The 124,937-nt window shown below is 34.0% G+C and overlaps 11 protein-coding genes, 1 long non-coding RNA gene and 1 other non-coding gene across 24 annotated transcripts; 10 read left to right on the top strand and 3 right to left on the bottom strand.

Annotated features, from left to right (window-relative positions):
- The first annotated feature begins 8,414 nt into the window (after window positions 1-8,414).
- LOC103492431 (5-methyltetrahydropteroyltriglutamate--homocysteine methyltransferase) lies at window positions 8,415-14,356 on the top strand. Its single transcript, XM_008452802.3, has 12 exons — window positions 8,415-8,787; window positions 9,910-10,263; window positions 10,374-10,461; window positions 11,148-11,275; window positions 11,374-11,765; window positions 11,865-12,028; window positions 12,318-12,398; window positions 12,492-12,658; window positions 12,750-12,855; window positions 12,952-13,202; window positions 13,303-13,504; window positions 13,654-14,356. The coding sequence occupies exons 1-12, from the start codon at window positions 8,600-8,602 to the stop codon at window positions 14,020-14,022; spliced, it is 2,490 nt and encodes an 829-aa protein (XP_008451024.1). The 5' UTR covers window positions 8,415-8,599; the 3' UTR covers window positions 14,023-14,356.
- A 266-nt stretch (window positions 14,357-14,622) lies between these two features.
- LOC103492434 (inactive protein RESTRICTED TEV MOVEMENT 2) lies at window positions 14,623-22,177 on the bottom strand. 3 transcript variants are annotated; one of them, XM_051081414.1, is made up of 2 exons: window positions 21,761-22,177; window positions 14,623-15,701 (listed from the first exon to the last, which is right to left on the bottom strand). In XM_051081414.1, the coding sequence occupies exons 1-2, from the start codon at window positions 21,858-21,860 to the stop codon at window positions 14,725-14,727; spliced, it is 1,077 nt and encodes a 358-aa protein (XP_050937371.1). In that variant the 5' UTR covers window positions 21,861-22,177; the 3' UTR covers window positions 14,623-14,724. The 3 variants fall into 3 exon arrangements, with proteins under 3 accessions (XP_050937371.1, XP_008451028.2, XP_008451025.1); XM_008452806.3 differs by lacking the exon at window positions 21,761-22,177 and adding an exon at window positions 16,491-16,639; XM_008452803.3 differs by lacking the exon at window positions 14,623-15,701 and adding an exon at window positions 20,560-21,635 and having other exon boundaries at window positions 21,761-22,158.
- On the top strand, window positions 16,495-35,072 carry LOC103492436 (protochlorophyllide-dependent translocon component 52, chloroplastic-like). 2 transcript variants are annotated; one of them, XM_051081413.1, is made up of 8 exons: window positions 16,495-16,618; window positions 24,648-25,026; window positions 26,540-26,727; window positions 26,880-26,968; window positions 27,070-27,272; window positions 27,408-27,602; window positions 33,668-33,855; window positions 34,552-35,072. In XM_051081413.1, exons 2-8 carry the CDS (start codon window positions 24,769-24,771, stop codon window positions 34,805-34,807), a joined length of 1,377 nt encoding a protein of 458 aa, XP_050937370.1. In that variant the 5' UTR covers window positions 16,495-16,618; window positions 24,648-24,768; the 3' UTR covers window positions 34,808-35,072. The 2 variants fall into 2 exon arrangements, with proteins under 2 accessions (XP_050937370.1, XP_008451030.1); XM_008452808.3 differs by lacking the exon at window positions 16,495-16,618 and having other exon boundaries at window positions 24,443-25,026.
- A 3,765-nt stretch (window positions 35,073-38,837) lies between these two features.
- Window positions 38,838-44,193, top strand: LOC103492435 (protochlorophyllide-dependent translocon component 52, chloroplastic-like). Its single transcript, XM_051081412.1, is given in 7 exon segments — window positions 38,838-39,467; window positions 40,733-40,920; window positions 41,361-41,454; window positions 41,565-41,765; window positions 41,887-42,081; window positions 42,577-42,764; window positions 43,779-44,193. Coding segments are annotated over 7 exon segments (1,638 nt in total). The 5' UTR covers window positions 38,838-38,951; the 3' UTR covers window positions 44,035-44,193.
- A 2,908-nt stretch (window positions 44,194-47,101) lies between these two features.
- Window positions 47,102-55,519, top strand: LOC103492438 (protochlorophyllide-dependent translocon component 52, chloroplastic-like). The gene is made up of 7 exons (XM_008452810.3): window positions 47,102-48,059; window positions 51,429-51,616; window positions 52,616-52,708; window positions 52,802-53,012; window positions 53,648-53,842; window positions 53,922-54,109; window positions 55,080-55,519. The coding sequence occupies exons 1-7, from the start codon at window positions 47,571-47,573 to the stop codon at window positions 55,333-55,335; spliced, it is 1,620 nt and encodes a 539-aa protein (XP_008451032.1). The 5' UTR covers window positions 47,102-47,570; the 3' UTR covers window positions 55,336-55,519.
- An 869-nt stretch (window positions 55,520-56,388) lies between these two features.
- LOC103492541 (protochlorophyllide-dependent translocon component 52, chloroplastic-like) lies at window positions 56,389-61,699 on the top strand. Its single transcript, XM_051081415.1, has 7 exons — window positions 56,389-57,112; window positions 58,469-58,656; window positions 59,365-59,457; window positions 59,547-59,757; window positions 60,274-60,471; window positions 60,547-60,734; window positions 61,247-61,699. The coding sequence occupies exons 1-7, from the start codon at window positions 56,591-56,593 to the stop codon at window positions 61,500-61,502; spliced, it is 1,656 nt and encodes a 551-aa protein (XP_050937372.1). The 5' UTR covers window positions 56,389-56,590; the 3' UTR covers window positions 61,503-61,699.
- Window positions 61,700-62,762: 1,063 nt separating this feature from the next.
- LOC127143761 (uncharacterized) lies at window positions 62,763-64,941 on the top strand. Its single transcript, XM_051081416.1, has one exon. The coding sequence runs from the start codon at window positions 63,027-63,029 to the stop codon at window positions 64,698-64,700; it is 1,674 nt and encodes a 557-aa protein (XP_050937373.1). The 5' UTR covers window positions 62,763-63,026; the 3' UTR covers window positions 64,701-64,941.
- Window positions 64,942-67,196: 2,255 nt separating this feature from the next.
- On the top strand, window positions 67,197-71,669 carry LOC103492439 (uncharacterized). 2 transcript variants are annotated; one of them, XR_007818997.1, is made up of 3 exons: window positions 67,197-67,419; window positions 68,103-68,199; window positions 71,391-71,669. It is a non-coding gene; the product is annotated as an uncharacterized LOC103492439 (transcript). The 2 variants fall into 2 exon arrangements; XR_007818996.1 differs by lacking the exon at window positions 71,391-71,669 and having other exon boundaries at window positions 68,103-69,429.
- A 703-nt stretch (window positions 71,670-72,372) lies between these two features.
- Window positions 72,373-76,062, bottom strand: LOC103492542 (peptidyl-tRNA hydrolase, mitochondrial-like). Of its 6 annotated transcripts, none has more exons than XM_051081419.1 (9): window positions 75,886-76,062; window positions 75,538-75,692; window positions 75,355-75,439; window positions 75,177-75,244; window positions 74,852-74,902; window positions 74,683-74,756; window positions 73,394-73,416; window positions 73,245-73,321; window positions 72,373-72,748 (listed from the first exon to the last, which is right to left on the bottom strand). In XM_051081419.1, the coding sequence occupies exons 2-9, from the start codon at window positions 75,646-75,648 to the stop codon at window positions 72,617-72,619; spliced, it is 621 nt and encodes a 206-aa protein (XP_050937376.1). In that variant the 5' UTR covers window positions 75,649-75,692; window positions 75,886-76,062; the 3' UTR covers window positions 72,373-72,616. The 6 variants fall into 6 exon arrangements, with proteins under 6 accessions (XP_050937376.1, XP_050937374.1, XP_050937377.1 ...); XM_051081417.1 differs by having other exon boundaries at window positions 73,394-73,452; window positions 75,886-76,061; XM_051081420.1 differs by lacking the exon at window positions 75,538-75,692 and having other exon boundaries at window positions 73,394-73,452; window positions 75,886-76,061.
- A 2,701-nt stretch (window positions 76,063-78,763) lies between these two features.
- Window positions 78,764-100,546, bottom strand: LOC103492442 (molybdopterin biosynthesis protein CNX1). Of its 3 annotated transcripts, XM_017045509.2 has the most exons (14): window positions 100,151-100,513; window positions 99,023-99,149; window positions 96,919-97,034; window positions 88,934-89,035; window positions 88,763-88,846; window positions 88,301-88,528; window positions 88,028-88,218; window positions 87,825-87,929; window positions 87,381-87,686; window positions 80,513-80,670; window positions 80,306-80,412; window positions 80,141-80,197; window positions 79,084-79,267; window positions 78,764-78,967 (listed from the first exon to the last, which is right to left on the bottom strand). In XM_017045509.2, the coding sequence occupies exons 1-14, from the start codon at window positions 100,334-100,336 to the stop codon at window positions 78,945-78,947; spliced, it is 1,974 nt and encodes a 657-aa protein (XP_016900998.1). In that variant the 5' UTR covers window positions 100,337-100,513; the 3' UTR covers window positions 78,764-78,944. The 3 variants fall into 3 exon arrangements, with proteins under 3 accessions (XP_016900998.1, XP_008451034.1, XP_050937380.1); XM_008452812.3 differs by having other exon boundaries at window positions 78,764-79,267; window positions 100,151-100,546; XM_051081423.1 differs by lacking the exons at window positions 96,919-97,034; window positions 100,151-100,513 and having other exon boundaries at window positions 78,764-79,267.
- Window positions 100,547-104,335: 3,789 nt separating this feature from the next.
- On the top strand, window positions 104,336-111,975 carry LOC103492443 (BTB/POZ and MATH domain-containing protein 4). Its single transcript, XM_008452813.3, has 4 exons — window positions 104,336-105,043; window positions 108,928-109,273; window positions 109,411-109,690; window positions 111,455-111,975. The coding sequence occupies exons 1-4, from the start codon at window positions 104,628-104,630 to the stop codon at window positions 111,640-111,642; spliced, it is 1,230 nt and encodes a 409-aa protein (XP_008451035.1). The 5' UTR covers window positions 104,336-104,627; the 3' UTR covers window positions 111,643-111,975.
- Window positions 111,976-113,052: 1,077 nt separating this feature from the next.
- On the top strand, window positions 113,053-114,985 carry LOC107991125 (uncharacterized). Its single transcript, XR_001763009.2, has 2 exons — window positions 113,053-113,346; window positions 114,601-114,985. It is a non-coding gene; the product is annotated as an uncharacterized LOC107991125 (long non-coding RNA).
- A 4,106-nt stretch (window positions 114,986-119,091) lies between these two features.
- LOC103492444 (SNF1-related protein kinase regulatory subunit beta-1) lies at window positions 119,092-123,101 on the top strand. The gene is made up of 4 exons (XM_008452814.3): window positions 119,092-119,542; window positions 120,278-120,456; window positions 120,582-120,744; window positions 122,540-123,101. The coding sequence occupies exons 1-4, from the start codon at window positions 119,345-119,347 to the stop codon at window positions 122,855-122,857; spliced, it is 858 nt and encodes a 285-aa protein (XP_008451036.2). The 5' UTR covers window positions 119,092-119,344; the 3' UTR covers window positions 122,858-123,101.
- The last annotated feature ends 1,836 nt before the right edge of the window (window positions 123,102-124,937 follow it).

Below are 124,937 nucleotides of genomic sequence, written 5' to 3' on the forward strand. Positions count from 1 at the left end.
GCTTACTTTCGCATGATACACGAGTCAGATCTTGTGTGTCGGCAAAGCACGCGGATGGATAGGCGAACATTCACAATTCTATGCCATTTACTTAGAAATGTCGCTGGTCTTTCTTCAACTGAAATTGTCGATGTTGAGGAAATGGTAGCAATGTTCTTGCACGTCCTCGCTCATGACGTGAAGAACCGCGTCATACAACGAGAATTTGTACGCTCCGGTGAGACAGTATCTCGACATTTCAACATCGTATTGTTGGCTGTTCTTCGACTGTACGAGGAGTTGATAAAAAGACCTGTTCCGGTAACAAGTAACTGCAATGATCAACGTTGGAAGTGTTTCGAGGTGGGCATCCTACAAGTTCACTATAATTGACCTTTAGGTACATCGCAGTTAATTCATTGTGTTCCTTTCAACCTGCAGAACTGCCTTGGCGCGTTAGACGGGACGTACATAAAGGTAAACGTCCCCGCAGGAGATCGGCCTACTTTCAGAACGCGTAAGGGGGAAATTGCGACAAACGTTCTTGGGGTCTGTGACACGAAAGGGGATTTCGTTTATGTCCTCGCCGGTTGGGAAGGATCTGCAGCAGACTCGCGGATCCTACGTGATGCGATTTCACGAGAAAATGGACTACAAGTGCCAAAGGGTATATCATGTTTATAATAAAACACCGTCGCTTCTTACTTACCTATTTAAAGTTCATAAACAAACCATTTAATAACAGGATATTATTATCTGTGCGATGCTGGATATCCAAACGCGGAGGGGTTTCTCGCCCCGTACAGAGGCCAGCGGTACCATTTGCAAGAGTGGCGTGGTGCTACAAATGCGCCAACAAATGCAAAGGAGTACTTCAACATGAAGCACTCCTCGGCAAGGAATGTTATTGAGCGCGCGTTCGGTGTTCTAAAGGGTCGTTGGGCCATTCTTCGTGGAAAGTCGTATTATCCCCTGCAAGTCCAGTGTCGCACCATTCTAGCATGTGCGTTGCTTCACAATTTGATCAACAGGGAAATGACATATTGCGACGACGTTGAGGACGAGGACGAGGGGGACTCCACGTACGCAACGACCACCGCTTCAGAAGACATTCAGTACATTGAGACAACAAACGAGTGGTCTCAGTGGCGCGACAACCTAGCCGCATCGATGTTCACCGATTGGCAGTTCCATAACGCTTAGCTAAGACATATTTAGATAACAAGTTTTTTATGACTTCGTCGCAATTGTATCGTCTCTAACATGTACTGTAAAAACTAATATGGGCTGTTGCATATGTATTGTACGCGTGCCATAATTTGTATCATGCCTATTTTACTTTGGAGTTTAATGGTGAAATTACTTATGTACTGCATGTATTTTTTCTAATTTCTGATTCTCAGTATGTCAACCTCAAATCGTGCACCGAGACATGTTTGGACGAGGGAGGAGGAGGGGACTCTTGTCGAATGTTTAATGGAGCTAGTGTCAATGGGGGGCTGGAAATCAGATAATGGTACATTTCGCCCAGGATACCTTGCGCAGTTGGTACGCATGATGGCAGAGAAACTACCTGGATGTCAGGTACGAGCAACAACTGTAATTGATTGTAGGATCAAGACACTTAAGCGAACGTTCCAGGCCATTGCCGAAATGCGGGGCCCAGCGTGCAGTGGCTTTGGGTGGAACGATGAAGAGAAATGCATCGTTGCGGAGAAGGAATTATTCGATAATTGGGTTAGGGTATGGAATATAATTTAAATGTCACACAACGTTAACAATTTACATTTAGTAAACAATTTTTAAATTAGTACTCATACGTCATATTTTTTTTCTGCCCGCAGTCGCATCCTGCAGCGAAAGGACTCCTGAACAAACCATTCCCGTATTACGACGAGCTTACATATGTATTTGGTCGGGATAGGGCGACCGGTCGGTTCGCTGAGACATTCGCGGACGTGGGGTCTAACGAGGCAGGTGGCGGATATGACAGATTTGATATGGGGGATGGAAACGAGGACTTCCCGCCCGTGTACAGCCAGGGAGTTGACATCTCGCAGGACGATGTACGTGCATCCCGACCTTCTCGCGCTTCAGATGGTAGGACCGGATCAAGTGGATCGAAGAGGAAGAGGGGAAGTCAGCGAGACTTCGAGCTTGAAGCGATACATGTGGCGCTCGACCAAACAAACAAGCAACTCAGGGAGATTGCGCAGTGGCCAGCACGCAACCTTGCAAATGACAACCACGTGCGCACGGAATTTTTCCGCATATTGCGTGAGATGCCAGAACTTACGAGTTTGGATAGGGCGTTATTGCAAAGGCATCTTTTGTCTCGTATGGACGACCTCCGGGGTTTCGTACTCATGCCTGAGGATGAAAGGGAGGGCTTCTGTAGAGTCCTCCTACGAGACATAGAGAGATAGTTTCTGTTTGTAGTGACCTGTGTTGCTTATTATTTCGTTACGTATTTTTCTGTATCATGTATTCGATGGTTTATGCATTTTGTATTGTCAAGAACTTCTTTTGTTCATTCCTAATGTTTATTTTAAATGAAAGAAACTAGTCAGAATTTTCGAAAAGCGTTATAACGGCTATTTATATAGGTTTAAAATTGGATGACTTCGCTATCGGCCATTAGAAATATTGAATAATTTTTTTTATCTTTATAAGAAATTAATTGTAATAAATTTATCACAATATGTTCAGAAATTAATTTTAATTTGGCCAACTGTATATATTAATTTAATAACATTACACATACAACAAATAAAATAGGAGAATAATACGGATTCGAGGATTTCGTAAAAAAATATGCAATAATTTTTTTATGATATTTACAATTGAATTTAAAAATATTATACAACATAAAAAATTAATTAACCCACCCCATTTAACAATTTTCCCAAATAAAATTTATCACAAAATCCACATAAACCTACCCACTTAACCCTTCCCCCAAACACATTTTATCATAAAATTCCCATAAAACTACCCACCTAACCCTTCCCCCAAACACATTTTATCATAAAATCCCCATTAAACTACCCACCTAACCCTTCCCCCAAACACATCTTATCATAAAATCCCCATTAATCCTCCCCACCTAACCCTTCCCCCAAACACATTTTATCATAAAATCCCCATTAACTCTTCCCACCTAACCCTTCCCCCAAACACATATTATCATAAAACTACCTTTTTAAACCCTTCCCCCAAACAAGGGTTATGATAAAACTAGGTTTAACTTAACACTAGTTTTATCTTAACACTAACCCTTCCCTAAATCAACCCTTCCCCCAAACGCACCCTAATTGTTTGAGAAAAACTTACAACTCAAAAAATTGGATGAACAAAAAAAAAAAAAAAAACAGAAAATGAATAGATTTGTATAAATTGCTTTATTTTGTAAGATGTAATAATATAAGCATGTAAAATCACATCCGTATCGTGTCAATTCAGAATCACTGATTGAAAGTAACTTTTTCCTCCATCATTCATAGGAATCCGAGCCTTCTACCTTTTCTAAAAATTCAAATTTCTATAATTACCTTTAGGTTCTTTCAATTCCTTAAAATCCTATAAACGACTATTCTTCTTCTACCAAACAACTCTCGGCCATAACCATTGAGGAGAAAGACAGATTAGACCACCATCCCCGTGACTCTCCATCTCCAAAAACGGCCGTCTGGAACAACCCCATTTCCTCGAAATTCCTCTCTTCCCCAACCACCCTCCCTTTGACCACCTCTTTCAAAGGTACGCTTCTTCTACTATTTCAAACGGCATGTCGTTTGAGTCTCATCGTATTCAATGTGAAGACAGATGTTTTGGATCAGCTCGCTATTTTCAGAGGCAACGACATGCCCTTCCTCTATTCTTGGTCATGTTAAAGGTTAAAAAAAAAAGAAAACAAAGGGGTTCTCTTCTTTTTCTTCTTTAATTTTTCTATTTGGTGGAAGGGGATGAAGTAAACTGCTGAAGATGAATTTCTCTTATTTTTTTTCAATTTATTGCCTAACATATCTCTCTCCATCACGGAAAAGGATGGGAAGTTAGTGGAAGAATACTCACGAATGATGTTTTTTCGTCCATGTCCATGTCCATGTCCATTTTTTTCTTTCAATCTTTGCAAAATTACTATTCTTCCTCTCTTTTGTTTGGTAAATATATATAGAATCTAAACCAAATACTCCCATATGTAAACCCCAATGACACAATACATAGACATAAGCTTTAATTATTTCCTTCTCAAATTTCTTCACAACATGACTCACCTTACAAATTTCTTTGTTTTTATTTTTCTTTTAGCAATGGCTTTCTTATCCACGATAGAAGCAAGCCAAGGTGGGAGAACAAACATCAAATATTTAAAAAATGGCTAGGTTTTGTTACATGGCCCGTAAATTTGTTATATTTACGAAAGTTTTTCTTTTAAATATTACAATTTACTTATTATTTTATACATATTATATCTAACAAACTATATGTTTCATTCAAAATTTATTTTTTCAAATCACATTTTATTCATTATCATCTTATTATGTTTAATTTGATTGTTTTCTTCATCGTTTTTAACTTTTCCTAGAGAAACACGTAAAAGAACTTATTGTAAAAAACATATTAATGACAATTAAATGTTTCAAATATGTGATAGACACATACATATTTTCCACTTTTGTTTCTACTTTAAACATTGTTTTTAATAATGATGTTTTAAAATTGATATTGTTTAATTTAAAGTTGACTTTTACGATCGTATGGGCAACTAGTCAATGAAATGAAGATGATGAAACTTCCTACTACTAGTTTGTTGTTAAATGCAATCATATTTTCAAGAATCAAATTGCCTTGAAGTTGTAATTACTTAAAATACTCATTTATCATAAACAATGCTACTTCACCGATATAATCAACTTTGTTGTTCTTCACTTTGGAAGAAGTCCATTGTTGTGGACACCGACAATTTAGTATAGGCCTAGGGGTATATTATATATAGTGGTAAATTGATCAATATCACGAACTCGTCTAGTGGTAAATTAATCTTCTAGACCCTTCTAGATTTAAGCCTCGATTTTTATATTTTCTTTTTCATATTATTCTTATTGAATTATAAAACCAATTGTCAACAAAGTTTCTCCATCCACCGGTGGTTGTGGACATCCATAAGTTTCTAATGGTCTCCATTGCATGGTCTCGACTTCCTACGCATACACGTATTCTATAGGCAGCCAAAAACATAACGATATTGGGTGATTTTTAATTTTTGTTTTTGGAATGTTTAAATATAGTGTATTTGATGTTTTGTCGTGCATCAATCACTATGCTATTTGGTTTAGTTACAAGCTGCTTTTTGAATTGCTTGGAAACTCTCAAATTGATCCATTAAGCATTGAACGTATTAATTTAAAAGAGGGTATTTTTAACGATTTTACATTTTGTTATTATTGTTTATCCAATTTTATCATTTTAACAATTATCTAAATCAAACTATTAATTTTGTCATTTATCTAGTGGTCTCTAAAAAAAAGTTATAGGTAAAAAAAAGAGTTTGGTGAATGGGCTAAAAGGAATGACTTCTAAGGCTTAAAAGTTAAAACATGAGAGAATGAAATGTTAGCAATATCTTGGTGGCCAACTTCTACTTCCTCCACCAACTTTTTGGCTTTTCCTACCAATGACATATTAGAGTTTCTTTTTTTCTTTCACCCTCTTTTTCTTAAAAAATTAATAAACAAACAATGGACAAATATTATCCAAAAATACTTAGGTACAATCAAGTTATACTAATGTCGTAAGACTAAATATTATTCGTTATTTGAGTTACAATACCAATTTGAGTTATTGTATTTAAGAGCTTATTCTATTTTAGTTCTAATACTTTTTAAATGTTTAGTTTTATGTTTGTTCTTTCAATCCATCTTAACTTCGGTCTCTTAAATTTATTCTTTTAATTTGAATTGATCGAATAATAATAATAGTAATAATGATTTTCATGAAAGAGAAATACCATGTATATTCTTATATTTGCAGCAAAAATGCTAATAGATAATGATAATAAAGATTTTTTAAAAAATAACAATAAATTAGAAGTCATATAATAAAATTAGATATGTGAAACTACAAGAACTAAAACTAGATAATTCGTAAAGGAGGGTCAAAGATAGTACATTTTAACCAAAAAAATTCAAATGTATTATAAATATTAATTTAATATATAGAACCTATTGTCCATTAGTGTGTCTAGTGGCGATAGGCACATGTTAACTTATTAGTCATCCAACATTCTTATTGGCCATGTAACTTACCTCATACTTGTCAAATTGCCTATTTCGACCGTAGTTTTTACGATAAAATGTTTTTATTTTCATAATGCAGCTAATTCAGATGCTAATTTTAACTCTCTCTCCATAAACTCGCTGATCTATCAAGCTTTTGTACAAATAACTTTGATGATTGACAAAATGACTTTATCAAAACTCACAAAAAGCTAACAAAAGAAGAGAAAATACATGCCATTTTTACTTCAAATCTTATTAACATTCATATATATGTTTTACGGTTCATTCAACATAGAAATGAGTTGCGCTTTTAACGAATTTTCAAAGCAAAAAAAATTATGAGAGAGTAAACATATGAAAACTATAGGATTTGAAAATTATGAACCCAATTCGTGAATATTTAATAACGAATTTTAAAACTTTCAAGTCAATTATATTTGACAACAATTTAAAAGGAACAACTAGAATGCATTACCTTTTGATTGAATGACTAAGAGATAAGACTCAAAGTTTAAACACCGGATACTCAAGCATGCAATTTTATATCAAAATCGAAAATGTTGGTGATGAATCTCCATCCTATCTCATTCCAATTTCAATATGTCAAAAAATTGTTTCTACAACCTAATAACAAAACTTAAATAGTCTTTCCAATAAAAACCCTAATTCAATCATAAAAGGACTAAATTAATCCAGCTTATCAGCTTATTTGTCATGAAAATGACAAAAATAGGAAAAATATTAAAATTACATCAAAATTATAAAATACAATTTACCGTTCATATCAACAAAATTTGCTATTTAAACTTCGTTTGTTTTTTCTTTTTTTTTTTTAATTTTTAAAATTGATCTTCTAAGTTAGACATTTTCAAGTATAGCAAAAAATTGTAACTATTTTACAAAATATAGAAAATAATTCTCTATAATCCATTTTTTTTTGTTATATTTTGTAAATAATTTTAATAACAATTTCTCTTTTTCGAAACTTGACTTTTATTTTGAAAACCTCCTAAAAGATAGACAACAAGCCTTGAAAATAATAGATGGAGAGATTGTTTATATTTTATTTTTCTTAAATATAAATTAGTTGAATTATTAGTCAAATTACAAAAACATAAACAAATTTTTTATTAACTATTTCTTTTTTATTTTTAAATTTTGGTTTGATTTTTGAAAACTCCTAACATAGAGTTTATTTTGTTTAACTTATTAAATGTTTAATTTTTAAAACAACTCAGTTTTAGAAAAAGAAAAAAGATAAAAAAATGTTTGACAACCACCACAAATAACTTTTGGATCATTCCCAAAGCTTATTTTAAATAGTTTTTCTAATCAAAAGAGCTTAACTAAAAAATGACTATTCTTTAAAAAAAAAACTTTTCTTTCTCTAATTAATATAAATCCCCACTAAGAAATTTAAAACTAGAAGAGGCATCTATGGCTTAATTTTTTTCTAAAAAAGTATAGAACGAGACTTGAATAGTTACAAACTAGAGTGCAAAAAGTCCATTTGATTGACAATTTAGATTCTTTTGTGTTTTAAGGTTTACTAAGTTCACATAATATGTGTTAGACGGACAATCCAAATTCTATTTCTAACAATTGTTTTTGAATTTTGTGATCTAAAGTTTGAATCTTTTTTTTTTTTGTGTTTTTATTACATCCATAATTTGAATTTTAAATTTTAAAACATAGACTTATAATGAATAAAAATAAAAAAGCATTTAAAAATATAATAGATATGTTATAGACTAAATGTATTTTTATATTATGTAATGTATTATAAATTAGGTTAAATTTTAAATCTTCATCCTTTGGTTTTGAATTAAGTTGGAAGTTAGTACATGTAATTTTAAAATTTAGAATTTAGTTATTATGATTTCATACAACTTCATTTATAGTCATTTGGGTTATTAAATTTTATTACTCCAACCATGATTTGTACTCTTTATGAAGTTTTTATTAAACAATATGGGTATTAATGTTTATTTTTATAAATAAATTAATACTAATTAATTGTTAACTAATATTTAAGTGTTTAAATTATTATTCATTTTGTAAATTTTGCTACAAAAATTTCTTAATAATATCAATTTTTTAGGTAAACTATTTATTATTACTAAAATAAAAATAGAACTAATGGCTGTAAAAGAAAGAAGGAAGAACATATGGATAATTTGGCACAAACGACCGTAAAAACCCGGCCTTGATTTTGGATCTAGCGGGTGGGTTTGGTGGTTGATGTGAGAGAGAGAGATAAAAATGAGGATCTCATATCAAAAAAATGGTGGGTTCGTTTTTGGTGGAGATGTGAGAGAATGAGAAAAATCCGAGTATAAATGACCCAACTTCCACTGAAATCACTCGAGCCCTTTGCAATATCATCGTCGTCGTCGTCTTCTTCTTCATCCTCTATTTTTGCACTGAGAAGAGGAGCGATTGCCCCATTTTCGTATCTCCTTTTCTCCTCTATTCATCATCTTCCTTCCCTTCGCTTATCAATTCGCACTACTTCCACTGTTGTCAGGTATTTCTTTCACTCTCTGATGCATTTCTGTGTTGTGGAGTCTTCTGGGGCTGTTTTTTGTATCGTTTTGTGATCTGGGTATGGATTATCTAAGCTATTTTTGTGGTTGATTGTTTGGAATTTAGCTTTATATCGTCTAATGGAATTGAGGGGTTTTTGTGAAATGGTCTTAGCTGATTGGTAATAGATGAACATGAAGGGCTCTGACTTTTTGTTTCGTTTTCTTTATGTTCTTCCTTAGAGGCTTTGAGTTCGAGTAGCTCTTTAGTTTCTTTTTCCTTTTCTTTCTCTGTTGTTCTTTGATTTGGCTACACATGGTTAGGCGGCTGACGTTTCTCTTCCCTTCTTTTTTTGCTTTAATGCCGTTTTGATTGTTCTGTTGTGGCATTTTTATACTGATACAAAGTCCATAAGATTCGAACTAATGAGGTTTTGCATTTAGACATTTATGATTGGTTCTTCATATTAAAATTCTAAATGTTGATTGCTGATTCTGTGAATTACGTGTGCCATTTTTTGAAATGAAATGAAGCCGTTAATGTTTTTTCAGAAAATTTAGTTCGTATTAATATTTAATGGTGTGTCTATTTTGCTAATAGTTTTCTTTCATGTATGCATAAAATGAAGAATTGTGTTCGTTTAACAGTTTATACCATTACTTACGGCAAACAAGTAAAGTGATTCTGTTCACAACATAGTAACTTAAAATCATAATCACCATGAGTTGTCACAGTGGTCATTTTAAAGGTTGGTAAATAGTAAAGGTTTTAGAGGGAATGAGTTCTAATTATGTTGCTACCTATTTAAGATTTAATATCTTGTGAGTTACCATGAGAGCTTAGTATATAGCATGAGATGGTTGTCTCATGAGAGTCCTCGAGGTGCCCACAAGCTAGTATAGAAACTTAAAATTTTTATTGTCTCCTGAAGTTGGCTTGGTTGGAAAAAGCCTCCTAGAAATTAGTGAGGTGGACTGTGAACAAGGAATGGGTCTTCAATACCTCCGTTAACAAAAGCAAATTTATCTTATATTGGAGGAATATGGGAAATTGTTAATGAAAATGTTCATTGAGCTCTACTGACATTTCATTTTTATATTATTTTCTTGTCAATATGTAAAAGAGCAATGGCATCCCACATTGTTGGTTATCCTCGCATTGGTCCGAAGAGAGAACTTAAATTTGCCTTGGAGTCTTTCTGGGATGGGAAGAGCAGTGCTGATGACTTGCAGAAAGTGGCTGCTGATCTCAGGTCATCTATTTGGAAGCAGATGGCTGACGCTGGAATCAAGTTTATTCCAAGCAACACTTTTTCGTATTATGATCAAGTGCTTGACACTGCAACTATGCTTGGTGCTGTTCCTTCAAGATATGGATGGAACGGTGGTGAGATTGGATTTGACATCTACTTCTCCATGGCTAGAGGGAACGCTTCAGTTCCTGCCATGGAAATGACGAAGTGGTTTGATACCAATTAGTAAGTGAAAAACTCTATGCATTTCCCTACATTTTTATGATAGTACTGTTTGTAAAACTTCTATTAGTCAATGATTGAGGAATGTTAACGATTTGTGTGTTCTGTTACAGCCATTACATTGTCCCCGAGCTGAGTCCAGAAGATAAATTTACTTATGCATCTCACAAAGCAGTAAACGAGTTCAAGGAAGCTAAAGCTGTAAGTTTTCTTATGAAAAGAAATTATGAAGAAAAGAACACTTAAAAATGAACTTATTAGTTTGGCTAATGGTGGTAGATTCAAGTTTCATGTGAATAAGATTAGTTCAAGGAAGGATGTACTTAACTGGTTTGCACTTGTAATTTCTTTTTAATGTCCACCAAGAAAAAGTTTAAGAATTTTCTTGCCCTACGAACAGTAGTACAAGTTGACTTGAAGTATTTCATCTATCCTTGAACTTTTCAACAAACATCCTTTCCATTTCCAGTTTGATTAATTTTTTGCTTTCTTTGTCGTCTGTTAGTTCTTCCGATTCAGTGTTTTAATTTATTATTTCAATTTTTTTTGATAATTTGACCTATCCTACTGATGCATTTAACTTCTTTTTACTCCATCTTATATGATATTATATTTCTTATATCTAAAAAGGCATCTTGCTTTTATCATGCGATAGAACCTTATTTTTTAGCCATTCGTAATAACAAGCAAGATGCCTTATTCGGAATGACATGTCTTTCAATTTAAGAATTGTTTCAAGTGAAGAATATTTGAATAAACCACTGGATAGTAAACTATATTCTATGAGAATTTTATGATATTTGAAGTTCCGTCATGAAATTTCAAATATGAGCATGTTAAGCATTTTTATTACCTTTTTTCCTTTACACTCCCACTTTTCTGTGCAGCTTGGAGTTGAGACTGTCCCAGTTCTTGTAGGCCCTGTATCCTTCTTGCTGCTTTCGAAACCAGCCAAGGGAGTTGAGAAATCCTTTTCACTTCTCTCCCTAATCGACAAGATTCTTCCTGTTTATAAGTCAGTATTTCTTTTCCTCTTTCCGAAGTTCATCTAGTTTACGTATTCACCATTTCATTTCTGTTCCACTATCTTCTTATCAACTCTTATTTGTGCAGAGAAGTTGTTTCAGAGCTGAAGGCTGCTGGTGCCACCTGGATTCAATTTGATGAGCCTACACTTGTCAAAGATCTTGACGCGCACCAATTACAAGCATTTGCTCATGCCTACTCAGAGCTGGAATCCACCTTATCTGGTTTAAATGTTCTGATCGAGACATACTTTGCTGATGTTCCTGCTGAGGCATACAAAACTCTCACCTCTTTGAAGGGTGTCTCTGGTTATGGATTCGATCTAGTTCGTGGAACACAGACACTTGATCTGATCAAAGGTGGATTTCCTTCGGGCAAATATCTCTTTGCCGGAGTGGTTGATGGAAGAAACATATGGTCAAATAACCTTCAAGCTTCCATAACTACCTTGGAGGCATTGGGAAACGTTGTTGGGAAAGGTGCTTGTTTCTTATCGTGCTAGCACATTTTATATTAGCGTGGATACATTTTTAGACTATAAACAGTGGTAATGTATGCTGTTCTTCTGTCCTTTACAGAAAAGATTGTCGTCTCCACTTCGTGCTCTCTTCTTCACACTGCTGTTGATCTGGTCAACGAAACAAAACTAGATGATGAAATTAAGTCGTGGCTTGCTTTTGCCGCTCAGAAAGTTGTTGAAGTTAATGCCTTAGCTAAGGCACTCTCTGGACATAAAGATGAGGTACACGATGCAACCTTATTTTTGACCTTGCAATAGGAATTTAGGGGCAGGGTGTTGTACCTTAAATCAAACAATGTAGCCTTAGTGCATAGTCTGCGTAGACTCAAGGTACAAACGAGACATATATGTGTATGTGTATATAAAATTAAATAAACGAAGCTCGACTTATTTGACATGAAATGGAAATCTATAGTTGCGGAATTGAAGATACTAAAATTTGAGCTTATAACTTTTTTCCTTTTAGGCGAAGGAAAAAATGAGCTTATAACTGTCACTTCTTCTATTCCAGGCATATTTTTCTTCCAATGCTGCGGCTCAAGCTTCAAGGAAATCATCCCCAAGAGTGACAAATGAGGCCGTCCAAAAAGCTGTAAGAAATTATTTGAAGTACTAATATCATTTTATAGGATCTCTCTATATTTTGCACATAGTGCGCTTAACCTTCTATTTCGACTTTACTTAGGCTGCTGCTCTGAAGGGCTCTGACCACCGCCGGGCAACAAATGTAAGTGCCAGGCTGGATGCTCAGCAGAAGAAGTTGAACCTTCCAATGCTGCCTACAACAACAATTGGATCCTTCCCTCAAACTATGGATCTTAGAAGAGTGCGACGCGAATTCAAAGCAAAAAAGTATGCCTCTTTGTCTTCAGATATAATTGTCCGTCCTCAAAAAAGTACATTGTTGTTAATTTTTTAATACACTTGCATCCTGTTCCTTTAGAATCTCTGAGGAAGACTATGTCAGCTCCATCAAGGAGGAAATCAATAAAGTTGTTCAGCTCCAGGAAGAGCTCGACATCGATGTTTTGGTGCATGGAGAGCCCGAGGTAAGCATTTGTCTTCAAAGAATGTTAAGTACATTTAACTAACCATACATTGTCTAAGTTTGAATTGTAGCATCTGAATGTTTGTCAACGTCTCAGAGAAATGATATGGTTGAGTACTTTGGAGAGCAACTGTCTGGCTTTGCCTTCACTGTCAATGGTTGGGTCCAATCCTATGGGTCCCGCTGTGTTAAGCCGCCTATCATCTATGGTGATGTCAGTCGTCCAAAACCCATGACCGTCTTTTGGTCGACAATGGCTCAGAGCATGACAAAGCGGCCTATGAAGGGAATGCTTACTGGTCCAGTTACAATTTTGAACTGGTCTTTTGTTCGGAATGACCAACCAAGGTATGCGAATTTAACGAATCTCAGTTGCTGTTTCTTTGATCCTCTGTTTTATTGAGGGCAGTTCACGGTATTAATTCAATATGACCCTTGTTTTTCATAGGTTCGAGACATGCTACCAAATTGCCTTGGCAATTAAGGACGAGGTTGAGGATCTTGAGAAAGCTGGTATTACTGTCATCCAGATTGATGAAGCAGCACTGAGAGAAGGTTTGCCTCTCCGAAAGTCCGAGGAAAATTTCTACTTGAATTGGGCTGTTCATTCTTTCCGAATCACCAACTGCGGTGTTCAAGATACCACCCAGGTCCTTTTCTACTCTCCTCCCTTTTGCTTAAAAGTCGATGATCTCTCTCATAAAAATCGAGTTGTTTGCATTGTTTCGTGTCTTTTGCATTGAGTTGTATAACCGTCTTGTCAATGGCATAGTGAACTTTATGATTTTGATGACTGCAGATCCACACCCACATGTGCTACTCGAACTTCAATGACATCATCCATTCTATAATCGACATGGATGCTGATGTGATCACCATTGAGAATTCCAGATCAGATGAGAAGCTCCTGTCTGTCTTCCGTGAGGGAGTAAAATACGGTGCTGGAATTGGACCAGGAGTCTATGACATCCATTCTCCCCGTATTCCCTCGACTGAGGAAATTGCCGACAGGATCAACAAGATGCTCGCTGTTCTCGAAAGCAACATCCTCTGGGTGAACCCTGACTGCGGTCTTAAAACCCGAAAGTACACTGAAGTCAAGCCTGCCCTCCTCAACATGGTTGCTGCTGCTAAGCTCCTTCGCTCACAATTGGCCAGTGCCAAATGAGTTTGAGAATGCGGTGGCAAACCGTAGGAAGAAAAACACTTCAATTTTTCAATAAGATTTTGGCCTTCTGGTGAAGTGATCTTGTTCTCTTTCTTGGAGCGTCTTCACTTTCTTAGGGAAGTAATGAACAATGTCGTCAAATTCCCATTGTGGCTTTTGTTTAAAGAGTTTAAATTTTTCTGCTTTTTTAATCAGTTTTTCTCGTTAAAGCCATTTACTTTTGGTTTGTTTTGTATTGTAAAATAGTCAAGATGAGAATTAATGATGTCGATAGATACTGTTTGTGTTTTGTCACACTACTTTGGGATAGAAGTAAAAGCAGGAATTCAGCATATATTTTGAAATTGTTATTAGTTTAGTCAAAGCCTCATGAGAATTAAATGTCAACTTTTCTTACGATTTAGTCTTTATAATAAATTGTTACCAATTAAAGTTTATGACTATAATAAATTGATACCAATTAAAGTTTACGAGCTAAAAGTCTTTGGATCAAAAGTATTTTTTATACTTAGATTTTTTTTAGTTTGAGATTTGAGCTTGAAACGTTAGGAGGTGGATAAGAGAAGAGAACAACAACAAAAAGCAAGATGGAGATGGAATAGTTTGTTGCAAATATAGCAACTTTATTTAATGTTTTAGAATAAACTCCTTCACATATTTCTGTCCACTCATAAACTTGAATTTCATTCATTCATACCTTCTTCACAACTCTTCCTCTATATGACCATTCTTTGAAAGATTCAGATACAGAATCGCAAAAACAGCAACCCCCAAAGCCAAAGTCACCATATTTGTCCTTAATTCCTTCACCACCCCATCAATCACCTGTTTGTACCCTCTTCTTCTTCTCAACCTTCCACTCTCTTCTCCCATTTCCTCACTTCTTCTCTTCATCCTCCTCCTCTTCTCTTCTCCAACTTCTTCTTTCTCCTCCTCCGCCATTTTTGACCCACCTTCTTCTTCTTTACCTTCTTCTCTTGTCTTCTCCACAGCATCCTGTAGTTTTGTATGTGCTTTTCCCTTCTCCTCTGTTTTCTCGTTCTTAGCTAAATCTTCAACAGGCTGTCCACTGCCCATGGAGGATGTCTCGGCGGGTGCTCCGGTTGCCTCCTCTGGCTTTGGAGGAGTGGGGATTTGTTTCCCACTTGCTTGTGATTGAGGCCTGTCGTTTTGGCTCTTTGGGGCATTTGGTCCAACAGTTGGTCTTGGTGCGTAGTTTATGTAATTGGTTTTTCTGGCATCGATTGATGGAATGTCGGCTCTTTCGTTTTGGCTCTCTGGGGCCTTTGGTCCGACAGTTGGTGGGGCAACAGTGGGTTCCGTAGCAGCGGGCTTTGGAGGCTCGGATCTTTCGTTTTGGCTCTTTGGAGCACTTGGTCGAACAGTTGGTGGGTCAGCAGTGGGTTTTGTGGCGGCGGGCGGCGGTTGGGATTGAGGCTTGGGCTTGGGTTGCTGAACCGGTGGGATATTGGAAGAGGTGGCGGAGAGTTTCTTGGGCTGTTTCACGTAGAGAATGCCTTCCTCCAATTTGGCAGAGATCTTGTCGGTGTCGGCGTCGGCGGGGATATCGATTTCCTTTTCGAATCGAAGCCACTTGCCGTTGCCGAGCTTCCGTTCGCCGGAGACTCTCAGTTTCCCGGTGGACGTTACCTGAACTTTCAATTGGTTGCTTCTGAAACCTTTGGAATGTAAAAAAATAAAATTAACTTTGATGGACGATAATACCCCTAACATATATATATATATACTTACAGCCATTTTTCCACAAATTTTTTATTTAAAATGTAATTACAAGTATAACCTTGCCATTTTTTATTTTTATTTTGTAGGACATTTTCATATATAATATTCATAAATTAAAATATTGAAATATTAAATTCTACGACGATAAATTTTTATTCTATCAATATCTATCTTAATAAAATTTGATATTTTGTTCTATTTTATAAATATGTTCATCATTTTTCTTAACAAGAATTTTCTTCTTATCTTTAAATTCTTATATTCCCAACTTTAAATTTTAAAATCAAAATTTATTATTAAAAAACTTAAATATTATTTTTTTCTGCAAATAAATTATTAATTTTACATAAAATGATATATAATTCTTTAGAAATAAGTTATAAAAAAATATAGTAAAGAGAACAAAATATTTAGACGTTATCTCAAAATCAATTTTTGTTTTTGTGTTGTTTTTTTGCCCAATTGTAATTAATTTGTTTTGTGTGCATTTGAAGTGAAAATCTACCAATAATTAGAATTGTAATTATTTTTAAATTTTGCCAAAAATGTAACTCTTATTTAAATGTAATTTCCTTTTCCTAATACCCTAATTAAACCTTAAAACTTAAAAAAGCTATTTCTTATTAAAATTAGACTTTCCCAATCTTACTATTTTAAGGTCCATTTCTCAATCCCTTTTTACGTAAACTTAAAAATAAATTAAACTTTGGGGGGAAATATGAAACCTGAGAGGCGAACGACGAGAACATGAGAATCAGGATGATGAACCCAATCATATCGCGGCTCAAATTCCTGGAAGTTTTTAGCTGAAGAAGAAGGATCCATGGCCGTTGCGGTTCGAATTTCTTCTCAGGTTATTTTAATTCAAGTTTTGTTCGGATGTGTTCTGTTGCAAGCAATTTCTTCATGAGATCTTTATATATATATATATATATATATATATATATATTTTCCAAAAGGGATTTTGGTGTGTTTAATTTGGATATTGATTCGAAGTCTGGACTTGAAACCGCCGCTTTCTGAAGTTGCGATCGCCAAATAGGAATTTCTTTGGGATTAGTAATTCCTTCGGCTGAAGCTTTCTTTGTGCTTCTTACGCCATGGCGGTTGCTCCAAAAAATTTGAGATTCTTTATTAAAATAGGCATTCTCACTGGCTAAGATAATAATGTGAAAGTTCCTTAAAATACCCATGTCTTCACTTATGGGTTTGGGTATCACGCACCCAAGTTTTAGAAGAGAAAAATAGATATATAAAAATGAGTTTGCCGACATCTCCATGTGTCACCGTCCATCCATCCCTCGGGCAAGGCGAGGCCATGAATAAAATAATAATATTTTTGTTAAAATTTATTTTGAATTATTCAAATATGTATTGGATTTAAGGATTTAACTGCACCTTAATTTGAATCTTTTCAAAAATTAATTTGAACCATCTCATCGTTTTATTTTGTCTGTCATAAAAAAGCTGACCGTTATATGTTCGTTGAACCATTTTTCTTTGATTGTCATAATAATGGACATTTACCGTCATTAATTTCTAACAGTTGGAGCCTTCCCCCATCCACTATATATACCACCTTTCTATTCTCATTTTACTTACAACAAATCTCTCCACCGATCTCTACTTTGTCTCTTGGCATCTTTTCCATCTCTCTCTTGGCTTTTCCTTTTCTTTTTCTCTCTCATTCTATTTAATTTTAGTTTTTTGAGCTATCGAGTGTTGGTATATTGGTTTGGTTCCAGTACAGTTTCTATTGACAAAATCAAATGCCGTTTTATCTTGGGGATGATGAGGCACGTGATATCTGTTTGCACATCCGAGCATAGCCGGGAAACATTTTAAAGAGAGCGAGATTCGCGACTTAGCTTGTTATTAACATGACGTGCTTTTGTTTTGCATGTTTTCTCACTACGAAGCTTAGATCCATCGAAGTGCAACAACAATTTTAAAACATTTCGTTATGTTTCGATGACCGGTGTAATTCAAGGTGACATGATGATCTAAGATCTCAACTGACCATTCTGCTTCGAAGGATAACATTTCAACCAAAAAATGTTGTTCTTTAAATTCTAACCTTGAAAAGGGTTGCCACCGCTTGCATTACTGAAGAACTGCAGTTCAAGCCCAAAATTCAACTGAGGATTGAAGGAGATCTGGAATCATGTTGCTTGGACATAATCGGACTTCATATGTCATGATCTAATTTTGAATGGACTTACTAATGAACTTTATGATTACTACAGTACCATGTCAACCGCAAAAGAAGTTTGGGATCAAAAGAAGTACGACATCGAAGAGGACAAATCCAAGAAGTATGCAGTGAGTCGATATCTACACTACCGAATGACTGATAATAGATTTGTGGAGGCCCAATTACCCAAGCTGCAGAAAAATGCTTATGAAATTATTAGTGAAGGGATGTCACTTAATGAACAGTTTCAAGTTGTTATTATTATTAATATGTTACCTTCACTGTTGAAGGACTTTAAGAATACTCTAAGGCATAAGATGAAGGAGTTCTCATTGGAGAATATGATCACCTGACTGAGGAATATTGATTATATAAACTGGCTACTTTGATTATGTTTAAATATGATTTAAATATTAAAAATATATTCGGACGCTCAGAATTGATGGAAATGGTCAAAGTGGTAAAAAGTCAAAATGTTGACTTTTGACTTTGAAAAGTCAAACTTTGACCGACTTTTATATTCAAATGTGATTTGAATTTTGGAAAAATGAATGCAGATTCATGTTTGGGAGGTTGGAATTAGTCAAGACGAACAAAATGGTAAGTCAAAATATTGACTTTTGGCTTGAAAAAGTCAAATTTTAACTTTGACTTTAATGGTCAAATGACCAAAATGCCTTAGACTAAGTTAGTGGGAAAATCCAACATTTTGTTGGATAATCCTACTAACACTTAGTGGGATAGGTGGCTACATAAGATGTAAACACCTAGCCCACTAAATTCCACTAATGGTTAGTGGATTATTAGGTGTTGATATTTAACAAACTAATTACATGCAGATTACATGCAATTTTGCATGTAATTAGTCTATTTAAGGGGCATTTTTTCATCTTGAATAGGATTTTGGCCATTTTTGTAATTGAGTTACAAAAATATGCCATTTTTCTAAAAAAAAAAAAAAAAACTTAACCAAAATTCCTCCTAATTCCATATCCTTCTCTCATTTTTCCTTCACTCAACGGGTACCACAACCTGGTTCTATGTCCGAAGAAAAGCGAGTCAATACTAGTGGTGGTCCCGATTCGTGATCGGGAGGAGATTTCGAGAAGTCGAGGATTGAGGAGCTTTAGAGGTAAGAATTTCTTTTAACCCTAATTAGTGTAATTAAGGTAATCTTAAGCATGTTAACCCCTTTCTCAGCTGATTCAGCCTTAGCGGATCATGGCAAGATCTAAATTAGTTTCTAGGGTAAAATTGCGATCGGTACTTCCGCTGTGCATGTATTGTATTTCATCATCAAGTGGGGGATTGTTAGTACAAAAATTTCAAGTGGGGGATTGATAAATGAAAATTTTGAGAAAGCAAATTATATTGTTATTTAATTAAAAGTAGGCATTCCCGATTGCTAAGATAACAATATGGAAGCCTCTTTAAATACTCATATCTTCACCTATGGGTTTAGGTCCCAAGGGACACCCAAGTTTTGGAAGGAAATAGAAGATAGGCAAAAGTTGGTTTGCTGACATCTCAATATGCCATTGTCTGGTCAAGCGGGCGAGGTGAGGAATGAAATAATAATATTTTTGCTAAATTTTATTTATTCAAAATCGTTTTGTATTTAAGAATTTAATTACATATTACTTTGAACCATTTCCAAAATCATTGTATTAATTAAAAATTAACCATTTGGATCGTTTTATTTTGACTGTCATAAAAAACCTGATCGCTATATGACTGTTGAATCGTTTTTCTTGACCGTCATAATAATGGATGGTTACCGTCATTAATTCGTTGGAGCCTTCCCCCATCCACTATACATAACACCTTTCCATTCTCATTTTACTTGCAACAAATCTCTCCACCTCTCTACTTTCTCTCTCGACATCTCTTCCATCTCTCTCTTTCAGCTTTCCCTTTTCTTTTTTTTTTTTCTTTCATTCTTTTTACTTTTAGTTTTTCAAGGATGATAGTATATATCTAGTGTTGGTATACTGCTTTGGTTCTAATACAGTTTCTATCGTCGAAATCAAATGTTGTTTTATCCCGGGTGCGACAGGACACGTGATATCTGTTTGCACATCTGAACAAAGTCGCGAAACATCTTAAAGAGAGGAAGATTCGTGACTCAACTGTTATTAACGTAGCATGTTTCTGTTTTGCAAGTTTTCTCACTATGAAGCTTAACTTCATCGAAGTGCAACAACACCTTCATTGGTAAAGTGAAGATTCTTTTTGTTTATTTCACTTAAACACTTTTCCTTAACCTCATTTTGAATATCATAATATTTTAAATTCGAAAAGTGATTTTAAATTAATCACTTCGTATAGCTTTAAAATGAATGTATTTAAAATTTGGACTATTTTTAATATAGCAAAATGAATTAAAATATAGAAGAATATTACAACACATGTTATGTTTATATTCTTATGTTTATATTCTTATGTAATGATTTAATGTCTTAACTAAATTGATACAAACTAAAAGTTATGGGATGAAAAGTACTTTTTAACCTTTGATTGTTTTAGTTCGAGATTTGAGTAGGAACATGAAGGAGTGGATAAGAGAACAACAACAAAAAGCAAGATGGAGATTAGAATAATTTAATTGCAAATATAGCAATTTTATTTCATGTCTCTTGGAATAAACTCCTTCACATATTTCATTGTTCACTCATAAACTAGAATTTCATTCATTCATACCTTCTTCACAACTCTTCCTATATATGACCATTCTCTGAAAGATTCAGATACAGAATCGCAAAAACAGCAACCCCCAAAGCCAAAGTCACCATATTTGTCCTTATTTCCTTCACCACCCCATCAATAACCTGTTTGTACCCTTCTCTTCTTCTCAACCTTCCACTCTCTTCTCCCATTTCCTCATTTCTTCTCTTCATCCTCCTCCTCCTCCTCTTCTCTTCTCCAACTTCTTCTTTCTGCTCCTCCGCCTTTTTTGACCCACCTTCTTCTTCTTTACCTTCTTCTCTTGTCTTCTCCAAAGCATCCTGTAGTTTTGTATGTGCTTTTCCCTTCTCCTCTGTTTTGTCCTTCTTAGCTAAATCTTCTACTGGCTGTCCACTGCCCATGGAGGGTGCTCCGGTTGCCTCCTCTGGCTTTGGAGGAGTGGGGATTTGTTTCCCACTTGCTTGTGATTGAGGCCTGTCGTTTTGGCTCTTTGGGGCATTTGGTCCAACAGTTGGTCTTGGTGCGTAGTTTTTGACATTGGTTTTTTTGGCATCGGTTGATGGAACGTCGGCTCTTTCGTTTTGGCTCTCTGGGGCCTTTGGTCCGACAGTTGGTGGGGCAACAGTGGGTTCCGTAGCAGCGGGCTTTGGAGGCTCAGCTCTTTCGTTTCGGCTCTTTGGAACACTTGGTCGAACAGTTGGTGGGTCAGCAGTGGGTTTTGTGGCGGCGGGTGGCGGTTGGGATTGAGCCTTGGGCTTGGGTTGCTGAACCGGTGGGATATTGGAAGAGGTGGTGGGGAGTTTCTTGGGCTGTTTCACGTAGAGAATGCCTTCCTCCAATTTGGCAGAGATCTTGTCGGTGTCGGCGTCGGCGGGGATATCGATTTCCTTTTCGAATCGAAGCCACTTGCCGTTGCCGAGCTTCCGTTCGCCGGAGACTCTCAGTTTCCCGGTGGACGTTACCTGAACTTTCAGTTGGTTGCTTCTGAAACCTTTGGAAGGGAAAAAGATAAAATTAACTTTTATGGACGATAATACTCCTAACACATATATGTATACACTTCCCAATCCCAATGTACTTAAAATATAGAATAAAATTAGGGGGGGAATATAAAACCTGAGAGGTGAACGACGAGAACATGAGAATCAGGATGATGAACCCAATCAAATCGTGGCTCAAATTCCTCGAAATTTTTGGCAGAAGAAGAAGGATCCATGGCCGTTGCGGTTCGAATTTCTTCTCAGGTAATTTTAATTCAAGTTTTGTTCGGATGTGTTCTGTTGCAAGCAATTTCTTCATGAGATCTTTATATATATTTTTTCCAAAAGGGATTTCGGTGTGTTTAATTTGGATATTGATTCGAAGTCTGGACTTGAAACCGCCGCTTTCTGAAGTTGCGATCGCCAAATAGGAATTTCTTTGGGATTAGTAATTCCTTCGGTTGAAGCTTTCTTTGTGCTTCTTCGGCCATGGCGGTTGCTTGGATTACTTCATTGGTTAAAGTGAAGATTCTTTTTGTTTATCTCTCTTAAACACTTTTCCTTAACCTTGATTTTCAATATCGTATTATTTTAAATTTGAAAAGTGATTTTAAATTAACCACTTCCATTTAACTTTGAAAGGAATATATTTAAACTTTTGATTATTTTTAGTATAAAAAACAAAAATAAAAAAAAGTGAAATACGATAATTTACATAGACACATGAAGATAGATAAACGTTTATAGACGGTAATATTTTGCTATGTTTTTTATTTAAAATAATATTTTTTTAAAATTTGCATCTAAATTATAATTAGATTTAAATTCTATGAAATCTCGAAGTTATGAATTGAAATAGTTCCAGGTGATGAAGTTTGAAACAAACCTTAATAGTTTTTATTGGGAATGTTTGTTATTTATTATTTACATGTCTCTATGTTTTTTCGATACAATAGGTTATGTAGGAATTCAACATCCTACTTCTAGGTTGATAGTAGTAATAGTAATTAAGTGAAATTATAAGGTTTTTTCTTTTCTTTTCTTTTTTGAAATTGGGGAGCTAAACAACATACAATTAAATAAATTAGAACTTTTGCAAAAAGATAAAGAAAAAAACCTAAATTTTAGCTTAATTTTTTTAAAAAAAATCTGAATTTTATTATTTGTTTTAAAAAGAGGATAGCTTCAAATATAGCTCTGGTTCATTTTTAAAAAAATTGTAAATATAACATAATTTGTCAAAATTTATCAATGATAAACTATGTTGACGTTGAAAATATTGGTTTATTATCTCTGATAGAATTTGTTATATTTAATTTTTTAAAAAAATGTTGGTATATTTAAATTAAAAATATATTGTTCGAAATATAAAAAACGATATATTGTAAAAATTGTCTTATTCATGCAATTATCATATATATATAGGTTATGTAAGTCTATATTTTTCAATATGTTAGCTTTTATATTCTTGAAGCCATCGAAACGAAGGATCAAAACGGAGAGGAAGTTTAAAAAAAGATCACACTGGAAACAAAATGAAGCTAACTCGCTTTTTGAAACAACCATTTCAAAAAATGTTATGGAAAGTCTACAATAGTGTTGTTTTATGTTAACGTTTGTGATATTCTTTATGTAGTGAAAGTTAACAATTACTCTAAGTAGAAGAATTTAATGATAGGGAAAAAGAGGAAAGCTTAATCCTCGTTTGGAACTATTTCGTTTTTAAGCTTAGTTTTCAAAATAAAAAAGTTACCACACGAGACCTTTGTGTTTTCTAATTGTGGGTACGTTCTATTCTAGTCAGGAAGAATTCATTTTAATTTCTGTAAATGTATAAAAAAACCACCTAAGAGTAAGTAAAAACCCGGGGTGAGTTTTTGATATGGTATTGAAGGGAACTCAACCAAAACTTGTGAAAAGCGTACCCATAAAAGCGAATTTATCTCATAAAAAGGTTGAAGATGCATTATTGCACAAGAGAGCCGATCTCAAACTTAGGAAAACATCAATTGAAGTTAAAGAGTAAGTTTTAAGAGAGTCATTTGCCTTCAAATAAATTAAAATAAAAAAATTAATTTTTCTAAAATAAAATAAACAATAGTTGCAAATATACAATTAGATTCAAAATAATTAAATAGATAGTAATATTAAAAAAAAGTTACAAATATAGTAGAATATGTCAAAGTCCATCAATGCTAGTAATCTATCACCGATAAACAATAACGTCTATTAGTGATAGATAAACTTTGCTATATTTGAAATTTTTTAAAATGTTGCTATATATTTAACGATTATTCTTAAAATTGCTACATAAATGACAAAAATATTAACCCATTTTCCTATACTTTAATATCACATATGTGTATTGTTAAGGTTGATGTGATAGGATATGTTATCCTTTACCTTTATTACTATTTTTCTAAGTTCAATAATAATGATGTGTGGATGTCCGCTCAATTTTTTTAAAATGATTAATACAAATATAAATTTTGTATTTTCTATCGATTTAAATCTTGAACTTGAGAGTTGTATCAATTTAAAATTTAAAGTAATATTTTGTATTAATTTAATTATATATGCTTATATATTTATGAAAGAAGAGAATTTAAATTGACACATTTATGAATTTTTGAGTTTAAAATTGGGAAAATGATAGAAAACGGTAAATTTTAATTTATGCTTTATTTATGCTTTATTTTAATTTATTTTGCTCTATTTGAAAATATCTATTTAATTTAATATGAAAAATGTGATGATTTAAATTAGTGTAAAATATTAGTTTAGAGATTAAATGATAAAATTTTTATATTTTCAAAACGTCAAAAGGTATGAGTCAATCGTGTGTGTAATGTATATTATATGTATGATTCTTGAAACTAAAAAGCTTCGGCCATGGCCATGGACGTTCTGAAACTCTCTTCTAGTCCACTCCATTTCACTACCAAGCTGAGCAAATCTCAATTTCCCAAGCAATGTATGCAGATTCCTCTATTCCCTTCATCCTCTTTTTCATCGATTAACAGATCCAATCGAAGTTTCAAGCTCTGCGCAACCACCTTTTCAACGGAAGAAACTGGAAATCCGTTCGAGGTGGAGGCCCAGAGTGAACGACGATTTGATTGGTATGCGCAATGGTACCCGATCATGCCGATTTGTGACCTGGACAAGAGGGTGCCACAAGGGAAAACGGTAATGGGGATTGATGTGGTGGTGTGGTGGGATAAGAACGAGAGTGGATGGAAGGTGTTCGATGATTTGTGTCCGCATAGATTGGCTCCGTTGTCTGAAGGAAGGATTGATGAATGGGGGAGATTGCAATGTGTTCATCATGGTTGGTGCTTTAATGGCTCTGGTGATTGTAAGTTCATCCCTCAGGCGCCAGCGCCCCCCGACGGCCCTCCGGTACTGATTAACCTATTAACTGTGTCCTTAATTTTCCTAGTTTGAATCATCGTTTACTTAAAATGAAAATGATAAGAATATAGCTTTTCTCAATGGATATCGATCCATTTCCTATTGGACATTACTGTCATCACACACAATTATATATATTCTTCTTGAATGCTGAAAGGGTGTGTATGCATAATGATCTTAAACTATCTTTCTAGTGGTGGGGAAAGGTCAGTTGGAAGTTGGAACATCATAAACTTAGGGGGTGGGGTGGAGGAGTTATGGATGGAGGTTTAAGGTTCGAGGGACTATGATGTTGAAGAAATTACAGATCCGGTGGATGGTGGAGATGTCTATGATATTGCTCCATTTGCAAGGAAAATATGGACAGACTATATTGGCTTAGCAGAGTTTAGACAGAAAAAATGGAAAAGCTTCTTAATAAATTACTACCATATTGTTTCTTCTATATAGATATTAAATATGTGGGTTTTAAATGTCTAGATTAATCAACGTAAAAAATAGAATATTTGGCAAAATTAATAAATTTTGTTTTTAGGTTTTTTATATGATTTTAAATAGTTTATCATTTTTTATTTATTTTTGAAAACCCCTTAAATATTTGTATTAATTCAATAATTCGTAAAAATAAAATAAAATAATTAATTGAGATAAAATTTAGAAAAACATTTGACAAAATATTTTGTCTTATAGCTAGCTTCGCTTGATGGAGTGTAAATAATTCGTCAATTTTTTCTATTTTTGAAAAAATTCCTTAAATTTAACCTAAAACAATTTATTGTTAAGTTAATTAGTTACTTAGTTAATAAAATAAATAAAATAATAATAATAATAATAAAACCTTTTAAATATACTTGCTACCTAGATTAAATAATTTTTAGTAATTAACTTAAGGGAAAATCACATTTTTAGTCCCAACTTTTAATGAATATGTGTTTTTGGTCTCGAAATTTTAAAAATAACTATTTTAGTCTTCAAGTTATAACAAAACCTATTTGGTCCTCGAGTTTTCAAAATAAACCTTTTTACTCCTCGTGTTTTAAAGAATCAATTTATAAGATCCTAAAAATATTTTATATTTAATTTTTAAAAATAATTATATAATATTTAAAATTAAAAAAATAGCTTTAGAGAATATGATTTTTGGAAGTTGTTTTTCTAATTTAAAATATTAAAAATTATTTAAGTAAAAATATAAAGTTATTTGAGGCATCCTTCTAAACTTATTTTTAAAAAGTACTAAAAGGTACATTTTGAAAAGAGCTAAAAAAAAATTATTTTGAAAATTCACGAACTCACGTATTCATTAAAATCTAGGACTAAAAAAGTAATTTTTTCTTAATTCAACTATGTTTAACTTGATTCATATTCGTACTTTTCTGTCAGTAGTGCACATTAGCCATTGCCATACTACGATAGAATGCATGTGCCATTGCATTCATAATAGCTGCCTAGAAGATACACATTTTCTAAGATAGTTCAAACAAGACATGATACATTGCAGGTTCACACATCCAAAAGGGCATGCGTTTCTGTTTATCCTAGTGTTGTGCAGAATGATATTTTATGGTTTTGGCCAAATAGTGATCCCCAGTACAAAGATATCATGGCGAAGAAAACCCCCCCTTTCATTCCCGAATTAGACGATCCCTCATATACCAAGTTAATCATTAGCAGAGATCTTCCTTATGGGTATGGACTAACAATTCTGTCGCTTTTTAAGTTTTCTGCATTCTATTTAATCTTTGTTAATCTAGTTGTAGAGTTACGTTATGAAGGAAGTTGTGTTGGATGTTTTTAAACCTCTATGTTTACTCAACTACTCTGTCCTTTTGCACTTTCAGGTATGAGGTTTTGACTGAGAATCTTATGGACCCAGCACATGTCCCATATGCACATTATGGGATAGTATCAAGGCAACAGACCAAGCACAGTTGAGTATTTTTTAATGGAAAAAAAAAAAACAATCTATTTAATATTTTGTTTACCCTATCTTCAATTTGATCTGATAGCTGATATCTACGGAATTCACAGAGAAAGCAGATAGAGAAGGAGGACAACCGATTGAAATAGTTGTGAGAGACTTAGATGTGCATGGTTTCATCAGTAATCAGGGACTGGGACATAGCAAGTTTGTTGCACCTTGTGTCCTCTACACTTCATTTAATCTACCATCTAAGGAAAGAAATGCAAAGCACCAAGACAATGGTACTCTCTCATTGGGGGAAAACAATGCGGTAAATCTAGGAATTCCTTTGGAAGTTTGCATACATCTTTGGGCGATTGAAAGTTCGTTACTCTTTCGCATTATCTAGATGTGTATTTCTCTCCACTTTTGGGTATTATTTGTATTTCTTCTTTGGTTGCATCAGGTGGCCTCAAAAACATCTCAGAGGAAAAGGATGGCAGTATTTATGTGCATTCCCATTAGTCCGGGTAAAAGCAGAGTAATATTTATACCTCTGAGAAATTTTGCTATATGGGTAAACCAAATTATTCCAAGATGGATGTTCCATTTGGGACAAAACCTAGTCTTAGATTCGGATTCGTATCTTCTTCATCTGGAGGTAATGACTATCATATTTTCGGGCTCTCAGCACATGGTTTAAGTTATTCGAAATATAGATTGAACTTTTTACAAATGGTTGAGTTGAGTTACTTTCCATCAATATTTGGTATTATGTTAGACCACCATTATTATTTACTTACATCGTAGAAATAAGGGAAGTTGACACGTGAGATAGAGAGAAATGTGGGAGGAGGTTACCATCATGGTGGATCCAGCAATTAGTTAGTAGTGGGAGGGGATTTAGGCCGTGAGGATCGCAGAAGGGAGGTGTGCAGAATTTTAGTGAAGACAAAAGGACTATCTCACTCCTTGAGAGACAGGAGGAGTAGTACGCTGGTGGCTGTGTTTTATTTGCTTTCTTGTTGTTCTGTTCTGTCTTTTATTTTGTTTAGAGTTTGTTCTTGAATCTTTGTTTCAGTTAGGGAAGGATTGATATCCTAGTAGTGTTGTTTGCTTTCAGTTTCTATTTTATATTGTAAATACGTTTGGATATCAATAAAATAGAATCACCACACTGGTGTTCTATCAATTTGGTATTAGAGCAATTGAATCTGGGCAAGCGCAAGAAGATGGCCAAGAAAAGCGAAGAAAAGTTGGATTTTGTGGAGCAAGAAATTCTGGAAATGCGTACAGAGTTGAAGAAACTACCTGCAATGGAGGAGAATATGTCATTGATTTCGAAGAGTATTGAGAACATTAATGCACAGATGGAAAAACAGCAAATGCAACAACAAGCGATTCTGAAATTCATTGAAGGAATTATCCGAGAGAAGGCGGTTACAACAGTGGAATTGGAAGGAACTCCTAGCGGAGGAATGGGAATCGATGCCACGACTGAGATGATGGGTGGGGAATTGAAGGTGGAATGGAAGAATGAAGATGAAAGGGCATTCGATCGGAGCAAGTTTAAGAAGGTTGAGATTCCAATTTTCAACGGAATGGACCTTGACTCCTGGCTATTCAAAGCAGACCATTACTTTAAGATCCACAACCTAACCAAATCAGAGAAAATGTTAGTGGCTATTATCAGTTTTGACGGGCTGGCCCTCGATTGGTATCGATCTCAGGATGAGCGTGAATCCTTCAAAAGTTGGGATGACTTGAAGCAAAAGATATTGACTAGGTTTCAAACTATAAGGGATGGAACGTTGGTGGGCAGATTTTTGACGATCAAATAGGAGACCACAGTGGAGGAATATCGGAATAGATTCGACAAATACCTAGCTCCGGTGGCCTTTTTACAAATGGTTGTGCTTGAAGGGACTTTCATGAATGGGCTCAGTCCATGGTTGAAAACAGAAGTGGATGTCTTGGAACCGTGTGGGTTAGCCCAAATGATGAAGCTCGCCCTTAAGATTGAGAACAGGAAGAGGGTGAGGAAGGAATGTGGGCTGATTAGTGTATATGGGAGTAAGTTTCAATACAACTTACCTAAGGCCAAGGAAGGTATAGAGACCAAAGCAGTTACGGCCACGACTGGGGGAACATTCCAATGAGAACGGTCACTCTTAGAGGGGTCACGACGGCGGATAACAAAAGAGAAGGACTCTCCAAGCGTTTAACGGATGCAGAATTTCAAGCTAGGAGAGAAAAGGGGTTATGCTTTAAGTGTGAAGAGAAGTATTACGATGGTCACCGTTGTAAAGCTAAAGAACATAAAAAGTTAAGGATGTTGGTTGTCCGTGAGAATGGGGAGGAATTTGAGATAATTGAGGAAGATGGGGAAGAAGAAGCGATTGATGAGAATGCCATTGAGGTAGGGCAATGGAGAACTTAAACATCGAATTATCCATAAATTCGGTTGTGGGGCTGAGCAATCCGGGAACCACGAAGGTGAAGGAAAAGGTGAAAATGAGGAGGTGGTTGTGCTGATCGACTGTGGGGCCACCCACAATTTTATATCTGGAAAGTTGGTGACAAATCTGAATCTCCCATTGAAGGCTACAACCAACTATGGGGTGATTTTGGGTTCAGGGGCAGCCATCAAAGGAAAGGGAATTTGCGGGAAGGTAGAAATCATGTTGGGTGATTGGAAAGTAGTGGACAATTTCTTACCTTTGGAGCTTGGGGGAGTTGATGTGATACTTGGAATGCAATGGTTGCACTCTCTTGGGGTAACATGAGTAGATTGAAAGCATTTGGTGATGTCTTTTCAGTATGAAGGAAGAAAAGTCATAATCCGTGGGGATCCTAGTCTTACCAAGAAGGGGGTGAGTTTGAAGAGCATGATGAAGTCATGGGAAGGGGAATATCAAGAGTTTTTGGTGGAATGTAGAGTGATTGAAGGGAACGTAACAGTTGCAACCCTTTATGAAGAAGAAGATGAACCTATTGTTGATACTGCCATTCTTCTGCTGTTGAGAAAATTTGAAGATGTGTTTGAATGGCCAAAAACTTTGCCACCTAAGAGAGGAATTGAGCATCACATTCACCTAAAACAGGGTACCAATCCAGTAAATATGCGTTCCTATTGCTACGCACACCAACAACAGGAAGAAATGGAAAGACTTGTTGATGAGATCCTAGCTTCTGGGATAATTCTACCCAGCACCAGCCCTTATTCTAGTCTTGTGCTTTTGGTAAGAAAGAAGGATGGTAGTTGGCTGTTTTGTGTAGATTATCGAGCACTTAACAATATCACCATACCAGGAAAATTTCCAATTCCTATCATTGAAGAACTATTTGACGAGTTGAACGGTGCAAACATGTTTTCCAAAATTGTTCTTAAAGCTGGGTACCATCAAATCCGGATGCACCAAGAGGATGTGGAAAAGACAGCATTCCGCACTCATGAAGGGCATTACGATTTCCTAGTCATGCCTTTCGGTTTGACTAATGCTCCTTCTACCTTCCAAGCTCTAATGAATGCAGTTTTTAGGCCATATATGAGGAGGTTTGTATTGGTTTTCTTTGATGACATTCTGGTGTACAACAAGGGATTGGAAAAACATATACAATATTTGGAATTAGTGCTGGAAATTCTGAAAGCAAATGAGTTGTACGCTAACTTGGGCAAATGTAGTTTTGCTAAGGAGAGAGTTGGATATTTGGGGCACATCATTTCTGAGAAAGGGGTGGAAGTGGATCCCAAGAAGATTAGAGCCATTAGAGAATGGCCAATTCCAACCAACGTGCATGAGGTGAGAGGCTTTTTGGGCTCGACTGGATACTATGTAGGTTTGCACAAAATTATGGCAGCATAGCAGGTCTTCTTACTTAGTTGTTGAAGAATGGGAGTTTCAAATGGAGTGAAGTTGCCAATGTAGCCTTTGAGAAGTTGAAGACAACTATGATGACCTTGCCTGTGTTGGCCAAGCCGGATTTCAATTTGCCTTTTGAAATTGAAACGGATGCGTCAGGATATGGAGTGGGGGCTGTTTTAACTCAAGCTAAACGTCCCATTGCATATTTTAGCTGTACTCTAAGCTTAAGGGACAAGGCCAAACCAGTATATGAGAGGGAATTAATAGTTGTAGTATTTGCGGTGCAGAGTTGGAGACCATACTTATTGGGTCGAAAGTTCATTGTGAAAACTGATCAAAGGTCTTTGAAATTCTTGTTGGAACAGCGTGTTATTCAACCTCAATACCAGAAATGGATCGCAAAGCTACTGGGGTATTCTTTTGAAGTGGTTTGTAAGCTAGGATTGGAGAATACAGCAGCTGATGCACTGTCTAGGGTGCCACCCACAGTTCAACTTAATCAAATTTCAGCTCCTGCCCTCATTGATTTGGCCAAAATATAAGAAGTTGAAAATGATCGGAAGCTTAAGGAGATCAAAAGCGTCGTTGGACAAGAACCAGAAGAGTTTCCTAATTTTACGGTGCATCAAGGAGTTTTGCAATTCAAGGGCAGGTTAGTTATTTCCAAAACTTCTTCTTTATTACCTACCATTTTACATACGTATCAGGATTTAGTATTTGGTGGTCATTTTGGTTTCTTGAGGACATATAAAAGAATTACGAGAGAGTTGTATTGGGATGGTATGAAGAAGAATACAAAGAAGTATTGTGAAGAGTGTTTGATTTGCCAAAGGAATAAGACGTTAGCCTTGTCACCAGCTGGGTTGCTAAACCCTTTAGAAAAACCGGATACCATATGGAATGATATATCTGTGGATTTCATAGATGGCCTACCCAAATCGGCCGGTTATGAAGTCATATTTGTGGTGGTGGACAGGATGAGTAAGTATGCCCATTTTTTAGCACTCAAACATCCTTACACGGCTTAATCAGTTGCTGAATTGTTTGTTAAGGAGATTGTTAGATTGCACGAGTACCCGAGATCCATTGTATCAGATTGGGATTAGGGTGTTTGTCAGTCATTTTTGGAATGAATTATTCAAGTTGGCCGGAATGAAACTCCATAGGAGCTCAGCATACCATCCACAAACCGATGGCCAACTGAGGTGGTGAACAGAGGGGTAGAAGCCTATCTTCGGTGTTTTTGTGGGAAAAGACCAAAGGAGTGGACAAACTGGCTGCATTAGGCTGAATATTGGTACAACACCACTTACAACAACTCCATTGGCATTACACTCTTCTAGGCTGTCTATAGAAGACTCCCACTTCCATTACTATATTATGGAGAAATGGACACACCCAACTCTACTTTAGACCAGCAGCTCAAAGATAGAGACATTGCTTTGGGAAGTTTGAAGGAACACCTATGCATAGCTCAAGAGAAAATGAAGAAGCAAGCGGATGTGAAGAGAAGAGCAGTTGAGTTCCAGGTTGGTGTATGGTATTCTTAAAACTAAGGCCATGTCAACAGGTCTCTCTACGAAGGAAGCGCAAAAGCTGTCTCCGAAATACTTTGGACCCTATAAAGTATTAGAAAGGGTGGGTCCTGTTGCTTTTAAACTGGAGCTGACGAGTTCAACAACCATTCATCCAGTTTTTCACGTTCTCAGCTGAAGAAAGCTCTAGGGGATCATATTCAGGTTTACCAACTTGAACCATATCTATCTGAAAATCACGAATGGATGATGCAATCGGAGGAGGAATATGGGTACATAAAGAATCCTAGTACAAAGGATTGGGAAGTACTGATTAGTTGGAAAGGTTTACCACCCCATGAGGCAACTTGGGAAGACTGCAATGACTTCAAACATCAGTTCCCTGACTTCCACCTTGAGACAAGGTGGATTTGGAGGAGGAAAGTAGTGTTAGACCACCGTTATTATTTACTTACAATCGTAAAAATAAGGGGAAGTTGACAAGTGAGATGGAGGAGAGAAATGTGGGAGGAGGTTACCATCATGGGGGCCCAGTAGTTAGTTAGTAGTGGAGGGGATTTAAGCCGTGAGGATCGCAGAAGGGAGGTGTGCAGAATTTTGGTGAAGACAAAAGGACTATCTCACTCCTTGAGAGACAGGAGGAGGAGTACGCTGGTGGCTGTGTTTTATTTGCTTTCTTGTTGTTCTGTTCTGTCTTTTATTTTGTTTAGAGTTTGTTCTTGAATCTTTGTTTCAGTTAGGGAAAGATTGTTATCCTAGTAGTGTTGTTTGTTTTCAGTTTCTATTTTATATTGTAAATACGTTTGGATATCAATAAAATAGAATCACCACACTGGTGTTTTAGCAGCATGCTAATGAGTACTTGATGGTCCAAAAGTACTTATGAGTGGAAGTAGAGTGTTTAAACTTAAATTTCAAAAGCCAAAACCTAAAAACCAAGTAGTTGTGAACTGGGGCCTTTGTGGATTACTATCTGTTTATGATGGAACCTCAAACCTTACCCATCATTATTTGTGATGCGGTCACCTTAGCGTACTTGAAGGAAAAGATAAACATATGTTACGAATGAGCCCTTAATTCTTTGTTCATTGTTTTACTCTCCTCTCCATTCTACATCCTGTTTTTCTGTTGGAAGAACTTTATTGTCACCATTAAAGAGCTCTCTTTTGGGATGAACTTATCACGGAATTGTTCTTGTACAGCATCTAACGATCCCTCTTAGTTAAGCTTAAATTGTTGCTACATTTAATTGCAGGAAAAAATAGAAAATGTTTGGTTCTATGAATTCATATAAATCACATAATTATTTTGAGTCATTTTTATAGGAGAGGAAGATATTGGATGTTGGCACTGCAAATTGGCAGAAAGCTTGTTTTCTACCAACCAAGTCAGACGCCAAAGTGGTTGCCTTCAGACGGTGGTTGAACAAATATTCTGATGGTCATGTTGGTTGGAGAGGCAAGTTCAGTGGCATTCTTCCTCCATCGCCTCCAAAGGAACAGCTGATGGAAAGGTAACTCTTTCACGGCTTTGGTATGTTAAATGTGCAATCATTCATTCATTTCATTGTACCAGCTAGATACTCCAAGTGGTGGCCATGAGCTGCCTACATTAGGTATAATAACAAGATAATATCGTACGAGAGTCATATTTTTAAATGCATTTTTCTCATGGGGTTGGTTGAAAATACATATAAGTTGGCTTTTCATTCCAACATATATTCATTGCTATAGAGTCCCACTTTGTAAAAGTCTAAGAACTTATTTGGAATGACTCTCTAATTACTTTGTTTTTAAGCATTTAGAAAGTCATTCCAAACAAACTTTTCATGAGTACTTTGCAGCTGACTCACAAGTCAAAAGAAAATGTGCTACGTGGTAAATTGTCGTCGGACAACTAGGTGTGTTATAAAAAGATAGTTGCAATTCAGGATGCATCCAAGTTTTTTTCATATATAATCTACTGTTGAGTCTTTAAAAGTATCAAAGTTCATATAGTTTTCTTTTCACTCACTCTCACTCCAAAGCCACTAAAAATGTTGAATCTATGACAAAACCAAGAACTCTTTTAATTCATTCACAGCTCATCTCATCTCCCCCAAGTTCCATTCCTATTATGTTTTTGCACTTTGTTCTATAAATTCTTATCAATATCGATATTTTCATACACGAATAAACCTAAAGTTGAAGTACGGGGGGACGTTTTTCAGGTACTGGTCTCATGTGGTGAACTGCAGTAGTTGCAAGGTGGCATACAAGGGTCTGAATGCACTAGAAGTTGTGTTGCAAGTCATCTCCATTGCTTCACTTGGAATTTTTGCAGCTACAAAGCAAAGTTTGGTATCAGGAGCTGCTAGAGTTTTGATGGTGGCTATGGCTATACTCTGCTTTGCTTCTTCAAGGTGGCTTTCTCATTTCATTTACAAAAACTTCCATTTCCATGATTACAATCATGCCATTCGCTGAATTATCATCCTCCTAGCCTTTGATTGGGATTGCCTCAAGCTTGAAATATTTGTAGAACACATGCTCTCTTCCTGTCTCCCTCACACATATAGAAATTGTATTGAAGCAGATGTATGTATTTATGAAAGAAATTCGAACAACATTTTCTTTTCCCAAGTGTGCATACCTACCAAATGGTCACAGTTCGAGTCTCCTACCTCCAAATGTTGTATTGAACTAAACAATAATATCAATAAGTTTAAATGTCTTGGATTTGTTTTGCATACTTCAAAAAATATGTTTACATTGGTTTGGTTGTATAGTACAATATTTTTAAAGCAACTATTATTTTTTTTGTATATCTAATAGACAACTTAGAGACAATTTTTACCGATATGACTATCTCTATTGATTATTTGACACGTCAATAAATGATTTATTAATTTATTAAATATTTATTGTATAAACTCTATATAATTCTTAAAAACTCCTTAAGTAGCAATCAATGAATGTAGTATGAAAAAATTTCTAGTATTGTATTCTATATTATGGTAGTACTAGAGATTTCCTCCAAACCACGATGATCATTATAGTATCTATACTGTAAGAAATCAGTATTTCAAAACAACTATCGAGTAGTCCATTGGGCTGAGATCAGTTCAAGCCCAATGAGGCCCAATGTCCAAAAAGGCATCCAAGGGACTTTCCTCTGATGGGCCCAACCTGGTGAATATTTTAATAATAATATATTTTTTAATGTTGTATTTTTTTTAAGTAATTGAAGAAAATAATTTGCTGATCACCCACATGTTAAATTACTAAAGTGGCCTCATACTCTCACGAGGCTATTTACGTTGCAAATTATTTCTCGTTTCTCGTTCTCACCTAATTGTACTCGTTCTTGTCCAAGGTTAGAAAAAAGTTTCTCACCATGTTGGTGTTTGCCATTAATGTAGTCTAAACGAATTTGTTTCAAGAAGTTGAAGTGTTTAGATGTTGAAAGTACTTGTTGTGTATTGGTTCCATAACTGGAGGTGTATCTACTAGTTTCGTCGAAGAACACCACAATCCAGCCACCGTAAAAAACTTTTCCTTCGAGAATTTGACAATCACTCTACTCATTGGCTCATTTCCACCACCTTCAACCTCCATCAATAATATGCGATGAATAAGAGGGCTTGTTGAAGACAATATTCATATCCATGAATCGGTCAACACACGATCCTCTTGAACATATCAAGTTGTTGTTTTGTCAACTTTTCTTTCACAATCCTACTTGCAATCTTGATATGAGACGCTAGGCAAGTAACTTGATTGGAAAAACGATTCTCCTTGGCAATTTTGACATTTGTGATAGTTTCTTAGAAGAATAAGAAAAAGAGATCAAGTATAGAAGAAAACAGATGTTAGGCTACAAATTTTCAATTTTGTCTTTTTCTCTCCCTTAAGTTCTCATTTCTACTTCATGTTTCTCGTTTGTCTTCCTCGAGTCTAAAACCCACTTCTGTTTTCACATTTTTGTCTCTCTTTCTCGTTTTTAAAACCTATTTCTCGTTTGTGAATCAATTGGTTAATCTCTGAATTGTTCATTGTTTTGAGTAAAATGTGTGAAATCTCCTACAAATGTAAAATGTATGCCCTAACACTACATACTAAATCATATGCATGAACCAGAAATAGGAAATCGAAAATGGGAACCAAACAAACGTGTTAACTTCACCAAAAGCTTCTAGGGATGACTGTTGTGGGAGACGACCAAACGACAACGAGTAGATTAGTGGCAAGGGCAAAATGACAGAGAATGTAAGGAGGGAGAAACAAACGACGGAATTTTGGCCCAATGAACAAAATGTGACAAGAGAGAAACGAAACGTATCTATTTAACTTTAAAATTTTCAAACAAGCAAAAATACTTTGGACGAGAATATGTACCATCAGGGGAGGATAAGAAAGGAGAGATAGAAACGAGCATTGATTCGCGGTGTAATGGCCTCATAAGCATATGAGGTTAGTTCAGTAATTTCACAAGTAGGTGACATCAACAAAAGGCCATTAGATATTATGATTTGAAAAGTAAGCCAAAATTCATTTGAGCCTCCAAATAAAGGTCATCCGACCAAATTTTCCAAGAAAAATGATGCTCTAAAGAGATAAAACATCACCGCAAAACATATATTTAATCATTTAAAATTCATTTTGATGCTACGAAATTGAATCTAAAAGTGTAACCTTGAAAACTAAATTAACTTTGGGTTATTAAAAGTGTGTTTTCAAGTGATTTTAAAAAACACAAATGCGGTTTTAACGATTTTAAAATCATTGTATTTATCAGTGTTTTGTTTGCATTTGGTACTTAGACTTGAAGATCTATACATTTTACATTTTTTCATTCACAATATGGTCGGTTCCAATTTTCCGCACTAATATATATTAATTAATTTAAAATTAATTTTAGTAGTGATGCAAAAATAGAGACATTTAATTAATGATATTTATTTTAAATTAATTAATAAACATTTAACGATAAAGATTAACAAGTGGGTATTTAGTTTTAAAAAATAGATCGTAAATATAACTCTCGAAACTAGTGAATCAAATTGATAGAAAGACTCCCTAACATTCTTTTAGTTCCCAATTATCACAAGGTGAAAGTCAAGAGAAAAATCCTCCAGAGCAACTATCTATTTTTGTGCATTCTACCAAATTGTTAAATCCATCAAAATCTACTATATGATAAATTATACTTATTTTATTTTTGTTATCTGTGTGATACGAAACAAATGCATCAAAGTATTATTCAAATCAAAGAAAAATATTTAGGTGTTATTCCAAATAACATCTATTTTTTATCTTTACGCATCTCACCAAACTGTTCAATAGTAAAAAAAAAAAAACTTCTACTCTTTTTAGGTATTTGCATTGAATTACAATTTAGAAACAACAATTAAGTGGATAGTCATGACATTTTTTAAAGAAATTACAAATATAACAAATTTGATAGGCTCCTTTGAACTATAAGACAGACTCATGATTGAGGCAACTATATTCTAATTATAAGTAAGTATGATATATAAAAAAATAGAATTGACGAACAAAATTAAAATTGATCAAATTGAAGTCAGTTAGAGAAGATGCGAAGTTCAACTAATGTCATTTTGGAATAAATTCAAATCGATTTTTTTTCAAAAAAATTTCAAAGAGTAACATTTAACAAAATTGACCGACCGACTAGTACTCTTCAAAGGTCGGAGTCGATTTGAATATTTACTAAATTGATCATAAAACATTCGACGACAGTTTGGTTGAAAAACAAATCAATGCACACCCCTAGGAGTGCACATAAGCCAAGTTGGGGGTATTAATCATGGACTCGGGTTGACAAAAATTGAACGCCGACCCAACCCAACCTATAATTTTTGGTTTGGGTCACCGGGTTGCTTTTTTTTTCCTCTCTCTTTCATAATTTATATAGTTTTTTCATTATTTCTTTTTTCTTAAAAGGTCGTATGTCCTAAAAAAACATACAAATGTCAATTAAGCTAAGTTTATATTGACATTTTTTTAGTGTTTACTATCAAATACATGAAACCTAAGTTACTTAAAATCCAAGTCTACATTCATATTCTTTCTAAAGCATTCAATACAAAATTTAAGTGATCTACATTCAAATTCATTCAATAATAATAATAACAATAATAAAATCAAATTAGGTCGACCTAATTACTAAAACTTATAATCCAACTCAATCCAATATATATATATTTCTAAATTTTACAAACCAATCCAATCCTTACGATTTGAGTTGAGTTATCGATTTTTTAGAAGCTCCCGCCAATAACTAGACACTAAGGAGGAGTTATTATTGTTTTGAGTTAACTTGTACAGTTGATTATAATAGTTTGTTTACGTGTATATATCATTTTAGTTTGAATTATAATAAATATATATTTGTAATATAAATTATTTTAATTTAAAAAAAAAAAAGATGATTAATGTCAAATATAAGTTTTGAAATAGTATCACTTTCCAAGGCATATCCTATCGTGGACAAATCCATGGCCACGAAAAATTTCTTCTTCTTCTTCTTCTTTCCAGAAACCATGGCCAACAGTCTTGGCTCTTCCCATGTCCCTAACTCCCTCCATTCCGAGTCCAAGCTTCCGCCATGGACCTTCTCAAACTCTCTTCTTCTCCACTTCATTTCACTCCCAAATTCGACAAACCCCAATTTCCTAATCAATGTTTGCGGATTCCTCTCTTCCCCTCATCGTCTTCTTCCTCCATCAACCGGCGCAATCCAAGATTCAAGCTCTGTGCCATCACATCATCCGCCATTTCAACCCAAGAATCCGCCAACCCGTTTCAGGTGGAGGCCGAGAGTGAATCTGGAGAGGAGAGGTTTGATTGGTATGCACAATGGTACCCGATTATGCCGATTTGCGACCTCGACAAGAGGGTGCCGCATGGCAAAACGGTAATGGGGATTGATGTGGTTGTATGGTGGGATAAGAATGAGAGTGCATGGAAGGTGTTTGATGATTTGTGTCCACATAGATTGGCTCCGTTGTCTGAAGGAAGGATTGATCAGTGGGGGAGATTGCAATGTGTTTATCATGGTTGGTGTTTTAATGGTTCTGGTGACTGTAAGTTCATCCCTCAGGCGCCTCCCGACGGTCCTCCGGTAATGAACTGATTCTAACCGTTTTTCTCGTGTGAAATGACGTTTATCTTATGTCTTTGTTGTTTACTGTTTTGGTTAAACTAGAGATTGAACATTATGGTTGTTTCATCCTATCAGTGAAATTATTCAGATGTTTCTCATAAAAAAAGAAAAGCTTTGAGGTTGTTTCTGTATAATGTTGAACTTTTATAGAGTTTTAATCAATCTTTGAATTGGATTTTGTCTCTGATGTTGATCTGACAATGACAATTGGTCCATTGGACTAACATTAGTTGACATAATTGAGTGATGCATGCAAAAGAGATGTCATATGCTGTTTGCTGCCACTTTATTTTGTTCAGTTTAGATTTAGTTAACAATGTTAGCGTTAATGGTAGAGATTTCATGTGGTCAAACACTTCAAAGTTTGATACGTTTCTAAAGTTAAATATAACACTTTAAAACGGAATCTTCTCATCTCATCGTATTTTGTATCTTTATAACATAGTTCCACAATACATCCGAGAAACTGTGCTTACTAAGAATCATCATTTTTCATTTCTTTAAGGACAAATGAGAAGAATCTAATTTTTCTCAATGGATCTATTTTATATTGTATATTACTGTAATCAAACTTTTTTTGTTTTTTTTTTTAATGTTTAAAGTTGTATGCCTAATTTTCATTTCTACTCTATGATGAACTTGTGGGGAAAACTTTTGAAAAACGCACTAATGATTTAACTTAGATTTCAGACTTGAATTTTACCATCTGTTTCTTTCAGTGGATATTATTCTACTGGTGAATATTGTTTCTGAATCTGATGGCACATTACGATTGGAAGTGACGTATTCATAAGTTACCTAGATAGTCAAAGTTTAAGATTGTTAAGGCTCCGTTTGGTAATCATTTTGTTTTTTGTTTTTGGTTTTTGAAAATTAAGCCTATTTCCTCCCTATTTTGTTTAATGATTTGCGCCCTTCTCAAGTACAATGGTTGAATTCTTTGCCAAATTCCAAATTCCAAAAACAAGCTTTTAAAAGCTGTTTTTTTTAGTTTTCAAACTTTGGCGCAAATTTTTAAACTATTAGTAAAAAGTAGATAGCAAAGAATGAAAGTTTGAGGTGGAAGCAGTGTTTATAGACTTTCATTTTCAGAAACATAAACAAAAAACAAAATGATGACTAAACGGGGCCTAATAGATTTAGTATTGTGGTTATATTGGTCTATTTTTAGTATTTGACATTTGGACAAGGTTTGCAATTTTTCTTTTGGTGATATGTTGCAGGTTCACACATCTAAAAGGGCATGTGTTGCTGTTTATCCTAGTATCGTGCAGAATGATGTGTTATGGTTTTGGCCAAATAGTGATCCTCAGTACAAAGATATTATGGTGAAGAAAAAACCCCCATACATCCCTGAACTGGATGATCCGTCATTTACCAAGTTAATCAGTAACAGAGATCTTCCCTATGGGTATGGAGTGATAAATTGTCACTATGTAGTTTTCTGCATTCTATTTAACCTTAGTTAGTCTAGTCGTTGAGGAATATGAAGGAAGTTCTGTTATATGTGGAAGAATTTGGTGTGGAAATGTGTGGATCCAACTGGCGTAGAAAAAATGTGCTCTTTATTCTTTTCTTCTCTATTTCCACCAAAAGAAGATCGATGGTAAGCTGAAGATATTTAACAGAAAGACCACATTCTTATTCTTCCAAGAACAGTCTAAAATAGTCGCTACATAACTAATTTTCTCAGTTAAATATTGTTTCTGTTAGGTGGATCTCATTGTAAAAGACCGAACCAAAGAAGTTGAACTGTATTAGTTAACAATAAGATTGATGTATTAACAGGAGATCTAGTGCAAGAGACGACATCTCTGTTTACTCAACTACTCAGTCTTTTTGCACTTTCAGGTATGAGATTTTGACTGAGAACCTTATGGACCCAGCACATGTCCCATATGCTCATTATGGGATAATGGGAAGACAACAACCCAAGAACAGATGAGTATTTTGGGGTGAAAAAAAACTATTTATTATTCCCCCCCCCCCCCCCCCCCCCCCCCCCCCCCCATCTTTAATTGGATCTGATGCCTAATATCTATGGATTTCACAGAGAAAGCAGATAGAGAAGGAGGAAAACCAATCGACATAGTTGTGAGAGACTTAAATATAAATGGTTTCATCAGTAACCAGGATCTGGGAAGTAGCCAGTTTTTTGCACCATGTGTATTTTTCACCTCTTTTAGTCTACCTTCTAAGAAAACAAATTCCAATCGCCAAGACAGTGGAGCTCTCTTATCGGGTGAAAACAATGCGGTAAGAAATCTAAACCTTCTTTGCAAGTGGGCCACGTTTATTACTCTTTTGCAATATCTAAATTTATATCTCTCCACTATTTGGTATTATCATTATTATGTATCTTCTTTGGTTGTATCAGGTTGCCCCAAACACATCTCAGAGAAAAGCGATGCTAATATTTATGTGTATTCCTGTTGGTCCGGGTAAAAGCAGATTAATATTTGTATCTCTAAGAAATTTTGCTGTATCAATTGACCGAATTATTCCAAGATGGATATTCCATGTGGGACAAAACCTCATCTTAGATTCAGATTTGTATCTTCTTCACATCGAGGTAAAGACTATCATATATTCAGCACATTTCTTGAATTTCTCGAAGTATAGATCATACTTTAACAATGGTTGAGTTATTCCCCTTCAATGTTCAGTACTTCAACTCGTTGATAATATTTGGAAGTACTGGATGGTTCAAAAGTTTAGGGAATTACTCAGTATATGATGAAACGAACTTCAAAGCTTACCCTCATTATATGTGATGGCGATAGCATTAGTGTACTTGAAGAGAAAAGAAAAACATTTTATGAATGAGCCCTTTTAACTTTTTCATTCTCTCTTTCCTTCATTTTACATTGCCGTTCAGCTGTTGGAAAAACTTCATCACACCATTAAAGATCTCTCTTCTTTTCACTGAATTGTTCTTGTACTGCACTTAATGGACATTGCTTGTTAAGCTTAAATGTTGTCTTCATTAAGTTGCTAAAAAAAATGAGGCTTTGTAAGTTCATATTCTGATATTCATCAGATAAACATTTTGAGTACATTTTTACAGGAGAGGAAGATATTGGATGTCGGCCCTTCAAATTGGCAGAAAGCTTGTTTTGTGCCAACCAAGTCAGATGCTAAAGTAGTTGCCTTCAGAAGGTGGTTGAACAGATATTCTGATGGTCAAGTTGATTGGAGAGGCAAGTTCAATGGCATTTTTCCTCCATCGCCTCCCAAGGAACAGCTAATGGATAGGTAACTCTCACAACTTTGTAATGTTAAGTGCACACTCATTCATTTCAATGCATGAGTTAGAAACTCCAATTTCTAAGAGATCGTGGATCAAATATGGAACCCATGATTTGCCTGGCTTAGATATAACAATAATAATATCGTATGAGTTTCTGATTTCAATTGTGTTTATCTGCGTGTTTAGTCAAAATACATTCAAGTTGACTTTGAAATCCAATTCATACTCTGCCGAAGTCTCATTATGTGTATGAATGAGGCTTGACATACTTCCTCTCGCTCCAATCAGAAACATGAAGATCTCTTTGATACCCATTTCCGTTATCCTTATTCATTGAAACTTGTGTGATTCAAGGGCTATTTGGGGCTATTTTGAAATTTTGTCTTTTGCCTACCCGAAAACATAGTAAAATAATGCTTGGACTACTACTTTAAGTAGTTTTTCCTTCTGTTTCATAGCTTATTTTCACAGATAATCGAACCTCTTAGAGTTATCAAATTTCATACAATTATCTTTTTATTCTCACATGCCACTCAAAAATTAAATGGTTAATCTAGAACAAAACCAAAAACTCTTTTAGATAACAACCGTTAACCAATTCCCTAACTGCACTATCGTTCATTTTCAGTCGTTAGGATTTAAACTGCCACCAGTTCCTTCAATTCTACCTATCACTTTTTGTGGCTACATAGACGTTGAGGTCTTAGTAAGAGTGTTATTTTTTTGTTATGTTGTATATGCTGACATTTGTAAATGAAGTGTTGAGCTAAACTAGATTCGACCATAGATTCTATTGCACTTTGGGGTTGGGAGTATATCGTCCTCACAAACCATCCTAGAATCAGTGGGTGTGACGGTTAGTGTGAGTTTCACTGCTATCAAAACTTCTACAAATGATGTGAAAATCCCATGAAGTTCCCTTCCTATCAAGTTCTTGCACTTTGTTTTATATGTCTACTAAAGTCGATATTTTTATACACAAACAAACTGAAAGTTGACGGTGGAGGGACGTTTTTCAGGTACTGGTCTCATGTGGTGAACTGCAGTAGTTGCAAGGTGGCATACAAGGGTCTGAATGCACTAGAAGTTGTGTTGCAAGTCATCTCCATTGCTTCACTTGGAATTTTTGCAGCTACAAAGCAAAGTTTGGTATCAGGAGCTGCTAGAGTTTTGATGGTGGCTATGGCTATACTCTGCTTTGCTTCTTCAAGGTGGCTTTCTCATTTCATTTACAAAAACTTCCATTTCCATGATTACAATCACGCCCTTCGATGAAATTACCATCCTGCCCTTTGGTAAGGATTCCCTCAGTTTGAAAGATTTTATAGAATGCCTGCTTTCTTTCTTTCTCCCTCACACAAATAGAAATTGTATAGAAAAGAACCAGATGTATGTATGCATTTATGAAAGGAAACTTAAATAATGTTATCTTTAGTTGTTGGTTAGGTATATACTATTGACTGAAAGTTAGAGGTTCACAAACATTTAATGTTGCGTTATATTGAGAAAAAAAGAGACTAGAGAAGAAAAGTCGTACGTTTTTTCCTATAAATTTCGAGTTTAATTTCAATTAGTTTGAGTTTCAGTCCTATAAGTTTCGAGTTTAGTTTCAATTAGTTTGAGTTTGAGAAAGTATCTTTTAGATACTTAGTTCCGAGTACCGAGTTTTCATATTTGATTGTAAAATTAGATCCTCGCAGAAATTAGATCTATGATCGAGTAAAAGAGAAACTTTGGTGCCGGCTGGCGTCACCCTTCCACGTGGCTTATTTTATGGTGCCACGTGTTACTTTTATTTTTAAATTTTGTTCTCTTTCTTCTTCAATCCATCTCCTCTCTCTCTCTCTCTCTCTCTCTCTCAGTTTTCTTTAATTTTCTTGATTTTTTTCATCCAAATTTCAATTTCACTTCTTTTTCCTTCCTTCATCTCGTAGTCGTTCTGTGTTCTTTTCTACTTGGTTTTTCTCTAATATTTTTGGACCTTTCTTTCTTGATTCCTTTCTCAATCTCCACTTCCATATAAACCCTTTTTCTTCATCATGAATTTTTACCTTTAACCTCTCTTCTTCACCGTAAAGTTGCAAATCTCTTGTGGGAGATCGGTAAAAGATTTGATGGCTTTGGCTGTTATAGTTCTAATACACACTAACAGAAAAGGAGATTTTAATTTGGAGTTGAAGAAGAGGAAAGAACTCAAAAAGAAAATAAAAGAAAGTTGGAGATTGCGATTGAGATTTGAGGAAAAAGTGAAGAATAATAATAATAATAATAATAATAAATAATACAGAGAAAGGGGAGACGGATGAAGGAGAAGAAAAGAAAACGAATCTTTTTTTTTAAAAAAAAAAAAAAGAGAGAAAAATTAAAAATGACACGTGGGCCGAACCTAAGTTATGCTCTGTGTAAATTTAAAAGGTCCAATTTAACTCTGTTTTAAGTTTTAACGGTTCAATTTTTACCATATTTGATGTTACAATTGTAACTTTACCCTACTATAGAGGAGTGGTTTTTAACGTTTATTGTGAAGAATAATGCCATGGGATGTCGACTTTTTTTAGTGAACATTTTAGGATAAGAGATGAGTTATTATAGTATGTTATTATAATTTGATTGGAATGGTTTGTGTTTAGTGTATAGATTATTTTAGTTTTGGTTATAATAGTATGTGTTTGGTGCATGGACTATTTTAGTTTGATAAGAAAACCGTGAACATTGTAGCAAAGAATAAAATATTATGAGTGTCAAATAGTAAAAATAGAAGCAAATAGACCTTAATAAATTGAAAGTTTTGAAATACTTTTTACTGTAGCTAATTGGAGACATTTTACTATAACAAAAATAATGTTTACTGTAACTAATTGGAAACTTTTTACTATACCAAAAGATGATTTTTATCATACCTTTGATGGTTGAAAAAAAAAGGCAAGAGCGACGCCCTGCCACTCCTACTCTTACTCCCTGTTTACTACATAACTTGCGAGGAAAAAGGATCATTTTTTATATTTTATTAAAGACTATTTTTAAATATAGTAAAACAAATCAAAATATTATTTGTAAATATTTTTATAAATATTATAGTTTATAATATTTGTAAATATTTTTTAAAAAGCTATTAACATATATATATATATATATATATATATATATATATATAATCAAAATATTTATATATATATATAATTACCCATAACTTCAACATAAAATCTCACGAGATTCCAAGATAATAAAACATAAATAGCCAAACACAAAAAGAAAGCTATTAATACACTTAACTACAAAAAGAAAGCTATTAATACATTTAACTACTAATCACGTAGATTTGTTATGAGAGCATTTTTAATCTTTATTCACTTGTTTATTTTTATTATTTATTTTTCAAATAAATGTATTAATGCAAACTTTTGAAAGCTTATAGTTATCTATGTAATTAGTTACTAACAATTTTTATCCATCTTTAAACAATAAAGTATATTTGAACGTTAGGCTTGGAAGTGTTTTTGAAACCTTTTCAAAGTCGAGGATGCTTTTTAGACAAGACATAAATGGTTTTCATCCAAAATTAAATCTTAAATATATTTTTTAACTCTCATTCCAAAATTTGAAATTTAAATGTATTTCTGGAACTTTGAAAGTTCAATAATGTTTTTTAAATACAAAGTTTAGAGACATTTTTTATGTGGATATTTCATATTTTGAAAAAGGTTAAAAAGGAAATTGTCAAATTTTTAAAAAATTGATAATATATATATTTTTTCTATTTAAAAAAAAATACAATCACGAGGTTTTGAGTTTGTTGTTACACTTTGTGGAGCTAAGGGTTGAAGACCTGCCAAAACAGAAGTATATTAACAAAATGGCTAAGTTACAGATCTCGCTCTCGGATGTGCAAACAGATGTAAAGTGCCTCGTCCTCCCTAGGACAAAACAACCTCTAATTCATCCATAGGAACTACACTGGAACCAATCGATATACCAACACTCGTTGGATACTTAGTTGCTTAGAAAACTTAAGAACAAAATAGGATAGAGTAAAGGAGACATAAAAGAGGAGAACTTGGGGGAGAATAGAAGAACTTATGTATATAATGATGGATGATAAAATGAGAAGGGAAGACATATATATATATATATATGTAGCGGATGAGGGAGCCTTGCAACAATAAGAAGTTTATGACGGAACAGTCAAAAATTGATCCAATGGTTGGGATATTATGACGGTCAAAACAGTTTAGCATTGAATGCCTATCGATTGAAACAATTCTATTAATGGCTCAACGGTGACAAAATTAAATATAAAATGTTTAGTAATTAAACTAGGTCCGACAGTTTTGAATAAAAAATAAAAACCAGTTTCAAAATACTTTTTGTAGCAAAAATATTATTTTCTTCCATACCAAACCTTGGGGAGATATGGACGAAGTGCCTATCTCTCCTTTCTCTCTAAAACATGGATACCCTTTGGGACCCAAACCCACGATTGAATGTGTGTATTTGAAGAGGCTTGCATGACGTCGGAATACCATCCTAAATAAAATTATATAATATTTTATTTATTTATTGCTTTCGGAACAAATTTTCATGAACAGAGTTAGTGGGAAGCAATTTTCCATTTTCCATTTTCCTCTACCTGTTTACTTGTCGGTGAAATCATAATGTACGAATTCTGTTCATCTTTACCTCAAAAGCCTTCAAATTTGTGTTCTCCGCAACTTCCGATCCAATCCATTCCCTTCGATTTCACTCTTTAACCTTCAAAAAACCATCTCATCTCACCACTTGATCCCCAAAGGAATTCATCTTCAGAATCACCCATGGGAGTTGCGACAATCTCTTCTATTCATCTACTTCACATTCCAACCACACTCACACTCAACCCCCCGAGATCGAGATTATTATCTTCCAGTTTCAAGATCACGACGACGCAACGGAATGTGTTGAGGAAGTGCGGATTACTCCACACGGCCATGGCGTCCGACGACGTCGTGACTTCGGAACGACGGACGATGGAGGAGGAGAAGTTCGATTGGTTTTCGGAGTGGTATCCGGTGATGCCGGTGTGCGATTTGGACAAGAAAGTACCGACTGGGAAGAAGGTTTTGGGGTTGGATTTGGTGGTGTGGTGGGATAGGAATGAGAATGCGTGGAAGGTGTTTGATGATAGTTGTCCACATAGATTAGCGCCATTGTCGGAAGGGAGGATCGATCAGTGGGGGAGATTACAGTGTGTATACCATGGATGGTGCTTTAATGGCTCCGGTGATTGTAAATTCATCCCCCAAGCGCCCCCCGACGGCCCTCCGGTAATCATTTTAGTCTCTTTTCCTTTCTAATGTTTGTTTTGGTATTACTTCAAAAAAAAAAATTTCTTGATAACGAGACAGAGATGTTTTTGAAGGAAGTTGAAATTTTGGACACTCCGTTCTGAAAATTGTTCTTTTTCTATTTTTGGAACCTATGAAAGTGATGGTAATTATAAGAAGCTTTTGAGGGTTAATCACTTTTTTTGGAACCTATGAAAGCTTTTAAGGTTTTGATGATTATGTTCATTTCATAGTTTTAAAAATAAAACTTTTTTTATAAGAATAGTCTCCAGTTTGGTTCTTTATAAGAAGTACATTCTTAGTATATTAAATTTTTAAAAAATAGATTTGATTTCTCATATAATTTTATAATTTTATTTTAAATAAGTATATGAATAATTTCTAAAAATCATATCCTCTCTAAGACTATTTTTTTAATTTTAAATATCATATAATTATTTTTTAAAAATCAAATATAAAACAAAAACTAAAATTAAAATGATACATTTTGAAAAAAAGTCCGATAACTAAAAGATTCATGGAAAAAAAACATATATTCATCAAAACCCGGAGGAGAGAGTTCTTTTAACTTTAGGTACCTTTTTTATGGAATCTTACTATCCAAGATGAGAACTTAGATTCACCTAATTTCTTTCAATTTTTTTTTTTTTTTTTGTTAATCTTTTCACAATTTAAAAATACCAGAAATTTGGAAAGATAATGGGTAAATCAAAATTCTGATAAATGTAAAATCAAATTAGAAATGGGTAGAAACATAAATTATAGGTATAAGAAATTTGGGAAGATTTCATAATGTGGGTTTGTCCCATGCAAGATTATATCAAGAAAGCCTATAATTATCAAATATCTTAAGACTTTTTTAGTACAAATTTGCTTGTAATGAACACTAAGATCAACCTTTCTTGGTAAAATTTTGGTTGGGATAAAATTTGTCCCATTTATGTTTCCACAAAATTTCAAATTGATTTATTGATTTATCTAAATGACATTATCAACTATCTAAATGAACTGAGAAAAGCTATTTTAACAGTTTCTAATTGAGAAAATAGGAAAAAGAAAAAGGGAGGAGTCCATATTTGGAAGGGTTAACCGTTGCAAATCTCTTTTTCTCCATATTTGGTTGATGTTTTTTCCCTTAGGTGTGTCAGCCTTTTCAGTGCTTTGCAGCATTAAGTTTTAGCTGACGAGTTCTTCACGGTCGCTATCACGTTGGACAGAGTTGCGAGGTAGTTGTCTTTCACTTGCTGGGTCTTTTGTTGCATTATTTATTGGAAGGTGGAGGAAGGGTTGGACCCATATTGTCTAGCACTGTGATTTGGTAGTACCTTTTAAGATTCCTTTTCTTTTTTCTTTTTACTGCAGACGTTTGGTATGACGTTTGTTAGTATCGGCGATGTTAGTGCTATGATTGAGGACTGCCTTATGGGAAGAAGGGTTCTGTGTGTGTTTTTTTTTTCTCTATAAATATGGCCGAAGGGGTTTGTTTTTGTGAGAGATGTAAATTGGTTGGGTTGGATAACACATATTTTTGGATTGTTTGGGTCGGTCCGAATAATTGGAATAATATTCTCAAGCCATATGGTTGGATTGGGTTGTCGGATTGTATTGTTCCGCCAACTCGAAAGCAATTCATTGACTTCAAATAAATAATTTGGAAGCAACCTATCAGAACGCCGGAGCTGACAACGCCGACATTCCGGCTCTTGTGCCCTTTCCATTTCTTTTGTGAATCAGAATGAGAGTATGATAATCGGATGTCTTTTCACTTACCGCTGCCCACTGGTCGGAGATGAGTGCAGTGAGGCCGAGACGAGAGGGTGAGTCATATATATAAATATATATAATTCAGGTTGGGTTGGGTCGTTGAACCAAAATTTTAACCCCCAATCCGAGACCCAACCCAAAAAAAAAAAAGGAATAACTCAATCCAACCCAAATTTTAAAATAACCTAACCCTTATCACATGGGTTGGATAGTTCGAGATGTCGGATTATTCTTACCTCCCTACTTATGGGAGTCTTTTAGGGAGAGCGGAATAGTAAGGTGTTTGTGGGTGTTGAAAGAAATTTAGGAAATTTGGTCCCTAGGGTCCCATTTGGTAACGTTTTTGTTGTATGTTTTTTGTTTTTTTGTTTCTTGTTACCTAATTCTTTTTTTAGAACAAAAAACATGAATGTGCATGATAACTATTTCTATTATTTTGTTTCTTGAAAAAAAGAAACATAAATAGAAAATGTGTTTGATAACTGTTTTTTGTTTTCTGATTTTCTTCAACATTTATTTATTTTTTTTTTTTTTGTTATTTTATTAACATCTAACTCTTAAACGTTAAAAGAAAATATGTCCTCCATTAAACATAAAAAATAAAATTATCAAAAGTTTATTAATTTAATACAAAAGAATTACCCGTGCACAAATAAAAATAATAATATAAACATAAAATTGTATGTATCCTTCAAAATTTTGTATATCTTCAACGATCATTGATTCATTGCTAAAGTCATTGAATATATTATCTTGATGATCATTCTATCTAATATAATTGTGAATTGTGCAACATGCTATCATTATATATTTTTTGTGTCTTGATCGGGTACGGAGATATTTGCTTAAGAATAGGAAATCGAGCCTTCAACAGTTCAATGACATTTCAAAGTGAAGAATGTTGATAGTTAAACCCTTCTTCTTTACCTCGAGGGCAATGTCTCTTTCTCTAAAATCTCGTAAATGATTACTTTGATCATGAAACGGTGCTAAAAATCCTGACATATTTGAATATTCTGAATCGACAAGATAGTATTAATATGCATATAATAAAACAAATAAAAAATTATCATTAAGTCATCTATTTCATTTAAAGTTCTAAAAACCCTCTTATTATTCTCGGGGTTATTGATGCGTTTAAGAAGTATGCGAGAATCATTAGCCGATCATTCCCAACTAGACATAACATACGTGAATAACATATCAAATGAACAGACACACATCAAATGATATCGACAAGTTTGCTCATGTTTCTACGTGAACTTCAATTTCATAGGAACTATCTCGTATAGTTGGAGTCCTTGTAAAAGGAGCTCCCTTTTATGTAGGCTTGTTTTTTTGGAATGCTAGTGTACTTTTTCATTTTTTTAACTAAAGTTGTTCCATTAAAACAATAACAACAACATCTTTAACTTCGAAGCATTAGTTGATAGTTAAGACATCTCTTACCATAGAGTAATTGGTCTGAATTCTCACCTTCATATTTGTGAAGTAATGTTTTAAAAACATGCACATATTATATCATATTATTGAGAATAACCATTTTGAATTCACAAATATTATGAACATTTACCTCAATTGCAGGTTCACTCGTCCAAGAAGGCATGTGCCGCTGTATATCCGAGCACGATGCAGAACGGCATAGTATGGTTCTGGCCAAACTTGGATCCCAAATTCAAAGATATTATTATGGAGAAGAAACCTCCCTTTATTCCGGAGCTAGATGACCCATCTTACGTCAAGTTAGAGGGCAATAGGGATATGGCATACGGGTAAGCATTTCAGTTCTTTTTTCTGATTCTTGGTGCATTTTGAAATGTCAAATGGAAAGAGCTAGAGCAAAATGAATCAAAATTCTGTTCACTCATTCTAGTCAATGTTTCAAAAAACTATTTAGGCTTATGCCTTGAGGCACAATTTTAAGTTTTTGCCTCGAGACTTATGCCTTCTTTGTTGAACCATAAGAGGCTTATGCCTCTCATAGAAGATGCTTATGCCTTCGTCAAAATGCATCGAGGATTAAAATCTACATGCCTCGTCTCTAATGATTAATTAGAAAAAGATTAGTGATTTGCCTGACTTTTTAAAAAAATATTAAGGTTTGAGGTGTGACAATTTGAGTTAGGACTTCTTTCATTGTTTTTAAGGAAAAAATTTGTAGTGTAAATCAGTCCTATTAATGATAATAGTAGTAGTGATGATGAAGATATCCTTTTAGAATTGTTTATTAAGTGAAAATTGTGGGGTGAATTTTCTTTTCACACTTTTGTATGACAATCATGTTTAGCAGACTACGGCATACCAATTTAGGACTTTTTTAAAATGCTTTTTGTTCACTGGAAAAGTTTCAAGACTGCGTTTAGCATTTTAAACCATCGATTCTCGTGTCTGAATTTAGAGAATAACTATCTGTATGCATTCATGGATCAAATTGGCGCTGTCATTGATATTCACACCATGATTTCCAAAAGATAGTTAACGACCTTCGTAAGACTAAACCGGTGTCTGAATGAAAACTGGAGTGTAACAAGAAGGTGTAATGCTTTTGTGTAATTGTTGACGTGATTAGCCTCTAGATAATGTTTTGGATTAGAATGAGAAGGAAACTGGTGTTGAGGCCGTGGACTGTTGAATATATCTTAATTCATTCAAGTATACCGATGATTTAATACGGTATAAGAAAAGTAAATTGCAAGTTTGAAGTCCTATAATGTCATTTAGTAGTGATATCCTAATTCGATTACTTTGTCATTGAAAATTGGAGTTTCCAGGTACGAGGTACTGATTGAAAATCTCATGGACCTTGCCCATCTTCCATACGCTCACTACGGGATAATTCCAGCCCCGCCACCAATGAAAAACAGATATCATTGCCAACTTTTTCTTCTCAACTCTTGCATTTGAAGATCTTACAAGGATTGCTTTGACTAACAACAAGCATGCGTTCATTCATTCACAGTGAACACTGATAGGGAACGCGGCAGACCGCTCGAAATGGTCGTTGAAAAGTTGAAAGCAGATGGTTTTGTTGGCAAAGACGAAACGCTCCGTCACAAGTTTTTTGCACCTTGTGTCTATTATTACTTCACTGATCCAGAGCTGGTTCAAGGAAATGTAGAGAGCTCCAGCAAGAATGATGGATCTTTATCGTCAACTGCAAATGTAAAGGTATATTAGGAACATCATTACTGCATTTCCATTGATAATTTGTTAAATCATCCATCAACTCAAAAGTTGGTGCATGATTGACTACAGTAAATTTAAATATATCAATAATTCAACACTATTGAAATGTCTTGAATCTGTTATCTAACGCTCCAAACGACTCACTTTAATAGAGCCTCGGGGGCAATGCACCCAAAACCTAATTTATATCTGTATTTATGCTATTCACACTATTTACAATTTTTGCACTATATGAACTCTCTAACTCTACTAGCCCCTCGGAATCCGTAATATGATATTTTCTCTCTTACAATAAATTGATCTCTGTAAACCATGCAAATCTTGTGTTGATTTCTCTGTTCTTTACGGTTTCATGCTTTATTTGGCTGTTGATTTCCACACACTTCTCCTCGTATGTGAGCTTGAAGTTTTATAGAGGTTCAAATTTAGGATCTTGTACACTTATAATATGCTAAATCACCGGTCTAACCTAAAAACGTAAGCTGATAGGTTACGGCCAATTTCATTACAGCAATTCTTCAACAGCAATCTAGACTTGGATTCTTAAACTGCACTTTCTTGTTTTTTCATTTTTGCTGGTGATTTGATCTGATTCATGAAAAGTTTTGTTGGTTTAGAAACCGCCAACTGAAATCTCAAGAAGAACATTCTTGGCTTTTTTCTGCATCCCGGTTAGTCCAGGTAAAAGCAGATTGATATGGGCCTTCCCTAATAACTTTGATAAATGGGTACACTCTATTGTCCCACGATGGATGTTTCATATAGTACAGAACTTGATTCTAGATTCAGACATGTATCTTCTTCGTGTTGAGGTAAGACGTTCATTTTGTTTGTTCATATTTTATTCGCCTTTCAAATACAGTTCCTAATGAACTTTGTTCTGAGTTTTAGGAGCATAAATATGAGGAAATAGGCACTTCCAATTGGCATAAAGCTTGTTATGTGCCAGTAAAATCAGATGCTTTCGTTGTTGGATTTAGAAGATGGTTGAACAAGTATGCAGGTGGTCAAGTTGATTGGGGAGGCAAATATTCTGGCTCTCTTCCTCCGCTTCCTCCTAGAGAGCAAGTGTTAGAAAGGTATCCTCTAATTTCTAAAACTCATCTTCCGTACTATTTTTAGAGGGGAAATTTAGTCTCCGTACCATAACGGTTTTGTTTTTAATTTTCTGTTTTAGAAATTTTTGCTTGTTTTCTCCTAAATTTCACTATGACTTTTACATTTCTAGAAGAAAAGCTTGAATTGTTAATCAAATTACAGAACTAGAACAAGTTTTTGGAAAATACATTTTATAGTTTTCAAAGTTTAGTTTGGTTTTCAAAATTATTGGTGAATAGTGGATAACGAAATAAAAAAGGTGATTACAATGTGTTGCGACATTTTAAAAGAATTGAAAATATAGCAACATTTTGATCTAGGAACTTTAGAGTGGGCTTCCTAATCACAGTTGGTTCAGATTTCGAGTTTCACCTAATACATGGGGAGATGGATTGTTAATCCCTCCTCATCTTTTAACGTGAAATCTCTCGATTGATGAATTTTGCCAATCCTTCTAAGTGTTGTCAATTATACTGATTGTATTCAATGTTGTATGCCTTATATGTCTATCTCTCCATCTTGGTGTGTTACATGACAGAACCATTTTGAATCCCCTACTCATCTGCTTACGCATTGTTGCTTGCCTCCTAATTCAGGACACTATTTTAGATGCTTTTTAGTCTTTAGCCTACTCTGACAATATTTTTGACATCTCGGCCTCCCTTTTAGTGGGTTATCCACTTCATGGTAATTAAGACTGTTTTGCTGTCCATTTTTGCGTGCTTTTTTCTCGATGTTCTGAGATGAGTGTAATAAGCGTCTCTTTAAAGATTCATCTTCTTGTTTTGATCATAGTTTTATGGATTTAATTTTGTCCTACTATTTATAAACTTTGATCTTTCTTATTTAGTTTTCAATTAGAAATCTCTTTTGTCATCACTTAGAGGTGTTCGGAGTCTCTCCTTATTTCATTTATTCAACGAAACTTTTCTTCTCTTAAAAAAAATTCAGGTACTGGAGCCATGTGGTGAACTGCAAGAGCTGCAATGGAGCATATAAAGCTCTGAACAAAGCTGAGGTGAGTCTTCAGGTGATCTCCATAGCTGCAATTGGAGCTTTGGCATTGACAAAAAGTGGTGTAAGTTCAGCAAAAGTTAGAGCCACCATTTTCATCATTGCAATACTCTGTTTTGCTGCTTCAAAGTGGTTATCACATTTCATTCACAAAACTTTCCGCTTCCATGACTACATTCATGCCTTGGTTTGACTCTTTTCTTCCTGTCTTTCTTCATGAACAACTCACTTATAATCTATCTTCTACCATTAAAATCTTCAAGTTCAATAAGTAAGTCGATCCTATCGACCAAGTTGAATATTCGTACTTTGTTTACTAAGTTGTACTCAGATTGACATTTTTATAACGATGATTCAAGTTTGAAATAATTTTATTATTATTATTTTAAAATGTCTGGTGTTTTTTTTTTCATTATTTATATATATATATATATATATATATTAAATATTCAAATCTCCAAATTTCAATTTTAAAAAATATCTTTTCTATTAAATATTTTTCTAAAATTCCAATTTTCAAATTTTAAAATTATCTTCTCAAATTTCAAATTATTTAAAAAGAAAAGATTCAAAAACTAAGAACTCAAACGAAACTACATCCAAACTCGAGAACCAAACAATAAAAGTTAAGGTACTTACCGTGAGTAACGCCTTTAAACTAATAATTAAGTGTATATCGACATTATTCAATAATTACAAATATAGTAAAATTTATCATTGATAGTCTCCCTCGTAAAGGCTCATATGATATCTAAGGTAAATAGAAGAAAACAGTCGTATTTTGCACGAGGTTTTAGGGTAGATTGAAATTGCAATTTTTTTTAAAAAATGAACTTTTATGTGATTTTCCAACTAATAGAATACAATGTACATGTCATCAAACACAATTATTATTTAGTATAGCGTCAACACATAACAATCTGGTAGACTACTTGGTAACAAATTTAAGTCATAGACAATTTAAAACATTTTACAAATAAGAGAAACCAAAGTGCCTGCTTTGAAATTCTATGACTAAATAGACATGACGTCCAACTTAAACCAAAATTGATATTTTCTAATAATAATAACAAGTAACAACAACGACGACCTTTTGAACCTAGCAAAATATCATTGTCTATTGAACCAAGAAAAAATAAGCTACTCTAGGCCGTAAATATTTTAGAAAATTTTGTTATTTAAAATAACATTACTAATAAAATAAATAACACGTGGGTTTTTCCAGTTTTCATCGTTAGGTTGGTTGGCGCTAAAATGTTTATTGAATAATTACGAAGCTCATTATCCAGTTCATCAATGGCTGAAAAGCATCCAAACTTTCCATCTTCTCCATGATTGATTTCCAAAGCAACACGCCTTGATTTCAATTTTCTCACCTTCAACAATCCTCTGATTCTCCCACTTCCCTGCTCTCTTCAAAGGAATCGGAATCAGAATCAGTATCAGCCATGGAGGTTGCCAGAATTTCTTCTCCTCATCTAATCCACATCCCAACCACGTTCAACAGAACCCTAACCCCCAATCCCTCCTCCATCGCTTCGAATCGGAATCCGCCGCCGAGATCGAGATCATTTTCCAGTTTCAAGACGGCGACGCATCGAAATGCGATTAGAAAGTGCGAATTAATCCGCACAGCCATGGCGTCCGACGTTGTCACTTCAGAACGACCGGAAGTGGAGGAAGAGAAGTTCGATTGGTTTGCGGAGTGGTACCCGGTGATGCCGGTGTGCGATTTGGACAAGAGAGTACCGGTTGGGAAGAAGGTTTTGGGGTTGGATTTGGTGGTGTGGTGGGATAGGAATGAGAATGCGTGGAAGGTGTTTGATGATAGTTGTCCTCATAGATTGGCGCCGTTGTCGGAAGGGAGGATCGATCAGTGGGGGAGATTACAGTGTGTGTACCATGGATGGTGCTTTAATGGCTCCGGTGACTGTAAATTCATCCCTCAAGCGCCTCCCGATGGCCCTCCGGTAATCATTTTAGTCTCTTTTCCTTTCTAATCTTTTGCTTTAGTGTACTTTTAAAAAAGTGATTAAAAAGAAAATATAAAACAGTGATGTTTTGATTCTTTAAAATAAGTCTTTTAGTCCGAGTGTATAATTATAATTTAGTCCTCCATAAAAGCTTTACAAATAATCCCTACAATGGAGTTATGGAGACCATTAATTTTAGAAAATAGCAAACAAGAAGCAAAAAAAAGGCTAAATTACCATTTAGTTGGTTTCAAAAGTTAGAATTTAATAGTTATGGTTCGTTAAAATCTCTAATAGTTCTTGTTTGATAAAATACTCCCTACCATATGTGCTATTGATGTGTGTTTCGTCAAACCGTAAGAATTAAATATGAATTATAATTCGTAGAGGCTAAACAAAACATAGGGACAAAATTAGCAATTCACTTATGAAATTTAAACAAATTTAGGGCTTAAACTGATGCAATTATTATCTGAAATTTTAAATTAACATAACTAGTAAAGTTTAGGAATATGAATTGGCGTAGACCCCCTTTTTTTAAGTATTTCCTTGTAAATTCTTTTATATTGCTCAATGAAAGCTCAGTTTCATATATATAAAAAGAAGTGAACTAAAACAATCACTTATATACAAGGACTACAGTTGACAAAAGCTAGATCAAAATGGACGTTTTAGTACTGCATTGATCGATATAAACAAATGCTATATATATATATTCATCTCTTTTAATAATGTGTGGAGTAACATGTTTTCCATGGGTAATAATTTTTTTAGTTTATTTCACATTGAATTTTATTTTTAAATATTTTCTAATTTTTTTTATAAATCATTTTTTCACTCAAATATTTTGTAAGGTAGATCCTATATGGAATGTGCTTTGATGATTGTGGGTGAACTTTTCTATTGGGATCAATATGAATCTTACATGACATCATATAAACTTGTGATCGACAATGTAAGATTCAGAAATAAAACAAAGAAAAATGCAGATGACAAATTTACAATATCGAAATAATAAAAAGAAAAACTTGGTTGAATATATAGGAATAGAACAGGTGATTTAATTGTTTGCATGAACTTGTATACAAAATAGAAAGAGATATAAAAACAATGATCTAGAATTTTACTCTATCATTTATCAACTTAACTTAAAGCATAAATCGGTAGTTAAACATTTTTACCAGTCTTATAGAGCCTGTGGTTTGAATTTTCACCTTCATATTTGCGAAGTAGTACTTTTCAAAATATACATCCATTATCATATTATTGAGAATGAGTATTTTTCATATATAAGACTATTGAAGGCTGAGTTTACAAATAATGTGAACATACATCCATTGCTATAACATGCAGGTTCACTCATCCAAGAAGGCATGTGTCGCTATATATCCAACAACAGTGCAGAATGACATACTGTGGTTCTGGCCAAACTCGGACCCCAAATTCAAAGATATCATTTTGGAGAAGAAACCTCCCTTTATTCCGGAGCTGGACGACCCATCTTATGTTAAGCTAGAGGGCAATAGGGATATGGCCTATGGGTAATCAATCAGTAATCACTCCGAAGCCTCTCTCTGATTTTCATGCCTTTTGAAATGTCAAATGCAAAGAGCTAAAGCAAACAATTCAAAGTTGTGTTCACTAATTCTTATTTATGTTTTTTAGGTATTGGTTACTAATTCTAGTATCTGGATTTAGGAATTCTAGCGTATGAAAGTTGTTTTTATCAACAGAAAAAAAAAGTAACTGAATTTAGGAAATAACCATCCACGATCAAATTTGCGGTGTCATGAAGACCATGTTTGCAGAAAAAATAGTTAAGCATCTTTGTAAGACTAAACCGAAGTTTGAATAAAAACTAGATTGTGCTAGAATGGTGTTATGTTTTTATAATTGTTGATGTGATTAGCCTCTAGATAATGGTTTGGATGAGAATGGTAAGGGAAAGGGTGTTCTTTTTTACACCCGTAATTGTCCGAGTTCACTTACGTGTACCTTGACTCTCCAACATTTGGGTGTCAAGGAAACCTATAAGATATTAAATCTTAGATAGGTGACCACCATGAATTCAACTCACGAACTCTTGAAAGGGAAAGGGAGTTGGATATATATATATATATTCATTTCAACTTTTAAGTTTAGCGATAATATGTATCGGAATAGTAAATTATGAGTTTGAACTTGTACGATGTCATCTTGTAGTGAGATTCTAATCTGATTACTTTGTCATTGAAAATTGGCGTTTTCAGGTATGAGATACTGATTGAAAATCTTTTGGACCCTGCCCATGTTCCATACGCGCACTACAAGATAATTCCAGCTCCACCATCAATAAAAAACAGATATCTTTGCCAATTCTATCTTCTCAACTCTTGCGTTTGAGGCTCTCACAAGGATTGCTTTGACTAACAACAATCATGTGTTCATTCACAGCGACTGCTGATAGGGAAGGCGGCAGACCACTAGAATTGGTTGTTGAAAAGTTGAAAGCAGATGGATTTGTTGGCAGACACGAAAGGATCCGTCACAAGTTTTTTGCACCTTGTGTCTATTATTTTTTCTCTGATCCAGAGTTGGTTCAAGGAAATGTAGAGAGCTCCAGCAAGAACGATGAAGCTGTATCATCAACTGCAAATGTAAAGGTACATTAGATTAGACAACAGCATAACTGCATTTACATGTTTCTTCTTGCATTGAGTGGATAATGGTTAAATCATCCATCAAATTTAAAAATTAAGCATACATCCCAGAAAACCTAATTTGTGAATACTAAGATTTTGCCCTAAGGTTAGAGGAGTGTGCTATGTAAATTTTATAACCATACCGACTTTGAATATGTAATTTCTATATAACAATAAATTGTATTTTTCTAATATGGATGTAGATAACACATTGTTAGGAAACCACGTAAATATCTGTGTCAATTTTTCTGCCCTCTATGTTTTCTTGCTTTCTTTGGTCGTCGATTTCATAACAAACATTCCCTTCATATTTGAGCTTGAAATTTCGTAGAGGTTCAAATTTCGGATCTTGTAGTTATAGTAAATCTCATTTTATCAATACTTCAACTGTAACTCAAGCTTAAACATCTGAGCTGCATTTTCTTTTGCTTTTTCCTGGTGATTTGGTTTGTTTCATGAAAAGTTTTGTTGGTTCAGAAACCGCCAACAGAAATCTCGCAGAGAAGATCATTTCTGGTTTTCTACTGCATCCCAGTTAGTCCAGGCAAAAGCAGATTGATATGGGCCTTCCCTAGGAACTTTGGGAAATGGATGAATTATATTGTCCCACGATGGATGTTTCACATAGGGCAGAACTTGATTTTAGATTCAGACATGTATTTTCTTCGTGTTGAGGTAAGACAGTTGATTTGCCGATATTTTATTTGCCTGTCGAATACAGTTCCTGATGAAGTTTGTTTTAAATTTTAGGAGCATAAATTGGAGGAAATAGGCCCTTCAAATTGGCATAAAGCTTGTTATGTGCCAGTAAAATCAGATGCTTTGGTTGTTGGATTTAGAAGATGGTTGAACAAGTATGCAGGTGGTCGAGTTGATTGGGGAGGCAAATATTCTGGCTCTCTTCCTCCACTCCCTCCCAGAGAAGAGGTCTTCGAAAGGTATCCTCTAATTTCTGAAACTCAACCTCCTCCACTCTTCCATTGTCAATTAGTTTTGGAAAGGAACTCCATGTTCTCTAATATGGAATCAAAGTTCATGAAGTCTACTCGACACTCGATCCATAAAACAAAAATTGTGATTTGATTCAAGAATGGTAAATCCAAGAAGCACCATCTTGAGGAGGCATTCTGGAACTTTAGTTCCAATTTGTTAGGGCAGCAAACCTTTCACGTGTATTTTAACCCACAAACTATAATAACTAATTCATTACCCTATTTTGAGGTATGATGTTTAATAATTGAGCTTATTTTTTTACAATTTCTTAATCATTTTTTCATCTTTTCCTGAGCAAACACTAGATTTTTTGGCCAAATCATAGAAACAAAAACAAACTTTCATGTAGAAAAACGAAAAAAAGGTCGAGGTAAACTTAATCTCAAAAACCAAAAATTAAATGATTATCAACCAAGGTATTAGGTTTGTCATTCCATAATTGGTTATTGAATTTCAGGTACCGGAGCCATGTGGTGAATTGCAAGAGCTGCAATGGTGCATACAAAGCTCTAAACATAGCTGAGGTGAGTCTTCAGGCCATCTCCATTGCTGCAATTGGAGCTTTGGCATTGACAAAAAATGGTGTAATTTCAGCAACAGTTAGAGCCACCATTGTCACCATTGCAATACTCTGTTTTGCTGCTTCAAAGTGGTTATCCCATTTCATTCACAAAACTTTCCACTTCCAAGATTACAACCATGCCCTGGTTTGACTCCTTTCTTCATGTTAGAACTCAATTTTATTTATCTTGTACATAAAATTATCATATTTTAATTTGAGAAAGCCAGATAGTTTGGGGCTTTTTTCCACTGAAAATATATATATATATAGAGGTCAAGTCACCGTAGAATGATAATTGGTGTCTTATTCTTTAAACTATATATGGACTGTCAGTGCTTTTAGTTTGCAGATGTATCTATTTATTTATTTATTTTAAATATGAGGGAAGGGTTTGAACTTTTTAGATGTACCACTTGAGTTAGACTCATATTTAATTTTTTTTTCTATATATAAATATAGATAAAATTGTACGAGGGAAAAATTTCTTTTAAAATGACAATAGCGGGGTTAGAAAATCAAGCCTCTAATTTTGAAGTCGGTAGCTTAAAAATTATGTCAATTAAGCTATATTTATGTTGATCCTATAAGGAGTAACATCATGATTTAAATTGTACTTACATAATGAAAATCACAACTCAACTGAAACTAAAATTTTTCTTCAAAGGCGAAAGTAAGCACAACTTAGTTAATATATAAATTATATATGTTAATGAAAAATATGATAGGTATATGTTTTAAATCCTCCTTACATTTATTCTTTAAGAAAAAAATATCCTTAAAAATAAATTGAGGCTAACTTTTATGGTTTTGTCTTGCTAACCTTTATAATAATCATATATTTTTTAATTGGTATTTAACAAATCTCTTTGTGAATTTATAACCGAAGTTTAAATACTACTTTAATTCTTATATTTTTAACTTTAATTCATTTTAATCCTACTTCTAAAGATATTTCATATCCTAGAAGTGACGATTTTGATCAATCATTTTCATCTTTAAAAATTAAGGGCGAGAATTTAAACCACAAATCTCTTGATCTTTAGTAAATAAATATTGTTTTTGTTGAAAATATAACATTCTCATTTTAAGGGTTCAAATTAAAATGAACATTATAATCAAATATCTTAAAGTTTAGAAATATAAATTGATATTTATAGATTAAAAAAATGGCTATTTCTTACCAAACATTCAAGGATATTGTTTTAAGTAACAAAACTATCGAAAATATTTAATATATATAACAAAATTTTACTGTCTATTTAAGCTGATATTTTTTATTTACTGTATTTATAAATATTTTGCTTCTAAAATTTGAAAACAATTTTTTTTTTTATACTTTTTATAAGAAAATTAAAATAATAATAATAATTAAATATATATATATATATATATATATATAATCCAACAACTTTAAAGACAAGATTTTGAAGCAAAGCTACACAAACAGTATCACTTCCAGATCTCTCCGAAATTGGGATTTCTCTGAAACCTCTCACCGGCTCTTCTCCATTTTTCTCATTCAAAGCAAATCCCAATCTTCCATTCTTCTTCTTCTTCTTCTACTTCTTTTCGTTCTCTTTTCGTTAATCCTCCATTTCTTTCTCTTTTTGTACGAATTCTTTACTCGATTTGAAGATCTGCTTCAAATCCGGACCGGGGGTTTTGAGAAAACCCCATGAAAGATTCAGATCCCACCACTGAGCCCATTGGGCAGCATTTGATTAAGCTCATAAGTAATCTCTGTTTCTCTGTTTTTGTGTTTTCTGTTCTTATTATCACTGTCATTGCTATCACTTACCAGCCTCCAGATCCGTGGCTTGAATCCACTCCTGCTCTTACCAAGTTCTTCACTTCTTCCGAGAATGCTACTTTCAAGAACGATGAATCTGTTGTTAAAACAGGGGAGGATTTGGTCTCTGTTCTTCCCCCTGCGATCTCCCCTGCTTTGGGAAACCAGATTACTGAGGAGGTGATTGAGAAATCTGAGGAGGTAATTGCTAATTCTACTACCCTTAAATTGAATTGTGATGAACTGCGTGGTGTGAATTGTTCCGACCCCCGTATTTTGATTGCGGTCGAGAGGTTTAATCTGAAGGCATTTAAGTCTATTGCGTTTCTTGAGTATCAATCTCCTGTTAATGGGTCGAAGGAAGATGAATGTGATGTTTCGTGGAGATTTAGGAACAAGAAAGAGAAGTCGTGGAGGAAGTATAGGGATTTTCGTCGGTTTAAATTCGATGTCGGGGAGGATTGTGATTATAAGGTAGTTCATGCTGGTGGTTGGCATTCAGGTATAAATGCTCGACGACCGAGAAGTGCGATGAACAATCGTTCTAGAGGTGGTGGAAGTGGTAGAGTTGCTCCACCGGTACGGGACGAGGAGATTAACGACACGATCCCAACATTGGGATCGGAGACGAATTTTAGGAAGGGGAAGTACTTGTACTATTCACGTGGAGGGGATTACTGTAAAGGAATGAACCAATATCTATGGAGTTTCTTGTGCGGTTTGGGAGAAGCAATGTATTTGAACAGGACTTTTGTGATGGATTTGAGTGTTTGTCTGGCAGGTAGTTATAATCCGAGCAACAAAGATGAGGAGGGGAAAGATTTTCGTTTTTACTTCGATTTCGAGCATCTTAAAGAAGTTGCATCGATTGTAGAGGAGGGTGAATTTGTGAGAGATTGGAAGAAATGGGATAAAGGCCACAAGAGGAAGATACCTGTTAGGAAGGTTGTGAGCCATAAAGTGACACCAATGCAACTGAGGAAAGATAAAAATACAATCATAATGAGGCAGTTTGACGCTCCTGAGCCTGAGAATTATTGGTACAGAGTGTGTGAGGGGCAGGCTGCAAAATATATTCAACGGCCATGGCATGCCGTATGGAAATCGAAAAGATTGATGAATATCGTGACAGAAATCAGTGGTCGTATGGACTGGGATTTTGATGCAGTTCATGTGGTTCGAGGAGAGAAGGCACAAAACAAAGAGCTTTGGCCTCATTTAGATTCAGATACAGCTCCTGATGCTATTCTTGAAAAGTTGAAAGGGATGGTTCAGCCTTGGAGGAATCTGTATATAGCCACCAATGAACCATTCTATAACTACTTCGACAAATTGCGATCTAATTTTAAAGTCCATTTGCTTGATGATTTCAAGGAATTATGGGGAAACACCAGTGAGTGGTACAACGAAACAACGCTTGTAAACAACGGTAGACCAGTCGAGTTCGATGGGTACATGAGAGTCGCGGTGGATACAGAAGTGTTCTACAGGGCAAAAACCCGCGTTGAAACATTCTATAATTTGACTAAAGACTGCAAGGATGGAATCAATACGTGCTGATCTTGGCAAGCGCCACATTACTCATAGGTGATTCGTGTTTTCTATTACTTTTTTATTTGATTCATGATGATACAACGTTTGAAACCATTCTAGGTTCATTCAAGCTATGCTTGCTACAATTTTCAACGTAATATGAATTCATGATTTTCATTCATCTCTCTTGTACTTTTGTATCATAGAAACAAGTCGTTCCAATATCCATGTTCATCTTGTAACAGTTACATAATATCTTTTTAATGTCCCCCTGCTCTGCTTTATCTTCCAGTTAAGTCTGATTTTCAAATTCAGGTTTAAAGCTAATGAACTAGGGGCTTAAAATGGTTGATGCAAGACTTGCTAAGATATAGAGATCTCTGAATTATTATTAGTCTTCGCTATTAATACACCAGTGATATGTGATTTACTTATTGTTATGAATCCTTGATCTTGAACATAATTTTCTTTGGCCTTGATACTTTACTGGTTTGATTCATGCATTTGTTGATCTTTTACTTTGAGATGAGTCAAAAATGACAAATATGTAGCATCTTGAACTTTCAATTCAATAAGTCTTTAGACTTTTGTTACACTGTTTCTGAAACTTTCAATTTTTGTGTCAAGCAAGTCTATAAATTTTCAATTTTGTGTTCAATAGGTCTTCACAAACTTTCTAGATACAAACGTGAAAGTGAAGCGTTCCTGTACACAACTCAATTTTAAATCTAGTGCATGAGTTGATTTTTTCTTTTTTCCTTTTAATTTTGAACATGTAAGGTTAAGGAACTTATTTGAAAGTTCTTACAGAAATTCGCTGATAACGACCCCAAACAACATTCCATCTCAATCGTACACAATGTTCACATACGGCCCACAATCAGTCACCCTTCTTGTACCTCCTCGAATATAAATTTTGTGAATAGTAGGTCTAACAGATTCACAGTGAGTTCAAGTAACATTTGGGAATAGTACTTTCAAGTGAAGTATTTGTTTTCTTTTTGAAGAACTTGTTTGAAGTCTTTGTTTGAAGCATTTTTTTCAAACTCGTTATCAGTCTTTGAAGTCTTGTTTGATTGAATATCCCTCTAGGACTCATTTATGGTGGCTTGGAAACTTAGGGTTGAATTATGAGCATGAAGGTGGTTGTAATGGAATGAATTCTTGTCATCCTTTTTCTTGTTTTTGGTTAATACTTCAACTTCAACAGCAGCAATAGAATTGACTTGCTGCCTAACATATTTGAGACCTCATAAGAAAGAGATTTTAGGTTTAGAATTTGGGACCAACAAACAGCTTGCTTTTGAAGGCAATTATAGGCTTTATGGTCAAAACTTCTTAGTAAATTTGAGAAATCTTAACTTTTACATACTTCAAGTAGTTAATTCTTATACTTCAATTGGGAGTAAAAGTTGGGCCAAGCAAGAATCAAATCAGATCGACCCTTTTTTTTTCTATAGAATGAAATGGGACTTTTTTGTTTCTTTTTCTTGATATTTTTTGCTTACAAAACAAACACATATGAACTAAATAATTGATAGTTTTTTAAATGGAAAATATACCTGCATTGTAATAATCAAAATATTGAAAGGCACGTAAGGTTATTTATTTTTAAGGGTATGTATACGCCTTTAGCTCTAATTTGATTACAAAAATCGATCCAAGACAATAGTTTTTTTTTCTATCCCAAATAAATATCAATCTGTTCAATTTTATATGAAAAATGAAACCAAACAAAACCATAGCGATTTGGTTTTTTTTTTTTTTTTTTTTGTTCCACTTCTACCTTTAACGTAGAAGTTAAATATTTGATTTCACTTTTTCTTTTTTTCTCTTCTCTTTTGTATATTGAACAAAAGAAACAACCAACTGATTTGGAAATAACATCAGTTTCCATATTTCAAAGCCAAATCTCAAAAACTTTTAAACAAAAATTAAATGTATAAATTATAAAAATCAGTTTATGTAAAGACCATGAAAATTTTCTGCGTGGATTTCCTCTTTGAAGCTCTAAAGTTCTTTAAGGTTATTATCTTGTGATTAAACCTCACGTTGCAAGATGGGTAGCATCTATTCACTCTTTTATCATCATTGACAACTCCAATTGGATGAAGTCCAAGAAGTTCCGCTTGGCAGTCAAAGTTAAAGATGATATGTACAAAGATATGTTGTGTAGATGGATACCGATTTATAGTAATGTTTGATACCAAAAGTATCCACATGTCAAAAAATATTTCGAGGAAATGGGGTTGTTCCAGATGGCCGTTTCTGAAGATGGAGAGTCACGGCGACGGTGGTCTGATCTGTCTTTCTCTTCAATGGTTATGGCTGAGAGCGAGAGAGCTTGTTCAGTAGAAGAATAACAGTCGTTTATGAGAAAGAGATGAGATTTTAGAGAATTGAAAGAACTTTGAATTTTTCGAAAAGGGTAAAAGGTTCGGATTCCTATAAAATTTTCATTTTTACAATATATATATATATATATATATATATATATATATATATATATATATATATATATATATATATATAACTCCTTGTTTTCATTTTTTTTTCTTTCCTCATCGTCAAATGAACATAACCCTCAAGAATCTATCATCCTCTTTCACCTTACGTTTTCTTCCTTTTTATCCTTTATTTTCATTTTAATCTTTCACCGCCATGGCCGACGGTGGCGGCGACACACCCTCTCCGGCAACATCATCCATTCCTTTGGCTTCTACAATAATCAATTTTAATTTCCAAGGTTTAATTTTCATCTATTATCATACCTTTTCTTTTTTCTTTTATTCTTTTATTATCATCTGTATATCTATATTTATATCTTTTGAAAATGTTCATTGCTTTCTAATTTTGTACCATTATTCATTTGTTTATTTCTCAATTCATGAATTCGCTGTTTTATTAATTTAATTTGGCAATTTTCTTTTGGTAATCTTGACTCTCGTTCTTGATGAATTACCTTCTTAAAGTTTCTTTTTAATGTTTGATTTTATTTGTTATTTCTTGCAATATTTGTATTTTGTATTCATTGTGAGATTAGTTAGATTACTATAATTGATGATCTTTTCATAATTTGGGAGAACAGAATGTTTGATCTTAATTAATACAAGAATTGCAAATGATTAAATTTCTTAACAAATTAAATCAAGAAAGAAAAAAAAAATTCTAGGGTTTATGTTATAAATCAAATTAGTTTGTGTTTCATTTTATCCTTCAAATTGTTGGGTTTCTAAGAATTAGGTAAAGTATATATAATGTGAAATTGATCATCAACTTAAATTAGTTTGGGATATTGTTGGAGATTCAAATCCGATTTTAAATTTTAAAATGTTTTACAAAACGATAGGGAATGCACTTTGTTGAATACTCTTAATTCAATATTTTCGAAGGTGTTGCCTCATCATGATTTCATTTAATCATCTTTAGGAAGGAGAAAATATGGACATGGATTTAACAGTAACCTCCATACCCCAAGTGGTTTATTCAATCATAATATCTATTTGCATGGCGACGTAGGTGAACGGTACGCACTCATTTTCTCAACTCTAATTAAGCCCACGTTATAATCTTTGTAGTTATATTACATAATACATATTTAGCTACAAAACATCGTCTAAGCTATTTTTTTTTTCAAGGAAATAGTTTTATTATCTTATGATTAAAGGATTTAGGGTTAGAAACAATTATTTATACGTTGGGGTTTGAGATATAAGGTTTGTATTTATGTTAGGAACCAGAAAGTAAGATATAGTGTTCGTATGAATCATTTTGTTTCTTCCTTAGTGTAAAGGTTGCTGAGATTATTTATTTTTGAAGGGAAGAACAAGGAAATAAAAAGATGAGGAAAAAGGAAGGATTGTGTATGGTCAAAATATAGTCTAAATTATTGTTTATTATTATTATTTACAGAAAATAGGATTGTGTTTAAATATGAATTAAAAAGTTAAAACATTAGCAATTTGTTGGGGAAGATTGAGGTTTAGTCAATAGTAAAAATAGTGTTTAAATTATTCCTTTACAAGAACATATCCTATTTTGGATACAAGTAGAAGAAAAAGGGTAGGATACAATAAATTATATTTATGTTATTATTGAAAATATGACATACATATTTTAATTTACATAAAAGAGACATTTTGGAGAAATGAGGAAGCAAAAAAAAAAAAAAAAAAAAAAAAAAAAAAAAAAAAAAAAAAAAAAAAAAAAGAGGAATAAGGAAGGGAAAAGAAAAAGAAAAAAAATCTAGGAGGGATAAGGAAGGGGAAAAAAAAAAAAGAAAAAAAATAGGGAGGAATAAGGAAGGGAAAAAAATATATGGAGGAATAAGGAAGGGAAAAAAAGAAAAAAAAATATGGAGGAATAAGGAAGGGAAAAAAAGAAAAAAAAATATGGAGGAATAAGGAAGGGAAAAAAAAAGAAAAAAAATAGGGAGGGATAAGGAAGGGAAAAAAAAAGAAAAAAAATAGGAGGAATAAGGAAGGGAAAAAAAAAAGAAGAAAAAAAAAAGAGGAGGAACAAGGATGGAAAAAAGAAAAAGAAGAAAAATAAAATAAATAACATAGAATAAAATATTCTCTATTTTATATAAATTAAAATATGTATGTATTATTTTCAGTACGTAAGCCATAAGGTGGGTGTATTGTATTTAAGTTAAGTACTAGGAATTAAGATTTAAGTTATTCTTCTCTTTCTTTAAGAAAAACATAGGAATTAAGAAAAAAAAAAACAATTGAAGGAATAAGGAAGGATAAAATATATATATATATTAGGATTGGGTTGGGGAGATGTATAAGATTTCAATGTATTTATTTATGTAAAGTAATATCCTTATTCTTTTAGTCAATAGAAAAAAAATAGTATAGGAATTATTTATTTATAAGAACATAATCCTATGTTTTATAGGATACAAGAAGATTGGATACAAATACTCTATTTATGTTACTATTGGAAAAAGGGTATGATACAAAGAATTATATTTATGTTAGTATTGAAAATATGACATACATATTTTAGTTTACATAAAAGAGACATTTTGGAGAAATATGGAAGCAAAAAAAAAAAAGGAGGAATAAGGAAGGGAAAAAAAAAAAAAAGAGGAATAAGGAAGGAAAAAAAAAAGAAAAAAAAAAGAGGAACAAGGAAGGGAAAAAAGAAAAAAAAAAAAAAAAAGGAATAAGGAAGGGAAAAAAAAAAAGAAAAAAAATAGGAGGAACAAGGAAGGGAAAAAAAGAAAAAAAAAAGGAGGAATAAGGAAGGGAAAAAAAAGAAAAAAATAGGAGAAATAAGAAAGGGAAAAAATGAAAAATATAGGGAGGAATAAGGAAGGGAAAAAAAAAAAGAAGAAAAAAATACGAGGAATAAGGAAGGGAAAAAAAAAGAAAAAAAAGAGGAATAAGGATGGAAAAAAGAAAAAGAAGAAAAATAAAATAAAATAACATAGAACAATATATTCTCTAAATTATATAAATTAAAATATGTATGTGTTATTTTCAGATTTTAGGATTGGATTGGAGATATATAAGATATGTCTAATGTATATTTATTTATGTTAAGTACTAGGAATTCAGATTTTAGGTTTCACATGTTTTCTCTTTTCTTTTCTTTTATTTGTTGCAGCATATAAACTAAAAGAAGCTTGAATCTAAAATTACTATTTATTATTATTATTATTATTTATGAATACTGTCACTTATTCTTTTTTATATAAAGATTTAATTTGAAGAAAGAAAAAAAAAATTGATTGATCGTTTGTTTTTAGATTTAAACAAAAACTTTTATTTGTGAAAAGGCTTCCTTCCCATGACAGAGTTTGAGGGAATGGTAAAATTCTCTTCATGTTCTCGAGGTGAAGAATTTTTTTTGTTTTCACCCTCTCTATTTGGAACCAATTTTTATTTTTATATCTTATCTTTCTCATTTAAATTTTTCATTCCATATGAAACCAAAAAGTTTTGTAATGAATGTAAATATGTTTTTGTATTTGAAAGGTAATTGAAAATTATAATCAATCTATAACTAATAATATAGGCTTTTAATTATGGTTTTTTTTTTCTAATTCTGAACTTTTTTTAAAAAGAAAATTACCTCCAAATCCTATAAAATTTTGCAAAATAATCCAACAACGAGGTTCCAAAAAGTGGGTTGAGAAAAGTTCTAATATAGCCAAAATTAATGGATAGATTCCACTTATTTGAAAAATCATGACTTCAATGTTGGAGGAATGATATAGAAAATAAGACATTTTTTCAAAAAAATAAAAAATCTTTTTATTTTTTCAAAAAAATAAAAAATCTTTTTATTTTTTTTATTTTTATTTATTTTTTAAGAGTTAGATGTTTTGACTGTTAGTTTGAATCTGAGTTAGATGTTTCTAATTTAAAATCATATTTGCAATGGTTCTAGTTTTAATTTTAGTGGAGAGTGTTTTCTATTGTATTTTTCACAACTTTGAGTGCAATTTAAATAATTCTAATGTTCTCATCTATTTCTCAATTTCTTCGTCTGCAAAGAAAAGAAGCTACGAAGCACAGTAAGTTCTTTTCATATTTTTAACCATTTTTAATTGTTTGTTTCCTCTCATAGTTAACTTTGTACATTTTTCTTTTATGTTCAATCACTTTTTATGTTGCAAGATTTGTGGATCTCGAAGTGAAACAGAGGTAGGTTGAGTTTGATGGCATTCGTTATAATCTCATTGTCATGTATTTTTTGTAGGCCATTTTGGGGTTCTGAAGATGAAAGACACCATTATAATATCACTCAATAAATTTTAGTTGTATTCTATTGAATTTGTCACAGATTTGAATGTTGTATTTAAATAGTTCTAATGTTCACATCTGCTTAATTCAGTTTCTTTGTTTAAAAAGAAGCTATGTATTGACCATTTTAATAGCCCAGAATAACATTGTTCACTCACACTATTGTTGCAAAGATTTGTGGAACTCAAAGCAAGAATTGGAGGTAGGTTGAGTTTGATGGTTTTGGATCTTATTCTCATATATTTTGAACTCATGCTGTTAGAAATTTTGTAGGCAATTTATGTGGTTAATGATGGTGGTGGTAATTATGGTATTGTTTATGATTCAATTCGATAGTCAAATTGAATCAAAATTTTCAGTCCAAACCGAACCAAAGCAATGCTTCAATATAAATTGAATTGTTGATTTGGTTCTGTTCTGTTCGGTGTTTTTGGGTTTAGGTTCAGCCCCAACTGAAATCAAAAGTTTAGAGAAACCTTATTGCTCTAAACTTTATGTGATACATAAAAAGAAAAGCACATAGTAAAGAAAAATAAAAAGCTATGTAAAACGGTGATAGCTATGTGTTAGTCTAATAGTCAAAATGGACCATGGATATAATTTAATAAAGAACTCAGGGTGATCACCTATCTGGGATTTTGTATCAACCTATATGAGTTAGTTTGACATCTAAAAATTATAGGATCAGATATATGGTTCTGACACATTGATAATTAGAAAGCAGAATGATAAAAAGAAGACCCACCCGGAGCACAAGACTGGTAAAATACCAAAAAGAAAGGGTACATTGGTCTTTTAACTGAATTAGAATCTTCCAGTCTTGGAATAATCACACAGGAAATTTGGTAATATACCCCAAATTCTTTTTATATAATTTTAAAGATATGAAGTTGAAGGACAATGCAAGAGGACAATCGGCTGAACTCCAAAGAGAAAAATTAAAAAACAAAAACAATCAGGTCTAATTCTATAAATAAATAATATATTAACTAACTCGAGACAATTTAGAAGTACCAAAGCCTTATCAGTTGTGAGCATAAAATAATTACATAAATATTTGAAGGCAAAATCATTGTGTACCTTAAGTAGAACCTCCACTCTGCCTTCGTTTCTTTTATCTTTGAGGACTTGGAAGAATTTGTATGTTTCGTTGGCAATGGCAATACGCACCATATACTCTCATCATACTGGCATGGTTTGTAGCCTTATGTGCTTGTATTTTTGTTCGTGGTTGAAGTGTCTTGCACTCTCAGACAAACCGTGAGACAATAGGAGCTTCAAGGCGCCAACCCCTTCTTGTAATGCAGTATCAATCTTTTTAAACAAAAATAAAAGTAATTGCTAAGCTCGGATGGATACTAATTAAGCATAACGTAATCAAGCATGAAAATGAGTTAGCAAAAGGAATAACTGACATGAAGATACAAACTACTTACCAAAAAATAAACTAGGACTAAAAGGAGGCAATTGTTTTAAATGACAAAACTATTTAAAAATATATTTACAAATATAGCAAAATGTCACTGTATATCAGTGATAGACAACGACAGATATCGATTGATGCGATAGATTTTAACTTGAAATAATTTGACTTAATTTTCCAAATTTCAAAACAACTCACGAAAAGGATTCAAAATATATTTTTCAAAGGTGTGCACTTTTAGCAAAAGAATGGAGAGCAAGAGATGACATATAAGCAAAACAAGGAAACTGTGGTATGGATGAAACACATGGGGGCTCAATGAAACAAAGAAAAATAGAAAGGTTTCAGCTAGAAGTTTTGTGTCGTATAATCAGCAAAAAGACTCACTCGTTCTTGAGCAGTGTTATTGAACTTTTGAAGCAAGAATGCTTTCGGATCCATTTGACCAGGTGGCCTTCCGATGCCTAGAAAGAAAAATGTTCTAAGAATGGAGAAAACATAAAAAACTACAAAATAGCGTAGGCAACAAAACTTACCGATTCTTAACCTAGCAAACTCTCTGTTCCCTCGAAAATGATAAATGACACTCTTCAGCCTAAAATAAAAATCAATTTCAAGTTGTACCAGAAAGGCAACATAGAATAGAAGTCGTGAAGGTTTTGCAAAAAGAAAGAATACTGCCAGCAAATTTACAAGCATGGACAATAAAAAGTTATGTCTCAAAAAATATATATAAAGTTAAAGTTGCAGCATGCCGGCTTAATGTCATATTTAGAGGAATTGTGTTGAAAAAACTTCGTGGAAATAGATAGCATTCAGGGTTTTTAAAAAAAAAAAAAAAATTGAGGCAATAGTATTCAATAGTCGTATTAGAAAGTGATGTACAACGTCTTGATCCCTCAAATCCTATGCTTAGATTCTTTAAGAGCCTATAATGGAGCAATTCACTGACATTACCGGACATAACTAAGAAATTCAAATAGGATGTATCTGATCAGCATCACTCTTGCATGCTGGACACTAAATCTGAGATAATAAATAATCTTACGAACTCCTATTGGATCATTTTTCTTTTCAAATGAAAATAGTTAATGGCTTTCATCTATGGAAGGTAAAAATCCCAAAGATTCAGTTTGTGTGGCAAGCAGGTCATCCATGGAGGGTGGTTAACACTTCAGACCGGCTTGCAAGAAAGATGTCTACTTTGATTGGGGCTTTTTGTTGGATTCTTTGCCGGAGAGTGGAGGAAGATCATAATCATATTCCTTGGAGCTGTGACTTTGTTAAGTCTGTGGAATCCCTTTTTTGATGTGTTTGGCTATCGATGTTCCAGACATAGAGGTTATGAGGAGATGATCAAGGAGTTCTTTCCTCATCCAGCAAGTTCAGAAGATGAAGCTTTTTACACAAGCAAGGATTTGTATTCTGTTGTGGAGTTTGAGGGAAAGAGGAACAGGACCTTTAGAGACCCTTGAGAGGCACCTATCAATGCTTGGTCCCTTGACAGGTTCTATATTTCTCTTTGGGCACCGATGTAATGCCTCTTTGTGATTATTGGTCTTATTTTTCTTGATGTTGATTGGACCCTTTTATTTAGTTGAGTCTCCATTCCTGAGGTATTTTTTCTATTGGACGGCCTTGTGACTTCATTTCTTTCTCAGTGAAAGTAGAATTTCTTATTATAAAAAAACTAGTCAAATGTATAATAATGTAAGAGGTGTAGAGGCAGGGCAATTAGATTGGGGATATAGAGGGAAATAGGCTACAACAGAAGACAACTAAAATATAAAAAACAAAAAAATTAATAAAATAATTCCAATGGTACCCATTGTGGTAGCCGTGTCCTCCATTGTGTTGAAGCCTAAGCACCCCACAAGGTAAGGTCATGTCATCATGAAACTGCAGCAGTCAAATACTCAAAACAATACCGTGGCGTTGTTCATTAAGAACTCTAATGAGAAAAAAGAACGACTGAAATGCACATAAGGATTTACCACGAGCACACGGTTCAGAGGAAGCTTGTAATAAGCTGCAAGTGGTCCTGCCTGCAGTATGATGACAAAAACAAGATTTATGACATCAAAACAGTCTCGGTAAAGAAGATATCATTGACATGTATTGAACTAGCTACAATAGCCTTCACAGAAACTGTATTCCCAATTTCCTAGTGAATTTTAGAACGACTACCAGCTTTTTTCCCCTTCAAAGTCGACATGATTTTGCAAGATGAATTCACTCAAATGAATCTATGAACTCTAATACTACAAGAAACCTAACTTTGAGAAGACAGAAGCCAAAAAAGGTTTCTCAATCACATACAGATTCACCACTCAGGTTCATGTAAGTTTGAGGCTTTGCCAGAAAAACAGGGATGTCCCCAACAAAACCTGACATCAATAGCCAAAATATCTTTGAACTTCATGCAATCAAACAACAATAACACCTGAAAACACTTAACAGATGAAACATAAAATTATAACATAAAAAGTGAACATACCTTCACCAAACACAGCTTTACAGTGAACCCTGTTCATTGGAATTCCAACAGACTCAGCAAATACATCAATCATCTCAAAGCCCACCTGTACTGAACCAAAATAAGAATGACTGAACGAATACCTCTCATTAGAAAATCAAAATGTGATTCAAGATGAACAACTTAAAATGGTACAATGATTACATTGTGCCTAGTCCCTCTGAACTTCTCTCCAGGGTTTCCCAACCCCACAAAAAGCCAAGGTCGTGATGATATTGCCGTACAAAAGCCACGCTTGGTTAACTTATTGAACATTTTCCACTAAAAAAAAACCCCCCGCTCATCCACTTCCCTATTGACTGAAAAAAAAAATCCATCAGCTGCTAATCAATTGATGACAAAATGAAGAAATCCAAAATGTAAAAGTAATAAACAGCATTGCGGTTGAGTTGCCACCAAAAAATGATTGGAAATGATGTTCCTGAGGTCGATTATGAACCAGATTACAAAAAGAGTGTGAAGATTAACGGGAAAAATAAGGAAGGTTGTTACCGTCGACCGGAGGCGGTGGGAAGGTGATTCCGGAACTTGAATTGAAGTGGGAAGTTGAAAAAACAAAGACGAAGAGAAGAGAAGAGAAGATAGGATCGGTGGAAGAGTGTAATTGAAGAAGAAACCGCGAAAATGGTGAGATGAGAGAGCTGACAATGAGGAGTGAAGGACCTAAATAAGTGATCTTTATTATTATATTATGTTATTTGTTTTCAAATTGGACAAAATTCTTTTTATAAATTGCAAAAAGTTTGTAAACAATTAAAAAAAAAAACAAATACCCTATAACTAAATCAAATCGTATAGTTTTTAGCCTTTCGACCTATAGAAAACAACTTTAAACACTATCGATCCTAAAACGTCATTCAATTCAAAGCAAATTAAAGCATAAAATGTGTGTGCGAGCTATCAAGGTCGACAACCTTACGGAGGTGGTCTTGTCCAATGCTAGCCAAGACAATAGAATTCAAAAAAGTTGTTAACCAACAATCACATAAGATTTAGGGTTTTGGGCAACTAAGCTTGTATAAACACACGATTTTCTAAGTACAACAAGTCATTTTTATATGTGTCGATATGAAAAATTGAAAACATCGAAAATTTGAAAGAAAAAAAAATCAAATGAGCTTGAAGACTAAATATATATAAAATAATAATAAAAAAATACTTAGATCGAATTAAATATGTAACAAACGTTTAGACAAATAGAAAGTTAGATAAAAGCAAATTTGCTAATAAAATATAAGTATAAATTCAAATATAGATTAGACAAAAGAAATGAGGAGGTTTTGGGTTATTGTGATTAATTCGATAAGTAGTTAGATAAAATATAATTTGATAATAAAATATAAATTCAAATATGATTCAGGGGAGAAAATAAGGAATGAGTCTCGCTTATTTAGTTATAATATATTCAGACTTCTACTATATTCATAATTTCATTTTCATTTAAGCTTCAACAATTACACTATATTTATAATTTATAATGTTATCGACCACAAAACCTATAACTCATAAAAGAAACAACAAAAAGCCTAACCCATCGTAATTGCAAAAGAGAATATATGTATCTATATAAAAAAGAAAAGATAGATTAATGAATAAAACATGATTAGAAAAAATACTAAAAGAACGAATAAGTAAAATCTTAATTGGAATAAAATATTTTAATGAGAATTTAATATTATAAAAATTGTTAATAAGATAATGTAAAATCTAAAATGATGATATATCATAAATTAAAACTAAAACGAAGATAAACAAACCTTTGATTTTTATCGAATAATTCTTTGAAAAGTCCTTATAAATCAAATCAAATATGACATGAGCTTACCAATTCAAGATTCAAAATGAGCACAGAAAAAAATCTAGCATCTTTATCTTTTAAATTCCTTACTTTTCACGACGATGTTATGATTTTACTATGTATTTCTACCCTAAATTGAGAGAAGGTAGATGAATCACATTTATCCAAAACAATAGTTATCGGATCATACTAGGGTACAATTTGGGAATTATAAAAGTAGACGTGATGTTGTGCATGCTTTCATCAAAAATCTTATTATTTTCGTTTTTTACTACTACTCTACCATTTGAGTAGTGTGGACCATCCACTTAATTAGATTCAAATTAACCTAAATTTTACTTTTAAAGTATCATTTGGTCAATGTATCATTCATTAATTGAAGTATTGTAATTTTATAATACTAAATAAATAGTTATATATCAACCTTTCAACTTTGAGATATTTTTAAAATTCCCTTCACATTAAACAATACTGATTAGAATGTTAGAGACTTGAATTATAAAACTTTTCACATGACCTAAAAATTGGGCAAAAGAAACGTTTAATGACTTGCATTTTGGATGAATTTATCAAAATGTATTTGCACGTTACTCTTGCTCGTCTCGCTTCTCTTCTTTTTTCACTCATAAGTCACTACTCTTTATTTTTCTGTTGCTCAGTCTTAGTTTCGCGCTCTCTCAATCTTGGTATCTCTTGTTCTCTCTTCGTTTTCTTTCTCACAAAATCACTTCTCTCTATTGCTCTTGCTTAGTTGATCGTGTTGGAACTATTCACACCGGAAAGAAGACCACGTGTAGAGGAAGAAAAAAAAGAGGGAGATAGACGAGGCAACACTAGAGAAGAAGAGATGAAAGAAAAAGGCGAGAAAAGTAGGACAATATCGTAACTTTGTAGTCATGACATCAACAAAAGAACATTTTGTGGACCTTAAATTAGTTTTTCTTTTTTTTTCTTTTACAATTTTCTCTTGAATTCCCACAAGTTCAACTAAAAAAAAGTAAGTTGAACTTTATCGTAAATTTTGAAGTTTGTATCTAAAAATCTTTGAACTTTAAGATGAGTTTGATGCATCAATAAATTTTCATCTTTTGTGTCAATTAAACTTTAAACTTAAAAATATCCGATAGACATTTGAACTTTTATTTTTATTGAGTAAACGAATTTTGAAAAAGTCAAATAGTAACAAAAAAATTGAAAAGTCAATGATCTACCAGACATTTTGAAAGTTTATCGACCAAATTCACACAACTTTAAAAGTTCAAAGAGTTCGTTTGATCACCGAATGACCTGAGGGCTTAAGTTGATGAATGAAACAAAATTTAATATCATATCAACACTTTAAGGTTTGCATTCCCTTTCACTTGTGGTCTTAAAATATGTAGAAGACCGAATAAGTAAAAATCACCAGTAATTTGAGAGGAAATAACATTATGAATTTGTTGAATATTAGAGTTGTAATTAACCTAAAAGATTTAGCTAATGAATGAAAGAAAATTTAACATTATATCAGCACTTTCACCAACTTAATAGATACTTCTAAAATTCAGACAACAAATCAACACAAACCTGAAGTTTTGGAACTAAACTTAGTAATTTAACCCGAAAAACATGTGATATGTGTGTATCTTCGGACTTCAGCTATAGGCATAGCCTTTGCCTGTTCATGGACTGCATACTCAGGAACATAAATTACATACATTAGCTAAAACAAAAGGCTCTCCTAACATCCAAACATTTGAAGGTTGAGATAACTCTACAAAATATTTTCGTGATGAACTGTAGAAAAGAAAAGAGATTATTGAACAAAAAGTTAAAAGTTTCAGTGATTATTATTGCAGAAAATTGTGTATATGTTTTTTAATGAGAACAGGAGCATCCAGTTTCACTTATACCTTCAGAAGCCAACTTATAACTCTGGTCCCAAATGTTTGCTGGTGTTGCTTCAGCATGAGGAACATGACGAGGATGTTTCTCTCTCTTGTCCCCTTGAATTTGTTTCAATGCATGTTTAAGGCTCGGCAATAAGGCCTCCATGCACTCTGCTGCGGCATTGGGATTTCCGGGCATGTTGATAATCTGAAGAAGAATAACATGAGAGAGAGATGTCATTGTCGTGTACTCAAAGATAACTAGTGGCAGATCTAGAACTTCTATGTTAAAAGAAGTAAATTTTCGTGTTAATATAATTTAGAATGCATTGCTGAATTGTTGAGTTGTCTACGAGGAGACTGGTTGCAGCAGAAAAGCTGCCAGAATGAAGCTGATGACGAGGAAGAGAGTATTAGAAACTTTTTATGAGCCAAATGAAGTGGACAGATGGTGAAAATCAATTTGAAAGATTGTTACTTGTTATTAAGAAGAAATCAGGGATCAAATTCGTTTAAATCAACGATAGAAGCGTGGTTTGTTCTTCCAAATGGGTTAGCAATTTCTCTCAAGACGATAGCAAATAATGGTTTGAGTAAAGATGGCTGATTCCCTTTCCGATGGTTGGCAAATATTGTTTGCCACCTCCATTTCGAGATAAAAAGCTGTTATTTTCATCACTAAAGAATATTTGGTTGAAAGGATGTAGAGAATCGTCACAAGAGTGAATAGGTTGGGAACGGAGATCTAGCAAAACCGCATCATGGTGACTTATGGGGATTCCTTCCATCCTAAGGCACCAGTCTTGTACTGCCATGTGTCATGCTTGTTCAGTGGGATATTTGGCTGGAAAGAAACCAGGATCTTAAAGCAATAGTCTATTGATTGGGATATATTGTAGGATTTTCTGGGCTTATATTGGCCTACTATTTCTCCTTTTTTATGTAATGTGATTCTATACTTACTAACACTGATTGGGGTACATTTTCGTGTTCTAGTGGCTTATCACTTCTTCATTGAAAAGTGGTCGTTTACTCAGAAAAAAGCTAAATAGAAATATGAAAAGAAAATTGTTGGCATTACCAGGGTTGATCCTCTAATCCCAGCTGCAGATCGTGAGAGCACAGCGAATGGTGTAACCTATCACAACAGATTCAGATTAGAAGAGGAATCACAATTACTGTGCAAAATAAAGGTATGATAGAAGAACCATCAGACAACAATATGCAGCAGAGACTAAATATCTACCTTAAGGCTCTCTTGCATCATAACATATAATAGACCAGGGGTCTCTTTATGCAATAATGGCTTGGTTGCTTCAGGCGTCACATCTCTTGGTGAAAATCCAGTTCCACCTAGACGGAGATTAATTTTTAACAAAAAGAGAAATATAAAGGGAACTGGACAAAAAATTGCATGTCCTGAGTGGGGAAGATTGAATTTGGTGAGTATTACCAAGTGTAAGAATAAGATCGACTTCGTCAATGTCACACCATTTCACAAGAACGTCCTGAATTTTACTGACATCATCTGAGACAACGGCTGTTGCCACAATATTGACCCCTCCTAGTTTTTCTGATGAGGCTTGAACAATTGAAACGGCCCTTGGTCCACTATATGAAAGAAACAAATATTTTGTCAAGGCCTTAATGCCCAACGGTGAAAGCACAGAAATTTCAAGAATTTCACTTGCATACAAGTTTCACTAAGAAAACATTTGGAGCAAGAAGTGCAGTTAAATTTAGATAGTTGTTCAGTTGCAGGCCCTATAGTATAAGAGGTCTTTTTTTTTTTCTTTTTGAGAAACGTAGTATAAGAGGTTAATAAGCTACGAAATTTTAAAGTCACCAATTGAGCCAAAAGCTTAAACTAATGGGTAAGGGTATATTTAATTACATATCACTAACACTCCCCCTCACTTGTGCGTTCGAAATATTTTGTAAGGCCAAATAAGTGCAAATCAACTTTAACTAGAGAGGAAACAACAATACAAGAGTTTGAACATAGGACTTCTTTGGTAACCTAGCTATGATACCAGCTTAAATCATCGATTGACCCAAAAGTTTAAACTAGTGAGTAAGAGTAAAGTTAATTATATATTATTAATAAAATGATAAACTTTAGTCGTAAGTCCATAAACTTCTTGGGCAAAACAAAAGGTGGACTCCACTCCACTCTAAACTCCTACTTCTAGAACCAAACATATCCAAGCATTTTTTTTAAACAATAATAGTAATATTTTATTAGGTCGCCTAGAAAACTCAAGAACAACAAAGAGTACAATACACATTAAAGGTAGAAAATTATACTGCAATATCAAAAGAAGTTACAATATAAGATAGTCTTTCAAGAGGGCTATTCTCTTCCAAAATTCCAACACTGGAATTTCTACTAAAATCTTCAAACCTTGCTCCCAACTCCTCCCTCTATTTATAACTAAAATTCTTATAAACTCCCTAGCCACTTACTAATATCTTGTCCATAAACATACTAATAATCCTAATGTAACATAACTAGGGGTCTTACATATTTCTTGACAGACCTGAAAACTTTAATTTGGTAATATCGCCCAAGCAGTTCATGTGCGTGTTTTTTTTAACAAGAAACAAGTCTCTTCATCAAGATAATGGTATGAGACTAATGCTCAAAGTACAGATCCCGTCTCTGGTCATCCTCTCCCAATCCCTTTGAGGAAAAAGGAAGCGCTCTCAAAGACAGACTTGGCCAAGTAAATCTCCTACGTCCAAAGACTGGCCAGCAGGCGATCTTCCTCAGCTGAATCTGGTCAATGGCTGCATTGAACTATCCCCACTCGTACTGAGCACCACTTCATAAACCTACTAAGTCAAACTGTACAAATGAATCCTCTCCATTGTGGCAGGAGGATGGGCAAGAAACACCAATGGTCCAACAAGGAAAAGTACATTCCATTTCTTGTTGATAGAATGGGAGAAAGCCCTCTCTTTTTCTTTTTCATAAGAAAAAGACATTTCATTAATAAAATGAAATAAGGGAAACCCCAACCTAAAGGTGATTACAAAAAGAGCGTCAATTGGCAACTAATAAGATTGATGAGCTAAAGTTTTTAAAAGGGTGCTCAATTTTGCACCAATAAAAAGCCATGGCCAATACCATATCAAAAGAAGAACTAAAAGATGAAAAAAACGCCTATTATGCTTGCCTCATAAAGTCCAAAAGAAAGTTCGAAGAACAGCCAACCAAATAACCTTCTTGCAACCAGTAAACAGGTGACCCACCATAAGAGAGTTGAGGATGTCCAAAAATGTCATTGGACAAAGCAATAGACCAACCAAAATCCTCCAAAATGAGATCCCAAAATTGTCGAGCAAAAGGACAATGAATAAAAAGATGAGCAAGAGATTCAACATTAGCACAACACATAATACACCAAGAAGGAAAAAGAAACATATAAGGCATACGACACCGAAGATGATTGGCAGTGTTTATAGCTTTATGACTAAGCTTCCAAAAATTTTAATTTTCTTTGGGAAGTGATCCATCCAAATGATCGAATAAAAATCCCTTTCAAAAGGCTCAAGAGCACCTCTCAAGTCATCAATCATAGATTTTATAGTAAACATAGATGGGGATTCAATAGTCCATCTCCAAGAATCAGGCACCATACAAAATCTGCTAGAAGACAAAATAGTAGACAGATACCCATTCCTAAATTTCATGATCAATAAAATTACGTCTAAAGTGCAAGTCCCAAGTCTCAAAATCAGCAAGTCACGCTTTAGCAACAGAAATATCAGGTGTACAAGAGAGACGAAACAAACAAGGAAAAGTCACAGAGAGAATACCACAATCAAGCCATCGATTTCCAAAAAGACATAGTGTCACTTGTACCAATACAATGTTGAGTCCTAGAAAATACAAGGTCGACAGTATGACGAAAGGAGCTCCACGGGGACTTTGATGACCTAACAATAGTTGGCCAAACACAAAAGGGATAATAGTACTTAGCCACAATGAGCTGACACCACAAAGCATCCTGCTCATATGAAAACCTCCAGATCCACTTCGCCAAAAGGGCAGAATTTTGATGACGAAAATTACCAATACCAAGACCACCAAGAAGCTTAGGGCGCTAACTAGTTATCCAGTTAACGTTATTACCATTTTCATCACATGAACCATCCCAAAAAGTCACGAATCAGTTTCTCCAAACAATTAATCACATCATTAGGGGCATGAAAAAGAGAAAGGTAATAAGAAGGCAAGCTTGAAACGGTGGCTTGAATAAGTGTATGATGACCACCCTCAGAGACGTAGGTATTTCCAATTACAGAGTTTTTGTTGGAATTTCTCAATAATTGGTTGCCAGAAAATTATCGATTTAGAGTTCCCACCAAGGGGAAGGCCAAGATAAGAAGCTGGCCATTGTCCCTTCTTACACCCATAAGCAGTCACCATCAAATCCAGATCATCATCAGAGATATAAATGCCAAGGAGCTCACTTTTAGAGAGATAAACCAAAAGCTTCTTCAAAGACATGAATAACCTCAAACAAGCATGTAAGGGCAGTGCGATCAGCAGTGGAAAAGAGCAAAGTGTTGTCAACAATTTGCAAGAGATTCAGGATAAAACTCAAAGCACCAATGGGGTGAGTTGCTATCAAATTTTAGATAGACTATGGTCCAACAGACAACTTAAGCAATCGGCAACCAATACAAAAAGAAAAGGAGAAAGAGGATCACCTTGTCTAATGCCGCGAGTAGGGTTAATTTTACCATGAAGTCTACCATTAATAATAATGAAAAAAAATTGCACTAGAGACACATCCGTGAATCCAATTACGCCAAACCCATCGAAAGCCTTTAGCCTAGAGAATTTCATCTAAAAAGTCCCAACCGACCGTATCAAAAGCTTTTACAAGATCAAGTTTAATAATCATACCTTTCTTGGTTTCATGAAGCCAATCATCCACCAATTCGTTAGCCATAAGGGATGCATCCAGAATTTGTCTATTTTCAACAAAAGCAAGCTGATTTAAAGCAATGGTAGATGGAAGAACCAGTTTCAATCGATTCGATAAGACCCGAGCAATAAACTTGTAAGCACACGGGATGAGGCTGATCGGCCAATAATCGAAGACCATTCTAGCATCCAATTTCATTGGAATGAGACAAATATAGGTTTGGTTAGAAAGGAAGTGATAATTCCGGAGTAAAAAAAATCATGGACCATATTCATAATGTCATCTTTTAAAGTAGTCTATAAAAAATTTAAAAATTCGGCTGTAAATCCATCAGGACCGGAAGACTTATTAGCACCAAGAGAAGAGATGGCCAAGAAAACCTCCTCTTCAGAAATCAGGCGTTCAAGATCAGAGCATTATTATTCAAAATCGGATTCCAATTCACATTTATGTTGGAAAGTGAGAACCAGCCTTCTTAGTAAAGAGATTTGTGTAGAAATTTTAAAATTCAGATTCAATATTGTCCTTAGTTAATACGTTTCTGGAGAGAATTTCAGAAATCAAACTTTTCCTTTTAGGGGCAGCAACAATACGGTGAAAAAACGAGTGTTTTCATCCCCCTCCATGAACCATTTAAGTTTACAACGTAGCCGCCATTGGATGTGCTTCTGAGTAGTTAATTATTCAATTGTTTTCCAATGAACGACTTGTGGATAATTGTTCTGCAGAAAGTTGAGTCTGTTGCCTATATTATCCAACTCTTGGAGTTGAGAGATAAGGAATGGTAATTTAGTAGCCTCTCTACGTTATTCCACAGATGAAGGAACATTTTTAATGCTTTGAGCTTCATCGTCCATTCATGTCCAGGCCAACCAGAAATCCTATTGTTTGTCCACCAAGTTTCCACAAGTGGCCGGAAGGATGGAGTAGAGAGCCAGAAGTTCTCAAATCTGAAGGGCATGGACCCCAATCAATATCACCTGCAATCATAGCGAGGAAAATGATCCGAAGTGACACGATCTAATCGGTGAACCTAAAAGGATCCAAATTTAGTAGCACAAAAGTCAGTAACCAAAAAACGATCAGTTAAGGAGGCATATTAGGTACTCCATATCTGGACCAATTGTAGGTTACATTTTTCAGAGGCACATTCCCCAAATGATAATTAGCAATCCATTGGTTGAAAAGCCGCATGTTATTTGTAACAGATTGATCATGCATGAGAAAGCCCTTTCTCTTCAATGGCTTTGACAACCATTTCATCCCAAAAAAGAAAAAAAAAACATTTTTTAAAAATAGAAAATTGCTACTAGAGGATCCAATCCAATCACATCAGTCACCAAGCACTAGTGCAATGAGGACTCTGTATACATGTCGTCTTATAAGTTAAAGGGGAAGAAAACAACAAGCCAACTAAACTTGATAGTTGCCATAAAAATTGAGAAATATTGAGAGCCCATCTCTACTTCAATTAGTTTGACCCATGTGAACATCTAGGTTTTATGCTTAATGGAGTTGATGTATTTCCAAAGGACCAGCTTTAATGTTATACAAATGATACATATTAATGCATCTTTAAAAGAGAACATTTCTAATTATAGCCTTCTGAGAGAGCTCTCTTTCTCACACAATCTAATGTAAGGTGACATTCCAAAATTACACCTATCCCTGTCCTCGCTAACTCCCTATATTAATAACGAACTCGCCTAAACAAACTGCCAAGTAATTATAATTGTCCCTCTACTAAAATCTTAATAACATTCCCAATACTTCCCCAAGTAAAAATCTAGCGAAACAAGACCAACAATACAGGCAAAACTTAAAAGAATAAGAAAATGGAAACCCATTTGTTCAATACTCGGAATTATAATTATTCCTCTATTAATATCTTAATAACATTCCCAATATTTCCCCAAGTAATAATCTAGCGAAACAAGACCAACAATACAGGCAAAACTTTCAAGAATAAGAAAATGGAAACCCGTTTGTCCAATACTCGGAGTCCTAGATTATCTCGTAGATGTTGTGGCAAAGCATTTAATATTTTCCTTTTCCCTTCTAAACGAGGAAAAATACAATAACAGCTTTGCTCATTTTTATTTAGCATCAATATAGTGACCTCTAAGAAACGAACATTCAAAGAGGAGTATCCAGATGCAAATTATTTAAGACACTGGATTTCCTAAGCAATAAATAAAAATAAAAATAATATATATAAACAAATTGGAATGACGAAGGGTTGAATCTCAGTGGATCGTGGCAGCAAGGCCACTGAGAATATATATATAAAAGAAAAAAAAATAACAACAACAGACACTGTCACCAACTTCTATGTCAAATAATTACATGATACCTTTTTTCAGATGTAAGGACTTAGTATCGCTGCAGAACAATTACCATTTATACAAAATTGAATGAGGGAACACATATATTAAATCACTCTTCTATCTTAAAAAAAATTAGTTAATAAAAGAATTAATGCAATATTACCAAATGTATGTCGAGAATTAAGGCAATATTACCAAATGTATGGGTTTTCGACATAAGAAAATGTGAGTACTAAAGGAATATGGAAGTATTTCGGAAATATTAGTTCCCCCACGAAAACCTAGGTTTCTTTCAGTTGGCGCTCTTTAGTAAGACCAAGGTTTTTTTGAGGCTATGTAGCACGAACCCTCTATATCAAGCAAAGTGTTGGTGTTAGATACTCCAGACCAAGATGCCAAATTATGAGTCTAATACTAATATGGGAAAAAAGAGCATGCGGTAATAAAAGGACATGTTAGCATAAATTTTGACAATAATAATTAATAATTATAATTAAAAACAAAAAAAGCAAGCCCCAACCCATTTATTCTGAGAACAATTTTAAAGTCCCACCTAATAATAATTTAAGACGAGAAAAAAAAAAGTAAAAAGGACATTAAAAGTTCAAAAAAAAAAAAAAAAAGTGAAAACCCTAACTACCCTTCTTCCCTTCCTTCTATGCAATTCACAAAGGAGTTTGGAAATAGCAGCAACCACCACCGCCAATCTTGTTCACCACCAATGCCAATGCTTTATATGTTTGATTTAAATATATGTTATATCCGAAAAAATTGTGTTTCCAATGTGCCCGTGTACTAATTTCTTTAGAAATTAACGTTTTGTTGTGTCCCATCATATCCATGTTTTTGCTTCTCAGTTTTGAAGAGTTCTTTGGGAAGTTTTTAGTAGGATTTTTGAATTGAAAGCTCAAAGCATATGATTCCTAAGAACAAGACAATCTGCCAAGGTGCAGCCAAAAGAGGATTCCTAATCCGTCTAGCAAAAGAACCAATATAGAACACTGAGACAAAAGAATCGCCAACAAGGAGGAAAAATGATTGTGAAATGTAATACCTTCGATCAGGTCCAGCCCCAGATGCAACAGTATCGCTCACCGTAAGAATAGCTACTTTAGACCCAATATCTTGAACCTCACTGCTAATTTTTTTGGATATATTATTTTTCAGAGAGACTGTTGAATCAAATGACAAGGAGTTGGCAGAACCAGCAATACTGCTTATATCAGAAATCACAATAGCCGACACAGAAGTTCCAGCAGGTATAGGATTTCCTGTTGGTGGCAATTCTAGCAAAGCATTGGCAGATTTCAAATTCAAAAGTCTGCTGCTCACCTGATGACCAGTACTCTCCGCGGAGAAACTGATCCAAACAGTAATGTCAAATGAATACATATAAAGGATATTCAAGAAAGTTAAAATGCAACAGAGAGAGACAAGTTGCAATGGGTCCTATTGAGTGTAGATAGAACAATGAATCAGATTTACCCCAACTACTTACCCAGGATTTCCTGACCCGTCATTATCTTTCCACTTGACAATTGCACAATGAAACAGTGGTCGAATAGGATCTGACTTTATTGGCTCTGAAAGACGTACTCGCACTCTGAATTTATAGAGAAACACAGGCAAACAAGTATAAAAGAATTAAAAGGGATACGGTAAAAAATGAAAGAGAAGGACAAGATTTGATTTTTCAGCTACCTTAGAAGATGAGGATTTTCCCATCCACCAAGTCGGCGGATGGCAGGGACTACAAATAGTTGGAAACAAACTAAAGAGCTCACAGGATTTCCAGGCAACCCAAATGCAAGAATCTGATTTGATTCCCTTTTTTCTGTGTTATCTGGTTTGATCTCTACAAAAGTCACGGGTTTTCCTGGCCTCATGAAAACCTGAAAAGACATCAATTCCATGACCAAAACTACAAAGAACTGGAACAACCGAGTGAAAGCATTTCAAGAACCATTTGCATACCGCACTAAAATATACAACCCCTTTCTTAGCAAGTAATGGCTTGACATAATCCCTATCTCCCATTGAAACACCACCAGAAGTCAGAAGGATGTTAGCTCCAGCAGAAAAAGCATTTTCCAAGATCTTCTCAAGCTCGCCTTCATCATCTCTAGCAATACCAAGGTCGATAATTTTGCATTGGTGTTGAACAGCAGCAGCAAGTAACATAGCACGGTTTGAATCCCTAATCTACACAATTTTTTAACAAATAAAAATTTTATAAAACAAAATAACATACATTAACTCATCAAATGAGAAGCTGAATAATGAGAGAGTATGTGACTAAATACCTCACAATGTACAATATGGAATTATTTTATCAGGTAAAACATCAAACTTGAAAAAGTAACTAGATGGGTATGAAAGCTGAGTGATACACAAATGCCAATATACAAGGGACAGCAAAGTAATGTTCCATAATACCTGCCCACGACCCAGACATTCAGTCTGTGGCTCTACAAGTTCATCCCCTGTAGAAAGAACAGCAACTACTGGAGTAGGATAGACCTACAAGACAACGGTAAAAGTAAATCAGAAAGGAGATGGATGAGAGAATACATGACTAAAAACAAAATATATTGGAAATTATAATACCTTTACTGTCATGACACCCACAGTAGCAAGCAGGCCAATTTCTGAAGAACCTATTTTATCACCAGCTTTTAAGACAAGAGCATCCTTCTCGATATCACATCCCTGGGAATGCAGTGTCATCAGCTATTAAATTTTAAATAGTAAATAAAGCCACAAGTCTAATAACCAAGTCTAGTATAAGCCATGCCCACAAGACTTGAATAAAAAAACATCATTTTTTAGTAAAGATATTTGCATCGATATGGCCCCGTACCTAACAAAAAGTGAAAAATAGTAGGAAAGTAAAAAACTACTGTTTAAATTCCTCTGAATAGTATAGGACGTGTGAGGTAATAATAAAAAAATAATGGAGAGTCTAGATACATCAAATCTCCCACATTGAATAAATTGCATCTAAGCTTCAGTCCTCATGGAACATAGTTCTCACTATATTAAGATTTTAACAAGCACAAAAATTCATGTTCAAACAGAAATCTATCCAAAAATATGGCCTAATAACATATTAACCTAGATCCGCGTTTACCAACATACCATAGCCCAAAGAGAAAAAGGCAGATAAACAAACAAATAAATGATTGACTTCATGAACCAAACTGTGATTTAAAGTCTTGCTGCCTCCGTTCATAAGCCTCCTAAAGATCCGATCACGGGATAACCATTACAGGTCAAAAAAGGTGGTGTAGAATCTGGTTGAAGTACTACAATATTTTTCTTCTTAAGAAATGCTTTAAAATATTTTCCAACTTGAATTGGATGAACAAAAGAGCATCCTTGTACAAATGGAACATTTATTTATTTAATTATCAAGAATAGCATTGCAGTCTACGTTGGTAACTTTATCCCTATAAATAATCATTTGGATTGGACTCGGTGAACCAAACTAACCCAAATTTAGAGATCAAAATGTTAAAAGCGGTAAAAAAAAATAAACACCGAGTTACGTGGAAATCCGAATAACAAGAGAAAAACCACAATTTGGCTTTCTTATTAATTTATCATATTAACAAAGGATAAAAAGGGAAAAATAAATAGACAACAAGTTTATGATAAAAAAATAAAAATAAATAAAAAATGAAAGAAAATTAGGGTAAATTCTTCCTCGGGCCAAGCCCACTAATTCTAACACTCCCCTCAAGTTGGGACGTAAATATCACTAAGGCTCAACTTGCTAACGCATGAGTCAAAAGTTTTGTCTAAGAAGTCCTTTGTTGAGAACATCAGCAACCTATTGACTCGAGGGGATGTAAGGAATGCATATGCTACCATTGTCCAGTCTTTCTTTAATGAAGTGTCGATCAATCTCCACATGTCTAATTCTATCATGTTGAACTGGATTGTTGGCAATGCTAATAATTGCCTTATCATCGCAAAATAATTTCATCGTCACCTCACAGTCCTAATGAAGATCAGATAAAACTTTCTAAAGCCAAATTTTCTCACATATCCCCAAACTCATGGCCTATACTCAGCTTCAGCAATGCTTCTAGCCACAACCCCTTGCTTCTTACTCCTCCAGGTTACGAGATTGCCCCATACAAAGGTACAATAACTTGAGGTGGATTTCTTGTCAATAACGGACCTTTCCCAGTCAAAATCAGTATAAGCCTCAATAGCTCTCCTGTCAGCCTCCTGAACATCAACCCTTTACCAGGAGTTGTTTTTTAAGTACCTCGGGACTCTGTTAACTGCCTCCATTTGTTCCTCAGAGGGAGCCTACATGAACTGACTAACGGTACTTACAGCATAGAAGATATCATGTCTAATATGTGACAAGTAAATCAACTTTCCACAAGGCCTTGATATTTTTCTTTTTCAATTGGAACTATATCACTTGAATTTCCCAGTTTACAATTGAATTCAATAGGAGTATCAGCAAGACGACATCCCAGCATACCTGTCTCAATCAACAAATCAAGGGTACACTTCCTCTGAGAAACAGAGATATCTTCTTTTGATCTAGCTACCTTAATCCCAAGGAAATACTTCAAATTCCCCAAGTCTTTAATTTCAAACTCATCACCCATCTTCTTTTTCAGTTAAATGATTTCAGCGGTATCATCCCCAATTAAAACTATGTCTTCAACATAAACAATCGACACGGCGATCTTCCTAGTTTTGGAGTCTTTTGTAAACAAGGTGTGATCTGAATACCTTAAAACGTACCTTTGGAACTTGACAAAGGTATTAAACCTATCAAACCATGCTCTCGTTGACTGTTTTAGCTCATACAAGGATTTCTAAAGTTTACAAACTCAATGATCAAATTGGGGTGGGGGCCTCATATAGACTTCTTCTTCCAAGTCTTCATTCAAGAATGCATTCTTAACATCAAGCTGATATAAAGGCCAGTCTTCATTCATAGCAACAAATAACAGGACTCTAACGGTATTTAGTTTTGCAACTGAAAAAAAAAGTTTCAAAATAATCGACACCATAAGTCTGAGAAAACCCTTTTGCAACTAGTCTGGCCTTGTATCTGTCAAGAGTTCCATCTGCCTTGTATTTGAGTGTGAACACCTATTTACATCCCACAGTTTTATGTCCCTTAAGAAGAGTACAGATCTCCCAAGTCTTATTCTTTTCAAGAGCTCTCATCTCTTCCATAACAGCAATTTTCCACTCAGGGCACTCTAAAGCAAGCAATGTGCATAGTTTTAAGTATCACAGTAGAGTCAAGGTTGGCTGCAAAGGCTTTGAACTGTGAAGAAAAACTCTCATAGAAAACATAGTTACAAATTGGGTGTTTCGTGTAGAACTTGGTACCTTTTCTTAGCGCAATGGAGATGTGAAGAGACGGATCACACTCGTCAAGATTATCTAAATGATCATGTTCAGTCTCATTACCAACGGTCTATGCTTTGAACTCAGTCTCATCAACCCTGTCCTTTTCTCCCATATCTTCAGGAACAACAATATCGAACCTGTCATTCTCACTCATTTTACTATCAACACATGAGTCAAAAGGATTAGTCATACCTTGATCTTGTGGAGGTTTAGAGTCTTGAATCAGAGCCAGCAGATCAGCAGGGGACCCAATTTCCTTTCAGAGATTCCTCCTATAGTAAGTTTTCTAGGGAACTTGGTTTGTAGGTAGGACCATGGGATGAGGATCGAGGTTAGATAAGGTAATAGGGATAGGACTGGTAGACCCTAAGGGACAGTTAGACTTTTCACTCACTCTCTTCCCCAGAAGGTGGCTAACGAGAAAGAAAGGCTAATTCTCATGAAAGGAGATATCCATAGTGAAAAAGTATTTACAGCAAGGAGGCTGGAAATATACATAGCCCCGCTAATGAAGGGGATACCCAACAAACACATATGACTAAGCCCAAAGGGTGAACTTGGTTTCGATAGGGCCAAAGTTGTGAACATAGGTTGTACACCCAAACACAGGAAGGGAAACCTCAAAAGTAAGGTCGGTGGAGGGATACGACTCCTTGAAACAATCTAAGGGCATCTGGAGATGGAGGACACGAGAGAGAGCATCCTACTGATGAGATAAGCTGCAATAAGAACATCTCCCCACAGATAAGAAGGCAAGAAAGTAGACAGCATAAGGGAATGAACTACTTCCAAAAGATGACGTTTTTTCCGCTCGGCAGCCCATGTAGACACCGAGTTACACGGAAACCCGAGTACCGAGAGAAACCAAGATCTGATTTTCTTATTAATTTCTCATATTAACAAAAGATACAAAGGGGAAAATAAATAGACGATAAGCTTATGATAAAAAAGGAAAGGAAATTAAGGTAAATCCTTCTTTAGGCCAAGCCCACTAATTCTAACAAAAAGAAATACAATCTGTCTATATTATGATAATAAAATTACTAATACATTTATTTTTCTGATTACATTCCCCTCATTGAGATTATTTTACTCTCCAATAATTCTTAGAAAATAATTGGCTCAAATACTTGAAGTTTAGTCTTTCATAATGTAAAAATATATGAATAGATCTCTGAAGTAGTGATTTCACATTTATTTTTTGAAACAGAAACAAGTCTTTTTATTAATGATAATGAGACTAAAGTTCAAAATACAAGAGTATTATACCAAAAGTAAAAAGAACTAAGGGAAAACACAAGCTAAAACTTAAACAAAGACTATACTCGGGCAACATAAATATGATGAAAATCTAAAAATAAACCCGAACAGAAAATAACGAGCTAATCAAAGCCACTCAAAGACAATACATCAGTAGAAAGCTAGATACAAAGCAAAACTTCAACTCTCTCAAAATTAGCCACTCGAATCTAAGATCTTACACACCCAAAGCTTCAAGATGAAAGAAGAAAGATAAAGCTAAGAAGATGCAACCAGCTGCATCAAAACTGTTGCCAATGCAATCCAATGCCTAGAGGAACTTGAAGCAGTCTACCGGACCATAAAATCTTGCTAGCACTGCCTTCAACGCATCACTCCAATTGTCAAAGAGAAATCTACTTTAGCAATGTCAAATTCTGAAAAAACCTTCACCCCACCTTGTAAGAATGCCCCTGAAACTCTTTAAAGCATCCAACAAAAGTCCAACGAACATCTTTTGAGCTCTAGATGCTTAGAAGTTGCTCTTCTAGATTCTTGAATTAGTACAATGTCCGAATTAATTTCTTTAGTAATCTTTTAATATCAGCCACCTTGATTTTTGTCCAAGTCCTCACGTGATCCAATAGCTAATCTTCATTTTTCAACCTAAAGGATATCCAGTGAATGACCTGTTTTCCTTTGGATTAGAAAACCCTAAACCCTAAACCCTAAACCCTAAGCTTGCAATGATCCAAGCCCATAATAAAGACCAAAATTATATTGTCGCCGGTTTCATTTCCAAGACCCACCTCTAGGCACATTTTTCTGCTCTCCCATTTTTGGAACTCACCTCCCACTCCATCTACAGAATGATGGGCCTCCAATGTTTTATTTAGACTAAGTTAAAGCCCAATTTAAATAGTAAAACCCAAGATTTTAGGACTTATTTCTTTTGCTCTAACCCTCTTTCCTATCCATTTATGCCATTCATTAGCACCATCATGTAGGCAGCACCTTCTTCTTCCTCTTCACACGATTTACCCCTATTCCAGACCACCTTCTCGGGCCACCGTAGACTGGCAACTGTCGACGTCTTCTTTCTCCACCGCAACCAGCAATTTTCTGCTTCTTTGCGCAGCAGTTTTTTCTTCACTCGAGTCTTCATTTCGGGCCTCACCGATAATCCTCGCCAACCTTCCTCTATAATTTCTTCTTGATCACTCTTCACCAACCTCTTTACCTTCGCTGTATAACCATTGCAACCACATTTTCCTCAATTCTTTTACGGATTCAGCAACTTCTTCACAAAATCTGTCGATTTATGAATCTGGAAAACACCGATCTGCTCCAAATAGACACGAATCCAAATCAATCCAGCTAAACACAGGTACTTCAATCTTCTTGAATTTGCAACGATTGTTCGCGTTTTCATCCCATTCAGACTTGTTCGTTTTACCTTCTACCTTGATTTCCTTCAATGTTGTACCTCCACCTTCAATGATACTCTCAATCGTCGATCCTATGCTTGACGATCCTTCCATTCCTCCAGAGATTGTCGAATTGTTCTTCGCTATTCCTTTGATGCATTTTAGCAACAGTTGTTGTTGTTTTTACCATTGGATGCCCAGACTTTCAATGCTTTTTGCCAAGTATAACAAGTTTTCTTCGGTCGCCGGCAACTTGTGCATCTCCACTCGTATCCCCAATATTTCCTAATCAACGATCTCCAGCCTCTCTTCGACGTTTTGTGCCATTCGCTATCATTTTCCCAGGTAAAAACACTATGATACCAATTTAATAGAACACCAAGAAGATGTGTTCTGATTTGATTGAAAATACTTCAAAGTTTACAAGAAGAATCGATGAATTAACAATTCTGAATTGAGAATTACACAAAACTATGGACCAAAAGTAAATGCTACCCTCTCTACCTATCCTCTCTCTCAAGGAAGAGTGCAGAAAAACTAACCACAAACTGATTCCCCTCTTCTTCCCTCTCCAACTTCTTATTAATAACCACTACCATATGTAACTGCCTAAATATCTAATCACCCTTATACCCCTAGCCCTATACCAATCTAGGTATCTAATAGACTCTTCATTGAAGTCTTTTGGATCTTTATGAGAAGTTGTCTGAAAAGTGCAATGTATTCCTTTCACGTTTCGTTTATCAAACTTTAAAAAGAAAACAAATTAAAAAGAGAGGTCAAAATAACTCAAATCAACCTGACCCAAATACCACAGAGGCGATCTAGTCCAAATACCATAGAGGTTATCTAACCCAAATATCATGAGGTTGGATCCATCATCAAACTAAAGGTTGTGTGGATTAAATATTACACTTCAATCACCTATTGAACTGGGTCCAAAACATCTATGAATCAGATCAATTAACCTTCCAGATGAAATTCAAGTGGAAATCTGGAACTCAGCTGGAAGGAAAATATCTTGTCAAGAATACTTGGAACGTGTTGAACATTTGTAAATCATGGCAGGTTGATTCAACAAGCATTCAATCCAATATCCTACAATATTGTGCAGAGGTTGATGTTCTTTCCTTCATTTTGTTATAGATCCCCAGTGAGGAACCTTCCTTCATTTATATAATTAATAACCACTACCTCCTGAAATGCTTTCCTTCTCTCTTCTTATGAGAAAACTGCGAAAGGGCTTCATTGAAGGAGTACAATGTTGATGCCCATGAAAAAGTTGGGGTTTCAATTTACAGATTTCGAGGGCATACCCACGCTTGTATATGGCTTCATCGAAGGAGTAAATTATGTTGATAACATTTTTTTCTTTTCCTTTCTCTTTTCCTTTTTCTTTTTCTTTTTTTATAGGAAACAATAACCATTTATAGATAATATGAATGGGATACAAAAGAAGTTCCTGTCAGGAAATTATTACAATAAGCATCTCCATTGAACAGTGGTGGTAGTTAGAGTATAAATTCAAAGAGGGAGAGAAAACTTCCTCCAAATAATAGCTAAAAGAAAAATAGATTCACCAAAATGACTTCACCCATAAATGATATTCGTCAATCTGGAATTGTCTAATGAATTTGTTACCTCTTTGGTTTAACTGAACTCCTCAAACAATCAACAAACTCAATAAAAAGAAAACAGAGAAGGAATAGTTATTACTTCTACTTTTCTGTAAACTAACTTTTCCTCCATTGTATCTTCCATCAAAAGCAATACTAAAAGATAAAGCCCCTACTGAAAATTACACTGAAAGATATTTCCACCCTTTCACTGGGAGATGGAAGAGAAACTAAACAGAGAAAGAATGGTTCCTTCCCTTCTCTGTAAACTAACTTTTCTCTATTGTATCTTTCATCCAAAGCAATACTTAAAGATAAAGCCTCCATTGAAAATGATAATGGAGGACATTTCTACCCTTTTAGTGGGAGATGGAAGAGGAATTCATTTCCTTTCCATGATAACTCTGGTGTTCAAAGTTTCTGCAATTGTGAATAAATTGTTGAAAAGAAGCACTGCTTTTCAATAGATAGTTGAACGTGCAAAATAATAGGGAAAGATAACTAAGGGAGCATAGAAAAAGCTTGCCAATCAGTATCTACGGAAGACTGTAGAGAAACTATTTTACAAGAAGTTGATGAAAGGCTGCACCAAAAAGAGCTCACTCGACACCCCTTAAGCCTTATTGCCGAAAAGATCACACCATATCTGTCATTCTCTATTGTATTCTTTAGTTTTTAAAGGAAATTCTTTACTTTCAAATCTAGAAAAACAATTGCATGTATTACTACATTTTTTTTGTTCCGGTGCTTCAGTAATTACTGTCCGTTGGAATTTTTTGTGTTGATATTCTATGAAGGAAAATTTTCTTGCCTAACAAAGTAATTGTCATTGTGGTAGAACCTTTCAACAAAATAGTGCTTAATTTATTATTTAATTATAAGAAGAAAAAAAAGAAAAAAAAAAGTAATGAACTAATACCACGGGGCGGATATCAGCACCCTTCCTGGCTTTCACTTTTATTTTAACACGCTTGGATTCAATTTTTTCGGTGTCCTCAACTTGAACTACCGCATCAGCACCATCAGGTATTGGTCCTTAAAAATGTAACAACAAGAATGAATCGGAATTACAGAAGGTGAATAAAAAGTTGCAATAAGGAAAAAGAAGAAAACATAACACAAGCACCTTTTCTTGAAAAAAATGACACATTGCAAAATTCATCCCTGAAGTATGACGGTAGTTGCAATTACACCCTCAAACTTTCAGTAGTAAAAATTGAGCCCTGGAACTTATATAAGTGTTAAAATTGGAACTTAAAGCTTATGATGGCAGTTGAAATTGGACCCCCAAATGATAAAAATCGAACCCTCAAATTCATATAACTGCTACAATTTCTACAATTATGCAAGTTCAAGGGTTCAATTTTAACATGTGTATAAGTTCAAGAACTCAATTTTTACAATTAGAAGTTTGAGGATAAATTGCTACTACCACCACCATACTTTAGGGGTGGTTTTTGCAATTTGCTCAAAATAAATTCATATAATTGCTAAAATTTCTACAATTATGCAAGTTTGAGGGTTCAGTTTTAACACTTGTATAAGTTCAAGCACTCAATTTTTACCATTGCAAGTTTGAGGATAAATTGCTACTCCCACCACCAAATTTTAGGGGTGGTTTTTGCAATTTGCTCAAAAAAATTATAGGATCAATCTTAATTCAAATTGAAAAAGTTCACACAACTATAGATTGGATTTCATCACTCCAACTCTCAGAAAAACAACCTGAAGGCCGTAAAGACAAGATGAATCCACACCAAAAAAGGAGGAGTTGAACAAAATACCTTCAAAGTTGATGAGAATGATAGAAATATTACAAATATTTGTGAGGAGCACTCAAGTTGAAGGTCAAACACTATACACAGACGCAAAAATTAACAGAAAAATCATACTGATCTAAAAATATTCAAGAGTTTCTTTCTTTTGAAAGAAGCCATGGAGAGCCGAGAGCCCAAGACCACACTCAACCATGGAAACCTGGATTTATCCTTAAACTACCAGCCGGAGAACCATTTAGAAAGGTCATCTTCCACCACAAGGGGCAAGACAAACTCAAATGGTTCAGAGATAAAATTCCACCCTCGCAAGAATAGAAGACAAAGCAAACTGCAGTGTGTAAAGAGGACGTTAGGGGTCCCTTCATTCTTGAAACATAATGGGCAGATTTAGGGAGTGTAAAAACTGGATTTCTTCTCTACACTTTGAGGGGGTATTTCGGTTGTCAAACTGCTGACCAGATAAAGAATTTGATCTTCTTGGGGCTATGGCCCTCCCAAATTTCCTCATCACTCCAAGTATAATGATGATGGGCTTGAACATTTTGGATCAAATCCTTACCTCATTGCTCCACACAAGACCTAAAGACCAAAAATCATCCCAAATAAAGTCATGTTTGTCCATGTCCTTTTCCACAGACTAAAAGTTCACTTCTAGGCTCCAACTTGCAAAGTGGCGATGGATAGAGAAAAAACATCTAGGTTTCTTCCTAAAAATTAACCATCAGTTTATCCAAAAAGTTAATTTCCTGTGCAGAGAAGCTCAACAGCCATTTGAGTAAAAGGGTTGTGTTATTTTTAACTTTAGCAATTCCTCCAAAGGTAGACCATAAAATTCAGTGGAGGCAACAAATTTGTTCCAGCTAACAAAGTGCTAAGTACCATCCTTATCAACTCCCTCCAAGGCAGACCTTGAATACTTCAGTCATCAAAAAGCTTAGAAAAGCAATTATCTCGTGAAGTTGGTGAAAATATCAATTATTCTCCATTCAAAGTTCACTTGTAATGATACTATCGGTACATCAACAAGAACTCCTTTCAGAATTTTCATCAAGAAAAGGTGATTAACTACACTACTTAATCAGTAGATGCTCTATCAAATGCGAATACCAAATCTTTTACGAATTATATTGAGCAAATATGTGATGTAATCTACCAAAAAATATACTCCTAGCATAAGTCCTATTCACCATATGCTAACTACAAAATGGAAACTTGTTTATGATTCAAATATGATCAGAAAAGCACCTCCAGTGGTTACATAGGCAACGGTTCCTGGAGTAACTGTCACACCAACTCCATCATTCCCAGCTCTAGATTCTATAATCACCGGATACTCCCCAGGCCCATCTGAAGCAACCACTGCATAGCCATCCTACAAAGAGAGATTACGTGAGCGTTATGAATCTAGGCATTACAGTTGAATCAGAATTTCCCAAAGTAGACGTTAATTTATAACATAATTGCTTCCTCAGAAAGCAAAGCAAGAGAGAAAATCCACTGAAAGATAATGATGTAGTAGGATTGTAGTAAATTAGAATATCTTGGTGAAACTTTTAATTGATTAGGACTAGCATTATTTCATCGGTTTACTAGGATTAGAATTAGTTTCCTTAGTTTAGTTAGATTGACTTGATTAATTAAGATTAGGACTAATTTGTTTTCCGCTACATCAATTAATCTATCAGCTCCACTAAAACCAAGAACCAACTAGCAAAGGCAACTTCTGACAAGCATGTTGAGGCATTTTGTCGTATTATTTGTCCTAAGGCGGTGGAAGACTTGAATCATATGCTCTGGCGCAACAACTTGGCGAGTGGTGTTTGGGGTTCCTCCTTCCAGACGTTTGGTATGGCGAGCACTCACATTAGAGACATTGGAGCTATGATCGAGGAGCTCCTCGGTCAGTTTTTTGGGAAAAAAGAAAAAAAAAGGTCGGTTCCCTTCGCTTGCTGAAGTCACTGCAGTTTTATGGGTTTTATGCGGTAAGTGGAAGGAATAGGGTGTTTAGGGAGTACACACGAATTCTAGGGAGCTTCAGTCCCTTTGTTAATTTCATGTTTTCCTTTGAGCTTTAACTTCGAAGACCTTTTGCAATCATTCTCTATACATGATTTCACATAGTTAGAGCCCCTTCTTGTAAAGAGCGTCCCTTTCATTTCATTTTTCCTCGATGAAAGCCACTACTTTGGTATTAAAAATAACAATAATAATCTGAAGACATCATTTCATTTCTTTCGATCAAAAACCAAAAAACAATGAACCCCACAAAGCAAAGTCCACCAGCTACACACAGAGCAACCAAATTTTCTTCCGGCCAACTAAGGAAACGACCAATCCTGAACAAAAATTAAGCTCACTATAGTGTGAAAGTACCTTAATGGAGGCTGGATAAGGGGGCAAAGGGTCAGAAGCGCGAATGTCTTGAGCCAAGACCTTCCCAATAGCATCGTGAAGAGAGACGACGATAGGGGGGAGGCATTGAGCGACTTCCAGCACAGTTTTAAGAGCTTCATCTGGGGAAATCATGGCGGTGGACTTGACACAAGAGTGGTCCGCCATTGGAATGCTGTTGGATTAGATGAAGAGAATAATGGAGGAAAGACAATCAGGGTTTTATAGGATTCAATTGAGAGTGATCGAGGAATTTGTGGCAGTTGAAACTTGACTCTTCAGCTCGTGGAAGAGTGACGATGATCGATGAGAAAAACAGGAAAACATTGTAATTTGGAACTTTGGAGCCATAAAAATTTGGAAAATTTCAAAGGAAAAAATACCTCTATCAAATGATTAATCTACATCAATATTTGGAATGGATAATATATGACACTAATGCTAATTAGTTCCTGCTATCGGTGGCGGATCTAGAAAATATATTGACGGGCTGAAGAAAAATATGAAAAATAAATTACATAGGTAAAATTTGAACGGGGTGGAAGGGACTGACAATCACAGTAACCACTAAGCTAATAGTAAATATTAATTAGCTTTCTTTATATATATTATATAATAGCAATAAAATTGAGAGGGGGCTCGAGCCCCCCTCGCCTATGCTAGATCCGTCGGTGCTGCTATCCTCCATTTGGATGTAATAAATATATAAATATTTTGTTAATATTTATAGAAAATTTGTATTTTATTTATAATAGATCAGATTCCATTTATAATAGACATTAATATGTATGAATGTATTAGTAACAACATATAAGTTTAGTTGATAGAATTTAAAAAATTTATATATTTTATAGATATTTTAGTTTATTCGAAAATGTCTCGTATTTATAAATAGTTTGAATCATTTTTTTTATATTTAAAAACTCCTAAGATTGAATTACAGAAATGTCTTTTTAACTTTTTAATTATCCGAAAAAATGTTTTCGGTATTTACAAAATATCCTTAAACTTTAAAAATAATAATAATAAATACTTTTTGTGGATATCCTCATTTTCTTCGTAAAATTTTTAAACTTTTAACTTACACTGATTTTCTCAATGTTTAAAATTTAATTTAAAACATAAAATTTCACTAAATTTCAAAATCAAAAATCTCCTTTCAAAATATGGAACCATTGTGGATTTATTTTTTATCTTTGTACAATTTTTTTTTTTATTTTTCTGCTTTATTTATTGTATTTTTTTTATAATTGGATATAAGTCTGCAGTTTCGTTTATTTATTTGTTTTAAAATTAATTGTGGATATTTTTGTCACAGACCATTAATAATTTTCATAAAAAACTAACTGCTCACACGAGATTTCTGGAGAAATTTGATTTGATTTGATCATCTGATTCTCCCTCGGCTGGATGCTCTCGCTTGATTTTAGGATGCTTACGCTTGATTTTAGGAAGCGAAACACGTGACGTTCTTGAAGTTCTTGAAGTTGGAACTTCAATCAAGGATGGAAACGAAAAAGTTGGAACTTCAATCTTGAACTTCAATCAAGGATGATCGACTTCAGGAGTTGAAGATGCTTCTATCTCTTAGAGAATTTTCTCTAGGGTTTCTGAGTCAAAAATTTCCAACCCAGAACTCCTCTATTTATAGAGTTCCTTGGTGGGCTTTTATGGACTTTAGCCTGTTATGGTCCATGAACCATACCCATGGGCTTAATCACATGGATTTGGGTTTTTATGGAGCATGTTCTGGTCCATGGACCATACCCATGGGCTCAATAACATGGATTTGGGTTATATTTTATTTTATGTTAAATTAAGCTGAATTGAATTTTAGTCTAACTAAATAATATTTAATTGAACCAAAATAATTAATTTGACCAAATTGTCATAATAAATACACGTGACATCATTAGAAATGTCCAATTTTGTTTTTAAATTTAATTTGGGACACATGTCAATTTTTAGTTAATCCCAAATACAATTATTTTAGTAAATGACGTGCCAATTTGTGATTGGTTCCAAAATTTCTTATTCAACACTAATAGTCAATATATTTTTTATACTAGTTTTGGAAGTTTAAGAATATTTTTAAACTTAAAGCGACATTTTTTAAGCAATATGTGTAAAGTTCATAGACGATCCTTACAAATTATCCACCAACAGAATGCACAATTGAAATATTGATGGTATAAAAATATCAGTCATAATTTGACGACCATTTCGATATTGATAGAAATTTTGAAAGATTATATAAAATTCGTTGTAACTAAGTTAATAAAAATTTGATGCTAATTTAACTAATTTGTAGTTGACCATCATTAGATGTTGATGCAAATGCTTAACACTTGAATAATGTAAAGAAAATAGAAATTTGTAAAAATAGCAAAATAATTTACAATAATATGACTCATATCACTACATTTTTAAATTGTAAAAGTAGCAAATTTAAAAATAGATAGCACTCTGATAGCCATATGATATATCTAATTACTCGTCGTATTTGTTATATTTGCAATATAAAAAAAATATAGGTGTTATAGGTTATTTTTTTCTATATTTTCTTTGTCATCCGATGTAATTTTCCTAAATAAAACAATATAAAATTTTACAGAGGTTCAAATTGATGTTAAAATGAAAATTTTAGATAATAAAAGGAAACGATTCAATTTTGAAGTTAACTGATATGAGAATTTAATGGTAAGTGTTTGTATGATGATAAGTATAAATACAAATGGAAGGGTTTGAAATTAATAGACTAAAAACAATATAGTTTATTTTTTAAATCAAGTTCATTTTACTTGGTGATTAAAGTTTCAAATTAGAAATAAAAGAAAATTTAGAAAATAAAAAAATGGGGTACATTGAAAAAATAATTATCGAAACTATATTAAAAAATAATTATTGAATCGTTAGATTGTCTTAAAAACTTAAGTTGACATGTGAAGTGAAGTTTAATATTTAACATATTGTATAGCTCAAATCAGTATGTTTTGAAGCAATATAACTGAATATTATCTTAAATCACTGATTGATCTAAAATTTTAAACTAATGAATGAAGACAAATTTAATACGACGTCTACCAATAATGTTGGCTCGTGAAACTATACAATTGTTTACAATCAATACCATAAAACTAAATAATCTTGAATTGAGCTACCGTAGCCATTTAAAATAAAAACCACAAGTTTCTCAAAATTTAGATATTTACGAAGAAAACAAAATAAAATTTTATCTCAACTTTAATTGTAGTCTCAAAATTTAGTTGTTGGGGAGAAGAAGGAAATCTCTCCCTATAAAAATGTTGGGAGATTTTTTTTTATGGAAAATTTTCCAATATGATAGTACTGTACTAAAATTGTTCGGTTTATCTTCCCAAACAATATTTTTCTTTGTAGACACGTATCCGATTGTAGATTTGAACATAGGACTAGGATAATTGAGTGGTGATAAAACACAATGATTATACTTTTATTGGTCAATGACCATCATCACTATTCTTATATTGGTGAACTAGTTATGGTTCACTCATCTAAAAGAACGGATATCAATTTATACCATTGAACATTGTACTAATTTAAACTATAAACTAATAATTGTATTAATTTAAATTATAAATCAGAGGATGAGTAAATTTAAACTTTTTTAGATGTATCAAAATTCACTAATATTTTTCATTTTATATATGTAAATTATTTTTTTAATATGATAATTGTGATACAATCTTTATAACAAGAGGTCATATCAATTAACGACTAATGTCATGTATCAAAGATAGTGACATATTCGACAAGTCACGAGCATGATGGTTAGTCCCAAGATAGGTTTATAGAATGCAGGATAGCGATCAAGTGAAGTACATATTAGAGGTTTATAGAATGCAGTATGTCACTTCTTAGTTAGGAGACCGTCCAAGTAAGTTGGGAAGTCCGTCGCGGTTCTCGAATTTGATGAGGATGAATGAACATAACACTTTAGCATTAAACTGGTCATGAGCTATTATTGCTTCCCGAATGAGCTATGGAAGGATAAAATAAGTTCGACTCAAAAGTAATATAGAAGACTCATCTCGAGGAGAAACGATCGACTGTAGCACGACACATGCTATCTTTATGTAAAATTTGACTAAGCTCACCTTAGCAAATGAATTAGGACGTCAACATTTTGGTGACGTCGAGATTCTAAACTTTAGTTGTGAGAGAGGAAAAAGGAAAAGGAAAAGGAAAAGGAAAAGGAAAACGAGCGAAAATTTATAAATTTCAAAACCCACCAAGAAAAACGCAACCCTGCCTGAACCCGAAGCCGTTCTTCTTCCAAAGTTCCCCTCTTTTTTCTCTTCAAATCTTTCAATTCTCCACCATCAAATTCCGTCAATTTACCCAAAATTCTCAATCAGAATCCCAAATTCCTCCCCCCACTTCCATGAATTTGACCATCACACTCACAAACTGAATTCAGATGGCTGACACCAATTCCAATACCCCCACCGCCACCGCGCCGGAGAAAAGCCCCTCCGCCTCGCCAACGAGCTCAAGGTCGGTGACTCACACTGTCAATGGCTCTCATAAGTTTGTGATCCAGGGTTACTCTCTGGCGAAGGGAATGGGACCTGGCAAACACATTGCTAGCGATGATTTTACCGTCGGAGGGTATCAATGGGCCGTTTACTTTTATCCAGATGGGAAAAATGTTGAGGATAATTCGACTTATGTTTCTATATTCATCGCACTGGCTAGCGACGGTACCGATGTGAGGGCGTTGTTTGAACTCACACTTGTCGATCAGAGCGGTAAAGGGAAGCATAAGGTTCATAGCCATTTTGAGCGGTCACTCGAGAGTGGTCCGTATACTTTGAAGTATCGCGGCAGTATGTGGTATGTTTTTTATTTTATTTACTGTGATTTTTATCCATTAGGTGAGCACTTCTTGGATAGGTTGCTGTTTGTAGATTTAGAACGTTTGAATTACTGCATCTATGACTTGTGATAGTCTTTTGACCTTGAGTCAGGATTTGGGTTCATGATTGGTGTTTTATGTAAATCTATAATCGTGCAAGATTGTTTCCCCTTTTTGTGTTATATGTTATACACATTTGTTGATTGTTGTAGTATTAATAAATATTAGATTTAACTAAGTTTAAACTTTAAGCTTCTAGATTGATTAACGGCTGATCGTGGTATTAAGATAGGAGTTCGTGTGTGATCCTCAATATTGATAACCACTTGTTAGGTCTTGTACAAATTTCCAACAAGTGGAGGAGAACCCTCAAGTATTGATAAAATGTTAAATTTATTGTAGTCCTTCTAACTCCAGCCTTTGGGTTGTGTGGGAATTCAACATGTGATGACCAGCCATCCTATTTTTTAGTTTATTACTGTCTACTCCTTTACCATTACGATTTTACTTTCCCTTTTTAAGTCTTTCGGAAAAAAAACTTTGATAATATTGTTCCACAAATCTCAGCATAATGGCTGTGATAAGAAGTAGAATTACTTTGGGTTTTGTAACATGTAAACGTTGCAGCACAAGTGAATGGTGTCCTTCCCTGTGCAATATAACAAGACCAATTATCAAGGCTCCACTGTTATTTAGATATGTGTGTGTGTAGTGTATATATATGTTGAAAGAAATGATTGAATTGATAAATGAAATGTGGGGTAAAAACTGAACCTCCCAAAAGCGAATTACAAAAGACTGTCCAATGAGAGATTAAATAAGAAAAGGTATGATGTTGTTTGCACTTTTTGTTGAAATGGTGGAGTTTCCATGAGCAAAGTTGGATAACTCTAGTACCCATTCAATCTAATATGGAGGTACCTATGGCTGAATGAACCAATTGGGTACTTCAAAATGAAGTGATATACAAATGTATCTTTATAAAAACTAAATTTTCATTAAAAAAAGGGTATACAAAGGCATACAGAAAACACAACCTACAAGAAATCAATGAAGGGATATATGGTACACAACTTGTTAGTAGATTAATTGATCACTTTGAAATGAGATATACATCACATCACAGACGATAGATCAAATAAAGATCTTTGAGGTATATACTGATGTGTTATGACCTACAAACAACATGCATTATGATGCACAATGCATATTTTATGTTTGCTCAATTTAAGTTATTAGGGCTAAGTCTGACGGGTGACTGATGATGATGCTATCAAGTTACCAACATTGTCATCAGTTTTTCTTCAAGTCATTTTCTTGTTTGACATCAACATTAGTTTGAAAGATATTTATCTTCTATATTGGTCATTAAATATTATATTATCCATATTGAAAACTATTAAATATTAATTTTCTCTTTTTATTGTATTAAAACACAATAAAATTAGAAATTTAGAATAGTATATGAGTATTATAATACAATATCAATATTTTAGCTCTGGCTTTTTATTTACTTCACTTAACCAAGCATATAGTGTATTGATCATTGATATCTCTGTGCAATGTTTTGATTTAATTCTCCTGTGGTCATATCATATAAATTCTTTTTAAGATCTCACATTTATAAGATGTTTCAACGAGTTCTTTAGCCTACTTGACCTTGATATACCATGTTGTTCCTGGGGAGCAAAATAATCTATATATTTCATGCATCGCTTGTAGTTTGATTTGTGAGAAAACAATAGAAGTATTGTGTTAAGTGCAATTTGTTCAAACTTTCATTGATTTACTTCATAATATGGGTATTGGAAGCCGGCTCTCTACTTCTTGAATGTTTGGCAAGAGATGTTTGGGTTTCTTTGTGCCTGGTTACAATTAGTGAGGTTAGTTGCTTTCTCTCTATACCATCCATTTGCCGCTAGTGGAGTATTATTGGGCATCTCATTGAAGTTCAGTGGAGCATTAACCCCATGGATTGACCAAGTGGTCAAAGGGGTAAATTGTAGACATGGGATTGCCACCTCATCAAGGTGTTTTATACGGTTCAAGTCTTGAGTTTTTTGATACCAAATGTCATAGGGAAAAATAAATGTCATAGGAGATTTATAATAAAACAAAAGATTGTGTTGTGCTTCTTAATTGAAAGGATTAGTAGTCAATACCCATAAAAATTCTTGCTAAATAGCTTGGGAAAAATAACTGAGACTTTTTTTTTTTAGAAGTGCTTTGCTTAATTGAAACCTTATTCTATTCATGACATTAGTTTGAATTGGAATCCTCTCATGTTCTCTATTTAACTTGGTTTGTTTCTTTTATTTGTAATTTTATGTACAGTTATTGTATCTTGTATTTTGAGCACAGAACTTTTTTTATTGTATGAAAGGTATTTTTTCCTTAAAAAAATTGGAAAGAGGAATTCCCCACCTTGGGTAGGAGGCTGTGATGCTGGAAATGTCAAAAATAGGAAGTTTGCTTGAGAACCAAAGTGGCTTTAGATGTATTTTAACGTAGATAAGATGTTGTTTAGGTTGAAGGAGGACTCTCTTCAATCTATATGATCTTTCTTCGAATGTATGGGTTAAACTACAACTACCAGGGGGTGGTACTCATTTACACCAACTGAGCGATTAAAAAAAAGAGATGTAAGAAAAGATGGTGTGGCTTTCCCTCTGTGCGAAGATGCGGGAATTGCATTCCAACCAAATAATCCATAAAAGTTCCCCAATGGATTTCAACCAAAGGATTTTCTTTTCTTTCTTGATGGGATGCGCGTTGAATAAATGAGACAGAATGCCCTTAGCTCCAAAATGGAAAGCAATATGCCACCCAAATTGTAGAAAGGTGTTCTTGTACCTTGAAGTTGGAATAAGCTGCACCTTATTCATCTAACCATCAACTTGCGATAATCTGTATAAAGTTCTAACTGATATTTTGAGCTTGTAGAATAAGCACCAGCCTTGTAGAGTCAGGCATCTTGGTATCAAAATAGACCATGCTATTGTCTAAGCCAAAACAGATAAATCCTGGTTATGAGAAATGAGAATGGTGTTTGGCCTCTTAAGTACCTTCGGAGGTAATCCTAAATCCTGGAAGTCTTGGAATCGGTTGTTGGGAAAGTCCTGTTAAACCTTCTAAATTGAATGTTAACTCTATGTTTAGAGGCGTGAATTCTTTAGCTTCTCATCTACTTCATTTTTTTAAAAAGAAAATTATAAACCAAACTTTTCATTGATTTAATGTAAAGAAAAGTGTTCAAAGGTAAAGGCTCTCAATGGGAGGAAAAAAACAAGAAAAACAAACTGGAGAAAGCCAGTTACAAATAATCAGAAAATAATTTAGAAAGAGAACACCAATTGAGAAGCTCTGATTTGTAGTGGGTCTTTTGTAAGAGAACTGACAAGAGCTCAGAGAATTTTCTTCTTGCGGTTATGGTTTACAAAGTAAAGCTCAACTTTGTGGATAAATAAGCTAACTTTGAGAGATTACTGATAGAATGTCAATGGATGAATATTTTTTAAGCGGTTTGTGGAAAATTTTGGTTGCAAAGGAATCAAAGTGTTTTGAGGAGCAGAGGATGTTCTCAATTTGTGGGGATGCCATTAATCTTTTTGTTATATGTGTGTATTATGCCAGCTAGAGTAATCATATAACTTATTTGACTTTGAGTTCGTTGATGGTTTAGCTCCCCTCTTTTTTTTTTGGGGACTTTTCATACTTCAATAATTAGTTTGTTCTGTTATTATAAGAACTTCATTGTGGTTTTTAAGGCTTGAACCATTCCAGAATATTCATTCTTCTTCTCCTGTCCCTGGTCTTCACATATCTCTTGAAGATTTGACTTTTCTTTGATTCGTCAATGTAGGGGATATAAGCGTTTTCTTAGACGATCTACCCTTGAAAACTCTGACTACCTCAAGGATGATTGCTTGCAAATAAATTGTACTGTTGGAGTTGTGGTTTCGTCAATAGAGCGTCCTCATTCGCAGACAATTTCTATTCCCGAGTCTAATATTGGAGCTCATTTTGGTGCACTGCTGGAAAATTTAGAAGGTTCGGATGTCACTTTTAATGTTGATGGGGAAAAATTTCAAGCTCACAGGTTGATATTGGCTGCTAGATCACCTATGTTTCGGTCTGAATTTTTGCATATGTTAGAGGAAAGTAAGGAGGAGATTTTTGTTAAAGATCTAGAGCCTAACGTTTTCAAGGTATAAATATGGTTACTCGTCTTATTTGTTTTTTTCTCTTATGTGTTCTGGTTTCTTTGCTTCGGCTTTAGTTTTGTCCAATTAATCACGGCATCATGTTTAGGGGTTTATTCTGAAGTTGTTTTAATTTTCATCAGGCTTTGCTGTACTTTATTTACACCGATTCCATCGCAGAGGACGTGGTTGTATCAAGTTCAAGTTCATCTTCTGATTCTGGTGTAGGCGACCACTTTATGGCAAAATTGTTAGCAGCAGCGGACAGATACGGTTTGGAGAGATTGAGACTGATGTGTGAATCTCATCTTTGTAAAAACCTTTCTGTACGGTCCGTCGCACAAGTACTAAGTTTTGCAGAAGAGCACCATGCCACTGAATTGAAAGCAGTTTGCCTGAGATTTGCTGCAATGAACCTTGGAGGTACGTTGGTATTTGATTTAGTCACTATGATCTTTGATAAAATGTTAAACGGAGAAATACCATATTTTTCTCAAGTGTAAATATAACTCGTTGATTTACAAAAGAGCCACCCCAGATAGAGTTAATTACAAAGGATATGTAATTGCAAGTGTAGTCCAGTTTGTGTTTATTTGGTCTCTAAGAGAGCATTTGGAGCAAAGAACGATTTGTGAAATCTTAGGGTCCAAAGTTTAAGGAGTTAATAAAATATAAAGTTGATGTATTAAGTTATGGGGCTACAAACTCCTTGAACCAAACAAGGAGGTGGTTCACAACTCCAATTCTAACTCTTTGGGTCAAACACCTGTAGCCTTTCAATTATGTTTAACTGGTTCTTAAATATTTAATTTTGTAATTTTGTAACTTTGTGTTCAATGGGCCCTTTGATAAATTTGACATTTTAAAAAATTAATTGGATTAAATTTTAATTTAACTCAGCATCTTTTATTATATTCTCTTTTTTGTTTTTATTATTTATTTGTTTTAGTTCAAAGGTCAGGAGCAAGGATTTTAACTTAGGACCTTTAGGAGAAATTAATAGCTTGGTTGCTTTGATGGACACATCTTCCCTGTTTTTTCCTAATGATTAAAAGTTCTAGGATTTCTCTTCGTATCTTCATATTGATTCTCCCAGGCGATTGTCAATGCTCTCATTTTTCTGGGCTCTAGTCAATTGTTATGCATTTCTCTCGAGTGAGTCATGAAATATCCATATCATCCAGATCCTCTAGTTCCAAACTCAGGCTGAGTTTTGGCTTTTTGAAGTACTTTGACTCAAAAGCAGATTTTCAGTAAGCACGTCTCAAAAAAGTATTAGCAGGTTGCTTATCTTAAAAGTGCTTTTATTGTAATTAGAATTTAAAATCTACTAATTAACTAAAAACATATTATTTTTTAACATCCTTGAGGTCCTAGGTCAACTTACATGCACTTTGATTAGTTTTAGCAATTTTTGGGTGTTGTGAAAACTCTAGTATAATCCTAGACATGTGACTACCGTGAACCAGACTCATTTCCTCCACCTATGACCCTTCTTACAAAAAAAAAAAAGTGTGTGGGGCGTTGGCTTGGTTATTATAATTAGTTGTTATCATAGTATGTGGGTATAATAGTCTATGATTGAGGTTCAAACTATTTTAGTTAGGTTATAATAATTAGTGTTTGGAGGTACAAATTATTTTAGTATAGGTAGGAATTAGGAAATAGTAAACACTATAACAAAAAAGGAAAGAAAGGATGAGTAGGAAATAGTAATCACTCTAACATAGAAGGATCTGAAATAGTAATGACATAGTTAATTGTAAATTATAATAATTAGAAACGCTAACAATTATAATTGGAGTCTCAAACATAGAGCGATAATGATAGCCCGCTACACCAACGGTCTGATCCAAACACCCCTAAAATTCAATTCTTAACAACACTGAATTCATAGGTTTTTTTGGTGGTGTACTAAAAGTAGGAAATTCTTGTGCAATTACAACACCCGAAAGTTCTCTTGTAGCTGTTTTAGCAGTCTTTCGAGGGAGAGCGTTATCTCTTCCACCTCGTACTTAGATTTTTTCTTTATATATATACATAATTTAAAGAAATATATTAATTACCCTAAAAGTTGTTACCCTTTGAGAAGTCATCTCAAACTCATCTTTAAGAGCACTCAACAGACATCAATGTTGTTTTTTCATTCTTTCATATAGTTTTGTTAATTGGACCACTCTTTTGCAGCTGTGATGCAATCAAAAGGTTTTGAGCATTTGAAGGAAAACAACCCTTCTCTTCAATCCGAGCTCCTGAAGATACTTGCACAAAACTGTGGGGATGTTTGTAGCAACGGATCGAAATCCCGGAGCGTGTGGGCTCAACTTTCCGATGGTGGCGACTCAAATGGAAGGAGAGTCAGACAAAGAACCTGATAACTCAAAACCAGGATTGTTCCTTATGTAAATGCAAATGTGATTTTCAAGTAACTTGAAAAGAAAAAAAAAAAAAGAAAAAAAGAGAAAAAACCCCGAAAAGAATAGCTTCATTTCGTTATGTTTGTCGAGGAACGTACTCAATAGCAGCAAAATTAGATTTTTCATTTTGTAGTTTGATGTTTGCACAACATGGGATTTTAGATGTACTCCTACTCATTTGCTGAGGAAGCTTTCATTGAAAACCTGAGGGCTAAAAGCAAAAGAAGGCAGGTTATATGCTCTTTGTTTTCTTGATTATTTGTTAATTTTTGTATTTTAACTTTTTTACCACATTTTTGTTTTGTTTTCTCTTTAGAGCTTTCTTTAAAATTGGTTTTTCTTTTTAGTGCAACTGTATCCACACTTTATAAAAATATGATGTGCTTTGAAAATTACAAACTTTATTTATGGTGAAAAGTAAAAATCAAACAAATTTGGGACAAATGGTAGAAAAATGAATAGTGTTTTTTTTTAGTTCAACCATCCTCAGTAGGGTGGAAAATTTAAGCATAAAGTCTTTGAAGGTCTTGAGAGTATGAATTGAAAACAATAACATATTGAAATGAATTACTAATGCATTGTTTTGTACTCTTGGATTTTTTATTTTTAGTTTCAAAAAGATAAGCTTATAATATCTTTTCTATCTCTAAATTTATTGTTCTGTTATATCCTTTGAAAGAGTTTAGTCAAGTTTTAGAAAGGAAACACAAAATCTAAAAATTTGTTTTTCTTTTGAAATTTGATTAGAAATTCAAGAAATCCATTTTTTGAAATTAAGAAAAAATATGTTTAATTTTCAAAATCAAATTGGATTTAATTTTGCCATCTTATTCCAAATCTTAAACTAAAAACCACTTTCGAAAATTACATTGTCACCAAATTCAAAATTTGAAATTCTAATTTTCTTTTAAATAACTTATTTAGCAACCTACTTAGTCCCAAAAAACACAAAGTCAAAATCATTGTAAGCACTTTTTTAATGTTTAGAACTAACGTAAAATAATATTTAAAATTTAAAGACCAAAATATAATTAAAATAATTACGATGCAGTTATAAATTTATCAAAGAGAATAATTAAGAGCTTATTTTAAATATGAAAACTTCTTAAAATCCTTATAAATATAACAAAACACACATCATATTTAAATAACTATCTATTAAAGTATATAAATGACTATTATATACAATTTATTACATAAAAACATTGGTATATATTAAAAATATTTTTTAAAAGAATTATTAAAAATAGAGTATTTGATAAAATATTTACGCTTTAAAAAAAAATCATATAAATAATTTATCATTTTTTTTCTAATTTTTTAGAAAAAAAAAACCCAACTTTATTTATTTGAAAATTACCGAAATAAAAAAGAGTGGAAAATAAACGAAACTTGCTCCCCAAGGATATAGAGGAACCGAATCTTCGTTCTTCAAACCACCAAATCCCTTCCTATATTTTCAAGTTCCGAGTAACGATGACAAAAATCAAGATCCATACACATTCATACGAACTCCCAGTTCCTTTCCCAATTACCTATAATTCCCGTCGCTTTTTTCGTTGCAACTACATTTGATTTGATTTCTCTGTTTCTCAACGAAACGATGGACTGGTGTTCTCACTGTCTCGACGTTTGTACAATCCAAATCGATGGCGATTTCAGGTACCTTTAACAATTACTTCTCTTTCTTTCCTTCTTTAAAATTTTATTTTTCTTCTTTTGTTGATGAAACTCTGTGTTGTATTTGAATTTGTCATGGCGTTTCTTTTGGCTGTTCGTGTTCTGATGTTTGTTTGTTTAGTTTTTGATGAATTTGAGTGGTGTGCATTCGATTGTTATGAATTTGAAAGTTGCTTTTTGTTTTGTTGAATTTCTGATTGGGATTGAATTGTAGTCGGAATCAATTTGTTTTTCTGTGATATTACGTTTCATTTGCTTTAGAATTCTTTCGATGGTTTTGATTAGACTGATTGAAGTTTTTTCTTTTTTTTTTTTGAAAAGTACCTTTTGGTCACTATTTTTACTCGGTTACCAAAATTTAAAATATTATATTCTTAGTCCTTAAATTTTATTTCAATTTAATCTTTGTGTTTCAATTTGATCTATATTGTCTCAAGTTTAATTTTAATCCCTAATTTTCTCTCAATGCAACTGACTTAGTGTTAACATAGAACTATAGTTAATTAAGTTCCATCCTTTTTTATCTATCAACTATTTTTGTTCACTTAATGGCTTTTGGGTGAATGAAAAATAAAATCACAAGAGCTTATCCTATTATGAAAATGTTTGGAAGTTATAGTCACTAACCAGTGGTATTAAAGTCATTCCCCTCTCTTATTCATCTTGATAGAATCCAAAGAAATAGTGAGTCTCAAAAGACTAATCATTGTATGATGTGGTTGAGCTCCATAGAATAGGCAATGTGCTCCGATGAAAAAGGAGTTAACATAGATAAGAGTAGACGTATAGATGATTTTTTGAGAGGAAACTCTATGATTGTTTGTTTCAGGAAATGATCGTTGAGAACATGACTAAAGTCCCACCCACATTGACTAAATAAAATGGAAGATCATATGTACGTAGGTGAAAGCAACTATATAAAGTCATAAGAGTGTATACTGAAAGTAGACAACATCACTTCGTTGTGGAAATAATTGAACTATTATTATCTCTATAGATGACTTCTTTGACAAACTATAAATGTCTTCGCCTTTTAACTTAGATCGATTTTGCTCGTCTTGACAAATATTAAAGGTTGTTTGGTCACATATCTTCGAGTAACATTATTTTTTTAAAAAAAATTCCTTTCCCCTTTTTCTCTTTTTTAAGTTATCTCTTTCTTATAAAAGTATATAAACAAAAAAGTTGATATTTGATATTGTTTCTAAATGAACAATTTGCAAATCTTGATCGCAGATGTTGCTCAACATGTGGAAAAGTGCTTTCACAAAGTTCTACTGCCAAATCAGTGAGGTTAAAGCTCATCAAAAGAAGATTAAAAAGAAGCTTTATTTTAAGTCAGAAGAAAAGGAAAGAACTTGTTAGATTAACACAACTCTATAATAGGGCTTAGATTTTCATTTCCGAATTCAACTACATTTGTAAATAACTTTATTCATTTGTTTATTTTTTTTTAATGGAAGTATATAATGTAAATATCATCATCCTTTAGAAATTCATTCTTAGAAGGAAAAAGGAAAGTTAGAAAATAGAAAGTAGTATTTGAATGTATACTCAGATGGCCGAAATTGGGCTTTTTGAAGAAGGTAAATATTAATTGAAGTTTAAAGTTCGAGCTCTATTTTCTCAAATTTTATGTGTGTATAACTTCCTCCTATTTACTGATATTGAGCCAAAGAGTTGAGTTGTTAAGTCTAGGGAAGGATTGTTATAGTCGTGTAAGAAATTTTGATGTGTCATTGTTTGCCTAGGGCTAGGTTTTATCGTGACATGGATTAACCTTTCAAAAAGAACGTGAAAAAAGTTTAGCACTATAGCGAAAGATGTGTTGGATACAAACAAAATTTTGAGATTTTCGTGGTATGTAACGAGGGCAATCATCTCAACAATATTTCAAGAGATGTTTATGTTGGAAGTGTATAACATCGAAGTATTGTGAAGATATGTGGTTGATTGTCTATATCAGAATTGAGAGGGGGAGAAATGTCAAAAAATAATTAAATTAAAAAATTAGCTATAGTCGGCTAATAGTTTAATGAAATCTAAAAACTATGCATTAAAAAGGAGAAATCCTATCTTTGAAAAACTATAACCTTGGCCAACAGGTTCAGACAATCTTTGAAATTTCATGATGATGGGGATAGATCATTGTCATTGTTGGTCTTCAAGAGGAATACCTAGTAAGCGCAAGCCATCGTGTTGACTACGTCCCTGCCCTTTATACACATCGCTCATTACTCCTTACCAATTGAATGGTTCTGTGAACGTGACGACGTGGTTGGTTTGCGGCTCGAAGTTGCAGAATAATCCACTAAACCTTATCATATAGAGGAATAAGAAGTTGTAACAAGGTTTCCGTAGATGAACCTATGAAAAGATCATTGTCGATGCATAAACATCAAATGACTAGCGGATACGTTTAAATACAAACTGTTCTATATAAGTTTAGAAACTCTTTAAGGAAATTGCAACGAGTAGTAATTTGGATATGCTATTTTGTAGGTGTATTGTCCATATTTGATATTTGCAAAATTCCAAATCTTGATTTATAATTATCATTTTCTTATATTTCCTACAATCAATTGATAAAGAGAGAACCAGTGACAGACAAATGGACGTGCGACATTCAATGGAAGTAAGTGGCGAGGAGGTGAAATGATTGTCGATGAGAGATGGCGTAGAACAATGGTAGTTGGTGTAAGAGATGTTGAGGAAAAGAAAGATAAAGAGAAGGGGAGAGAAAACGACGACGACCCAACGTATGGTGATCAGTGGAGTTAAACTATAGGTGGGTGGAGTAGTGGCTAGTGACAGATGGTGTGTAGAAGTTCATGGTATGAAAGAGTGATATTGGGGAAGGATATGTTGTTACAAACAACTTCAGTTATATATCTAATTGTATTATCATAAACTATAACAAGTGTACATTAATGATGTATCAAAAGTATGAACAGAGTATTGAATGTATCAAGTCTACATACATCAGTAGAGTATCAAAAGGTACCTTATCGAGTGTAGGTGCATCAATGGATATAAGTGTATGTCAGTAATGTATCAAAGGATTATCAAGTGTGTATCGGATGTATTAAGCACATCCTTACCATTTTTACATTTTTTGTTCTAAATCGTGGGTTGGGGTTTTTTTTTTTTTTTTTTTTTTTTTTTTGTAATTTTGTTATTTTTTCAAAGCTAAAAAATTTGAGTTATTGGCCTAGTATTAATAACTTCTTTTGCTGATTTTGGAACGAACTCAACCTTTCAAAAAATTAAAGACTAAAGTATAGTGTTTTGAAACTTAGAAACCAATGGAAGGTTCTCTTAAATTTAGTGACAAAAGTTGTATTTAATTAAGTTCTCATCACCTAAAAACGGTGGTTTGAGTATTTTATAAAAGGTAACTTCTAAATAGGTAGTCAATTAGAAGAATAAACAATTAGATTTTTTTATAACAACTTGAATATATAGTTGTGGATTCGAATCACATATCTCATAGTATTATTAAAACATTAACACATCAATAGAACTATGTTTGATTTGATCCTTTATAAATATACGGTTGAGAAAGAAGAAAATTTTAGAATATTTCGATTTATTCACCCTCAATCACTCAATATGCTATGCACGACATCTTTATTTAAAAAAAGATTGTCAATAATTCTTAGGATACTTAGCATAATATTGACTCCCGATTGTTACTAAAATAAACCTAAAATGTATGCTTATAAATTCATTCAAGAGTCAAATCAACGATCAAATTATTGGGATGATTAAGATTTCATAAAAGAAAGAAACAGAAAGGCTTTGTGTCATGAAAAGAACTATTAAAGGTGAATAAAAAATGATTGTCATGGTGACATCAAATGATGAAATAGATATTACATTATTGATAAATGGATTAGGTAATGAGCTTAGCCAAATCCTTATCATATTGTCTATTCCTTTGTTCATTTAATCTACTTTGACTTCCTGCGTATCTTTCAATTCTAGTAGGGCCTACTTTTTAAGTTTTAGGGTCGACTTACAAAAACTACCTTTAGATAACTATACCATTAAATTATCAAAATTTGTGTTTGGGGTATAGATTAATTTAGTTTGGTTATAGTGGAGGGTAAAAAATATTTGAAACGGAATCGATTGACAAATTGAACCACAGCCGAATCACTAGTATAAGTATATAACTTAAGGGTAGAATCGTAAAGGTAGACAGCACTCGATAGACGTGGACGGCACGCAAACGTAACGATTGATTTGACTCCTTGTCTCTACGACTCTCCTCAGTCCTTAGTTATCACTCTGCTCGACGTCAGCAACGACTCCTCGTCTCCTCAATCCTTACTCTGCTTGGCGCTCAGTATTATTGTGTTTAAAGTTCTAAATCCGGCCTGGATAATCTCAAACCCTCTGCTCAGTCTTCAAGTCCTCACTCAGTCAAAGGTGTATAATGTTTATAAGGATTTAAAACAGAATCAAAACCGAACCATGAACACCCGTAATAATAGTATGTGTTTGGTGTATAGACTATTTTAGTTTGATAAGGAAATAGTAAACACTATAGCAAAGAATAAAAAAATTATGAATGTTAAATAGTAAAAACTGTAGCAAACAATAAATATTGTAACAAATCGGAAGTTTTGAAATAGTGTTTACTGTAAGATATTTTTAAATAGTGTTTACTATAGCAAACAACTCCTTAGTACCCATACCCAAATGGTTGATTTAAAAACAACCATTTCATTTTTTTTCTTCCTCTCCCTTAGCAGTAAGGAAGGAATCCATCTATCCGCTCGAAAGTAAAATTATAAACTTCATAATAGTGACAAGCAATAGAAAGAGAACCTCATCTTTTACTAGACTCTGCTAAATCAATAAGTTACAAATTACAACCATGAAACCATAGTCAATACAAATCAGATACCATCTGTCATCCATCTATCTTCAGTGAGATGGAATAGATCAGACCTCTATCCAAAAGCAACAATATCTCAGTTTAGTAAACATCGTAAAGCAAAGCCCTTCTTAATGATCAAGCGCTCGAAACAATTAGAATAAATTAGACTTCTTACTTACTAGTTAGATACTCACGACAAACTTTTAGGTCTTTCTTCTACTCTAGACCTTACAAGGGAAAGAAAGAAAGTTTGAGACATCATTTGTCACACGAATGACATCAATTGAATCTATATAGTTCTTCTCGTTATGAGATGATACCCTACGAGAAATCTCTGGTACTTAAAATTGAAGCTAATAGAAGATTTTTTTCCTTTTAGCTCAGACTCATTTATTTAAAAGTGTTTGTCTTTAAGACATATCTTAGAAAATTTAATGCTCTAGAGTAGACACACACACAAATCTTGCCAATAAAACTCATTACTTAGACTTGACTAAAAAGCCTACTAAAATAAAAACTAATCTAAATGTCAAAAATAAAATCGTTGTATTTTGAAACTTGAGACAAAATTTAAATCAAACTCAAAACTTAAATGAATCCGACAACTAACATTTTAAAATCTAAAAACTAAATAAAAACTAAAATTATCTACTTAAAAGCGAATCTGAAAAAGTCAACAAAACCTATTGACTTCGTCGGCGATTAACCTCAGGCGGCGGTGAAAAAGAAAAAGATAAGAAGATAAGAACATACGGCGGCGTCTCTATCGGGAACAGAGTGGCAATTTCCGTTAATAAGGGGAAGTGAAAGGGCATTTTTGTTCATGTAGAGAGAGAAAGTCGTCTCTCTCATCTCCGCCTGCAGCTGAGGTTTTTTTTTCTGGTGGGTCATATCTATTTCTAAGCTCTCTTTGTCTTCTTCATCTTCCCAAAATCAACAAACCCACACAAATTCTAAATTTAGGGATTGGGATTTGGAATATTAAAAATTTCCCAATCCAATTATTACTTTTCCAAGTAATTTCTGTTTGAATGTTGATTACTATACGATCCTCCGTCAGGTGGATTTCCGCTTCTTTTTTGATTTAAGTTGATGGGTAATGCCAATGGTAGGGAGCAGAGCACTCCCGGAGCACCAGCTGCCGGAGGAAGAGCTGACGTCGATGCGCAAAGTCCGGCAATTAGTTCGGTAAACAGTGAAACTAGTAACGTTGTTTCTTCAGATTCGATGGGAAATACTCCTCCTCATAGCCCTGGGAAGTTCCGATCCCCGATCTTGTTCGCTCCCCAGGTCAATATTTCGTTGTTTTTCCACCAATCTTTATCTCTTGTGAACTGGGTTTGTGCCAATTTCTGTTCTTTTTTATTTTCTTGCTATTGTTTTTTGGTTGTTCGTGGGATTTGATTCATTCAATGATACGTCGGTTGAGGTTGGGTTTCGCGGGGAATTTCTTTACTAAGATCGCTGTATTGCAATGGTTGTAAATGGGAAAGTTCCAGCCAAGATCCACTAGTTGACTACTTGAACTAATATTGACTTCCAGCAATTTTAAATAATGTTAATTGTTAATTATTATTATTTATTTTTACTTTTGATCATTTGCTTAATGCTGTGCTCTTTGGAGATTAATGGCTGAAATGTCTGTTGTTGGATTTGACTTCTCTGATCGACTACAGTTTGTATATGAAAAACCGGAATTTCTCTCTTAATCTCGATCCCCTTTGAACTTTTGATTAATTTATTAGAGTTGTTTGATTTTTAGAATCAAGTTTGTTGTGGAGCTGATTGTTTCTTCTTTATCGGTTGAAAGACTGATGGTGTAGTCATTGATGTAATGAGTGATGAGTTGTGAGTAAAAAACTTGTAGATCCGGATTTGATCTTACTTAGCAAATATTTTGGCTAGATCATAAGGTCGAATTCGACTTTCTTGCTGTTTGAGATGAACCCAATGTGAATTTGTATGATGTTTAGCCTTGGTTAAGGCTTTTGAAATGATGGTGGGCATGTGTTACAAGACTTGCAGATTCCAGTGGCTCCCTTGCAAGGAGGTAATGGTCCAACCCATTACAATGGAGCCTGGCAGAACGAATGTGATGGAGCAATAGATAGTCCTCCAGAGCAAGGAATCCCTACAATCATCACGTGGAGCTATGGAGGCAGTAATGTTGCCGTTGAGGGGTCTTGGGATAACTGGGCTTCCAGGTTATTTTTTATCACTTCTCCAGGCTATTGTGAACCCGTGATTTGTTTAAGCCTCATGCTTCACGACATTAGATCTACTGCATTTTGCATAAATAATGAAATATTGTGCTACATTGGTTCTGCAGGAAGACCCTGCAGAGGACTGGCAAAGATTTTTCGCTACTTATGGTCCTTCCATCTGGAGTATATCATTATAAGTTCATTGTCGATGGTCAACGAAGATATATTCCAGATCTTCCTTTTATAGCTGATGAGATGGGCAATGTCTTTAATCTTCTCAATGTTTCTGTAAGTGTGATTCTTCCCTCCATCTGCATTACCATCCAATCAGCATGAACTTGATCTCGACTCTTTGTTTGTATCAAAAAATTATGCGATTATGTGTAATAACAGAAACTATCACGTAGGTGCAAAAATACTTGCTTGACTCCATGTAGACATATCACTAGAAGGATAAATGCCTGAAGAGAGTCCATAGTAGTTCACGGCTTCTCATTTTTATAACTACGGCCTTAATAATCTGTGATGAATTGTTCAAAAGAGAACTGATCAAAAGATTGTTTAAGCTCATTCATTTTCACACTATTGGTATTACTGTCATATGTTCGATGTAGATAGATTATAGTTTTAAACCTGGAAAAGGACTAAAGAAAATAATGGGGATAGCTCTCCACTCCCCAAGTCTGTAAAGTTAGGTAGAAAATCAGAAAGCCAGACCAGCCTTAATGTCTCACGTTACGGCCATATATATTCTAAAATAAAAGAGGAAAAAGTGTGGCAGTGTTCCCACTAAAAGAGAAAAAGAGAGAGCAAAGAAGAGAAGCAGCCGCATGTTTTGCAAACCGGTTGGCTGGTCTGAATGATAACAAACCCTTTTTTTCCTTTTCGAACACTTCTGAGCACCAACGTAATTAAGACAAGATCTTTCTGATAGCGTGATTAAAACAAGTTCTTTGTTTATTTTATTGAAAAAAAAAGGTTCTTTGTTTATTTAATATCAGAAACGTGATTAACACAAGTACGTGAGAGTTTTGTCTTCATCCTCTATGTAGCAACTGTTGACGTTCAGAAATTATTTCCTTTATATTGTGATGCTTTTTGAATGTGTTACTCTGTAAATAACTACTCTTGCACTTGTTTGATTCTTTTGGGGAACTTAGTTTTATCGTTTTTGGAGGAAAAGAACAAGTTTATATCATCAGGTTGATCAGAAAATTATAGGAAAAATGGGAAAGGTGCTTACACAATAGACTATCCTAGCTTTCTTGTTCTTTCTTTTCAATTTGTCCAATGAGACACGTTCGTCATGTTTCACAAACATTTCATCTTCTTTGCTTGCCATGAGCGTGTTGAGATACTGCCTTCACGCTGTATACAATAATAATGAGATAAGTAGGTATTACAGCATGAGCATTCCCACCGATTCAAGATGGGGATGCTCCTAAGTCTTATACTCGCAACTTAACAGAACAACCAATAACCTGAAATACAACAAAAATTGCTACTTAAACACAAACCCCAACTTATTAGCGGGTGCAATTCCTTCTTTGCCCCTTCTAACATAAGTATTGACTATTTGGGGGGTCCCATAAAGTGTACATTATGTCCATTGATTTTTCTATTGAAGTATATTCAAAAGATACAAGGAGAAGAGCAAAATATATAGACTAAAATAGTTATTCATGTGCTCAACCCTAATGAGCATTTGAGCTATTAAGGGATATATCTATATCTATATATATAGGGAGAGAGCATGAGCACACATACACATAACACACGTGCGCATGATAGGATAGGAGGCTGTAGTCTTCTCATGCTTCTGGTTTGCACTTATTGCCTGTGTTTATACTACTGTCTACCACCATATAACTTTCTGGAACAAAAAGAAACCATATACATACTTTTCACATGAAATTTTGTTGTAGTCATTTTGTTATAATCCTGAATGTACACTGAGAAGTTTCTTGTCAGCATTGTTTAGAGAAAGATTCATTACTTCAATTAGCTAGTGGAATGCTAAAGACAAGCGGATTTTATGCGTTTCATCTTCACTCTTCATTTTGGAGTTGTTTCCATTCTGTAGGATAGTGTGCCTGATATTCTACAGAGTGTGGCCGAGTTCGAGCCTCCACAATCACCAGAGACAACTTACAGCCAGACATTCCCCACCGAGGAAGACTTCGCCAAGGAACCAGCAGCTGTACCATCGCAGCTCCACCTCACAGTTCTCGGCATGGAGAACGCAGATGAAGCTTCATCCTCAAAACCTCAACACGTTGTGCTTAACCACCTTTTTATAGAGAAAGGATGGGCTTCTCAGTCTGTGGTTGCTTTGGGACTTACTCATAGGTTCCATTCAAAATATGTCACCGTTGTCCTCTACAAACCACTCAACAGGTAGTTATTGTCGATTCTTCGCACTGAACGTTGTAAAGGATAACGAGCTACTACACCCTCCATCGTCTGTGGAGGAATGTTGTTTTATAGAACTGCCTTTTGGCTAAAGTTTGCTAGCAACAAAATAACTCTTATTCTGATCAATATTTCTTCAATCTGTGAAGAAATGTTTGTTTTATAGAACTGCTTGGCCAAAAAAGTTATATTGCCTTTTCTCTAATTATATCAATAGCTAGTAGATTTTGATAGATCTAAGTGGGGAAGTCTTGGACTGAGCTCGGTCTTGGCATTCTTGTCTGCTACGTTTGACAAATTATTTTGGTTCCTGATTTTAGATTGGATTATTAAATAATTTTGGTCTTGGATGTTTAAAAAAAAATCGATGTTCAAAGTTGAAAATACTCATTAAACCTTTTGAGCGTCTTATGTGAAAAATTGATCAAAACGTTTTAGACAATGAATGATATTACTTGTAAGGTTTAGCAACAGGTTAGAGTCGACGGCCACTTCAAGAAGAAACAATCTCTATCCATCACCATCAGAAATTCAGTTCTCGTCTTTCTTTAACTTTATGCTCTCTACATAATATATACTAAAATATCTAAAGTTTATCGATACAATAGCTAGGTAGTGGTAAATTGTCATCTGGTCTCCTTGAGATCCATGTTCAGATTTTACTTCTTATATTTCTTTTCAAAATTTGTATGTAAAATCTTTTATTTGGAATCTTTTTATGGTTTTTTTTTTAAAAATAATACTATTTAAACTGCGCTCTAAGCCTTTATAAAAGGAACTTTCATAAACCCTAACGAAAAAATCACAATTACAGATCATTCTTTTAATGAATATTTTTTAGTGTACACAGAATATAACATAATCATAAAATAGATATGCATTATGTATTTTGAAAAAAGAAAAGTATTTAAATACTAAATGAGGTGGGAAGTATCTCCTCGTAGTAACGAGTTTAGAAATTTTATTGTAGAATTTGAACCCAAATCTAAAGATGGCTGAAGCACATTCACTGACTAACATTTGATCATTAGAATTATTTCAGTTCTTTTAAATTATATATATATTATTATTATTATTATAATATAAAGAACATAAAGTTATATAAGCTTGGGTTATACTACATCCTTACGAGATTTTTTTGCCCACCCTATATTTAACATAATTTCTCTAGATAGCCCTATAAGAATAAAAAATGATTCCCATTCAATTTTTCTTTTTCAAAGGTCAACACTTCTTATATTTGTCTTTGCAAATAAATTATTATAAGCGAAATTAGACTACTTACCAAGTCTATCAAACATTTTCTAGTTTTTCCTTTTTCTCCTTTTAAAAAGCAAGTTTATGAGTGTTGATAAATCACTCAAACTATTCATTAAAAAAAAAAAAAAAAAAGAGTTTGAACTTGTTCAAGGTTATATGTTGAAGTTAGATGGGCAAAAAAGGACACAACGCTGCTAAAATCTAAAATATTAATTTAAATTCAAGATAACTCTTCTATCAACTTTTCAAGTTAGTGGTAAAGTTTCTAAACTCATAAATGTAACAAAGAATGTATTTGTTATGACTTTGTCAAAAAGATTTAATAAGATTATATTTTATTAATGAGTTATTTAATTCTAAAAAGATAAAATATCCTCATTTATTTTAAGAATCTTACATTATTATTTTTTCAAACTATTCTTACGACTAACGAATAAAGAAAGCTTTTGGAACTGTTAGTCATCAAGAAAGTTCACTCGAACATTCAAGGGGTAGGCAACATTAGCCGACCTTATGTGTGAATCAGGGTAGGCAACATTAGCCGAACGAGTTGCCAAAGTTTTTTGTCTCTTCTACTGTCCCTCTAGCTATTACAACAGTTAATACATAAGGTCGGTACCCACAAAAAGTTTTCTTCAAATTGTTTATCATATGTTTTGGTCATCATGGTAAAATTGTGAAACTAATCTACAAATGGCTTAAAAAGAAAAATATTTTTGAAATTTTCATTTTCATTTAAACATACCTATCTTCTGTTAAAACAGAAACACGTTATACATTGATACATATTTTACGATGAACACTCGATT

This window comes from Cucumis melo, chromosome 2 (assembly GCF_025177605.1).
Source record: "Cucumis melo cultivar AY chromosome 2, USDA_Cmelo_AY_1.0, whole genome shotgun sequence".
NCBI lineage: Eukaryota > Viridiplantae > Streptophyta > Magnoliopsida > Cucurbitales > Cucurbitaceae > Cucumis > Cucumis melo.

Excerpts from the sequence above, each read along its gene's own strand:
- LOC103492431 (XM_008452802.3), top strand. The coding sequence starts at position 8,600 with ATGACCCAACTTCCACTGAAATCACTCGAGCCCTTTGCAATATCATCG. Across the intron at positions 12,856-12,951 it reads TGGTGCATGGAGAGCCCGAG|AGAAATGATATGGTTGAGTA; the intron begins GTAAGCATTTGT and ends TCAACGTCTCAG. Across the intron at positions 13,203-13,302 it reads GTTCGGAATGACCAACCAAG|GTTCGAGACATGCTACCAAA; the intron begins GTATGCGAATTT and ends TGTTTTTCATAG.
- LOC103492434 (XM_051081414.1), bottom strand. The coding sequence starts at position 21,860 with ATGGATCCTTCTTCTTCTGCCAAAAATTTCGAGGAATTTGAGCCACGA. Across the intron at positions 15,702-21,760 it reads TCTCGTCGTTCACCTCTCAG|GTTTCAGAAGCAACCAATTG; the intron begins GTTTTATATTCC and ends TACATTCCAAAG.
- LOC103492436 (XM_008452808.3), top strand. The coding sequence starts at position 24,517 with ATGGCCATGGACGTTCTGAAACTCTCTTCTAGTCCACTCCATTTCACT. Across the intron at positions 27,273-27,407 it reads CATTGGGGGAAAACAATGCG|GTGGCCTCAAAAACATCTCA; the intron begins GTAAATCTAGGA and ends TGGTTGCATCAG. Across the intron at positions 27,603-33,667 it reads CGTATCTTCTTCATCTGGAG|GAGAGGAAGATATTGGATGT; the intron begins GTAATGACTATC and ends TCATTTTTATAG.
- LOC103492438 (XM_008452810.3), top strand. The coding sequence starts at position 47,571 with ATGGGAGTTGCGACAATCTCTTCTATTCATCTACTTCACATTCCAACC. Across the intron at positions 51,617-52,615 it reads AATAGGGATATGGCATACGG|GTACGAGGTACTGATTGAAA; the intron begins GTAAGCATTTCA and ends TGGAGTTTCCAG. Across the intron at positions 53,013-53,647 it reads CGTCAACTGCAAATGTAAAG|AAACCGCCAACTGAAATCTC; the intron begins GTATATTAGGAA and ends TTGTTGGTTTAG.
- LOC103492541 (XM_051081415.1), top strand. The coding sequence starts at position 56,591 with ATGGAGGTTGCCAGAATTTCTTCTCCTCATCTAATCCACATCCCAACC. Across the intron at positions 59,458-59,546 it reads CCACCATCAATAAAAAACAG|AGCGACTGCTGATAGGGAAG; the intron begins ATATCTTTGCCA and ends GTGTTCATTCAC. Across the intron at positions 60,735-61,246 it reads AGAGAAGAGGTCTTCGAAAG|GTACCGGAGCCATGTGGTGA; the intron begins GTATCCTCTAAT and ends ATTGAATTTCAG.
- LOC127143761 (XM_051081416.1), top strand. The coding sequence starts at position 63,027 with ATGAAAGATTCAGATCCCACCACTGAGCCCATTGGGCAGCATTTGATT.
- LOC103492542 (XM_051081417.1), bottom strand. The coding sequence starts at position 75,648 with ATGTTCAATAAGTTAACCAAGCGTGGCTTTTGTACGGCAATATCATCA. Across the intron at positions 73,453-74,682 it reads GGACACGGCTACCACAATGG|GCTGAAGAGTGTCATTTATC; the intron begins GTACCATTGGAA and ends TTTTTATTTTAG. Across the intron at positions 72,749-73,244 it reads ATAACACTGCTCAAGAACGA|ATTGATACTGCATTACAAGA; the intron begins GTGAGTCTTTTT and ends TTGTTTAAAAAG.
- LOC103492442 (XM_008452812.3), bottom strand. The coding sequence starts at position 100,336 with ATGGCGGACCACTCTTGTGTCAAGTCCACCGCCATGATTTCCCCAGAT. Across the intron at positions 99,150-100,150 it reads CTTATCCAGCCTCCATTAAG|GATGGCTATGCAGTGGTTGC; the intron begins GTACTTTCACAC and ends CTCTCTTTGTAG. Across the intron at positions 88,847-88,933 it reads TGGGTGTCATGACAGTAAAG|GTCTATCCTACTCCAGTAGT; the intron begins GTATTATAATTT and ends GTTGTCTTGTAG.
- LOC103492443 (XM_008452813.3), top strand. The coding sequence starts at position 104,628 with ATGGCTGACACCAATTCCAATACCCCCACCGCCACCGCGCCGGAGAAA. Across the intron at positions 109,274-109,410 it reads TAGAGCCTAACGTTTTCAAG|GCTTTGCTGTACTTTATTTA; the intron begins GTATAAATATGG and ends AATTTTCATCAG. Across the intron at positions 109,691-111,454 it reads TGCTGCAATGAACCTTGGAG|CTGTGATGCAATCAAAAGGT; the intron begins GTACGTTGGTAT and ends ACTCTTTTGCAG.
- LOC103492444 (XM_008452814.3), top strand. The coding sequence starts at position 119,345 with ATGGGTAATGCCAATGGTAGGGAGCAGAGCACTCCCGGAGCACCAGCT. Across the intron at positions 119,543-120,277 it reads CGATCTTGTTCGCTCCCCAG|ATTCCAGTGGCTCCCTTGCA; the intron begins GTCAATATTTCG and ends CAAGACTTGCAG. Across the intron at positions 120,457-120,581 it reads TGGGATAACTGGGCTTCCAG|GAAGACCCTGCAGAGGACTG; the intron begins GTTATTTTTTAT and ends TTGGTTCTGCAG.